We start from the raw sequence: 114,183 nt of genomic DNA, 5'->3' as shown, positions 1-114,183 counted from the left end.
GAAGTTAACATCATTAAGACACCAATACCTTTAAACCTGTACTATCTTTGATGTTATTAAGATATTAGAAGTAAATCACTAGAAAGGAAAAAAATATATTTATTGTCACAAAAAAAAAGTAAAGTCAGAAACAGCAAAGAAGGAAAGAAGAATGCCTAAGACTGTTGAAAAAATCACTTACATTACACATTTTCAAGTCATCAGGACTAATGCAGTTTAGGAATGTGATACTGAAAATAAACTTGCCATTGACTTCTTGGACTCAGGAATGTTGCATTTTTAGAAACCTCAAAATCTTTAGAAATCTTGAAAAATAGGGGAAATTCCAAGAGAGGGAATGACTGTTCTTGTCAATATTGAGTCATCAATACTTAAAAAGAAGAAGAGTGTCTCAAGAAAGCCGAGCGAACTGGCTTCATGATAATTTTGTTTTGAGGGAAGATGATCATGATCTGTATATTTTAGGGAGAAAATATATAAGAAACATATAAGAAAATATGTCTGAACAGTTAAAGTGTTACAGTCCGCATGAAAAATAGCCAAGGCATTTGATTCCAATGGAAAACTGATTGGAAATTTCTATGGAATTAACTAGATATACTTCCCATGTGTTTCAAAACTGTTTTCTGAAAGATCTCAAGCTGTTAGCAGAAGCAGAAAGAAAATAAAAGACAGGGAGCAAGGATGATTTGAATTAGGATTTTCTCAGACATGCTTTTCATCAGCCGTTTAGATTTTCTACTAAAGTCGGTGGGTCACAATGATTGCAGTAAGTAATGGCAGAAAATGTTTGTAATCTGAATTGAAAAGATAAAAGCTTTGTAATGCAGTCATAAATACATCTGAGGATCAGGACTACGAGAGGTGAAAATTCATCTTGGAAGCAGTAATTCCAAAAAGGATACAGTATAATCTAAAGTGAGTCTGACATCTTTTCAGTTTGATCTTTGCCAGATCCTCCTGACTCTTCAGGAATTTTTATCTTTTACTGTGACTAAATTGCAAGCCAGCTGCATTGTGCTTTTATTTCCTGTCTGGCAAGTGTTTTTCAGAGTCCCGTGCATCATGCCAGTGTTTTAAAACTGAGTTTGTTAACTACTTGTGCTCAATGAGAGAAGGGTGTATCATAACCTCCCATTATCTGATTGCTTACTGTCTGTTAGCTCTATCTTCTAGAACACAGTTCATCTTAACACATTGCAATGGACTAACTTTGTGAGAGCTAGAGAGTGTGAACTGCCCAAGTGTTCATGCCTAGGGCGTGCAGAGATGCTCCAATGCCTTTTCATATCCATGATGATTAAGACACACCTGAAGCAAAGTATCAGATTGCATGTCTGTCTTGCATTCAGAGCACATGAAAATAAAATTCTATGAAAAACTGATGAAATTGCCAACCCAGTCAATTCAAGTATTGAACTGTTACTTTTTAGGCAGGTTGAACAAGACCATAGTGGTGTATTCACACTGTTTTCTGAGTACAGAATATCCAGGAGCAGCTCCAAAAACACTGTATAACTTCTCCATTATTAAAGAAATTGGCTCAGTCTTCCAGGGTTAGAGCACAAACAGGTATGAAGGTGGAATGCTACTGAAATAATAACATCAAGCAGTGTGATTGACTCTTTGTAGAAATAAACACATTGATAAGAGAACACTCTGGAGGATTACTTGATGGGTTATTTAGGATGTTGTATCCACTACAGTATGAAGCATGTTAGGATACCATCACAAAACCAAAACCTGTGTATGTATAATTATTGAACAATATTTGCAAAAATACAAAACTACTGGCAAGCTTTTTTACTTATAAAAGGCTTGGGACACAACTGGATTCAGCAACTATTCCTCCATTCAGCAGATATATGGATCTTTGCTAACCAAAGGCTGAGAGAACTAGGGGTGTCACATATATTTAACATGCCAGCATGTTTACTGAGTAATGATATTTTGGAGCATGTGCTGTTATCACCACACAGGTTTCTAATGAGATTGAGATTTGCTTTGTAATCCTTTAATGAGCCACTTTTCATTAAATGCACATACTTGATTGTACTTGAGTTGCTAGCAGAGCAATGCTGTTAGCTCATGGGCAGGCTTTGCATGACAATTTTGTCTTTCAGTAAACTCCTGTAGCTTCTGTAAAAAGAGTGAAACTCAAGAGTTGTATTGGTCTGTTAAAGCAAAAATCTCATGGCTGAGCTTTGTAGAAATCCTCAGACTGAGTTGGGCCCGTCATAAATTTACATGGTGATAGTTTGTGGTGCTTTTTAGTCCATGAGGTTGGGTAGAATCCTAAGGTGCTGTGATAGCTGCATTTCTTAAATTTGTGGCTTTGAGTTTACTCTATGAAAACCTGCATATTGTCTATTTTGTTGTAAAGATGAGATGGATAAACAACAAAGCAAAAAGGGTAGATGAGCCTCTCTGACACTGGCATCTGGAATAGGCATTCTGCCGTTCTAGACAGTAACTTACTTACAGTGGTCAACAGAAGTTTCCAAAGGGCAAGAAGCAGGCAAGCTGACAAACTCCCCGAAAGGTAAGGGATAAACATTGTCCCAAGGACAAGTACCAACAGTCATTGATTAGAAGTTACAGAAAAAAAATAGATGGAGAGAAACCACATTATGTATTTTAACTCCAGGAATGCCTTATGATGTTGCTTAATTTTCCAGCAGGATTGTTAAAAGGGACACAGTAGGCAAATTTCTTTTGTGACTTCTATTGATTTGTTCCAGCAGAGCTGAATTTCCTCTATTTGGAGAGCAATCTTATGTGATTTAGTATCCTTATTTATGAAGAAACCTAGCAAAGAAAGGTATTGTTTCTATCCTTCTCCATCTTAGTGATATCTAAAACTTGTTCTCAAAGACCCTAAATGTAGTAGTAGGCCAAAGCTTTGCTAACCAGCCTCACCTGAGACACTTCTACTTTCGTGTTCTCTGTCCCTGGATCTAGGGACTCCATTTAAATTTAGGCCTGGTCCTTCTGTCCTTGTGTGATCTGTGGTATAGATGTACTTGCCTCAAATTCCATCACAGCTCTGCTCCACCATGATCTTTGTTATCCAGAGCCTGGCCTGCTTGTCTCACTTGGGCACTGTGGAACCAGTGGCTGGAGAATCTCTAGCTGTATTAGCCTTTGTTACTGTGGTTTGGCTTCTCTCCCAAAGGGAGCAGACAGGACTGAGTGTTCCTTGATGTTCTTCTGAATGGGGCCCTGAATAACTTGCTCTACCATTGAAGTTCTCCCTTAGTGTAAGAGACTGCACTAAATGACCTCCAAAGGTTCTTCACACACTACTTCTTTTCTGATTTTGTAAAAATGCAACCACTAGCCCACACCAACTAGGTACAACAGAATTTGATTTTTAACAAAGAAGAAAAATAGAAGAAAACTAGAAACCTGGTAAAATATCTGTTGCCTCCAGCCTCTACTTCTGCTCTCTCTTTTCTATTTTTGCCTCACTGTGTCAGTATTGTGTGGTATGGGAACAGCATGAAACCTAGCGCCTGCAGTTTGCTATGCAATACAGGAAACACTAATAGAATATTACTAAAAACAGGTTCTGTCTTTTCTGGCGATAAAACAGAATGAAAGTCATCCCTCACTATGAAAAAGGCTAAGCCTGTGTTATGGTGCCTATAACAGGACTGATGTCTTAGAACTCTGTGAGCTCTAATTTCTGTTCATTCTTGTTGCATTGTTCAACATCACTTGCAGAATTTACTTTTCCATCCTTTCCCTCTCTGTCCACTTGACATACCATTTTACTTACTCCTTGAGCTGAGAGGTTGTTGTGTGAAAAAGATGCCAAAACTGTGGAGATTCACTCTTAACAGTACGCATAGTCAATTTTTCTGAATTGCAGTCTGTGCCAGCTGGAGCAAATTTTATTAGTTACAGAAGTGATGAAATAAACCACTTTTACTAAATAAAAAAGACTGCAGTGCAAACCTCTCTACAGGCTGAAGTAGGAAAAAAAAATGTTTGCTTACACCAGCATGACTTTCACATACACTTGTTCCTCTTCATTGCTGCTGAACCAGGACTCTGAGGGAAAACATAATGAAGATATTTAAAACAATTTGATCTCTTGAAGTTGCTAATGGCATCTGCTAGCAGACACAATTGAGCTGACTTGCAACATAAGCACATTGCCAAGATCTAAATGAATTGTGAAACTAGTTTCATAACGCTGAATAAGTGAGAAGAACATAATAAAAAAATGTAAAGAGTTCCTTAAAGAACCATACTTTGTCAAATGAGAGGCAGGTAAAAACACTAAGATGATACTATAGAAGTTGGCGTGTTTTTTTTTTTGTTGTTGTTTGTTTTGTTTTTTACTTTAATATGACTTTGTTTTAACTGTGTTTTGTTATTCTGCTGTTATAGAGTACTTGGCAGAAAAAACCCTGCATAATCCAATTACAGTGCTTTTCTCCCAAAGGGAAATTATGCTCAACTCAATGCTAGGAGTCCCTCTGCCCTGTGAGCGACCTCATCATTGAGCAGCAATGCTGATATGCAGTCCTTGGGGGAAGAGTGAGTTCTCTGCTGGACAGTATTACGTTTTCAGTAAAGGGTGAGGAGTAGTTTCTTGCTTACTCATTATTATTTTGGTAAATAGCACAGTTGAATCCCTTTAGGCAATAAATACTTAGGATCTTCCTGGATGGTATTATGCTACACCTAGGCAGTTCACTTTCTGTTTTTAATTAACTGACTGGTGACTGTTAAACTGCATATTCTTTAATATGTCAGCTGAATGAGGACCTTCAGAGGACATGGGCAAAATTAGGACCTTCTTTACTTTGTCTGAAGTGAAGTAAGTCCATGCAAACAAGCTTATTCTGACCAATTATTTCTCAATAAAGAGAGCAAATATCTTTTATGTATCAGGGAAGCTAGCCAACATAATGATCTTGCAACCAATAGAAAACTGCTAATGTTTCTGTAAACTGTAACAGCTTCAAATTTGAATATTGACTAAAATTATGATTCACCTTGTCATACTGAAATACTAACTAGCATAATTTTATTATCTTTGTAGAATTATGTTCAACTAAATAAGTGTTTATTAGAAGTCATAATTTTCAGAATATTTGGGAATACATTATCTCTGATTTTTTTTTTTAATCATGCCTCAGTGTCTCCACATTTTTGTGTACTATCACCCAGTGGAACATAGTTGGACAGTACCTCTCAGAATAGCCTGAGGAAGTAAAGCATGCTTAAATAGCACCTTTCCAACTAGGAACCAAAAGAAACTTTTCACCCAGGTTTGAAACAGAGAAGCAGCTGGTGGGGAAATGGCATCTTTCAGTGAGCAAAGAACACAGGAACAAAAGCCAGGCTTTAGAAGACATACATTTTTAAAATTTAACTGTCGTTCAGTGACACACACTGCTGTGGTGGATTCCAGGGAAACAGGTTAAGTTGTGCCTGCTACATGGACTTTGATCACACCCTAGAGACTGTGGGCTGCAAGCTAACTGACTAAGAAATGCTAACTGATTTTAAAAAAACTGTCTACATCTCTACAACAACCTGTGCTCTCAGCTTTTCTTTAGAGATAAGCTCTCAACATTAGCAAGTTTTGCTTATAGGAGTAAAGGTTATACTGTAATGCAAAGTTTTAATCTGAGTTGTAGCATCCTTTAAAGCATTACACTTTGAGCTGTCTTCTAAATGAAAATTTGGGAAACTGTATGAAAAGGCTGTAGGATGAGAAAAGCCTTGTAGCTCTTAATGAAATTTGACCTGGTTTGGAGCCAAGAAAATGGCTCCAGTTAAAGAAATTATGCTTAACTTTGAACTAGGATGTGCTAAGTTTCAGCTCATCACTCTGCTACATATAAAACCATATATCCGGAGTCTTAAGTCAATCCCACTCTAGACATTTTGTTGCCTGTAAGAATACATTTTTCCTTTAGATATTAAGGGCTTAAATATATAAAACTACTGTTACTGTAGACTTCATTATCCGATACATATGTATATAATTTATAAAGTGTGTAAAGTGTGTATATAAATCCCCTGATATATGAATCTAGTTGTAATTCCTATAGAATTTAAATAAGGAGACTGGAATACCTCTTCAGCCAGAGTTGATTGTTCATCCTGTCAAACCAAGGGAAACAGGCAAGTCATATCAGGGAAAGGAGTCAGAAACTGCACAATTAGCTCAGAAACCACTGCAAGATCCCTCTTACACAAACTTTGTGAAGAAGACGTAGCCTCACAATGGGATAAAAGAGCATAGGGGAAAGAAACTGTTCACAAGAAAGATGACATAGATTTAGACTGGGAGGAACCAATTCTCATAATTATATAGCATGTATTTGGCCTTGAATGGACAGAAATGAGTGACTTTCTCTCTAGCTGAGAGACTAGGAAACCTGTAAAAGCCAGGGAATGGATGTAGCATTGATCCAAATGAGGGCAGGGAAGAAAGGGAGAAGAGTTGCACCTATGCCTTTTTTCTGGTCCTCCTGAAATGTGTAGATTCCAGCCTTTTTGTGTGTGTGACACTGTTGCAAGACCACTGTCTACAGATTTTACACTGTTAAATTAGTGTAATATCAGCAGTAATAATAGAAGTCTAGGAGGTAGTTCTCCTAACCTTAAAAACATATGGGAACAGTAGCAAGTTAGAACATGCAGAGGACTATGCCCCAGTCTTAGAAGGCCACCAAGAAACCCCCAAGCAAGCTCTGCCCCATGCAAAGAGGCTAGTCTTGTGAGTCCAATCAAGACACCCTGTGTACCCTGACCCAAGATGCTAGGATGACCATGGCAGTTCCTGGGGCAGCAAGATACAGACCACATTACACACTAAAATGGAAAATCAGAAGGAAAATTACTTATCTGGGAGAGTGTATAGGTAGGGACCGTGGGCATTTTGATGCTAGCTAAGAAGTTTGCAAGTTTCTTAGCAGACTAGAAGGTGGGGTAGAGAGAGGCAAAGGCAGGGTGGACAGCATCCTGCTGTGGTCCTACTGCTAACTCCATTGCAATAGTATAATTTGGAACATGTATCCCACCTCTCTGCATGCACTTTATATCATTACAAACATAGCACTTTCCTGCCTCTAGTTTCTTTTAACGTGGGTATGAAAGCACGTCTCATGTGCTGCTTTGGCTGGGATAGACTTTTTTCACAGTGTCTGGTATAGAACTAAGTTTTAGATTTGTGCTGAATACAATTAGGATAATAGAAGTTTTTGTTATTGCTTAGCAGTGCTTACACAGAGCCAAGAACTTTTCTGCTTTTTGTACTGCCATGCTGGCAAGGCAGTTGGAAGTGCATGGGAAACTGAGAGGAGACATAACCAGGACAGGTAACCCAAAATGACCAAAGGAATATTCCAGACCATATAACATCATGCTTATTAAATAACGTAGGGGGAGAAGGAAGAGAGGGGGATGTTTAGAGTGATGATGTTTGCCTTCCCAAGTAACTGTTACACATGGTGGGACCCTGGTCTCATGGAGATGGCTGAACACCTGCCTGCCTTTGGGAAGCAGTGAATTAATTACTTGTTTTGCTTGTATATGTGGCTTTTGCTTTCCCTATTAAACTGTCCTTATGTCAACCCATGAGTTTTCTAGCTTTTACCTGTCCAGTTCTCTCCCTGATCCCACTGATAGGGGAGGGAGTGAGAGGCTGTGTGGGGCTTGGTTGCTGGCTGGAGTTAAGCCACAGTAGTCCTTCTTGGGACCCATTGTGGGGTACAAAGTGTTTAAGATAATGGCAGATTTGATTGCGATGTGCTAGATTAAATTTATAGCTATTAGTGCTGTTTAGCTGGTTATCAGCAGGCTCCTGTGCTTGTCATGGGGCTCCCTTCCATGACAGTATGTTAGTCTAGTGGTTGCTCATTAGTGATTGTTTTTTGCTGCTTGCTGCTTGCTATATTGCTGTACTGCTTATCATCTCCCTATATTGTGACTGGGAACATTTTGATAATAGCCCTGGTGAGGTGCCTCAGCTGGCAGATGGCCTAGGTGTTGCTGCTGTTTCTGTGTTGCTGTACAGGACAGGTGGAATTCCAGTGTGAACTTGAGCTGAATGGGCTATGACATGAATAAGTCCATAATGGAGCAGAGACCACCTGCAGCCCATGGAAGACCCAGTGCCTGAATAGGTGAATGCCTGAAGAAGGCTGTACCCCATGAGATGCTGTGATTGGAGCAGGTTTGCTGACAAGGCTTTGTGACCTCATGGGGGACCCTGCTGGAGCAGTTTGTGAAGAACTGGGGCCTGTGCAAAGGCCCCAAACTGGAGAAGTTTCAGGACTGTCTCCCATGGCTGCAGCCCCACATTGGAGCGGGGGCAGCAGAGATTCCCTCACAGCCCATGATGAAGACCATGGTGAAGCAGCTATTTCCTGCAGCCCATGCAGGGCTGTGATGTGGACTACACTAACAGTGGACTCTAGTGGGAACCCTTGGTTGTTAGCTAGGCTGGGACAAGGGGAGGAGCTCATTGCAATGTTAAACACTATAACGTGACCCAAAAGGGCTAGGGATGGAGATTGTAATGGATATACCTTTAATTTGTTGTAACTATGATTTGAACTGTGTGGTACAGGAATTAGTACAGCAGAAACCACCTGAGGCAATGGAGGAGAAGCTTTACAGGAAGCAGTGACTTGACCTGACCTGGCTTTGGTGCCCAGTAACAAGCAGCAAGAAACAGAGCCAAAGTAATGACTAAATGAATTCAAAAGACACTTCAAACACATTTTATAGACATTTTGTAGGGATGGTCTATAGACTAAGGGGACAATATTATATTACAATATAATACAATATTGTACTGTATCAAATAATGGAAAGGGGAAGGTGGTTAATGAGGTTGTATGGAATAGTGTGGGACTTGAGTATGATGTAAATGGTACTAAATAAGGTTTGGAAGTCCCACTTTTCTGCATACCCTTTACATCATAAAAACATAGCACTTCCCTGCCTGTTGTTTCTTTTGACACAGGAATGAAGCACAGGTTTTGTTCAGGTTACAGTTCTATCCATAACATGTTTCACTTTTTTAGGCTTTTTATCTTTGATGTTTTCTATGCAAACTTTGCATTTCTCATGAAAAAATCATAGCCAAATTGACAGTTTTTTAAAAGCCAGGGCCTTGTGCTTCTGGATTCCCAGATATCAGTCTGCAGCTTGGGCAAGTTACTTTCATATTCACATTAGCTGCAGAGTCATGTGATAAGCACAGCTGGCAATATGTCTTTATAGACAGTTACCACCTGTAATACAAAAACAGCACAAAAATTTCCTGCCGTAAGTAACTTTCTGACGTCCCTAACCCTGTGATAATTTTGTGAAAGGAGGAAGGAGGTCTTGGGAGATCAATGGTGATTGTTTAAAAATATCCCAACACTTCTTCCCCCTATGACATAACATGCAGTGGATCTTCAGGCAAGGAGATCTCAATCAATATGACCTTCCTATGCCCAAACCACCCCAGTTTGTGAGGCAGTTCTTTTGCACAAATTAAGATATGTACACCAGATCACTCACTTCTGTAAGTCCTGTGAGACTCTCAGCAAAACAAAGATTGTTACCATTATTTTGCTCAGTTAAAAAGTACCTCTTTCTGTCTATGGTTAAAGTGGCAGATGCACTACAGTTCTGAATCCTATACTTCCAACTGCTTTTATAGTAATAGCCAAGAGGAAAACCAGATCAAAACTACAACTCATTTACTCTGTAGGAGAGGTACTGATGCGGTCTAAAATTCGCTCTGCTTTCGTATTGCTTAAATCAGTAGCGAAGAATACAGAGGATTGTACAGGTTAACAGCTTCAAGATGAAGCTGAACATAATCATCAGGTTTCAACATCTGGCATGAGTGCTTAGAACATTTCATATAATTCCAGTAATTTACAAAGCCTAAATTTACAAATCTATATTTTCTACATATTACCTAGCTCCAAACACTTGGATGTGCCATTATCATTGCTGCACACGCTAAATGGCTGCCTCCTGCTCTACCTCCTCTGCTACATTTGGGTGTAAAAGTAACACTGAGCTTTTAAACACCCCCTCAGAATTAGTGTGGGCTGCCAGTGGCCTCTCCTGGCAGACAGTCATTGTTAACTCGTTCACAATGGGTTTAGCCCCTGTTCTATAAGGTTCCTTCCAGGAACTCCTTTCCTAGAAGGACATGTCCAGTCCTCGGCAGACTCAGAAAAGCAGTTTACACTTGTGGGACTGACAGTTGCCATAAACACTCTCTTGCACGATGCAGATTTTTTTCAGCCTTAACTAATGAGCAGACTTTGTTGTAACAGTGTTATATGTTTTGCTGGGCCAAGATTATTTGCAACACCAGCATTTTTACGCCTTCCACCTTGCCTGCTGCTACTCCATGGCTCCAAAAACAGCCAGGGTTTTCAGCTCTGCAAAAACCCCATTATTTTTTTTTTGGCACACATGGGTTTTCAGCAGTAACTGTCATCTCAAGACCATGTGTCTGTAGACTGCAACCCTTGGTCTGGCTGCTTCCACAGTAATTATGCTGTGATAATTAGAAATTATGGTCTAAGTACAATCTTTATTTCATTCTTAGTCTTCTGTTTTTCATTTGAAACATCAAACAAAATCATAAACTTCCAGCACAACTATTATTAACCCTACAAGTTGTCATCTCCCCCACAGCTGTGTCTAAAGGGTGCTTCCCCACAACCAACATTCTCAGAATGAAACTTGAAATTCAATTCACGGCCCCAGTTCATGTGGTCTTTTTATGAAAAGCCCTTTGAGCTCACTGTTCACTCATGTCTCATAAGGACTCCTGTAAAACATACAGCCCTCCTTCTGTGAGAGTCTGGCTTTTCAGCCCCAAGATGGCCCAGACCATTGTTGTAGCATATACTACATAGTTACCAGGTTACTACCCATGGCAGCAAAACTAAAGAATTTCATAGGATTGCTAATTGGGTGCAAATGTCTAATCTCTCATTCCAGTAATAAGAGTGAGGAATTTGTCCTGGGGTTCTCCTCCCTGTATATTCAAACGATACTACTTGTCTTCTTGTCTGTTGCCCTGTAAATATCAGAAGTCCCGCCACAATTCTACTGTGCTGCACACCAAAAAGGAAGTCATTAGGACAATCCAAAACATGAGCAATGTTTTGAATTTGTTAATTCTAGCATTGGGCTCATCTGCATTGAAAACTACACAAGCTGTTAAGCAACCACTGAGCCTAGCCATAGAACTTAAATCTCAATAGATTAAAATCACATGGGGTTTATCAATAGTAATCAAAATATTAAGTTACCATCTTTTGTAAAAAATGTTCTATAACAGGAATGTATGAATGAAGATGTTTACTGAAAGGAACAGTATCTCACAGAGATAAAAGAGAAATCCTTCTGTCATCCCTTGCTGCTCTGCAAGAATAGCATGGAATTTATATTGACAGTGAGAGGACAAGTGATAATCAACCAGAATTCACTGGTGCCTCTAATACTCATTGGTCTTAAGGATAAACAAAGTTTTCCTTCTAAATGATGAAATTTTTTTTCTGTTTCTTGATAGATTGTAACTCCATGCTATTACCTGACACACTGTCCACTTTAAAACCAGGAAGTCTTCTGGTACTTAACCCAAGAAGCACTTTGTGTTTCCCATGGGCAATTCTGTCAGAACTCAGAGTCCACTGTGAAATGAACTTCTAAAATCCCCTAAATTTTTAGTGTATTGCATTCCCATTCTGTAATTCAGCTTACACTTTAGAGCAGGCCAGATCTGGTTAAGCATCCACATTTGGCAAGGGAGCGACGTTTCACTAATGTTGTCTCATCAAAGTGTAACAAATATCATGGAAAGAGTCTGGAGAAATAGATCATCCCAATCTCTCCCCTCTTCCATTGTCTACCATGCAGAACTTCTTTACCTTTGGTACAATCATGAACTTCAAGCATAACTCACCTATATTTCTCCATTGATCAGTCTTCTATCATCAGCTCATGCTTGCCTAAATCTCCCGTTCTTATTTCAAGCAATTTTGTCCCACAGTGTGCCACCAGAATGTCTGCCCACACTTCCCAAATGTGTGGGTGAACTCACCTTGTTTTTGAAATATATTGTTGGTTGCTGTCCTGGCTGCGATATGCTCAGGAATACTACTGACTATGCATCCCTTTCCTCATTTAGTCCTCTTTTCTCATCTCTGTGAAACAAAGAAAAGCCTGATTTTCTGCCCTTTTAGCAGAAAATGCCAGAGCAACATTTTCTGCATTCCATGTCACCACCTTCTCTGATACCTCAAGAACTGGGCTGCTGGAATGACAATGCCTTTGTTCCTGAGAACATATGCTACCCATCCTGATTTCTTACTCTCTTATCGCGGTCAACAGTATCGTGCTTATGACTCCATACCAGTTTCCGATGTCATTCATCTACAGTGGTAGAGATATATGCTGCCTTCCTTACTACCTTCTTATCTTCAAGCATAAAGAAATCAATCATCCCCATACCTTTCTCCATCTTTTTTGAAATCTGTATGACAAAAAGACTGCCAAGTATAATAAAACCTTCCAGGAACCCTGGAATTAAACCCACCAATCATGACTTGAGTCCATGTCTTTTTCTCTCTCTTGCCCAATCTGTTTTCCTAAAACTACTCCTGTCACAGATTCATATAGGGCCATACTCTCACTCTGCACCTGCAACGGCCAGACTTCCCACCTAGTAACATTCATGGAGTCTAATACCTATAGCAGGTAAAGAACATTACTGACATTACTGGTGGACTGAATTTGAACTGAACAACCAAAGAGGAATTGATTAGAGCCAGTGTGCAACGGAGTAATTCCAAAATTGCATTCTTCATCTGTGACATTAGTAGAAAAAAGGGAAAGTCTTAGTTCTAAATGTGCATAGTTTTAAAGTAGTTTTTTATTGATAGTAATTTCTCCCACATTATTATATTTTCAATGTATTGGAACCTGGATAATGTTTCGAAGAGTATTTTACAAAGGTAGCAGTTTTTAGTTTATATTCATGTGAAGAGGAAAACATTGATCACTACACTAATTGCAAATCCTTTTGCTTCTGGAAACAAACCTTTCTATAACTTCTTAATATAGACGGTAAGATGTCCATTCCACAGAATAAACTTAGAAGACCTTGCTTCAGTAAGTTATTGATGACAGAAACTGTTTGGCCATTAAAAGTATGTCCTTATAAAGGAATTAAATATCAGCTAACACTTTATTAATTTCGGAATACCAAGAGCTCTCTCTTCAAGCCAATGTGTTTCTAAATTAATTTGACTTTATACATCCTTTGATACAAAAGAAATGTTATGAAGCACTAATTTTTTTTTCATTCACTTAGAATGAATAAATGTTAAAATTTGCTGCTCTGTTATCCCAAAAATTAATATTTGAATTTAACTATAACAGTTGGAATCTGCAAACACTGGAGCAACTGAAAAATTACAGTGTAGCAATATGGAACAAAAGCGACATGGACCCCCTTATGCATCCGAAGATCACTTTATTGAAGACATCGTCTCTTTTTATACCTTTAATCTCCATCAGACATAACTGAGACCAAACCTAGGCCTAACAGAACACATCAGGAGAAAGGTACCCACTGGCTGGCTCAGCTGCAGTGCTGGTGTCCGCCCACATCCTATCACCCAATCAGCTTCTTGCCCATACATTGTCTGCACGTCCCTCCAGCCAATCACAGTCTCCCTTCCAATTGTCACTCACCTGACTCTATCCTCACTCCCAACTGCCTCTCACCCCTCACCCGACTTCCAATCATCCAGCCTGTGGCTGTGCCTTTCCCACAGGGCCTTCTCGTGAGCATGAGCCTTAAACATTTTAACAAATATAACCTGATATTCCACATTATAGCCTTATCATAAATGAGTTGCAACATTGCATATACAGATTATAAAGCCCTAGGAAAACATGAAAATTTGATTTCCTTTCATTCACTCCTTTCTGTTGTATGAGAAAATATTTTACCCATAAATGTGTAAAAACTACTAAATGGTAAACATTAGAGGAGTACAAAAGCTGTATCAGAATAAATAACAACAAAAGGTTAAAAGCTATCAAATTCAGAACAAAGCAACCATCAAGGAGCACTGAACACTTCAATGTGACTGCACAATTACCTCTTTTATCAATTAACCAATCACAATCTTTTTGAAAAAGAAGAAATGTAGCACAGATATTAGCATATTAATATAATTGCTAATAATTTCTGGAGACTGTATGCTGCATTCAAAAAGGTGAATAAAAATACTAAGATGATAAAAGAGAATCAACAGCCTTTTCAAAAGGGAACTCAGGGAGATCAAGACAACCCAGCAAAGACATGGAAAGAACTTTATTAATGCATCTCTACACACACCTTTGACAGCTAACGTATGTAGAAAAAGAACTGCTAAAGCTCAAGAACAAAACTGAGTCAATAGCTTCTTTAGGTTGGCCATGAATTTTAGGATCATAGTGGTTGGAAGAGACTTCAGGGAGGTGATGTAGTCAAATTTCCGGCTCCAAGCATGTCCATTTAAATAAAGTTGTTCAGGATCTCATATACTTGAGTTCTTACTGTCTTCACAGAAAACAATTCTGTAGTATGTCTGAGTAAACTCATCCTGTATTTTCCCACCTTCTTCGTGAAAGTGTGTATCAAGCCATAATGTCTCATATTTCAACTTCTATTTCCTCTCATCCTTTTACTTTGGCTCTGTCTTTTCTATACGTCCCATTAGGTATTTGTGGACAGAAGTAAGATTTCAGTATTCCCCTTTCTGAGGCTGAACAAATCCAGTGCCTTCTACCTCTCCATTATGTCACATCATGTACTCCTGCCTCCTGACCAACTCAGTGAGTTATTTCTTCTCTTTGAGTTATTTCAGTCAAGGTCTTTCCTATATTGGGGAGCCTGCAGCTGGACCCAGTATTACACAAGTCATCTCACAAGTACTGAACAGAGGACAGTAATGACTTCCTTCGACATGCTATGTCTGTGCTTACTAATCCAGGGCAGATTTCCGCTTGTGCTTACTAAACCAGTACATAGCTGGTTTTGCCACAAGGATGCACTGCTGACTCACAGTTAACCTGCTGTCCACCTGGATCCTGTTCTTTTTACATAAAGCTGCTATCAAGACAGTGAGCTCCAGCCTGTACAGTTGCATCAGGTTATTCCATTTTAGGTGAATGGCTTTGTACACATTTAGGCTGAAGATTAAAATAATTTTCTCATGGCCAGGACTGGAAAAAAACAGGAAAACCATGGACTAAAAATTTAACTTCGGGACTTTATCAGTTCTTAGTAAGTACATTACTCAGTATCAGCTGACAGCCAAGACAGATACTCCTTAAATGGCTAATAAAGTTATCAAAAATACACCTTATATAAAATTAATGATTTGATATTTCATTCCAACACCTGTTTAATCACTGCCTACTTCAATATAATATAATTAAAATTGCAGAAGACTTTATTGGAACTGCTGAACTGTCTTTCCTAAGCAATCACACTTAATTAGAAACTCTGGCACTTATGATGCCAAATTTTGCCTAATTTGATGCCAACATACTGAATTTAAACACCAATCTAAGTCAGTACTTACCACGAGTTACTGCACTGACCGAAGATTTTAATTAGTACTTCCTGAAACAGCATTTCTTTATAAGAGGTATCTAACTTACTGTGATAGCAGTAAATTCTGGAAATTCCTTGAATTGCTTGTTTAAAAAAAGGTAAGCTGTCTAGGTGTCATGAATGGATGGAATGCACTTTCTTGACTGTACTGTTTGATAGGTGACTATCCAACATCCAACAGTTTTCACCATAACTTTTATTTCCTAGAACTTAGTAACGCTTCCTCGTAAAACATTTTAATTTACCCTACATATAGATCTAGAAAGATAGCCTTTTGACTAGCATATAAAAAGTGTTCTATTGAGATAGTTTTTTCTTTATGCTTACGTTTTTAGTTTCTTACATCTCCTTAGAAATTACGCCCTCTAATTCTGTGACTAGAATACATTTCTACATTTCAAGAGAATAAATGTGAATGTGGTAAGATGATAAGGTGCTAGAGAAAGCACACATTAGTTCCATCAGAAAACAGAACTATTTACTAGGGGGCAGTTCCTGAACATTTTACAGAAAGTAGAGAAGGGCAAGCATAGCAGAACGTGTCACAACAGATGTATTTTGCCCCTATTCCTTTCACTGAAGAGAGCTCCAAAGAAGGCAATAGTAGCTCATAATAGCACCTAAACTGGTAAAAGGATTGCCTGAAATACCAGAAGGGTGATATGCCTTGATCTGTGTTCTTAAAAAGATTTTTTTAAGTGGTAAAATAACTTTGTTTTGAAAGAGATATGTATTTCTTATAGAAACTTTAAATTAGACACCCTGACTTACAAACATCATGAAAATACAGTGCTTAAAACAGCAGCTCAGTGGATAATACCAAAAGATTTCTAGGATCCTTCTGGGACATTGCTTCTCACAGGACAGTTATCAACATGTTCTATACATCTGCTCAAGACACTGCACTACTTCCTTCAAATATCTTGAGGTGACAAAGGCTAAGAAACTTGGTCTAAAGCTCAGGAATGTCCAAAATACAGCCTCTCTACATTAGCCTTTCTAATGGCTCCAGTATTCTAGTTTATGGTTAGGTAGTAAGTATATAGACATAACAATCTGCACATCAACCATCTTAGAAATTCAGCAATTTAGTGAAAGATGAAAACAGCATTTGTTAAATATGAAGGCTTCTGCTGGGAATTCAGTATCTACAAAAGCTAAAATACTTGAAAACAAACATTTCAACAATAATATCTAAGCCTATTTCCAAATATGGAGAAGTGAACAGAAAGCAGAAGTGATTTTCTCTTCTGCTGCCATTTGCACACACTGGCAAGGAAGACGTTCTTGGTCTCTCTCTAGTCCATGACAGATCTAACTGAAGTGCAAGTGTTTTTTTCAGGCAAAGATTTCCAGTTAACATGTTTTCCAATGCTTGCACACCTGCAACATGCCATCCTCATCCTCCAAAAATATCCTGAAATGAAAGTCCAAACTTAGGGCAGTTGAAGCAGCAAGATAAAAGGTTTTTATCTGTCTTTCTTCAATCTCAGATCACTTCCTGAGTTTCTATGAGCCATCCTGTGTTGGAGTATGAATCCCCTTGGGCCAAATCCATACAGGCCCAGGAGTGCCCAGAAATGTGAGGATTGAATTAGAACTTCAGAGAAACTCAGATACATAAATCAACACAGACATGAAGCAGAAATGCAAGTTTAGTTCTAAATAAACAGAGGAATTTTGGATGCCTTAGACAAATAAGAGCCTGTGTCAGTGGATAAGAAAAAGACCTAATACCTAGTTCATAGTTCAGTAATATTGCCTTTTGCAAATTTAGTTAAATTCTACTCATAACAAAAATAATGTAGCCTTGCTGAAAATTCCTAGATAGAGCAGCCAGAACTATACATGTAGAATTTGTGTAAGAATTTACGAAGATTAATGTACATCAATTTTTGGTTCAACGCTGTTGTAAGAAAATTCATGTTTAAGCCTGATTGGCTAAAACTAGAATAAAATGTGCTTAGAATGCTAGGATGCTCACGCTGAGGGGACATGGAATACAGGTGCTGTTGCTGCTGCCTTTGCTGCTGCTGGTAAGATGCTACCACTTCTGCTTGGGACATGGGGACTTTGCTGGCATGAACTGTAACAACCTCCACCTTCATGAGGCTGATTTAGCCATGCAATAAAGGATTTTACAACTACCCATTGTCTTTTGTCTTCAGTGAGGACATGAGGAAAATTTCACAATCTTGCACTTCACCTAAAGTATCAGGCCAGGCTTTTGCTGAAAATGCCTGACGTGATATTTTGCTGAAAAGTTTCGGCAGGAGCCAGTTCAAATTACTTCAAACTTCTGATTATCAGACTGTTTGCTTTTTGAATCTTCCCGTCACTTACTGAATGGTGATAGCAAAGTTTTTACATTATCCCTCCACCTCCATGTATCATCCTGAATTTGTTGTATCTAATACCTACAGGACTTTAAGGTTACATTAGTCCTCACTTCCTCTCCCCCCACCTGCCTTAGTTACCATTACAACCAAATGGTGTACAAACAAAAATGAAGAGACCATAAGTTAAAATAATATATTTTATTGCCAAGTAGCATTTAGGCAGACATAATAAAGGGTTTTTCATATAACCAAAATGTACATTTTTATTCACAATCATCTCTCTTGTAGTTCTGAATTCCCAGAAGGCAGTATATTCTCCATTTTCTGGGGAGTCCTCTAGTTCTTCATTCTCCACACGGCATTCATTTAAAAATCACTTCAAATCCAGGAATTCATATACTTTATTTTAAAATTTGAGGAAAAGGAACTTTCCAAATGTCCATTTAAATCTTTAATCATGTTTCTCTGTGATGTCTCAGTATTCCAACAGTTGAATACCAAGATGAAAACAATTCCCAAACACTGAACTTTAAATTTAGATTTCATCTGGGTTTATAAAGAAAGTAATTTTATATCAGTAACTTGACAAAATCAAGTTAAATATAAATCTTCCAACAAATAACAAGTGTCGTAGAAAAACTTTACTTTGCTCATTTCGAGGCAGATGCTGTAAAAACTGCCAGAGAAAGTGATCTTGATAATGTCTACTTATGTGTCTTAAACAATTTTAGGCTAAATCCAAATACTAAATATTCAGAGCACTTTAAATATGTTCAACTATACAGACAGGCAACAGCACAGCCCAAATGCCAAATTATCTGCCTATTTTAAACACAATTTTAAAAGCACTTCATGAAGTTGCATGAATTCCAATTGCTATCATGTAACTTATTTTAAAAGATGCTTACTGAAATATACTTTCTTCAAAGATATTTACAGGAAACAATATTATTCTTAGGGCTGTGGAAAATTGCGAGCATACTGAAGCTGAAGTCATAAGTTACAGTGATGTCACCATGATTTTTGCCACTGACTTCACTGATGCAAAGACTTCTTTTATCTACTTATTTTTCTATTAGATAAAAGGTGTAAACACCAGCTCAGATTTAAAAAATAGCTATCTGAAAAGTATTCCCACAAGGCACACGTGCAATATGAAGCTAAGTTATCACATACATTGCATCAAAAGCCAAACAAAACAGAGAGAACAGCACCATTAGCCTTTGCTGAATTCCTTCTTAAGGCTATGTAGCTGAGATATGGGGGAAAATCAATTTCATGGGTAAACATATGGTATCATATTTTTAAACAAGTTACTAAAATGCATTTAAAAAAAAGATTTGGTACTTGTGAATTGCTTCATTACTACAGGTATGGCTCCAATAGCCATGATTTAGAGATGTGTAACATACAGATCTATAAAAACGTTTTAACATTCACACAGTTAAGAGGCAAGTGATAAGAAGCATGACTTCTCAGTATGAACCGATTTGGTAATGATCATTAATCTTAGCTTGAGAAACTGAGATTACCTCCATTTTCTTATTACAAGCAGTGGCAACTTGACTGCTGAAGTGCATCTCGCCAAAGCTCTCATTTTTATGCTAATGCCACTGATAAAAATTCCACTAAACAGAGCTGAAAATAATGCTAGCAAAACCTTTCAAGTTTTAAATTTCAACTCAGAGGCGCAATTGTGATGGTTTTGGCAATAATAATGTGAAACTGTGAATAGTTAGTAGACTTCAGCTTTATTCTATTTATTAGCAACTAAGCCACTTTGGTTTTCTCTAATGTTAGGTCAACCAACTGTGTGTGCTCCAGAATACATGCATCTAACTCAGTTAACTGGACATGTGTGCCAGCTCCTGTCTAGAACCTACCTTTGAAGCATGAATATGTATATAGTATGTATATTCTTCCTAGAGGTCTTTCTCGCTTTAAGTCAGTGCTATATTAACACAGGTCTGAGTTTCAAAACCAGGAATACCCTTTGTTTGACCACACTGAGTCAGCAGTTGTCTGCAAGCACTGGTACAGATAAAGTCCTCACAAGGAAGGGATTGAAGAAATACATTCCTGGAAGTAACTTATTTCTTAAGCTGAATCTAGCAGTACTTCTTGTAGAATTCAAACCATAATTTGCTTACGAAATTAAGGGCAATGTAAGACATATTGATTTATTTTTCATTTCTGTTCACAAAGTATGACACAAAAAAAGTGAAACAAATGTAAATCACTACATACAAATTAAAAGCCTGAACACTCTTGAAGGTACCTGTTTTACCTGAAACACTTCAAATGTTTAGTAAGATTAAAGACTGCATTTTTTAAAATGTGAAATAATAAACTCCTACAAAAATATACAATAATCACATGTATTTTAGTTTTCAAAACATTTCAGGGGACAGATATGGTTTGTGAGTTTTCTACTTGTTCTTCCATGTTCCATGAGTTGTTCAATTGAAATGTAGCCATGAAATGCTTCATAGTTAAGGCTCAGGGTCATATGATATTTCTAAGTGAATCTAAGCCTTCCATTTTTTGGCAATAAATCTCACACTACAACATAGTGAGCCCCTTTTCAGCATGAGCCTCTGATGCTGTACAGGGCTCACCTCTAGTATTACACATGGCAGCCAAAAGGAACAAGAAACAGAGTGCATTAGTGTCAGTGTTCCTAAAGCTATTAATACAAAAAAACCTTCTCCTCAGGAGAACAGCTATTACTCAAATTCAGAGCTGTACCTTCTGTTCTGATCAGACCTACAATCTCCTCTCCCAGAGAGCTACTCACTTATCTTAAATCAAGATCTGGAAAAAATTCAGCATCATGAGACCACTCCAGTGTCTTTCAGTGTTTAAACTGTCATCCCATTTTGTTAACGGCATTTCCCATAAAACAAAGATCTTCTATTGCCAAATAGTTTAGGCAGATGGTCTTATAAATTTTACAAGTATTATTCCAAATTCATAACAAACTAAACTTCACATGTTCATAAGCTTGCACAGTACAGAAAAAAATATAAACTGCAGTAATACCACACACACAACACCAAAATAATATATAAAGTCTGATTTTTTAAAGGCCTTCAATAAAAATGTAGTATTAGTATCAGTAATCTCATGTTGTGGGGTTGGTTCTGTTTTTGTTTGGTTTGGGTTTTTTTCCCTTGTTTTTGCTTGTTTTTCTTGTTAAACACATCAAATTTGAGCTAAATTAGAGTAAGTTTTAATTTCCCACCTTCCCCAAATACTGGTTCTTCAAATTCCAAAGCAAGTCTGTGCTCTTAATATGCTTTTATGTATATATTTATACTTAAATTTTATATTTCTTTCCATGTAGAAGAGTGACTCAGATTCTCAAATTTACCACAATAACACAGAAATGAATTAATAAAACACGAAAATACTTTAAGAATATCCCAACCAGTGTCTTTATCACAGATTATTTCTAGTCCATTTTAAGTTGTGTGAGATAAGTCAAAATAAATATTTGAGATTTATTGTTTCTCTTAATATTCCAAAAATATATTTGCTTACCACCAGTTCTCTTGCTTCAAAGTCATGAATGAAATCTACATTATTCTGACAACACATTAGATACAAAATTGCACCAAACCCAGATTTAAAAAGCCATACTACTATTAGGTATTATGCAGTTACATAAACTGTTGAAACGCTTACCTTTTCAAACTAGCATATCAATCTAACTTTAGATGTTAAATTATGAATATGTTGAACAAATTATCATTTGACAGATAATCAAAAAGCACCTCACACAATAAGTTAATATTTTCACCTCTGAGCTTCTGTACCATAATCTATGTGATTCTGATTCATCTGAATGATTCTACATCAATCACTTCAGTCCTGGACATCAAAGTAGTCAATTACTGGCTCCTCCTTTAACGGTTTGGATAAAGCACTGTTTCCACTACTCCTGAAATTATAAGAATATTAGATATTACATGCATGAAAAACAAGATACAAAGTAAACTGAATCACAAACTCACATAATGTCTCAGTGTGCACATACACATTGGTCAATAGCATGCACTTCTAAATTAAGTTTGTTATTCAAAGTACCTTAAAGTTCCAGAAAACCTTTGTTAATTTTGACAAGAAACAAATGCTTGATTAAATTAATGTACATCAACATGTGTCTGAATTGATAAAATTCCTTTTGGAGTTTTACCAGAAAATGTAATTTACCGATATTATTTATTACAGAACATGATACTGTACTGAAGATTAAATGTTAAAATGTCTTTTTAAAAGAAACAGCAAAAGAAATACTGTTAAAGCGAGCTGATGATCAAATCCACTTGCTTTCAAAAGCAAGACTAGTAAAAAATATGTGGTCATAGCAAATGCAAACACTGTAAAGATTTTTTTCAATAAGACAGCATGAGATCTTCCAAAAGATTTTGTAGAATTAAGAACTTCTAAAGAAACTTTACTTCTAGTAATGAAAATCACTAGAAAATTAATTTTGCTACATAACTCCTTGGCATTAATTAGGGTCACTGAAGATAGTAATCCCACAGAAGTGGAAACGAAGAGTAAACACTTATTAAAAACAGACACTGAGTTACACCTTAAGCAATCCTTTTAGAAATGTGTTTTGCTCTAGATGCTTATCTCTGACACAATTTAAATTTTCACAATTTAAATTTTTGTATTCCAGCAGAATCTACCAACGGTAGTTCCTGCAACATTAAGCAGTTCCTTTCTGCAAAAGGTACTTGAACATGATTTCAGCTGCTCATCTGGGAAAAATCTGGGAGGAAAACACTTCTGAAAGGTAAACCCAAACAAAAAATAAGCCAACCATTTAAAAAAATTGTAACTATGAGATAACTACAAGTATCTGAAGCTGGCAGGTCATAAAACGTAGACTGTCCTTTTAAGACCATTCACCAAGATGCTTTATATACCCCATCTTCAGTAATTCTCACTATCTGACAAAACTGTAATTCACCTTTAACCAACTGTGTAGTCATACCTACACAAGAAAAATACATTTAATACCTGTCCAAATAAATAATTTTATGCCAGCAAAACATTACTCTTCGTTAAAGGTAAAAAAAAAAAAATAGAATCCCCAAACCTCTAAAACAGGACTCTCTTCCCAACTATCTAATATTTACTAAAAAATATTTACTAAAAAATAATTTTAAAACCCCATAATATTTGTTACACTACTAGCCCTATACCACACAGCCAATCCTACATTTTCTTATCACTTCATTTCAGGCTTACTTCCGTGGAAAGAACACCTTAGTGCATGCTGCAAGCTCCAAAGCTGTGTGTGGGTTGGGGAAAAACAAGAAACAGGGCATATGAGGTTGAAGCTCAGGAACATGTTCCTTGGGGAACTCAGCACAAAACTGAAGAATATGGTTTTAAATCCAAATTCCTTACTTATCTGTTTGTTTGTAATGATGAAGAGGAGGTGCAGGCCTGCTGTGCATTTCTTTATCTAGCACAGAAGTTAACGTATTGCTTGGACAAACAGATTTCCCTCTAAAGAAATAAAAGAAAGATTATTTAGTTCAACAGGAAATCACACTCACTAAGAAGTTGGGAATGAGTAATATTTGTAAGTAGCAGTTTTAGTATCAGAGTTCACACTTGTATTCTTACATCATCTATTCAAATATTTAATTTTCCAATCATGGAGACACAACATCAACATACAAAATGTACATTTTCGTTACCAAGAATCTATCCAGTATTCTACATGTCTCTTCACTGCTGTCCATAAAAGACACAGAAGCAGTATCCTAGATTTGAGCATTGATACCCACACTCCTTTTCTGCATGTGAGGTCCACAACTCCTTTTACTATGAAGTGTGCTAAATGATCAACTGTTAAAATAGCAAAACTGGAATACTTACTCTCTAGGGCAATGTATCTGTTCTTTAAAGAAAAATATATAAATCAGAAAGAACAACTTAATAGCTTAACTCAGCACCACAAGAACGTAGTTCACTGAATCTTTACAACATATTATCTAAAATTTTGGAAGCACCTTCTCAAATGCGGATAATAAATGCTGTTAAATTTGTTGATGACAGCACTATGCTAAGAGGCACTCTCAAACAACACTGCCTCCTCCTTGTAAGCAGTTCCAGGTGAATCAGATCAGAAAAAAAACCCATTACGTATTAGCGTGGGGAAATTAAAAAATCAGCTTCTTCTGCCCTCCACACTAATTACAATGTATTATGTGATTGCCACCACACAATGAAGCATCACACTTGTGCCTGTCCCACCTGAAGTGGAAGGGTCACCCCATGGCTATGGTTACACGGCAGTACATTCTCCAGGAGAGGAGGACAATGTACTTTAGTATGTATACTTATATATTTTAGGGTGTGAATCACACTCAACTTCAGTTGTCAATTTGTGCCCAAAGGCTGCAATAGCTGGAGAAAGAGGAAGTATAGATAGATAGATAGATAGATAGATAGATAGATAGATAGATAGATAGATACAAAATATATATATATATATATATGGAAACAAATAACCCCCAACATCCAGGAAAAAAAATCCTAGGAAGATCCAAAAAGGCATCTAACTAAAAAAAAAAAAAAAAAAAAAAAAAAAAAAAAAAAAAAAAAAAAAAGGCAAATAATTAGCAAACACACTGTATCTCTAATAGGTTGTGGAGATGTCTTAAAATTTCCTCTAAATTCATGAGCCACTTTCAAGAGTAAGTTTGTCTTATTTCTCTTGGATGATTTAACTGAAAGAGCTTCAACTGAAAGAGCTTCAACTGTTAGCATCTTTCCCATTCACAGTTTCTTCTTCATCTTATCTGGGAGCAGGTAAGCTGAATAAATTAAAATTCTTAAACCTTATCAAGGTCGACCTTTCACCCTTCTTGCACTTTCTTCTAAATCCATGCTACTGACATTTTCAGACCAAACTACTTCTTAATTATTAAATTAAACTGCATTCCTGAATGTTTTTAATTGGGTATTAGCAAAAGGTTCTTCACCCAGAGAGTTGCCAAGCATTGGAACAGGCTGCCCAGGGAAGTGGTTGAGTCACCATGCCTGGAAGTATTTAAAAGATGTGTAGATATGGTGGTATTTAGGGACTTGGTTTAATGATAGACTTGATAGTACCACTGGACTCAATGATATTAAGGGTCTTTTCCTACATGATTCTATGTCAAGTGCTAAATAAACATGTTTCCTCCTTATTTACTTTACTTACGTATTTTTAAATATATTCCTCCAGTTCGAGAGATTCTCCTTGTTTGCTAATTACATTAAATTCCTATTCAATGAATACCAACACATGCATCTTGTTTCTTTCAAAATTACATACTGAGTAGCAACAATGCTGCAAAGTAATGGGTTGCATATTGTTATAATTCCAGCAATATGCACATGTTGAGTTCCATGCTTTGGCACATACTTGATAATTCATACTTTTTCCTCCATTTTCCCAAGAGCTCTAAGCATTTTGAATCTCACATCAGTACACAGATGAACACCAGTTCTGTTTCAGAGCTTACAAAAATTATGTATTATTTCCATTACTTTTATCTTATCTATTTTATTTCATAATGTCTCATTTGTATTAGTCTGTATTTAAGCGCAAATTTTTGTGATATTGCAGTAACACAGATGAAAAATTCCACAACATTTTCAAGGTAAGTCGAAAATCCACTAAAAATTAAGTGGTGAGTCCTAAGCCCCTTTCAGAATTGTTTTAAACTGAGTACTGACAGTCTATTCCAATGAACTACAAAATCTTATAAACATAGGCCACCAATTAAAATGTGCTCTCATCTTCCCAACAGTGAAAAGTTTTCATTATTTGAAAAAAGGTACTTGTCACTGGCCATAACTTTTTCAAGGTTGTATTATGTTTACATGTGTACTCTTAACAACAAGTATATTACAGTCCTATCATTTGAGTACAGCTAATTTTCTTCTCTTGTCTAAAATGGTTAAAAACTCCTTCTCTCCTTTAGCTCTAAGCCTGCCATGTAAAGCCAAATGCTCACACTGTGATTTCAGTTACAACTCAGCTGTAGAGTTCTAACAGGAAAAAGACAACAGTGGTAGATGGGAGGGTATTCTGTTGTCTTCCTTCATGTTTGTCAAATGTGATAGGCAAAAACATGGAAAGTAAATTGCCTAGAGATAATAATAAAAAAAAAAAAAAAGAAAAAAAAAAAAAGAAAAGAAAGGCTAGAAAGGCCTTCAATAACTAAAGTAAGGTGTCTGTCCTTACTCTAGAATATCAAGACTAAATCTTGCTTGTATAGTAAAAAAGAAAATAAATGAGAGCTCTGAAATATCAGAAACAGAACACTTGGAAGAATACATGTGCAGTAATTTCTACTAATTAGTTAAAAAAAATTCTTACTGACAAAAGAGAATGTTCCTGCATTTCAAAGTAAATCAGCAGTTCTGCTCTAAAGTTAAATGTTCCCAGCATGTAGAAGGTTAATATAGCAAACCTTTAAAAATCAGGAGGGATCAAAGCCTTGTGAACAATCAAAGATGATCCTGGAGCCAAATTTGCTATAGTGACATCAAGGCCTAGACCCATTTTAGCTTTGACAAAATTTAGTTTATACATTGGTGTGACACATTGATTGGTAAAAAACAGACACTCACATTTAACCCATGTGGAAAAACCCCAAACAACTGAATTCAGCTAAACAGATGTACAATGGGAAAAAAACCTTTGATTTATTTATTACCAGAAATAAGAAAGAAAGCAGACCCTACCTAACCAGCCATGGTTATCTATCACCAGTTGTGCAAAAGCTGTTGATATGAAAACAAAAGGCTCTGCAAGTATTTTGGACATTTTGATATGAAAGTTGCTATTCTTCATTTCATTACATTATTCTCAAAGTAAGGAAAAGAAAAGCCAAGTGCCTGCCTCTATCAGTGAAGTTGAGATGACACATTTTCAACAGCAGTACAGGGAAAAGCATGAATATAAACTATCTTCTGATTTTAAGGCAGTGCCACTGCTAACAGAATGGCCTGTTGTATAAAACTGAAATGTGGAAATAATGACTCAATTTATCTTTTTCAAGACTTTGAGCTCAATTTTTGTAACTGCAGGATGTATCAGCATTGAACTGTTCTGGTATGAACCACTACAAAATTCTTTGTCCACCAATCTGTCCAGACTGATTCCACGTAGTTTTGCAATAATGTGCCACCATCTTTCAGACAGAGCAGAGTTTTGTGAAAAATATCTCGAAAAACTGATAACAGTTGAAGTGAACTGGCTCTTTAACAATCCCCTGATTGTTTGAACTTCATATATTCTATGTCATAAGCTTTCCAGAAGCAACACATACTATCCTCAGGGCAAACAATGTCAACATTTAAGGCAAAAACAGTAAGAAAAAGATGCAGCTTTCTTCTGAAGCAGGACTGCTGTTAAAACCACTTTGGCTGGTGACCTTATAGCAGTATTTGTACTTAAATTGCTTTAAAATTCTTAGAAGTTGCAGATGTTGAGAGGCATTGCCTTACAACAGGCTTCTGTGATTGCAAAAGAGGTGGGGAGAAAGTTAGCTTTTGCCTCTTGGCAAAAGATGAAAATGTTAAAGACAGTGAAGGGTAGAATAAAATTCCTTAAAGAAACAAGAGTACGTTCAGGTAGTCATCATAATTTATGTCAAATTGAATGTGGATTTATTTTAGATACCAGATAGGCTGCAGCAAGAGTTAAGTAAAATGAATTTATACCCAGAGTTCCAGTACTAAAACATGCCCAGAAAAACTTCAGAAAGTTTTATTTCCTCAGAACATATACTTCCCTTTCAACCCTGCCACTGGGATGTGCAGTATTTTCTTTCTGTTATGTACTGTTATGATTTAATAAGGATGTTCCATGTGGTTACAGGGTTTTAATTTCTTTAGGTTTTTGATCCTGGTGATCTTGTATAGTCTACATCTAGGTAACCATTTCCAAACCATTTTCAGACTGACCTCACTGAAAGGAAATAAAATCCTGGGTGAAAAAAAACCAAACTCCAAAACACATGACACATTAATGAAACTATGGCAGCATTTAGCTTTCTCAGTGAGAACCATGTGGAACTTTGGCACCTTCTTGAGAAGTCTCCTGGTTCATGAGGAAAACCTGCGCCTAATGTTCTTCCTGGAAATAACAGGAAAAGGATGGATCTTACAGGGATGACTGCTCTCAAAACCACTTCTAGGATGTCTCAAGTTCATACAAGCTGCTTAAACACTGGCCACTATATCAAAACAAGCAGATACCCCTTTACCAGGCTCTGTAATCCAGAGTTATTTAAAGAAGGAGGAAATTTTTACTCATCTGAGTAAAAAAACTTCAAAAAACTACTGACAGGTAGAGTGAAACACAAGTGTGTACCTCCAAAAGAATGCTTACCCTTCTCATCATAACAGTCTGGATATTACCTCTGAACCTAGTTCAGAAAGAATCTGGTATTGCAACTGTTCAAAAGATGGTGACTGCAAAGATGACCAAGAGGTAAGCACAGAGAAAGGCACTTGCAAGGATTCACTATGGGTCTTACACTTCAAATGACACCAGAACTGTAATTCAGATCAAGCTTAACAGTCAGTACTTGGAATGATCTTCTCTGTGGTTATATATGCTCTACAGGACAATGTACAGCATATATACAATACAATGTACAGGGCAATGCTGTACAGGAGTAATGCAGCTAATATGACCAACTTTTACTGATGATGATGCAGGCAGAGGCTGAGGGCAAAGTTTGTCCCTAGATCTCTGGAATCGGAAGAAGCCTGGCTGGAGGAAACTTTCTTAGCACTCTTCTTATGAAGGAGACTTCCTCACCCTTCTAATGGACTTGTATAGGGATGTTACCATTTGAATGACACAGTGGTGGAGTGTGAAGAGAAGAAATGGTCTTTTTGCCTGAATGGTTTTCATTTATTTATACACGAAAGAGCCCATGATAGAAATCCAAAGGCATTGCTAAGACAGAATGAAACAAAATAATTTTGACTTTCTGGTGATTACTAGCTCTGGGAGTTGAAGCAGCCATTGTGAAATACTCAAAAATATCATCCTATAACTTGAGCTATTACTCATATGAGGCTACCATGTTTTTTATATCTTAAAGAAATGACAAATAGAAAGAAAATTAAAAGAATTTTCAGAATAATTCATTAAATTAAGAAAGACTGCTATGCAGCTGAAGAATAGTTTCAGTAGACAACTCAAGGGTTTTTTAAGAGTGGCAGTAATGAAACAGAAGCGTGTGCATTCTCCACAGTAGTTATTCCATGAAAAATGCAAGAGAAGGAGCAAATGTGCAATCTGTCCTAAAACCACATAAAGGAAGGCCTCCTGTTTTCAAGTTGCAGAACATCCCTTTGTTTTTAAAGCATAATCATCTGCACTGCTCCTTTTATTATCTTCATTAATTTCTCATCTGCTCCCCTATTTCTTTTTTTTTTTTTTTAATAAGCTTTTTCAAATATGAACTCTTTGCTCATCTTCCTTTAACTGAAACAAAAAGTTCCTTATATTGTAGTATCAAAGTAGTGTTCCATCTCTTGGAAGAAATCAAGATTGTAGCTAAGCTACCAACTGATGTTCAGGAATAGCTCATGGCACTCTAACAGCATAGAATATGAGAGATTTCTTATGACTGCAGTCAGTATTTACAGTTAAAAACAACTGGTTGTCAAATAATCACAATTTGACAGCGCTAAACTAAATATGCTGCTGAGTAAAGAGCACAATCAATGAAGCCTTCCCATACTACGTCTCTGGTAGTCTCAGCTCAATTTTTCCCTAGCTATATTCCCTTCATTTTCCTCTCTACTATGAACATACTCCAAAACATTTCCTTTTGCTACGAAATCTCTTCCATTTGCAGTAATTCCAGCTCCCTCTTTGTCCATTAACTAAAGAGGGCTACTCTATGATAAGTTACTCTGTGATATACTCTGTCTGTGATAGGTTCATATACATGGAGAAATATGTTACAATAACCAGACTTTTTCAAAGATGGTGTAAATTCAAGTATGATTTCGCAACCCAGCAATTAATTTTCACAAAATTTTATTACATACATTATTTTTTATATTTCTATCAATTCTAGCTGATGATAAAAAGTCACTGCTAAGATGAATGGAAAACAGTCCTGCAAAGTATTTTCTTAGCTTTTTTATTTCTAATGGTGTTTTCTTCTCTTAAGATTTACTTGAGTAGATGTGCCTATGAAACTATCAATTCAAAAACTGCCTTAAAAACTTTTCTACTGGAAATTAGTACATTTTGCAAATTGCACTGAAAATAAACTCCTTCTGATAAGTGATTAAAACCCATCCAATTATTTAAACAAAAATGTAGATTTGAAAATAACAATGAATTACATACTTCACTGCAGTGATAACAACATTGCGCTTTGGTTCGTTGTCATAGCTCACACTTTCAATGCCATAAACTTGAGCTAATTCATGGATGATTCTGCGGTGATCTCTGTTCATTGGTGGATAACAATGACTCTTCTTTGTATGCTTGCCCTGAATTAAACAGAAGAGTTTAAGAAAAAAGGAAGAGGAAAAAAAAAAAAAAGGTTAAGTTTTCTTTCAGGAGAGCCAGAGAGAAGAAAACAATGAAAAAAAGTGTTTCTACCTCTAAAATTTTGCTGCTATGACAAAATCAATACCACAAATTGCCAAGACCTCAGTTTTTACAGAAAGTCCACCTGAAAATATTAATTTAATTCCACAAAATCAACTTATGTATTCTCTGTCGTTTCCATCACCTCAAAGTGTACATACACCCACATAGGGGTATCTTTTAAGTTTGAAATACAAATCCTGATTACAGATATTCTACTTAGAACCCAAAAAAACAATGCAAAATTATTTTTATAAGAATTTGAGGTTTTCAAAATTATCTGCCAAGTTCACAACAGATCCAATTTTATTTTGCAGATTGGCTTCACAATGCACATACTGCAGATAGCAACAAAGATGTCAAATTTATCAATCACTTCCCTCTACCAAAGTAGCTATTCATCTGCAAGTTCCTCATGTAATGGCATCACTAGAGTCTTTATTAAATAAAACCCCAAAGTTCTAGTTTTAACCAGTTAACAAAGACTGATAATGTTTGATTATTATATCAACAGTAAAAGAACAAAACAAAAAAGCAGGGTGCTATGAGCCCGTGTCCGTAATGAATTGGATCAATTTGTAACAACAAATACATATAAGGATGAGTCAGTCAGTGTTTCAGTCTGCTTTTACAAATACAGGACACTGCTTCAGCTTTTGCTTTCATTATCTTCATTTGACTTCGTTCAATGAGGTCTTCTAGGTCACTGGGTCAATAGAAAGGACTGAAGGGGAACACAAACTATATGTAGTAGAGTAAGTTTGAGTCAGAGCTTATAGAGAAATGCCAAGCTATGTCGGTTCCTAGGACTGCAGACAGTGCATTTAAGGTCACTGAGAGATCAGGATGATACCCTACTTCTCTATCATCTCTATAAGATTGTAAGAATGAGGTAGGAACCCAATGACTAGACAAAGGTAATTGTTGCAACTATATACAAACAAACATACATACATAAATAAATAACCTAAGAACTATAGGCTGATTAGCTAAAACTCAAATCTGTTTTTAGCTACATGGAGGAGAAAAGTCCCTGGAAATAATCAGTGTGGATTTACAAAAGGTCAGCCACCAAAAAATGTAAAAACCACCACATGTAATAGAACAAGTCACCAGAAATACAATGCAGCTATCTTGAAAACAGAGGGTTAATAGGGTTATGAAATTGCTAAGTTACAAATAGTAACTGGACCAGAAACTGTGGTCAACCGTAAGTCTTCAGGGTAATCACATGCTGATAGAATATTATCTTTACTTTGCAATTAACAGTCATGAACTACCCAGCTATTAAAACATTTCCAGCATAAATACAAGAGTTTGAAGAAGTCTAAAGATTCTGTACCTATTTATGACTAGTATGCTTGCTTTAAAAAGGTGGTGATGGTTCCATGTTCTGAAAAACATCACAATTCTTGTCCCTATGAAGACAGAGCTGGATATACATGTCCTCTGTCTTTTCTGCTTACCATATCAACCATGAAAACTCTGCTACGCTAGATAGAGTACATACTGGTGAGTCTAGGGCAAGAGATGTTTATGAGGCAAGCAAAGTCATATATGATAGACAGAGATGAATCGTATTAATGCTAATATGATTCAGCTCTGTCTATCATATACGACTTCTGAGTATCAAAATCCTTTTTATTATTCATTTATCCAGTTAAGCCAAAGTAGGTATCTACTAAGGTAAAATGCAAGAAAAAAAAAAAGCAGAAGCAAAATGTGTAAGCATAAGTAACAGTAATCAGCTTGAAAGAACTGTAGCAGAGCCACATGAACGTTCTACATCTAGAAACAAAGAAAACAAGCCACATACTTAGTCAAGAGAAATTTAGGAATTATAATAAACGAACAACCAAACACAGACCCAAGCATAAAGAGGGCTTGAGGATCATGGCAGAAGAACAACTAAAACAAATCTCCCCGCATAATGCTGTGCCACACATATTAATTCAATCTTTAGCTACATAAACCTGTGGGTTGCAAGATGAAACATGACTCTCACAAGAGCCTCTGAGTCTTTCACAGGAAAAAAAAAGTAAAGTTATGCAAGAAGAACTGAGTACAAGGGCAAGTTAACTTTACAGTGCATGGGAAATATTCCCTTTTACACCCCATATGCCACAATTTTGAAGGAAAATAGAGTTAGAGCATGGCCTGCAGACATGCTGTCACTTCAGCTTCAAGACAGACTAAGAGGACACATGGAGCTACAGGCTGGTCAGTCTCACCTCAATCCCTGGGAAATCTCCTCCCTTTCGAAATATAGCTTGATTTCTGGGAGCTTTCTAGGAACTTCTCATATTTTTATGGTATAGCAATTCCCTACAGCCTGATGGGTAGGATGGTACAGAACTGATCCTTGAGATAATCAACTGTTATGTGGCCCTAAATGGTTCATCCTGATCATGATAAAAGCTGGGTACACTGGGTCATTCTCCCCTTAGGTGAGACAGGGAAAAGGCTGAGATGTGGTTTGTTTTCATATTTTCCTTCTCTTCTATAATGTAGATGCTCCTTAACAGACGCTATTTGTCTGCTTTGTAGGATTGTTATTTAACAAACAGCTGGTTTGCACTGGAGATGCTCTTGACCTTTCTGGCACTCTTCTTCTGGCATATTTGATGTCACTAATTGCAAATTCAAGACCTCTAGCTACCCCTTTTTTAATATAATTACATATCTTGGTTTGATATTAGTATAAGTATATATTTGGTATATGCAATTATATAGAGAAAAATATACGTGTACATATTTGTGTACATATGTGTACACGATAAAGGTAATGTATAAAGAAATATGTAAAATAGGATAACCACAGGCAACACAACACTAGGCAAATTATTCTTAGGTAAAACAATATAGATAACGAACTATTCTACACATCTTCTTCCAAGTGTCTGAAGTTGGAGAGACCCGAGTATAATTAGCATAATCTGCACCCCAATAAACAAGAAATTAAGCACAGGAGGCAAGAGACAAATAAACTAGGAACTCTGGTTAATACTCAAGCAGCAAATACATAGGACACTCAAGCAGTGTCAGGCAACTTGGAATGAACGTAAGGAAGTTGGTAAGAGTACGCAGAAATGAGACAACACAGGCCAAAGCCCATCTGGAATTACATCTGGCCAATTATGACAAGGACAGGAAGAAGGGCTTCAAATCATAAACAATATCAAAAGGAAAACTAAGGAAAATGTGGACCTATTACCAAACAGAGGGAGGACCCTATAAGAGGACACAGAAAATGGGAGTATGTGAACACCTTCTTTGCATCAGTCTTCACTGACAAGCCCTCAAGTATCCCTGGCTCAGGAGACCAGGCTAAAGGAATGTTGGAAGAAAGAATTTCTGTTAGTCAAGGACAGGGGTTAGAGAACACCTAGGCAAATTTGATATCCACAAGTCCGTGGACCCTGACAGAATGTATCCATGAGTGCTGAGAGACCTGGTGGACATCACAGTGAGGCTGCTTACAATCACTGAAAGGTCACGGTGGTCAGGAGAGGTGTACAAAAACTGAAAGAAAGCCAGCATCACCTCAGTCTTTCTTAAAGGACAAGAAAGACTCTGAGGCACTACAGGCCTGTCAGTCTGTCATGGTTTGACACTGGCCAAATGCCAGGTACCCATGAAAAGCTATTCACTCACCCTCCCCTGCTACAGCTGAGCAAAGGAGAGAAAATTTAACAAAGGGTTCATGGGTTAAAGACCAGAAGAAAACACTCCAAGGCCAAAGCAGGCTCAGCTTAAGAAACAGAAAGTGATTTTATTACTAACAGAACAGGATAATAACAAGTAAAATAGGTGTTTTTAAGGGCTTTTTTCCCAACCATTCCCTCCTTCTTATTGACAGCCCAGGGAGACAGGGGTGAGGGTTTTAATTAATTTATTACCCAAGCTTTTATTCTGCTCAGGTAGAGAAGTCATTCCCCTGTGAGACCATGAAGTCCTTTTCCACAGGACACAGTTCTCCACTAAGTTCTCCAGCATGGTTTCAATCTCATGAGCAGTAGTCCTCACAGAACTGCTGCAATGCAAATTCCCCATGGGCAAACAGTCCTTCCAAAACTGAGGTCACTCTTCCACAAGTGCAGTCCTCCAAGGACAGGCTGCTCAAGCTAGGAAGCAGGGGCCCCTTCTCTCTACCAGGTCTCCCACTGGATCACAGCCTCCTCCAGCATCCACCTGCTCTGGCACGGGCACCTCCCATATGGGTTGCAGATCGATCTCTGCACCCCCGTGGGACTCCACAGGCTGCAGGGCTGCCTGTTTCACCATGGCCATCACCATGGCCTGCAGGGGAATCTCAGGTCTGGCACCTGAGGCACCTCCTGCCCCTCCTCTTCCACTAACCTTGGTATTTTCATGTTGTTTCTCACCTCCTCTTCTTTCTAGGTGGAATTAAACTGCATCACCACCTTTGTTTTGATTTCTTCTTAAATATGCCATAACAGAGGCGTTACCATAATTTCTAACTGGCCCAGCCTTGGCAAGTGGCATGTCCATCTTCAGAGACATCAGGGATTGGCTCTGCTGGACATGGTGCAAGTTTCTAGCAGCTTCTCACAGGAGCCACCTCTGTGGGCCCCACCCCACCACTACCAAAAACCAGGCCATGTAAAACCAACACATAGTCTCACATCAGTCTCTAGAGAGATGATGGGAATGGTTCATCCTCAAGGTCATCATGGGACGACAAGGTAATCAGGATTAGTGAGTATGGATTCATCAAAGGAAAATCATGCTTAACCAATCTGATTAGAAGATAAAACAACTATTTTATCCTGCATCCTGGATAGGTAAGGCAAGAGCACTGAGTATTATCTATGTGTATGGAATCCCTGCTGCCCCTCAACATAATACCCAGGGTCTGGCCTTGGCAGGACAGACCACAGTTACCTGCCCAGCCTGAGAGAGGAACTTCCCAATGGTGCTCTGCGTACATGGTTTGCCCCAGTTCCTCCTCCCCACAGTGCCCCTGGCCCTTTGGTTTCTCTTCTCCTGGGTGTGTCTCCATTGGCTGTGGGACCCAGTGACAGGCCCTGTTTTCCCTATGGAATACTGACCTTACCTGCCCTTTGTTCTGCCCCCACACCTCAAGGTCACTGGCTGCTGAACCCCAGACTTAAGCAGGCACAAGCAGATGCCTGGTCTCTTGGCTCTCAGTCTAGCTTCAGCTCCTGGAAATAAACCTGCTGGAATTGACCTGATGTCAAGGCCTGCTGCCTTTCCTAGCTGTGCTAGCCACATGGTGTGTGTGGATGTCTGAGCTGGACTGCTTCACCTGAGTTTCCCCAAGCGGCCTTTCCACCAGAGAGGCTTATTGGAATCTAGGCTCCAGCTCCACTTCTTAATTCCACAGCATCACATACATGGATTTCAGGAAGATTTTTGATGCTGTGTCCTGTGTCTTCCTCATAGATTAACTCAGGAAGTGCAATCTGGATGAGTGGACAGTGAGGTGTACTGAGAAATGGCTGAAGAATAGAACTCAAAGAGTTGTGATCAGTGGCAGAGAGTCTAGTTGGAGGCCTGTAACTAGCAGCTACAGTTCCACAGCGCTCAGTACTGGCTCTAATATTGTTTTAACTTATTAATTGATGACTTGGATGAAAGGGCAGATACTCCTCAGCAAGTTCACTGATGACCCAAAACTGGGAGGAGCGGCCAACACTCCAGAGGGTTGTGCAGCCCTTCAAAAGATCTTGACAGGCGGGAGGGATGGGCAGAGAAGAACCTTTGAAATTCTTTAAAGGCAAGTATGGAGACATGCACTCGGGGAAAAAGAACCTCATGCAGCAGTACAGGCTGACCTGCTGGAAAGCAGATCTTCAGACAAGGTTCTTGAGGTGCTGGTAGGCAACAAGCTGTCATGAGACAGCATTGTGCTCTTGTGGCACAAGGCCAATGACATGGTACACTAGGAAGAGTGTCACCAAGAGGTCATGAGAGGTGATCCTGCTCCTCTACTCAGCTCTTGCAAGGCTTCACCTGGAATTCTGTGTCCAGTACTGGGCTCCTCAGTATAAGAGAGGAATGGAGCTCCTTGAGCAAGTCCAGCAGAGGGCTACAAAGATGACAGGGGACTGGACGATCTCACGAGGGTAAGCTGAGAAAGTTGGCTTATTGTGCTTCAAGAGATGACAAATTGGATTTTATTTATTATTATTTCTTTTGTCAATAAGTATCTGAAGATAGTCTATCAGGACGATGGAGCCCAGCAATTTAATAGCTGGCCACTTAATACTGCCAACCAACAGCAAAAGAGGCATTAGGCAGCAACTGCACAGGAAGTTTCACATGAACATGAGAAAAAACTACTTTATTATGCAGGTGACTGAGAACTGAAACAGATTTCCCAGAGAGGTTGTGGAGTCTCTCTCACTGGAGATATTACAGAACTGCCCAGATGCAATCCCATGCAATGTGCTCTAGGATGACCCTGCTTGAGTTGGGAGCTTGGACTGGATGACCCAAGTGGGGCCTCTTTGATAACTAGACACAGACTGACTCATTCTAATCATGAATACAATGTACAAGAACATTAGACAGATGGACGAGCACCAAGAGTGTTTAAGTATACTGGAGTCTCTCAAATACTGTGGCTCAATCCAGGTTTTCTTATACAAGAAAGAGGACAACCTCATGTACTGGCAAATACAGGAGGGTATCAAAAAATGTGTGAGCAAGTTCCACTACAGGGATCAGAAGTACCTAGGCTTTCCTTCTCAAAGTCTGAATGTTTAAACATCATCTTTGACAGTATTTTATTAATGGAGATCCAAAAACTGATGATAATCCATTGATGATTAAAGCCTAACACTGCTTGAATGCTTAAGCAAAGTCTGGCACCAAAGTGATCCTGAACTACTAGGTCTCCTAAAAATTTTGGGTTTTTTACAATAAATTGCGCACTGTATTGGAGCCCAAACAGATCAAGTGTCAACTCACAACTACAAGTATTAAAAATGTTTAGTAATATCAAACTCCCGCCCCCCAAAAGAAACCAATTCTTAGAATCCATACAGAGTATATGAATACTGACCTTATTCACAGCTTCCACAAGCAGTCTCATTTCCTTCTCAATGTCACTGACAAATTTTATATCCCTCCTGCAAGAACAGTGTTCTAGGTTAACAAGGCAAGAGTGTGTACAAGGATAAAATATCTTCATATTTTGTAATATATTTCAACAAGAACAAAACTGAAGAACACAGCTGACTGAAGCAGAAGCTTCGTTCACATTAAAATATTGTTAGTGTTTCATCACTATTACAAAAATAATTATTTTCTCTTCAACAACTGGAACCGAGAATAAAATTCTGTGACATGGTTCTAATGTCTGACAATACAATTCTACATTTTCAAATGAATAATGTAGATTTTCAAGTTGCCATTTTGGTGTTTTTAAATTACTTGTCATTAATTTACTTAATTACAATATATGATGAGACACAAAAATGGAGATAGGGTAAACAAAGTGGAGTTCTTTTCTGAGACAAAGCTCACTGATTTTGGTCTTCAGCTCACCTAGCATAACAAATTATTAAGAATGCAAGAAGCAGCATAAAGCTACTTGCAAGCAAAGAAAACATTCTAGATGTGAAATACTAATGATTTATTTAAAGTATTTTTTTGTAACTAGCTTCATCACAGTACTTCAAGTCTGTCACTTAAGGGTGAACTTTGTGCTCTGTTCTTAAATAAGCAGGTAAAATAACTTTAAAAGTAATGTTGCTATTTGTTAGGCCACCAACCCCATGGGGAAAAAAGGCTACCCAAAGATTTATATCTCAAAGCTGGTTAGCAGTAAATAATTCTTCAAAAACCAGGCTCTATTCCGTACCACTTTGTGAATGTCAGAATTTAACCAGTCAAGAAGTCCCTACCAAAATAAGCACAGCTATCTTTGGCAGATAACCTACCAAAGTTCTGGATATTGAAGTGAATATATCATCAAAAGACCATACAAATGGTCTCAAACAAATGTGCAAAATGACAACATTGAATACCTTAGCTACCAACATCACTTTATCAGATACAATGGACTCAGTTCATTACTGGTAACCAAACCTTCAAGGTTTATCAAGAGTACACAGACACTGCATGAGAATTCCTTGGTCTTCAGTAGACAGAAGTATAACACTGAGAGAATTTGAAAAAGAACCTTAACTGGGTAGAGTTAAAAAGAAAGGGACCTCCAGACACCTACACTTGAAATACAGAGTCAGGTCATGTGGTATGAGGTTTTGGAAAAAATATTACAGCAGTAATTTCCAGTTCAAAAAAAGCCCCAACCCCCAAACAAAAAATCCAACCAACCCACTGATACCTTCAAGATTCAGAGGATTAGAAAGAACATACTACACCAAATGCCAACTGTGAACACCCAAATTTCAAGGTGAAGTGATCATGACAGGTAAAAAAAAAAAGTATCAACAACCCAATGAGAAGGTCCACAAGCATGTGATATATAGTATTTAAAAGCATAATAAGGAACCAGCTAACACACTGGAGGATTTAAAAAAAAAAAAAAAAAAAAAAAAAAGGCAAGCCCTTTAGGAGTCTATTAAACCAGAGATTTTCATAGTCCATATAGTGTTTTCATAGTCCATATAGTGGGGTTTTGCACAGCCAGTGACAAAACAAGAAAATTTTCTTCTGTGTAGCTCCAGGTGGCTAGATACTCCAGATGTTCCCTCTTTCTCCAGTAGTTTTAATTTGTCAAATTGTAACCTCAACATCATCAATGTCCAATTGGACATTGATACTAGTGCTGGTCTATCCTCCGACTTCATGTCAACAGATCAGCCTGAGCATTTGCTTACATTCCGTGTGTATTTCTGAAGCTTTTTAGAAAGATCAGTGTTGAGGTGTCCAGCCAGTGGACCTGTAGCCCCTAAACTGTGCTCAGTTGGTAGTCATCTTCATGCTACAAGATGTTTCCCCTTGGCACCAGACTACCTCCTCATGTAAAAATATATGGCGGAGAGACTTCTTTTGACTCCTTATCAGATCCTGACAAACATCAGCAAGATTAGTGTGCATCAGCATTACTATGCTCTTCCTGGTGCCCCCTTCTCCTGTCACTGTCCTACAAAGCAGACATATTATCCTCGCATGCTTACACTCACTTATTTTATTCCTATTGTCTGGAGTTGTACTGCATTTCGGAGCCTTAGGGTTCTGTAATTAAAGATTACAGAAGTAATCAAAAACACTACCTCCAAATCAGGAGTTCTTACAGCCTTCTTGAGTTTTCTTCATTTTTAGGTACACATTTCTTTCCGCTCTTGACAATGTATTGGCTACGTAGATCAATTAATTGCCTAAAGAAGATAATATGGCATTCTAGTAATGACTTTGGCAGCTGCTACTCTTGAGGCAGTGACTCTGAATGCACAGTGAGGCAGCTGTCGGTTTCTCAATCATTCTAAGATCCTGTATGTTACTTATGCTCTGCAGAAAGCCACAAGCCCTTAACTCCTCCATCACTGGAGTGATGCGCTCAAGCATGAATAAATAAATTTGTCAGAAAATATTCAGAATACTGAGCCACCTGAAAAACATACTGTAACAGATACAACTTCTGGATCCTGCCATCTTGATGGAAAGCCAAATTTTTTGCTAGATTACTGAGACGAAAGATCATCAGGAGCAGTCAAGTAAGCAAATTAATAAAGCCACAGATTCACAAATTGCAGACTGTTGCTCTTGTAAAGAGAGCTATGTTACTATAAAGAGAAACTCATTTATCTTTAAAATTAGATAAATGAAATCCAGTAATTAAATGTACAAAGCAATTGACTTGAAGACTAACAAAAAACTTTTGCTTTAGCTATAAATCAGTAAGAATAGCCTTGGTGTATTAGTTTATTGTAAAATACCAGTGTAAAGTGACTACAAAGGAAACACTAGTAAAATCACCGAAAGAATGACAAGAGAAGGAGTGTGGAAGCATTAGGGCTACTTTTTAAGGTGTCTGTTCAACCATCTGCAGTACAGTGCATGACCCTGGTCAGTTCTGTACATGAAAAATGAACATTGCACTATGGGTAGTGGCTGGCAGAAAGACAAGATAGGATTTTACTCCAAAAAACCACAGTAGACTACAGACACAATGCAAAATTTTCACTTTCTCACTGTACTGAAAGTGTGTGCTGTGTCTTCTAAGAAAGATGAAGCAAAACATATTCTACACACAACTAAGAGAATAGTCCTTATAAAATAGCACTTTTAAGTGCAAATACTAATAAAACAGTAGCTCCACAATGAAAACATTCAGCTCCTATTTTGCATGAGGCTCATCAGTTGGAAGTAAAGAAGACATAACTTACTCAAATTCTGAATGGATGCTTATGCAAAATTTTCACTTATCTCAACATATCAGCAGATCAAATAAAGGGCTTTCAAGTAGCAAAGATCCTTACAAAACTATGGAATTTATGCAGCATTAGAATACTGAGGCAAGAACAAAACATACTAAGCTCTTCTAAAAAACTTAGACCTGGTAAAAACTAATGTCATGTGTACAAACACATACAAGAGAAAAAACACTTAGATGACACATCATGTTAACATCTTTTGAAAAATGTCTCTGATCTCTCCCTGTCATTCCAGATTGCAAAGTATTTATTAGTGTGCTGGTTTTGATATTACCTTGATTTCACATTGCCTCATTTTAGGATTTTTCAGTCTAGCAATCCTCTATGCAGTCACATTGGGATAAGCTTTGCTCTACAATCAAAGTTTTATTAATTTCATTACTTTATTTTTAAAATAAAAGCAGTAAGGCAAAAAAAACCCACCCAAATTAGACTGGTAGAAAGAACAGCAGGCTATGAGAGCATATTTCATTATTTAGCCATCACTTTTGTCTTTGTTTTGAAACATCTATAAGGAGCACTGAGGTGGAAGTTGTTTCTGAGTAAAAGCAGTAGAGATGTGAGAAGTACAACTACTGATTCATAGTGAGAATGGTGTAAAATGATCTTGCCACTTTAAATCCGATCCAATTACAGAAAAAAGCAACCTGTCAGGCACATTTTACATTTCAGGTTCTCATTTAGGAGGACTTGAGAAGTGCACAACTCCTTTGCCTCAACTGCCATCTACTGCCAGGACTGCTATTTTTAGAAGAGTAAAAAACTGTTCTGCATTTCCCATCTTGCTCTCACCACTGTTGACTTATGACACCTGCCATCATTAAAACACATACCTTGCATCTTCTTTTAAAAGGTCACTGTACTTTGGTCCAGAAGAACGGATATTAAAAGGATCAGAATTATCATCTATTTCAAGAGCTTCAGCAAGGCGCCTAAATTTGAGGGTAGGAGGAAAAAAACCCAGAATATAACAAAAACATAAGCAAACATAACCCCCCCATATAAATCCCCCCAACCTTCCACACTTGTCATCAAAGAGTAAAGTTACATGTCACTAATACAAATTAATAGCTTGCAAAAGATATGGTCTGTACATCCAAAACTACTCATTTAGATCTATAATATTCTAGCAAGATTTCTGATCACTCAATATAGATCTTTGTAACAGGAACCATCCCCATATTTATCTTTTCTCTAAGTCATGAAGAAAAAGATTTCTCCTCCACATAGCATTAACTTTCCAAACCTAGACTACTTCTGTTAAAAAAAAAAAGTAAGCAAGTTAATTTCCCACCTGTTCCTCTGAAGAGCTAAGCATTCTTCATCACATTGCAACCTGAATTATGAAAAAAAAATACAATTATGAAAAAAAAATACAATTAAAATCACTGCTGCTACTCATACTTTTCAAACTGTAGCTTGTTGGTGTCACATTATAACAGTCTGAAAAAGTAACAAGAATGTGTGAGAATATGTTATTTTATTAGAACAGACAGAGCTAAAAATAAACAAGCAACAATCAAAGATCTTTGAGCACCAATCCCTTCTCTAGGTCTTGAACAGGAGCAGCAATTACCAAAGTCACATAGGAACTGAGGAAAAAAGCTTCTGAACTAGATTTTATACTGATAAATTTTATGATTTGAGAGAATAATGAAGCTGACAGGAGCACTGAGGAGATGCTAAGAAGGACTGGAAATCAGCAATGGAAGATGTCACCTCCTATGGATTAGAAAAAAATTATCAGCCAGGAAAAAGACATGTGTATGAAGGATTACGATGAACCATAAACATGAGTATTTCAACTGAACCCTTGATTTCTAGTGTCAGCAGAGTTATGAATTTCAATTTTCTGTCATAATTTTATTTTGAGGGATTAAAACGTTGGAGCAGAATCAGGATTCCCCAGAATTTCAGTGGCAGTTCTTCCAAACTTCTTTTCCCAGCCTGCATAAGTTAATTAATTTTCTTGATTAAAAAAACCAAAACAAGACCACAATAAAAACAGGAAACAAAAAACAAAACCAAAACAACAACAACAACAAAAAAACCAAACCAAAACTACAGGGGAAACTGGTACAAACTGGTTTATTCAGTGGCATATATCATCTTTGGAGACAAATAGTTCCAGGATCCAGAACTTCTGAGGCTTTCTTGAAGGAGACAAAAGAAAGCTAACATAATTGCCCTCTTAAGATCAACCTGGTACTGTTTAAAGTAATTTGCTTGAAGAACTATTTTCTCCTAAAAGAGGAATGTAGCCAATTTAGAGAAGCTGCTTTAGGTCTGACCAAATTTTTCAAGAAAAATCCCAAGCTCTAAAGAAATCTAAGCTGAAGTATAAAATGTCTACCAACAGGACAGGAGAGTGAAACAAAGAAAGAAAATCCCTGCAGCTTGCAGAAAACATTCTGCTATTGTAACTGAATGAAACAGATTCGTATATTACCTTGAAAATACTGGTGTGTGACAATAAACTAGAAATTTCAGAGTACTTTATGTACCACCATCTCTTTTCCCCCTGCCCTAGTATTCAGTAGACAAAAAGAGAGAACAGAGAATACTTCCTCTGATAGTCCTTGAATAAAGGCTACCTACCCCAGTTTAGATATCATATCATATTAGGAAAGACTTGTACAAAGAAAAGTCATCTCTGGTAATTTCAACTGTTCAAGGAAAGGGCAGTGTCTGTTCACACAGAAAGATAGGTGTTAGTGACTACAACACAATAACAAAAGTTCTTAAGTATGCTGGCACTAGCTTTTGATACAGGAAGTCATGAAACAATTATATGGGAAATGTCATTTTGACTCTACACAATACAAAGGAATATTAGATTTTAACACACATAATAGACTGACTCTGAAATACTCAAATTCAATATAAAAAAAGAAGACATAGAAATAAACTAAAATCAGAGATTAGGGACTTCAAAGGCAAAGACTTCAGTCAGTCAAGTTTCTGACAGAAGGATGTTAGGGAAAGTTGACAACTTCATAAAGAAATGATACCAAAAGTAAAAGGACAAGCTATTTCAATCCTAAGGAACATCAGGAAAACTTATGTCACAAAATTAAAATCAGGTTTGCGGTGCCAGCCAGGATGACAACACCAAAGCACTGATCAAACTGAAATACACACATGAAAATTTCAAAAAAGGGTAATAGAAAATATTGTAAATAGTAAGGTGATGACTAGGAGAAAATATGGCCTTATCAATAATCCAGAAAGTAACACTAGATTGCTGAAACAGAAGATAAAGTCTATTGTCCTGTCTAGAAATCTGAAAAAAAATCCAGAGGAACTCCAATGAGTTGGCTGAGTAGGAAAAAAACTCTGAAACCACAGTTGTATTGTTCCACACTTAATTATAACAACCAACCAATGACAGAGAACTCATTCTACATGAAAGCAAAACCATGAACCACCACAGAGCTGCAAAATACTCTTTTGGCAGTATTGCTGAAGTAGTGTCAGGCTGCATAGGAAGACTGTAAGTATTTACTTACCACCATATTTATGCATTTTGCATGTCACCTGTGCTGCAGGTACACACAAAGGTTTCAAATACATTACTATATGTATCTCCTTACCTGGCCTGCTTCATTTCTTTTTTTGTAATAAGCCTGCTGATTTCCACTGAATCCCCAAGCTGTAGATCTGTCAGCTTAGTTGCTATAGATATAGCAGCTATTCTGAAAAAAAGAGTGGTAGATTTCATTTGAGGAAACACAAACTTCTGAAAAGTTTATGTATACAAGGGTACAGATTTAACCTCTAGGTGGAAGAAGTAAGACAGACTGATCATTTTCCCATTAGATTACAGAATGGAATTCTAATTGTACATCACCAAGTTTCAGGAGTCTAATCTAGTTATGTAAATCAAGAGTTAACTCTCATCTCCTTAAACTAGGAGAAACAAACGAACATGCTTCTTATGCAAGTTGAAATTATGCAAGGCGAATACTCTATCTCCTCACTTGCTAATTATACAAACTGCAGCTGACCATATAGCTTTAATTATCATTTTATCTGATTCTTTGTTAATTGTGTGCAACTAAAATATGTAATGTGAATTTATAAAGTACTCAGAAATTTGCTTGGAAAATATGGTTAACACAATCCACAAGGAAAGGATCAAATGTCTACTGAGATATTTACTATCTTCCTTATGAAAATTCTTCCTAATTCCCTTTAACAAGTCTTCCCAGTCTCCTTTGCTTGGTAAAATTCGTATAACTAAAATATATAGGATTTTTTAATGGGAATATCCCATATAATTTTCAAACAAACTTCAAAAAAATGAAACATTGTGTCCTCTTGAACTATATTTTGTGTTACATTCAGATAAAAGAATACATTTGTTTCTATATGTTTATTTCTTTATGTTTTTCATCACATTCAAAGAACCAGCCACCTATCAGGAAGGAGACTAACCATACTTCATAAAAAAAAATCACTTGAGAGGCACTTCATATTGATCAGTTAATGCCAAAGGCTAAGTAATAGGACATTAGATGATATGATAGCATCATTTGTGCCATATGTACAGATATAGCAGCACAGATATTTCCTGTTCCCTTGGGCATTCTTTCACAAACATTCACTGACAAAGCCCAAAGTGGTTTCATCATTTCTCTAAAATTTCTGAGAAAACTTGGATACTCCCCTAATTTGCTGACTTTTACTTTGCTGTGGCTGTTTTGTTTATGGGGTTTTTTGTTGTTGTTGGTTTGGTTTGGTGATAGTTAGTAAAAAAAGGCAAACTTATCTCCGCAAAATCAGAATAATCTTTCAGGCACCTGAACAGCTGGAATTATCAAATTTGGCTGGTACATTACTATCACAAGTCGAGAAATTTCTAAGCACATATGAACACGTTCTAACTGATATAAACACTTGCTTTAAACAGAACAATTTCTTTCTCTCGATTTGGGCTCTGATCAGAGAAATAAGTATATTTGTATTCACCTTATGCATGCAAGAACTCTCATTGGCTTCAAAGAATCATTTTCCTTGCATGAATGTTTTTGCACTGCCTGAGCTATACAACAGCAGAGAAACAACAGCCTTCAAAAGTCAGGACTTGGACATTATCTTCTGACCTTATCATTAGTGACAAGTATTTGTCAATTTAAACTGGTATTTCAAAGTTGAGCCAGTCTTCTGATTTGTATTCATAGTGATGAAAATACCAAAAATACCAAACTTCTGTACATGTATCTTGCATTTAACTTAGTATTGATTACAACTGTTCTTGATTGTTTCTAATTAGTACATTTTTCTCCTTATATTCATTAGGTAATATTAAGTACCTAAGCTAAGCTATCTTCTGGCAGAACTTGAATATGGACACTGTTCAGCAGAAACCAAGCAGCATACCCTAAGCTGGGCTAGAATGGAAAAAGGGCCCTCAGATACCAGTTCCAAATAAAACCATCATTAAGAAGCTTTCTTTGAAAGACAGGAAGAATCTCAGACTTTGGTCGCCCAACAACGAGGATACAGAGCAGAACTCCAATCACATACCAACTCTCTAGATTAACTTTTTTTTATTCCCTTTCAATCACAGCATCAGAATAAGATTTTTTAAGTAGTAATGTTACGCTATATTAGTTTCAAAAGTTCCAAAGCCCCACTTTCCTTCTTTTCATATGTCCATTCCTTGCTCTCTCTGAGAGAAAAAAATAAGTTTAGACATAGGATTTAGAGACTGTTGGAATAAATACAGTTGGGTAGGGCTCAGTTTCCATATTAAAACCCAAGATTTAGCTGCCAAAGCTCTCCTACCTAAATTTAGCTATTTCAGAATTACTTCAAATTGCTCTTTAGTGTCCATCATCTCTACTGACTAGGTTACATCACACGATTGAAAACGGGGACAGCAAGTCACACATGGACTACAATTACCTAAATTCAGGAGCCTGAATTTGTCTGTACCTAATTGCTCTGTGTGGGTAAAATAAAGTTCCACATATGGAGAGTCAAGCTTTGACACACCACCATAGTTAGATTAACAAGAGTAAAAAAAAAAGTGTTCTACTACAGCACAGCTGGTATGAAAGCACAGCGAAATACCAACCCCCCCCCCAAACCACCATATGTCAAAGAATAAAAAAACATGAAAAACCTTGTGAACTAAATATATTTAGTCAAATCTGAAATTTAATCAAACTGCAAAGCAGTATGTCCAGTAAGGAATTGAAAGAATTACTACCATGCTAACCTTTGATATGTACTGGATGCTTCTGAGCAAATCATACTCTCCTTTCTTCTTCCACATTCACACTGAAGATCAACCTGCCATAACACACAAGTGAACAGCTTTTTAAAATTTTGTCTTTTTATGGCCATGAAGGGGTGTGAAGGATATAAATTTATTCATTTTACAATGAATAAATTTTTCCTTTTTAGTGGAATAATGGCAAACTAGAAGTCATGAATAGTTTTATTTTTAAAAAATCAGTATTTTAGGTTTAAAGAAATAATGGCATGCTATCAATATACAAACATCACAACTGTTACTGGCTGATAATTAAACCATACAATTCACCTGTGACTTTGCAGTGAATTTTCTTTGGGTATCTAACCTTTGCACAGCAGGATGTTGTTGGACAGGGTGAAGAAGGATGACATGGAGCCATACATGGATGATTACAATACAGCCTTGGAATAATACATGGCTGTTTACACTCTTCATCTATAAGACATTCTCCTTTATGACAAATTCTTTTACATTTGTGCATTCCACATTTTAACATTTGATTGCAGCGAAGTCCACAGGAAATGTCAGTGAGATGACAAGGAATATTGCTTCGCAGCTGAAAGAGGAAAGGAAGAAGATGACAACTAACAGTAAAAATTATCAAGGGAAATCTTGAAGTGCTTTTACTGTTCCCACTTTCATTTGGCTCTGTCCACATAAGAATCTTAATACTAAAAGATCTTAGGTCAAAGAATGAGTTTTGTTTTATAATATAGTCCAATACAGCAGTTGGTTTGAATGCATATGGAATAAATTATATACTTCTCCAATTTAACCACATTAAACTCCAACTCCAATAACATATTCCCTTTCAAAGACACAAAAATCTAAGCATACAGTCCTAAAAAACTGTAGTATTCAAAAACATTAATTGTCCAGACTTACTTCATGCTTGCCCATACACCATTTTTGAGTGAGATAGGTACAGGGGGGACATTTCTCCTCACTGTGACATGAATGGTACACTGCAGTCAGAGACAAATAAAAGTTGTAACAGTTTTATTAGCATACTTCAGTTGAATGCATTAAAGCAGACAGTAAAGACGATTAAACATGAGTGTGCATTTCAAAACTATGCAATTTATGGGAAGGATGATGCGTCATAAAAGAATATTGTGTACTTTAAAAATTATGATGCCAAGTGTTTATGTTAATGTTCCCTATATGGTCTAAGTAAATAGCAGGTAATATTCTAACTTGTGAGCAGAGTTATGCTCCCAGGCAGAATTTATCAGAAACTGTTTGACCCATGCTATTTATTTTGTGATCAGCCAGTGTAATTCCAAGGAACATAGAAAATAACTGTTCACTAGATTATCCTACTGTTTTGATAGAGCACTTGATCTTTGGAATGCAGCAGTGAGAAGTACCACTACTAGTATTCATTGAAAGTTTTTAGCTGGGTGGCTTTCAAGTATAGACCTTGAATATATATTTTCAAATAGAGCTATGTACACTTTTCTACATTTTTATTAAAAGAACCCCAAATTAAAAAAACAAAAAAAACCCCAAAAAAACCCCACCCAACCACACAACAAAACCAACCAATAAGAAATCCCAAACAAATAACAAAACCCCAAAAAAATCCAATCAAAACTGAATGGCTTGACTTACCTGGATGATCACAGTCATGTGGCCTCGTGCATGTTTTTTTACACTCTGGTGGATGAGTGCCACAGGGTACAGGGGGGTAAATCACAGATTCACCACAATAACAAGTTAACTCGTCAAAACCTGAAAAAACAGTTAAATATATCATTAATGGCTACATCTATTTGTATGTTTCCTCTATGAGAAATCTTTATATGACATACAAATGTTTTACTCCAGTTTCGCTTTTCTAATATTAAACACTAATATTTGAAATTAGTGAATTTATTAGCTTTCATGGCTCCTACAAGAAAACTAGACTATGATGACTTGGTTAGGAATTATGCTTTGCTTACAGAGTGGTTCTTTAACCTAAGTATTTTGAACCAGAGCAAGCTGAAAGCTTTACTGTTCTAGCTTTGACTTTAAAAACCGGAGGTATCACTTGAATTCTCTTCCAGAAGGCCCATCACTGAAATTTTGTGTTCCAAATTTTCTGACATCACTTTTTCAGACCAGTGTTTAGATTTTGGCATTTTGCCAAGCCCTGAAAATAGTACTACAAAGACTCCAAAGAAAATTACCAAAAGACAGCATAACTTCTTTATGGTATTTGTTATTATATGGATCCTCAAAGGCATCTTATGAACTTGTCCAAATACTTCAAACCAACTCTGTATGTTTTGGAAGTTCTGTCTCAGGCAGTATCCATTTTATTCTGAGAACATTTTTTTATCTTCCATGTTTGGGAAACAAGTTTTAAACTTTTTAAAAGATTCAAATCTCAGTGATAAACAAAGTAATAGAACTACTTACATATACCACCCCAATGAAAATACTGCACAAAAATTAATACAATTCACTGGTTTTTTCAGACTATAAGGAGCCTGGCAGACTGACTGGAATGCAAACTACAGTTCGAACAGTTAAATGCTTAGAAAAAACAGAATCATATGAAACATTTGACATCATACAGAAGGAGATCTGAGAACAAAAAGAGAATATGACTGGTCTATAAAGAATAAAGAGGCAGTGGATTAGGAAAAACAACTGAAAATGGTAGAGGAGGTAAGAGAATAAAGGGGCAACAAAAATACAAAACAACAATTCTAACCAAAGAGGAGATGAGTGTGTTAAGGAAGCTTCTGAATTCAGCATGTTCTCTGGAACATGCTGACTAACTCTGGAATCACAGGATTCTTCCTTCCTAGTCTACCAAAGCAAAACCTGTTGAACCCTAAACATCTAAATGTTCCTTCTGTCCCACTTCTGTAGATACTGATGGCTACTGATCAATTTGCAGGTCCAGCCTAGGGCAGGACTGAACACACATTCCAGAGAGACAAGATACACAATACATACACAGCAATAACAAGACCAGATCAACAGATTAACACAAAGCCACCTGAATAACAATTCAAGTAAAGAAGAATACTAATAGCTAAGTCCTCTTCCTTCTCTTCAGCTCATCAGGACTAAAGCTTATTAGTGAAGACACACACACACACAATTCACATGCACACCACATTCATGAATCTGAAATACTAGCACTCTGTCTAACACCCATGCCTGGACAGACTCCTTTCCCAGGCACTGGCCAAAACCTTGGGTATTTCCAGAGGCAGATCTCCTCCTATTAGCTATTCAATCCAGCTTTAAACCCAACTTGTTGGAAAATCGCACACAAATCCTGAACCTTCCATGTGCTGGCACCCAGATCAAGGGGTCCTTATAACTTAAGATCACATTCTCCAGCTGCTCGCACACAGGATACATCAATCTGGTCTCTCAGTTGCTAGCATAAAGACTATGTGCTTTCAAGATGTGCAGCCAAGCCTTCAGCTGCTGGCACTCAAGAACTCTGACATACTGAACAGGGAATGAGACTACACTGAAAGATGTTAAATCTTAACTATGACAGGACAGACAGTGGACATGAAGTGCACAGATCTCTATCAGATAAGTAAGTTGACAAGCAGCTTCATTTGTGCAAATGGTGTCTTTTTATTTTGCCTTCATTCCATTTGTCCATGCATCCACTTTGATTCCTCCCAAAAAATCTAATAAAGTAATTTTTTATCCATTAAAGTGACTTGAACCTGGCTGGATGCCCTGCACTCACCAAAGCTGCTTGATCATTCTCTTCCACAGACAGGGGAAAGAAAATATAAAACTTGAGACAAAGACCAGAACAGGTCACTCATCTAATACCATCATGGGTAAAACACAGACACAGATTGGGGATACTAACTGAGCTTATTTCTAAACTCAGGATACTGAGAAGTAAAATAAATCTTAAAAACACTTCTCCCCACCCTACCTCTCTCTCTCATGCTCTATGTCCTGCCTCCCAGTGGTGCAGGGGTCAGGGAATGGGGCAGTTGATCACACATTGTTCCTGTTGCTCCTCAGAGAAAAGAGTCCTTCCCTGCTCCAGAGCTGGGTCCCTCCCACAGGGAGCTCTCCATTAACTTCTGCAAAGTAAGTCCATCCCGCATGCAACAATTCTCCACTAACTGCTCCAGTGTAGGTCACTGTTCGAAAGGGTGCACAGGCAAAGCCTGCTCTGACATGGGTTTCCCCAGAGAGCCACAGGTCGTACCAGGAAACCTGTTTTAGTGCAAGCTCCTCTCTCCACAGTTCTGCAGGTCGCTGCCAGGAGCTTGTTCCAGCACAGGACTCCACCAGTCCACAGTCTCTTTCAGGCATCCACCCACTCCAGTGTGGGGTTTCCCTGTGGGCTGCAAGTGGATCTCTGTATTGCTGTTGACCTCCATGGGCTGCAGGGGCACAGCTGCTTCACTATGGCCTTTCTTCTCCAACAGCTGCTCTGCTCCAGCACCTGAGCACCTCCTCCCCCTCCTTTTTCACTGATCTTAAGTGTCTGCATAGCTGCCTCCTCTCCTCTCTGGCTGCAATAACATTTGTTCAATAACATTTTTTACTTCTTAAATACGTTATCACAGAGATGTTACTGCTACTTCTGATGGGCTTAACCTTGGCCAGTGGTGGAGCCATCTTAGAATCAGCTGGCATTGACTCCGCTGGACATTGGGAAAGCTTCTAGCAGCTTCACACAGAAGCCAGTTCTGTAGCCCCTTGCTTCCAAAACCTAGATGCAAACCCAGCCAGTGGCCCCGGGCCCCATTCCGCTACATCTGTACCCAAATCTGCTATTTCTGCTGTTATTAGTGTGGTTATACCAGCATCACCCATCTGTGCATTCTGACTCGACTAGACCAGAAGTTACTAACAGGACCTCTGAGACATTAAGATTACTATTTTGCTTTGTCAAGAAAAATGTTTAGACACAGAAATATTTATTTTTCTGATGAGAAACTGCAAGTCAACATGCACATCACATTTACAGGCTATTAAGACAGACTGCAATGCTATTTCAAGCACAGTGAGCTTCAGAGGCTCTAGCACCTTTTCCATGATGTTTCCATGAAAAGTTGGTCTCCATAAAATGGAGGTCTTTGACTATGTCCATGTGTATATAATACAGGAGAGACACATGTATTACTGCAGCTAAGGCATTTTGAGCTGTTAACAGTATCTTTACAATCTACATCACCTGTCTTTCTCCTTTTCACCAGTGTGACATAGATCACATTAACTGGTCAGACAGAGATATTGTATTCCTAGAATAAATAACAAATACGTATTTTTGCACATAACTCACTTGTTTGCCAGCATGTTTGACAACTACCCCGGTGGCAGGGCTCTTCACATCTATGAAGCCCACAGTTGAGTTTACGACCACAAACCAAAGAGCACTTATGTTCTGTGTCCTAAGAGATGGCAAAAAAGAAAAAGCAGAACTGAACTATAAACCTTACTGGTTATTTTTTTTTTTCTTGGAGGTTTCAATCCGCTTCTAAAAATATATTGACAAAATAGTGCAAAAAATAGCTTAGGCAAAATTAATACAGTTTTTCAATCACTGCATGGATACACAAATATTAAGCAGATTCTGTTTAAGACTTCTGTTACAGACCACAGCTACAAGCTTTATGCTTCTCCTATTAAGTAACATGCTTTCCCTCTCTATTCTCTCTGCATTGACAAAAAAAAAAGCACCTTTACATTGATTACCTGCATTTAGCCTTAAATGTGGTTTTACATTTAAATGATACCTATAAAACAAAACTTGCAAATAAATGCACACACACAAAACTTTTTGAGCATGACCCACACAGCAAATAGAGAATGAAGATGCATAAAAATGGGAAGATACAAAAGAAAAAAAGACTGTTAACATCCCAAACAAAATCAAATACACCACATCAAAAAATTTTATAAAACCACAGGTACACTTACCACACAGCAAACTTCATTACACTTGTGTCGTCCACATGACTCTCTTCTGTTGCATCGCTTGTCACACATGAATGTAATAGCAGCTATTAAAAAAAAAAAAAGAAAAGCCCTCCAAAGTCCTAACTTTTCTTTGCGTATGCTGAGAATAAACCTGCAATCATAGTATTATGCTAAGGCTGTTGCAGGGCATGGTCTAGGAGAAACTAACACAGGGTAAGTCAACAAGCAACTTAAATTACTTGTTTTCCCTCACAATTATCCCCATGTGGGCATTTGCCTTCTTTAAAGAACTCTTATTCAAAGGATTTTAGAAAGCAGAATACATGAAGCTAATTTATTTTCTCTTAACCTTCACACCATAAACTCCATACAATACAACAAAGAAAACAGGATACTCTGATACACTGAAGTACCACAAACATCCAATTTAAGACTGCTTAAATTGGTGGGGCAATAAAAGTTCAGTTAAAAACAACTACTACTATATGGTCACTAAACTTCTCCTAGCAAAGAATATCCTTATTACTATACACAGCTAACAAAAGGGAATCACTTCTGGATACCACAAGAGCAAAGTCTTCATAGACAAAAGCTCATATTAGAAAATATGCATATTACTTCCTTATATATCTTGTAAATAAATACCTCAGTAGACAGAGGTAAATCAAACTAAAGATTTCATTGAGGGCAATTTCGAGATGTTACATCCAAAATACCAAGAAACATCAAATGGGAACTCTCTGCCATGGTCAGATGCAAAGACCAGCTGCAAGATCAGCATCATACAATGTGAAGCAGAATCAAAGCTTGTATTTCCCAGAAACATAGGCAAGATTAGAGCAAAACTATTACACTGAATCTGAAATACAAGTTGACCAAAAGTTATACAGGATGATGGGGGAGCAGCAGGGGGATGGCAACCTATTGAATATGGCAGGTGGCGTAAGAAACTGTCCAAATTAAAACAGACATTGTCTGAAATCTTTGAGATCAAATGTGAAGAATCTTTCCTTATGTAAAGATGAATGAAACTGAAGAGTTTATTTCAAACCTTTTCCCCAAACATAGCAGCATGACCAGTACCATGAACAAGCAGCTGAAATAACCAACTTGGCATAGAAGTCTGGATAAAGATGCAGAACGGATCATCTGTTTGCCAACTTTGTCAGTCAAACCCCAAATTATTATGAGCTGTGATAATTTTTAAACAATTTTTACAATTATGTATGTATCATAATCTTGTACCTTTATTTCTGAGAAGAGCACATGGGATTTCCTAGGAAACAAACAGGGAGCCATTAGATTAAAACAGATGAACCAACTGAAATATATTTATCTAGAAAACACTTGGTTACATGAAAGAAGAAGCACACTCAGTTTCCTTGTCTATAACACATCTGTATACAAACAGGAAATAAAAACTGGAAACAATATCCTCAAATCTTTTAATACTATATTGTTCCTTAAAGATTCAATACCAATTTTTAAAAATGCAGTTTTGTATTCTCTACTTAATTCAGCAGAATTAAGTGCCACTGAGAGAGTCAGGCTTGTCCCAAGAAACCAGAAATCTGCGTAATGGAAAACAACAGAGCCTCTTCCAGAAAATACTGACAAAAGTGCATAAATTTGTGCTTTGACCAATTGGCCCAAAAACTCAAGTTTGATGGAAGAAAGGAAGAAGCCAAATGTTATGATCTACAAGTTATACCTGAATACCTCAACATGAAAATAAAATGTGATGGATGAAAATAATGTTGTTGACAGTTGAACCATTCACCACAACTTTATATTCCAAACTGTCATTTCTGAGTATCACATTTTTCACAATTGATTTAAATTATCACTGTAGTTCCCTCTTTTTAAAGCAGCATCTTTCTGGTGTGTGAGAAACTTCATAAACTAAACCCAAAACCTCAGTACTTTATTTCAGGATTCAAAATGCAATCCTAAAGCATTCCACCCCCCCCGTAACTACCTCAGCAAACCCTGTAGGAGAAAACTGTTCCCAACCCCTAGCAAACTCTCAGTCATTTCTGCCCATCTACAGACCTATATATTCAGAAGCCATCTCTACGTGCAGATGATATATGAGGTCAGAAAAGTCAAAGTTGTGAGAGTAGCCAAAAATTTCAAATCTATGATTACAGAAAGTAACACAGTTTAAAAATATATAATTACTAAATAACAATAGCTGAGGATCACTAGATAAATGTAAAAGGAACAGGAATCAGTAACAACATAGTCTCTACAAAAACTTCTACAAGGAGACCACAAGCAAATACTATAAAGTTTTAATAGGCTGCCTTTCTTCTCTCAGTTTACTCTTGGCAACACTACCAATTCCTCATGCTACAAAAATACTCCAGAATAATAAAGGATTTTGCAGGACTGTTTACACCAATAGAACTCTGTTCAAACTCTGCCAAAATACTTTAAAAATTGCCTGTCATAATAAAAGCATGTTGCCACTTCACAGTATAAACGAGATACCATCTATCAGTTAGAGGAGCACTAAGGAGCAGAACACTTCTTTATGCTTCTTCAGCTCCTTTTTCTCCACAGCTTTAAAAAGCAGCAAAGATTACTGTTTCCATGGTTACACACTCACCTTTTTTTTGAAGCCACACCGACAATAAATATTTGATGTGTGAGAACATGGTCTACAGTCTCCTTCATGGCAAAGGCTTTCACATGTATGAATGAACTCTAGCAAAATGAAAATACAAATATTAAGAATAAAAAATTTCTATGACCTGGAACTTCATATTTATAGGAGCATCACTGGTCAACAATACTAAGCTTATGCACAGCTGGGTTTTATTTCCTTGTTTAAAGCATTATTATGAACACACAGCCAGACTGCAACCTCTGCAGTGGCTTTTACACTCATTTTGGTTAAAACTCAAAATCGCTAATAAAATATTTATTTCTTGAAATTAACATTAAGACACTTTTTGGTTGTTTTCAAATTCTTGATAGGAAAAGGTTAATCTAAGAATAAAGACTTGTCTGAGTACTTTTAACAAAGAACGAGGTGTGCACTGCTCCAGAGCAAGGCCAGAGGGAAGATAAAGGGACTGAGGCACAGAGTACATCTGGCTTAGGAATGCAAACACAGCCAAAATAAGACCATAACAAGACTGAGCCGGAGGAGAGTTTTACGGTAATGAGCAATTATAATATGTATCAGATTTCTGCAAATTGTGAAGCGTATGTATGTAATTAAGGTATATAAGCAATGTGTTTGCACAGAATCGGAATGCACATTACATGAAGTTATCCTCCTTCAGCTGGCACCACAATAAAAATACCTGCTTCTTAATGCTGTTTTGGTGTTAAGCGGTTCTATTTACCTGACTTTTCGGTGACACTATGATATACTTCAATACTTTCATACAGAAATTTTTAATACCATAGCTACCACAAGAAAGAGGTTTGCCACATGTTTTTCCACACGATGGGATAGGATCTGTGCAAATTTATACGTTCAACACATCCTAGTTCCAGTAACTTGCTGAGAGGAGTCTGACCACAGGGACAACGATATACAACTTGTGGAAGTCGTGGACAGAGCTGGCAAGGCTGAGGATGGCATATTTGCTTACAGTTGTGCCTCCCACAATTTAATTTTCTGGGGAAAAAAACCCAAAGAAATAAAATAAAAAGCAAGAAAAAAAATTAAAATGGGAAATATCTGAGAGTATCACAATGAGTCATTGTGAATAGAATGACCTTTTTCTTTTTAAAAACCTACATTATAGTGATCTTACTTGCCACATATATTCTGACATGAGAAACTCCCAAAACCATCAGAGAATTCTTCCTTTGATCCACACAATACTTCTTTTAAGCTGCTTCCACAGTAACACACTGAAAGAAAGCAATATGCCACAGAAAACAACACAAAAGAATATCAGTGACAAAACATCTCCAGCAAATATAAGAAGGTAAAAAGTGAAAAATTGTTACAGCCAATTTTAGAAAGATAAAGAAGTTGCTCCTCTTTAGACTTATTTCATCAATGAAAGTTTTTTTGTCCTACAGAAGTTGGAATTCCAGCTTGTTTGTTTTGATAAAGTGGTACTATGTGCACAAGAAGTTTATGTAGTAAAGTGGTATATATAACAAGGTAATTATGACCTTGAAAGTTGAGGAAAATTGACTTGCAATTCTCTGTACAAACTGTTCTATGAAGTTATTTATATACTGGCATACATCTCAGTCAATTTAATTTCCATTCAAGACTAAGTTTAGGGAATTTTTACAGAAATCATGAGAAGCTTGTTGAAATGTCCTTTCCTATACCTTTTTCTATTTTTCTTCCATGTATTATCTAATTAATTCTTATAAATTATAGTAAATGATTCAGCAGGATCAGAGGACAATTCAGATAAGAAAAGGATTAGTTAGTCCAAACCCTTACCTAAAGCACAGTCAGCAATGATATCAGACCACATTACTCAAGTGTTTTATTCAGCTGATCTTGAAAATCCCAAGAAATGATGTTTCTCTTACAGCTAGTTACAAGGAATTTAAGCTCATTGTCTCTCATCCTTCATGCCCATCTCTGTCTTAAATTATTTATTAGCTATTGAAAGGCCACTACTCAGCCCTCTCAAGCTAATGTAGTCCACTATCACCAGCCTGTCCTAAAAGGCATCTAATCATCATGGCAGGATTCCAACAATAGATTTTGGTTGTGTTAAGTTAAAAACTAGTGCTTGCCTCTTCATACTGATCTTTCCACCACCTTGTTTTCCTTTTACAGGGTGGATATCCCATACAGCATTTCAGTACTTACCTTGCTGTACTGTTAACTGGCAAGGTGAACACTTTCCTGCATGGCACACTTGAGTACAGCTGTGCTTTCCACAGTTTAAAGTATTTCCACATACATTGGAACAATGAATTTTTGTTGATTGGCCACAGCGAACTGAATGACTGTAGAGAAATAGACTGTCAGCTACTTTGATATCTATATAGTATTTAATAAAAAGAGAAATACACTTCCAGTAAAATGCCAAAATCTTCAAAAGGCAGCATAATTTATTAGTAGAAGTTTTTAGGGAAATAACATCCCTAGTTTTTCCTTCGCTTCCCCCCTTCCACCTCACTAAAGTAAAACACTATCACAGTAGTTAGTCTACTAGAATTTTTTTGTGAAGAACAGGGGAAAACAATGCAACGTGACACTAAAACTTGAACCTAATGTATGAACTCATATATGTGTTGTCAGAAAAGCAGATATTTCCAATACAGACATCCTTCTGAAGTCTTAAACAATCCTAAATCCATGAAACACAATGAAGATAGGAATAGGGCCTTAACAGTGAGTCAGGTGTCTATGAAAATAACAGAGTTTTTAATAAAATTGTCAAAAAATGGGACAATAATCAATTCTCCTATTTTTTTAAACTCATACAATGGCTGTAAAATGTGTACTTGAAATAGTAATTTTAAAACATCCTAACACTGGTGATACCATGCCATACACCCTGGATGCTTATACAGTACATATTAAATGCTATTTTGAAGCAGGTTTTAAGCATCAAATGTACTATTACAAAAATCAGCAGTCTGGTGATAGTAGCTGACATCTGGGGAAAAAAATAAAGTTGTTGCTCCATTAAACTTTTAAATGGACAGAAGGAAGTCAGAAAAAACAACAACAACACAGAATCCAAATAAAAAAATCAATCCCCCCCCAAACATAAAAAGGATGTAATATTACTATGGAAGAAATAATTCAGTAATCTATGAGCAATCAATTTTTCTGCTGAAGACTAAGTGCTTTTATCTACAAATACTGCCACCGAAATTGTAGTACCTTCTTCTGATGAAATTACAATTGATATAGTATTAGATTCAAACTCTGAGAAATAATTGTAAAAATCTGAAAAATCTTTCTTCAGTGCAAGAATGAAATCTTGCTCTGAAAAACTGAAATTAGTTTATGTTGTTTTGTTCGGTAAACAAGCTTAGGCAACCAGTTTATTACAAAGAATCAGTTCTAGGTAACTAGAAAAGAGATTCTAAGGACTCAGGGCCAACTGGTTATGAGAGATCACACAGTATAGGTAGTACTGTATTGCTATTAGCAATGACACTATATGCATCAAAACACGCAAGGAATATACAGCTTTTAAGTCTGGAATACACGATTGACTTCTCTGTACAGTTTCTAAGAAAAGCACATTATTTTGGAAAAATTATGAATTCTGAAATTAAGCAATTAATGACCTCATTTCATTCAGACAGAAAAGATGTGAAACTTTCTACTGAATTTATTTTAGCAAATAAAATGAATAAATACTAGTATGGGATTCAAAATCGAATCAACTCACAGACTGCTCAGACAATTCAGCTACATGTATCATAAATTGACAAGTCTATTTTGGTTTTTTTTACTTTCTTTCTTTAAAAGTTAAAGTAACTGCATGTTTTCAAAATACAAAATTCTCCAATTATTTAAACCCACAATTAAAAAGTTACAGTACAGACTAAACTTTGTTCAGTATATTTTAATAAACTATAAGAAGAAAAAAATTGTACCATAAAATTTTAAACTGTTCTATTGCTTGCCTTATAGTAACTAAACTTTTGTTTGCATGTAGAAGCATTCTTACCTTGTTTGTCCACATTCACATGTTTTGTCACAAGGCTGGGCATGAAGGGCAAGGTCCTGGTGGCATAGACTTAGAAAAAAAGCAAAGTTAACTTTAGCTTTATTACACTCCCAGAGACACAATCCACCATGACCCACCTCAGCACATTATCAGAACATTATACAGGACTCCTACACTCACACCTGCAGACGTGTGAAAGCAGGTCCATAACACAAGAAAAAAGTATTTGATTATTACAAGTGCATCAGTCTCAAAGGCCAGTAATGTTGAAGGAAAAACTGTATTCCTGCTGCTGTCAAATCAACATACTACTAAAACCAAGTCTGCGACTGACACGTTTGATATTTTGCATTTCACCAGCAAACATACATCAACTCACTGTGTTAATCACTGATAAAAGCCAAACAATCATCTTATGTTCAAACTATTAATATACTTATTTCTTGGTGATCTTAAGCACCACAGAGATAAAAACTTCTCTATGAATTTCTTGTTTTGAGCTGGTGGTTTTATCTTTGAACTCAGCACTTTTAGTGCCACCAGTAAGAGGTGCTGCTCCTCTTCCTGTAAGGTAATACATGAGAGACACAGCAAGTCTGCCTCAGTTTTTCTATTACTATCAAAGGCAATTTCCTGTGAATGTCATCAATTCCAGTCCTTCATATAGCAGATCTTACCTACTACTTCAAGAAACACTACATGATCCCTACCTGCATGCATGACCTTAGTTGGGTACAGACAAGTCCAGGTTTGGGAAATTATACTTAACTATCTTGTCTGCACTATTCCTTAGCCAGCTCCCAGTTCCCTCCATTTGCAAAAACAGCAGCTCTCATTTGGAGCAATTATTATTGGCCAGGACTGACCAGCACAGACATCCTAGCCAAAAGAAAAAGAAAAAACCCAGAAACATCAGAAAACCCCATAAACACAGACTATCCAGGTACATGGTAACTACTAAATTCCTGAACGACCTTAACTACAAAAGTACTAGTTAGTACATCACTTACTACAGTCAGACGCAATATAGTTTAGTCACACCTCCAGCTTATCAACAGTGATCTAATTTCCTTTCTTCCTCTACCACTCCACCCAGCTGGCAACAAAGGCCTATTCTATCACTCAGCCTAGGCCAGCTCTAACAGTAAAGCCGAGCAATTACACAACGATCCAATTCAAAACAATGAAAAATCACCCATCACATCAAGTAAATCAAAAAAACAACCAAAACCACCATAGCCCTCCATGTTTTTATAGGTCAGTTTTATGACACAGTGAAGAGCTGAAAAAGCACCAGAGCAGCCAGAAAGGGGAAAAAAAAAAGAAAAACTGGATGGATACACAGTAAAGCAGGAAGAAAGCTTACCACTAAATTAACTAAAACTTGGAACTTGAGATAATGAGAATTAATAAGCATTCTGCAACATACAAGAAAACCCTTCATAAAAGGCTTGCACCATATATTTCACTGTCTTGACTTCAATTCTCAGAGATGCATGTAGAATTCTAAAGGCTGGATGCCAACTTAGGAACTTAGGAGGCAGATTAAAGCAGATATAAATTCAGAATACTATTATCTACGTCATAACTTGGAAAAGTGAGAAGGCACATCATCTTCAGAAGTCTTATCATGTTAAGTTTTTTACCTGGTGTATTATTTCTCTCAACACTCTCATATACAAGCAATGTTAAGATTTCTTCCATAACCCCACTCCTGGCACTTTCTGATGATACTGTATCACACAACAGGAATTTACATTGATCACAAATATTTTAAAGTCATAAACACTGGTAAAAGTAGACTGTATCTTATAGTAAGATTTGTTTTGTTAGAACAGTATCACACAATTAATTTTCAGACATCTCGAAGTTTTGACAATGTGTGTTTCTGAGACAGTTTTCTGACCTATTTTTAATACAAACAGAAAAATTCTAGTAATGCAAAAACCAATGCTTTGAAATCAAACTTCTGACTTCTGAAATATGTATTCTTTATGCATCCCTACAGATACACATGCAACAGTCTCTAGTACAATTTAGTTTAGGCAGAAGCTACAGTATGGCTACACTTCTATGACATACTTGATCCATACAACAACGAAGACTGAAATTCAAATTTCATTCAGCATAGAGACATGCACAGGAAGTGCAGAAAATGTCCTTAGATGAAAAAGATGGGTGATACCTTTAGAGTTTTAGTCCTGGTTTAGGGGATTAACCAAAAAGCTAAGTTAAATGACTTGACAGTGTTGCAAACTAAACTCAGAAAGACAGGCTGAAGACTTCAGTATTAACTGTTGGTGAATGCAGAGGGTTTTTTAACTGAAACTTCATAATCTATCATTAGCATGGAGGATTATATTGCAATTTACTGCTGCTGCTCTAGAGAACTGGTGTACCAGTGATACAGTTTAACACGCGTCCAGAGTGTTATGAATACCTGATAAATGATACCTGTAAATGAGGATCCAGCCCTTACAGATTGGCTTAAAATAATTTTGGCAAGACTACCCTGCAGAGGTGTTTTATAAAGTAAAGGTTTAATAAATGAAAAATAACAAACATTACAGAAAACAAAAGAAAAGCCGCACACAGGCATCCGAGAAAACTTCTGATACCCTGCTAGAAACACTCCAAAAAAGCTCTCTAGTTCCTTTGTGCTTCTTCCTGAATACTTAATGTTTTAGGAGTGACAATTTGGCTTGCTGCCAATAGGGAGAGGTACAGGATTTGAAGCAGGGTAACAAGGTCCAACAGTGCTTCTCTCTTGGCACTGAGCAAATTACAATGAGAAGGGCACAGAACCTTTCTAGTTAAACTTTCTAAAATGTCTAAAGGTAAACTGAAACTTTTTCCTTATACAGAGATGCCCCACTCGGGAGTTGGGATGCTTTACTACACACAAGAAAGTTCTGAAGATAGAGATATCTAAACAGAGGAAAAATTAAACTTCCATTTGCCTGACAGAGCAAAAAAAGAGACTTCTACTGCTGTAGAAAAGATTACAGCAGCACCCAAGATCTATGAAGAAAGTTCAGATACTAAAATTTACATTAATAGAGAGAAAATTCATCTACTGCCTTCATAAGACCTTTTTCAAATGCTCTCAAGGCCTTGCATAGTTCCAGTTGGCAGGGAGAACTTCAGAGTCTTAAAAGAGGTTTTTGTCATGAAGTTATTATCAGGAACATTTTATTGAAGGTGTTTCTTTGATGTAGAACCTAACACTGCAAAAGCAATTTCAGTGTTTTTAAACTAAAAATGTGAACTCAGCCTGAGAAGCGTTATGCATGTCACAGCGTAACACTAGAAAAAGGTATGCAAAGCATTCCCTTTTCAAACAGCTGTTTGCCTGTTCCTCAGCTCTGACAAAACAGCTGTTTATATAAATTGTTACCATTTCAATAAATTCGAGTAAATATTAGATTTACTACTAAACCAGTTGATGTGCTCAGGCCTGCGCAGTAAGCCTAAGCCAGAGCTGACTTACCAGATAGATCCCAAGCACTGTGTGACTAACACCACCAGTATTATTTAGCTAAAATAGATGACCGAAAACTTAGGCTTGCTGTTTAATACCAAATTGCCTGCTGTAGACACTTTCACATAACCTTGTGCAATTGAAATCTGCAAGACATGTATAATTTTAAGAAATTTTCCTAACTGACCGAATAGAGGCTTGGTGGTAGGACATTTTTAGAAGAAAGCCTCCCAGCCAAGGCTGGGCTCTGGCCAAGTCCTGGCCTGGCAGGTCAGGAAGACACACCATCAGATTCAGGTATATCTGTGCTAAAATATAATCAGTCCCTTCAACTTGCTGATTTGGGCCTATAAAAGCCGGACCCACTTTCAGGGCAAATTGGAAGATCTCACCTACAGGTGTAGACTCAACATTTAGGATTTTCCAAATTGCTGGGAAGGGTTCTCTAGGGTCCTCACTGCAAAACGGAGTTTCCCAGTGCATGTGGACTCTGGATGATGCTGAAGTATCTAGGCAATTGGTGATGCATCTGTCTTTCTCAATTACTAATCCTTTCTCTCGTACAGTAAATGACTAGGTGCAATCGCCTTGCTTATTTTTACTTGTTGCCAAAGCCAAGCATGTAGTTTTATTGAACGTGTATTTTACTTTGGTGTTATCTTAATATTCACTGAAAAAAAAGACCATTCCTTCCATTGGTGTCTATGTCCTTTAAATCACCCCTGTCAATTGGCAGTACACCAATATAATTTACCTTTACTTATTTTCACCAAAATGGGTTGTGGTGTTGAAAAGGAAAAACAGAACAGCTTTTAGGATATCTGCAAACAGAATGACAGTCTTGGTATAAATCTTATCACCTTACGGGAACATGTGGGAGGAGGGGAAAATGGCACACAGCAAATCCACAATCCAAAAAAATAAAGGCTTATAAGAAAAGGTTCTGAGATCATCCAAACTTAAGCAAGAACCATGAAATAGATCCCTGGCCCCAGATGGCAACATCTACCTTGAGCACTTCTCCTGAGAAAATCTCAGGCCCAGACATAGATCACGATCCAGACTTATTGTCGGCATTCAACAATAAAGCTCTGCATCTCCAGTCCCACCACTGATACAGCAAGAGGGAACCAAGTTTCTGCTTGCTTCTGATACAATAGATGATAGCTGCCTGTGTTCTCACAGACACCAAAGATTCCCATACGGGAGAAAGAAGTGTCCAATACAGAGGAATGTCCAAAACTGGCAACACTGATGCATTCCTCTCTAGTTCACTATCATAAGTTATCATAGTATCATAGTTACCCATTATCTTGATCTGCATGCCTACTGTTGCCTTACCTCCAGGACTGGATGACTTCATCATGGTTTTACTCATGTGAAACATAAGGCTGAAAGATTTTTAAATATGCTACAACTGGTCACAAGTTGGGACTCAATTTTCATGGCTTTTACGCAGATCGGACTTTAAGAGACTAAGAATTTGTAGTGCCCCCAATGTCACAATATTGTTACTATTCTTCACAAGACTCCCAAAGAGAATGCCAAGACTGAGCATCTGCTGTAGACTAGGACAGGAAAGAAGAGAAGAACATCTGCTTCCAACCTCTATAGGAAAAGTTTACAAGGCAACAAATTGCAGTCAGAGAGTTCTCAAGTGATTAAGAAGTCTGCTTATTTTCTGATTAGGCAAAGACAGGTCCAGAAAACATATGCCTCTCCGGAGATGCAGAAGTCTCCAAGAGAATCAGTGTTCTGGTTGAGCTACATCAAATGTAGTCTGAAAGTTAATCTAATCTAGCATGATTCTATAAATTAAGAAAGCTGTTATGATACTTAATTAAACAAAATGCAAATCTGTGTGCATAAATACATGATGCATAAATATAAATTCAATCTAATATCAAAAAGAAATCTAATAGAACATTTTTGTATGTGGGAAAGATGTACTAAAGAATTATTCTGACATTCAATAAAATGTTGAAATGTATTTGAAACAGAATACATTAAACATGAAGTTTAGAGTAAAGTTCTAGTAAATTTCCAAGCTTCAGCAAATCCTGGAATAAGTGTCAGACAACAATCTATTTGTTGGAATGACTCAAGTTTTTTACCATGTACCAAGAGCAGAAACAACTGCTTATATCAAAAATTTCCAAGACCAGAAACATGAACAGATGTTAAGGATGAACTTCTACAGAAACTGAAGCTAGATACAATAGGAGCAACATACCATTCATGTTTCTGACTAGCAAGCATATTCATACATTGAAAAAGATCATGTAATGGTGTTAATCTTAGCAATGCTACTACACTACTAAAAAAAAAACAACTAATGTAAAGCATTCAAAATTGAAAACAGAGGTGCCCTCCTTTGCCTCTCTTCACTGAATTATACTAGTAAAGTATTAGCAAAACCAATCTAAGTTACACATACTGATTAAAATCTCCATGAGGGATTCTGGTTAAACTATCTGATGGTCTTAACAATAAAAGAAATACAAATGTCCTTTAATCCTCAATAGTTTACAAGCTTAAAAAAAAAAAAAAAAAAAAAAGGCAAAAAAGCAGAGGAAAGAAGTGGTGACGTGATCTTTCAGTTTAAACAAGTAGCACTGATCTCGGATTAAGATACTCAAACACTTCTACATGAATAACAGCACCTAAAAAATCTGGTGGACCACTGGACATGTTCAGAGTTGCTTTCAAGACACTATTATTTCTCTACTTCAATGGAAATTCTTGAAACCAAGTCAGAGAGCTGGGTCAGTTTCTAAAACATGACAGAAATGTTGCTACAATTATTGTAGACCTTGTGTTCATACTCTCATATGAACTCACTTTAGACATACCAACACAAAGAGCTTTTAGACTTTTCATTTCTTTCAGGCTTCAGCTGAACTATAAACCTCTATAGATTCTATATCTCTAAGCATATCCTGGAGTCAAAAAATAAGCAGATACAGTCTTCAGAAATTTTCCCTAAATCATTTCAATGTCCGTACGATAAATCATTACTTACATGTTACAAAGATGTGGACAGTCCAAACACTGCCTCCTCTTTCCACAAAGTTCCCCGCAGCTATGTGGGATTTCATTTCTGTTCCATTCCGGATTGTGTACCTTGCCTAAATCATGTCAAGGACAAAAATATACTTACTGCTTTGAATACCAGACTGAATTTGTGAAAAACATACAAAAGAGAAAAAGCAGTATCTTTAATACTGGCAGGTAGTCATCTTTGACAAAAAAACTACACAAACGTTTATGTTTTCCTGTACTGATACATACTCAACTTCTTTTTAAAGAAAGTACTGTTGCAATAGCAAGCCCAGAATATTCTTCCTTATGTATTCTCAATCAGCAGACATGGAGGTAGCTGATAAATTAAATTAAACCGATAAAATACATGAAAACTAAAAGCCCCCTGTAGCTGATCAGGCTGCACAGTAGCTAAGAAAACTGAAGAGTGAAACTCCCTTGTCGTCTCAATGCAGCAGGGAAAAAAACAATAAAAAAAGAAACCAAGTAAAAAGATACCAATCCCAGAAAGTAAAATCTACCAAGTATGGTGATGGGGAATACAGAATCAAATGAGAGGGCAAATTATGAAAGTCACTTCTATAAAAAGAAGCAAATTCTACATTAATCTAGATACTAAAAGTTAATGAATTTTGATGAATGAAGCAGAAGTCTTAAACAAGATGTATGTTAGCTTCAAGTATTCTGTATTTCAGATAAGCACTAAACTGCATTTTTATTAATCGGAGATATTATCATCAAATTTCACAGCTCTAAGTGCATGAGACAGTCATCAGGGTTAAGGTTAATTGCCACCATTAACATTCTCTTGGCTTTCTGCAAGAGAGGAATTAAATTAACAGTGAAGCAACTGAGCCAATGTTACAAATTTAGGTTGTGACAATCAAAAGCAATGAGAAAATGTACTTCTGGTGACATAGTTACAAAATTTTATTTCTTTAATATACTTTTGTATATTGTACCAATTTTAAGTTAGGAAAATATGAATAAACACTACAGATAGCATTTATTCACCTGAAATTTCAATTAAACTAATTAAATGCCCAGGAAAGTCACAAAAATCTGAAGCTTTAGAAGAAAAAGAAGCTAGGAATTTCCTCATGGGTGAAAGGGTGAAAAAAAAATTCCACACTTAACTACACAGCACATAGTTAGTACTTTACATCAAACAGAAAATAGTTTTTGCAGAGGTGACTGATGATGTCCAAATTATATATAATTAATGTAAAAATTACCTACAGAAGATTAAACTCTTTGTTCTACATGGTGCTCTGCAAGTAATAATTCCACAGACAATTTAAGGTTGTTACTGTAGATTTTCTAAACCATGAAACAGTCTTTAGGCTCAGGAAAATTGTTCCCTATTTAAGAGACAGAAGTTTAATTTCATTTGGTCTAATTTCATTCATGATCAATTCATCCTAACTGACCGAATTATTACCCTTAATAACTGAATTACTACCCCTATATCCATAAGATTTCACCCACTGTCATAACTGCATTGCACTGTTTCTAACTGATTGACTGACACATCAAGATAAAAAGATAAAACTCTCCTATTTTAGCAAATCTAGCTTCTTTAGGGCAAGTTTACTGACACAGTTTCTATGGGATACAGGTTTATAATTGGTAAATTCATTAATGGTTATGTTTACCAGAAAGCCCTGGAGGATCCCTTAAATGCAGGCTAAGCAGTTAAAGGTCAGTGGGGGTGAAAATCAGTTGTGGGGAGAGACCCATGGATTGAATGTGAGTGGGAAGCTGATTTGGTGGTGAGATGCGTGGATAGCAGCACTGCAGCTGAGCAAACAGTGGGTGCTCTTCTTCTCTTAAGTTTTGGTTATGTCTGGTGGAAACTAAAGGTATTTAAGAAAGGTGTTTTCTACAATAAGGAGATTCTCTTTGCATGCAAGGGTGTCTGTGCCTTTGCTCTCCATTGCTACAAGTTTCTGCCTCAACTTCAGAACATTCTGTTTTCTAGAAAGTGAGCTGAAAGTTTCCACTGACTCTGATTTAAGGAAGAGAAAGCTATGTGAAAACAATATAGATCACAGAAATATAGATTCCAAACAAAACTTCTCACATTTATGCAATTAAGTAATGTAATTCATTTCTCCTTTTTGTTTTATCTTTATGGCTTGGTGAGTGCTGTACGCATGCCATTTACCTTTTTAATTAAACATATATCTACACAGAGGTGTGAAAACCCTGAATATCTTTTCCTATTTAACCTCCATGTGTCCCTGAACAACATAAATCACAAAATTGCTGAATCAATTTAAAGGTTTAGGTAGTTGTATCCTTAAGTCGTGTATTACTTTACTGTATCTTGCCACAAAGAAAGACATAAACACATGCAGATCACTCCATTCCTTCTATAAAAGGAAAGCTCACAAGACATCAGCCAAAATCTACCATTTTTCATTCCATAAAAATCGCTATTTCTACATAATGATAAGAAAATATTTACCACTTGGGACTTAGTATTTACTTTCTATTTTTCAAGCAGCATACATATGATTCTCTGTGCAGCCACCTTCCAATGTCAGTAATTTTTTTTTTTAAATTAAGTTTCAGGCATGTAAGCAAACGAGCACCAATACTGAAATTTATATTACCAAAAAAGAATCAAAATGACAAAACGATTTTTCTTTGCAAAAGTAAGTGAGAAACTCACCACAGAAACAAGTGTAAGTTTTAGGAACCTGCACAGAAGCATTCTGACAAGCGGGACATCTCCAACCGCTATTGCCATCTGTAGATAAAAAAAAAAAAAAAAAAGACTTGGAGTAAAGAAAAGACCTAATCTGCAAGCCTAGAATAAGTTCGTATACTTTATTTCTTACCACACTTCCAAATTGTTGGGGGTTAGGTTTTGTTCCTTTTTACTCTAAAGAATTTTTCCCCATAAGTTACCAAAGAGACTAAATGACGTACTTAAGACTATTTAACAAAACAAAGGAATGGTCAAAGCTCGGTGGGGGGTGCGGTTTTGGGGCAGGAAAAAAAGGACAGAGCTTCAGGTAGCCAGGGAGTCTGGTTTTCGGCGTTCCGGGAGAAAGCACCCGGCTGGGTTGGTGCTCCTGCTGGAGGATTTCGCTGCAGTCCTGTCTTGGGAAAATCTACCATCATCTGCTCACCCTGGAATTCTGAGCTTCTCTGTTGCCCTGTGAGAGCTGGGCCAGCCCTGCCCTGCCGTGGTAGTTCCATCAGCGCTTCTCGTCTGCTACAGAGTGACCCTGCATTCCCCTGCCTTGCCGAGACCCTGCCTCTGCTCTGCCAGGACATTTCTGCCACTCTACAGTTACCAGCCCGAGACTTTTTTTCCCACTATTCCCAGCTTGGTACTCCGAGGATCCTACAAAGGCACCAAGACCAAACTGCCCTGGGTTTTTGTGAAGCAAAGTCCTAGATGTTCTTGGTACTTTTTTTGTTATCAGTGCTGTAGTTGTGTTTGTTTGTTTTGTTATATATTAGTAAGAACTGCTATTTCTATTTCCAAAATCTTTGCCTAAAAGCTTTTAACTGAAAAAATTATAATTGGGAAAAAGGGTGGTGGTGGGGGTAGTTTACATTCTCCATTCCAAGGGAAGCTCCGGCTTTCCCTGGCAGATACCTGTCTTCCCAAACCAAGACACAAATAAATTAATTTTTCCACTTACTCAGAAGTGGTGAGAATTGCATCAATAAAAACACATTTTATAAATTATTGGCATCAACACAGCTGTGGTATTTCATTTTAACAGGCTACAACTTTTTATTAAAGCAAAGCCAAATTTTAAAATTTTTCTATTATCATGTTATGAGGGAGGCTGAGAATTAATTCATGCTTGTAATAATATTTATATAAGTGCTGAAAGTTAAATATAGTAGATATATGAAGCACTCCTTTTGTAAAATTCAGACTGAAAAACCTAAAACTCAGGGAGAGGCTTCATTTGCATTTGAAGGGACAGAGCAAAGTTCAGATCCAAGGGGGGAGACGTCATTTGCACTTGAAGGCACAGGGCGAAATAACATTTTTTCTTGGAACGAGACAAGAAGCGATCATCGCTGTCTGACCAAACACCCACGCCACCTGGACATCATCGCCCGCCCGGAGGGAAAGACAAAAGGACTTCAGTAAATAACTATGCAATGCAAAAGATAACACTATATCGACGGGCTGAAAAGATTTACATCCTGGGTCTAGCCTGAGGGCACAAAACCTGTATAAAAATCTAAGCTCCAGCAGCAATTTCTTGTGAAGAAGGGGAGGACTGTCCGCTGGTCCGACATCCTGGGTCTAGCCTGAGGGCACAAAAACTGTATAAAAATCTAAGCTCCAGCAGCAATTTCTTGTGAACAAGGGGAGGACTGTCCGCTGGTCCGACCTCGTTCACCAGGTGCCAACTCCCGGGCTTGGTGTCTTCAATTTTTTTGATTTAGTTTGGTGGTGGACTTTTTATTTCTTTGTAACCGAATTGACTTTAATAAATTTCTTCATATAAAACAATTTGGCTATTTTGCCTATAACACTATCCTCTCATGAATTTATGTGTTTTGTAGAACACCAATTTAGTGTTGTCTCACACACAGAATAAACCACTGTTATAAAAACCAGAATAATCTTATTTATTCATTTACAGTTAATAATACCTAGATATTGAGTAGAACATTCAGTAGAACATTATTCTTCAAGTTGTTACTTTATTAAATAGTAGTTTTCTTGTCTCTGTGTTTCAGGAGGGTGCTGGTTAGCAGTAAAGGAAGAACAGTAAAGTGGAAGAAAAGCAAACATTAATGAAGACTTGCCCAATTCAGTACATACCTTGCTATTAAAAATATGAGTCTGAGAGCACTACTGACCACAAAAGAAGTCATAGACAAAGAGAGATACATTTTTATATCTATATATAGATATTAAAAAGAAAAAAACTGTTTAACACTCTCTTAAATCAGTTCAGTGCTGGTAAAATATATAAAATTGTGATTTTATAACTATTTTTCACTATTAAGAAATCTGACCAAGATTCATGATAATTTCATGTTATAAAAGCAGAAGGGATTGCAAACAGGAAACTCTACCTAGAACAAGACAACTGCAGTGCAACGAGAGGCACACCTCAGTTCACCTTTATTTGGATTGAACAACTTATGTCACTCATCATAATATACAATGGAAATTACTTTCACAAATTGAAATTATTCAAATTAGAAACTGCCTTGAATGTCTACAAATGCAAACCTAAAGCATGTCTATTCTTTCCAATACTCCATGCCTATTCATATCTTTCTTTATCCCAGCTCTTATTACTGTGCCACCAGGATTGCTGCAGAGATCTGTACAATTATGGGCTGAGCAGCTCTAGGCACATGGAATATACTCTCATAATTATGGTCAAGACCAATCTGCATTTCACGACCAAGACTTTTTTCTTTTGACTGCTAGAAACTGAAGGACCTCGGAAAAAGCAACTCAGAGAACTGCTGAAAGTTACAAGCAAAAACTGGCAATAGACAACTAAAAGGCGTATTTGCTGACAAAACTGTAAGCACTTTATGTGGCTCCTCCTAAAGCCAGTGTAATAAATACTATGGGATTCCTTATGAGATTACAGTATAGCACAGTACATTATACTTTATTACTGCATTAAAAATTTCTTTCATTCTTATTCCATGTTAAGTTTTCAAAAGCTGTGAAGGTAAGTCTACCCTGAAAGCTCCAAGAGGCCAGACGAAGACCTCTCCTATCAACAACTCCCCTGGAGGTGGATGCCTAGTCCTCCACAAGCAACATGTTCTCTAGAGTATAGCAAAGGTTCCAAAAAAATAGGAACCTATTAAAACAGCCTTGCAAGATATATTTTCTTCTCCATTGTCACTGATTATCTTTGCTCAAAGCACATTAATGTATGTTCACCACAAGGGAGATGCATGGTTGCCTTCCTCCAAAATTAAAAGTAATAAAAGTTTTGTTCCAGGATTCATGTGCTATTACAGTAGGAATGATGGTAGGATGACTCCTGACATACACATTTGTAAGAAGTGATGCTGTAAGCAGTCCTTACTGATTACTAAATCCGTAATTTACTAAATTACTAAATCCTGATTACTAAAGAAAGAGGTTACATGAGAATGAGGATGATTCTCCAGAAAGAACATTCCACTTTCATGAATCTTTTCATGAACAGGAGTGAAGTAGGCAGAACTCCAACCAAAGACACCAAAACGACAGTCATATAATCAGAATCAAGACACCTCATTCCCTTTTACTAGATATTGTTTTAGTAATCAGTGTTAGAGGCCAGTACTGGACTGGTATAGATCTGGTACACTTGAAAGTAGAGCCCAAGGGCAGAATAGAAAAAGACAGTTGTAACACCTCAAATATCTCAAATTCTTCCAGTCAAAATGAAAATACCAACAAACTATCTTTTCTACAAAGAAGGGACAATATTATTTAAATATTTGTTCTATCAATTTAAGGGCATAAGTTGAACACCACTTAAACATCAGTTTTAAAAAGAAGTAGAAGAAGGAAGGGGGCAAGCAGCAACATTTTCCTCTTTATAAACAAAAATCTTGTGTGCAGAGCAGGTGTTTTTGTCAGATTGACTTTAGCTATGTGCTACCTTAAGGTCACATTCCTTCAAGGCATAATTAAAAATGTTAGTAAAATGTCTGCTTCCTTACAGGAAAGAATATTTCCACATGATGGCGAAGTGATGCCCAGTAGAGCTCCATTCTCTAGTTCTGACAGTCTGCATTGTAGAAATAAGGATGGGGAAAATGTGTGTTAATGTCTTCACAAATTACTCCATCTGGAAGAACTGGTGGGGAGTCATTACAAACCTAATGATACAAGAAATAGGTATTAATGTCTTCACAAATGACTCCATCTGAAAGGACCAATCAGGTTCTGGAAGAATAGATGTGGGGGTCATTCCAAACATCAAGCTGCCCAAGTTTGTTGCAGAGTCAAGCACAGCTTGAACTTCTGAACTTTGGGGGAAAATGCACAGGCCTAATACACTTACGAATATTAGCTTCTCCACCTAGGATGGGGTTACAGCTACTTTCAATGGTCAGGCAATATGTGAAGGGGGTGGGGGGGACTATACATGTTCAAGGGGGAATATTTAGTAGGCAGTTTGGGATGTCTGTACCTTCCTAGTACCCCAACCCAATGGGGAAAGGAGGAGGACAACATGCAGCTGGGAGTTTAGGATAAAAGGAGGCTACATTCTCCAAAAACTCAAGAGACCCCACAAGGTGTATGGCCTAGTAGACAGTCTCTCATTTCATTTGAATAAAGCTGCATGACTCCTCTGTCTCCTTTATGGACACTGGCTTTTCACAGCATGATTTTCAGCATAGCAGGGAGTCAAGCGAAACACCCACTGGCTCACTGCAGCTGTCCACTGTGAAGGAGCTTTGGTCTCAACATGGTGTTGAAAGTTTAACTGCTAGAGGGTCTTGTGAATGAGAAGACTGGGAAGGTTCTGTTATAAATGACTATTATAAAGTTGGCTTTTCGCAAGATGTGTGCTATATGATTAATAACTTTGTGGTAAGGATGTAAGTTTTTATTTCTGCTGTTAGTAAAGAAAATTAGGCATAGTGGTAGTAGTGATATAGTATGCTTAAACTGTCTGTTTGGCCGGGATAACATCCAGTGAACATGTAAAGAAGACTCTTCTATTGATACACCAGCTATCAGCATCTACCATCTGAAGAAAGCATGGACCAAGACCCAATCTGGAGGTGATAATGAAGACACAGCCAAGAAACACACATGCTCTAAAAAGGCGGACCCAAGGAGGGGCCATGCAAAACAGTCCCTGGAATACGGAAACTAGTTTATGGAAAAATATGAATATTTAACAGACTGATACAATAGAAAGGGTATTTAAAGAAAGCCTGTGAAATAGCAATTTGTGGACTTGGCTAAATGCCAAGTCACCTGGCCGGCCGTACTTTGCTTTTTCCTTCTCTCCTAACTGTCTTATCTTTTATTAAAACCTATTTCTTAAAATCTACCAAAAAAAGTGAATCTCGTTTTTCACAGTTCCTTAACGCACCAGAGCAAGCAGACCAAGAAGAGAGCAATGCCATATGACTCCCCACAGATAACCAGGAGACGCTTTCATTTGCCTTGGCCAAACCAGCTGTCATTTTTCAGGTGACTGTACAGACAGAAGGCAAAGAAGTCTTCTGAGGGAAGACATCTTCAATATAGCCGAGAAGAGAAATACTGTAGAGTATGAGAAGACTTTGTTACAGTAACCTACTTCTAGAACTAGTTCATGGAACCCAGAAATCTAGACCAAACACAGTTCATTGCTTCTTCCCATCCAAGAAAGTAGAGCCCCAAGCTCATTTTAGCACATTAACATAGTAATCCAGAACACTTCACTTTCCTTTTCAACTGCACTCACCTTTGCATCGATGCCAATGTGATGGCCTGCTGTGGATCTCAAAATTCAGACAATAATACCTGCATTAAGTGAGTTTCGTATGAGCAAAACATACACACAATGCGTTAATAAGCACAAATTAAAAAGGAGAGCTGTACACTCTTTCTGTTTTTCATTTCCAATAAGTGTTCTGTTGCACACTGTCCCAACAGTTAATTAGTGTTGGTGTCCCAGCGCTTCCATCCTGGCAATGCCTTGCTTTCATTAATGCCAAAGCTTCCCCTTGCTGAGCATTGTGCCATGTCTCCAAAGGATCCATACCTACTTTTCTCTCATAACAGACACAAGTCACTATTGATCTGGAATATGGAACTATATGAGATCCCCATGAGGGATGTTATCTACCTCATCCAAGTATTCAGGATTTCTCTGATCACAAAAAATTGTGAGAAATTATGCACGCTTTCAGCCTTCCACTATGAATCACAGAGCTTAAGACCTGCTACAAGGCCCTATAATGGAGGGCCATTCTCACTGAAATACTGTTGGAGGTTATGATTTTTTTTTCCTCTTCCTTCTCTCATGGATTTTTGTCCCATTTGCTGCTAAGAGAAAATAATGACTGGTACTTAAGAGAGACGAAAGAAATGGCCAGGTGGGGGAAGGGTGTGGCTGCCTACTCTCTTACCTGAGGAGCTTTCTCTTGGCAAGGGCAGAGATACTGCAAGATTTTCGCTGGGGGCTGAGGAGCTTGATTTAGCCCCTAGCTCTCTCTCACTCTTGGCATCCAATGAGAACAGCTGAGCTGCTGCTGACCATGGGGAGAATTCACTGCCACTGCAGTGCCCAGCCCTGCACTGCTTCTTCCTTACTGTGGGTGAGCCTTTGCTCAGCCATTGAACTGGGAACTTATTAACATCCGATCTGATTGGAAAGAACCCCCACCATCTATTCGGGTGCCTCAGAGGAAAATCCGGGACCCTGACGCCCTCCCCATTCCCTGAAGGTTCGTCTCCCTGGCTGCACGTTGTAGCTGCTAAGAAGTCCAATTGCCTCTGCCCAGCCCCACTGCTTTCTGCCGCTGCCTCGCTGCCTCGGGCTTTTTGGCTACACTCTAACCCAGCACCCTATGCCCACGCAATTCCTGTGGCCCTTACCAGTGCAGTGAAGTTTTCTGTTACATTTTGTTTGCCACCCCAGGGGGTGTGCTTGCTTCTGCTATCCCAGCTGCCGCTCGGAGATTCCCGCTACAGCCCCCAGCCTGCCCGCCCTTACCAGGTGGAGGAAACGTGGCTGAACTTGCGCCACAGCGCCCCCTGCAGCCGCGGGGAAATCATCGCACCTGCCCCGTCTGGTTAGAGCCACCAGCGCCCCTACCGGCTGTGACCGTAACTACACCAAAGGGGAAAGGTGCCTGCAGCTGTCACTGGGTTTCAGGTTCTGTTTGTTGTTGCTGCTGCCATTGTGGTTGTTTGTTTGCCTTTAGTACAGTAAAAATAACAGTGTAAATAACTGTTATTCCTTTCTCTGTACCTTTGCCTGAAAGCCCCTTAGTTTCAAAGTTATAAATTATATGGAGGGAAGAGGGTCTTATTTTTCATTCCAAGGGAGGTTCCCACTCTCCTTGGCAGACATCTGTCTTTCAAATCAAGACACACTCAGTTGCTGTAAAAACATAAAATGAACATTTAAAACTTATCTTATTAGCAAAATAGGCTGGAAGTGAAACATACCATGAAGAGTTTGGCTGCTGAACTAGACAAGATTTTTTGGAATTCATTGTAACATTTGCAGAGTCAAAGGATATAGTGTCCAAAAATACAAAAAACCAACTTTTTTCCCCTTCCAAAGCCTAGCAAATTATGGAGTTAGGTGGATTACAGTGCCCTTTTTCTCCTACACCAAACAATAATAACTGCCACAATTCCAGTGAATTCCTCATTATCCAAAGCCTGAAATGTAGAACATAAACTGAAACAACCCATGGTAAAACAAATACACTCTGAAGTACAAAATCTATACAAGATGGGGTAGCAGAGCCTTACAGGTCAACAAATATATACTGGTGTCTTTATCGGAAGAATGTTATCAGTTCTACTGAGACCACAACCTTTAACTCCAGTTAATGGTTAGTGCTAGTTCTCTCATATGCAGAATACAGTAACATATTTAGTCCACAAATTCTTACACAAAAAGAAAATGGCCCAAAATTTTGCTATTTTAAATGCTTTCAGGATTCAAGCATCTAAGCTTAGTATCTTGAAAGATAAAAGCCCCCTTAAGCAAGCAGCTACTCCTTCCTCAAGGAGTAAGCTGTTCCAGGGAGTTAAATCAGCTCCAAGAAAGATGAGTCACCAAATAGTTACTCTCAGTTTGGCTTATAAAGTTTGCCAACGAAGTTTGGTTTTTAACCTCCAGAAAACATTGCATTTCCCCTTGTGTCCATCTCAGGGTAAAGTAGTACCTCAAGCCCCTTTGAAATAAACTTGCCAAGTGAGAACTGTGGCTCACCACCAGCCCTACCCAGAAGTCTGCATCTTCTGGAAAAAGAATTTTGCAACCAATCTCTCTCTTGCAGGAGATTTACAGTCTGTAAGAACTTCTGTCAAACATTTGGAACTAGGCGACACTGTATTTCCTCAGTCTGCCAAGAGAGATACAGAAAGACACAAAGAACGGCAAACACTGAACAAGCAGAGTACAGGGAAAAATAAAGTCTACTTCAAGATTATCATCTTCAGATACACCAGTCAACTGAACCGAGTCGCAGCTGCAATTCAGCCTTAACTTAGATCAAAGGATTCAAAGCTCATAATGTACTGGTTTAAGAGTTTCAAAATGCAGTATAATACAAGGAATCTGAAACAGTTAAGGCTGATGACAAAGGCTGAAGCTTTCTGTTTTCTCTGAATTGCCCGTCATTGCATGGCATGAGGGATGGATTTAAGGAGTATTTTATCTGAGAAACAAACTAAAAAGTGGTGGACTAAAAGCACACAACTAATGCATGAAGTGCATCTTCTGCTTGACTGCTCAGCAAAGCACAGACGAAAGATGAGACATGTCTTGGTGTGTAAAAACACAGCCACAGAGTTTTGCATCCTGATGCACTAATTTCATTGAATGATCTTCCGTATCCAAATCTGGAAATCAGGTTTAGCTAGAACCTAATTCTGGAAAGAACTGAGTTATGAGGATTATATAAGGCATACACAGAACCATGAGAAAAAGATTGATTTAAAACTTGTTTACAGCTTACTGCTTGTAGTGAGTGAACTATTTGCACCTTATGGCTAAATTTTGCCTTAAACAAGCTGTTTTAGCTTGTTTAACAAAAGGAGAAACTTTGAACTAAGGAGAAACTGCTGTTAAGCAATGAATACTACAGAGGAAGGGTAGAGGGGTTTTTTTATGGCAATTTCTCTCCTGCACTGTAAGCCACCACCATGCAGCTGCAAACCTCTGAACTTGGAACCTTTGTTCAGAAAACCTTTCCAAGCACACGCAGACACATACACTCAAGCCCCCTGTTTGACACTGCCAGACTTCCAGAATCTTCCAGAAAGAAGACAGTGCCTACCAGGAATTCTTCCTGGAGGAGGTACTGGAGTGTTTGCTAGAAGAATCAGGTTATAAACCCCCCAGTTTTTGATCCACATGCATGCTCCCATCTCCGATGGACTCAGACTGCATATTGCGACTATAGATCATGCGCCCCCACCACTGGAGCCATGGGTGGTGACAGATTTATCTTTTCCTCTGTTTTTTTCTCTCTAATTTTCCTCTCTTAGGGTGATTATACACTTCAGAATGCCTACAATACACCTTCTCCAATCTATAAAGTTTTTTTCCACTTAAGGTTTCAAAGCAGCTCTAACAAAATTTTTGTTGTATCAGTTATTTAGTGTTTTGCTTTAATACACCCCCAGGGATCCCTTGAACAATGAACTTGGTTGCCTGCCTCAGAGGTGGGTCACACTGTTATCTTAAACAATATTTCTAAATAGTTTTTACTACATAAGCAGCACATGAATTTGAGTATTTTATATATTTGAGAATATATAATATGCATTACATATACAATATGTATACATAATATAGAATATATATAAAATACATATTTGAGAAAATACCAACCTTCAGCTTGAGAAGCTGGTGATCTTGCCCACTTCTTGATGCAATTCAGGTGGAATACATGGTAACAATTCTGACAGCTCCACACTGGGGCCACTATTCGGACCACCTCACAGCATACCATGCACTCATACTTCTCTGTGGTCAGCTGTTCAATCAATGACCCTGCAAATAAAATATATTATTTATGCATAAAAGAACAGCTAGCTGATAAACAAAACTCAAATTCCAATATTTCATTTAAATTATAGCAAAACCTATTTTACCTCTGTGGCTATAAATAAGGAGGCATTAGTTTACTCCTGGACGATTTTAGTTTGATACTTGCTAGGCATCTTTTTAGCTTTAGAGCAGGACGAAGGAGTAGAATATTCCTACTAAAGTGACAATGTAAATTCCGCTTTGACAAACAGCAAATACTCTGATCTTATGAATTAATTAATAATTTTAAGAAGGCAGGAGTTCAAGATTTTACTCATCACTTTATATGGGAAATTCATCTTTGCATACACTTTAAACCAAAAAGATGAAAGCTCTTAAATAAAGAAAACTCTGCCAAAATTACATTTAATTTCTATCCTTAAATATTCCCAGGAGATGACACTACAAATATTAACAGTGAAAGACCTGGATTATGGGAACAAGCCCTTTATAAAATGAGTGGTTTAGGAGTGGAATAACTGGGAACAACAGTCAAAGTACAGGGTCTTTTGAGACATATGAATATGTCTCAAATGCAAAAAAGTTCTTTGAAAATAAAGCAAGAACCCCGCACTAAAGTCAAAACAGCCTGATGTGCAGCTATAAGAAAGGCACCACATAAAGCTTCATTTCTGTCAGATTAATTCTCACCCATCAAGGTAAGACTATCAAATACACCTTAGAAATGTCCACAGGATTTTAAACTATATTAACTACAAGTGTACAGGGTAATGTAAAAATGTGTAATTTTAAGATCATGCCAATACAAGTGTCAGAGACTGAAATGTTATGGTTTATGGCTTAAACATATTTATGAAGGACTTTTGCCTATTATAGCAAATAGTATAACAAAAACTGCATGAAAGACCACTGCACCCTGCAGGGAGTCCCTGGGCTGAGGCCCTCAATTGTGAGTTAAACTGCCTAAGGGATAGAGATAAGGAAAGTAATGCTGCTGTTCAATGCATCTGGGAAATGATGGATAAGACTGAAAGAGCACATGCCTAGGGCAGGTATGTCCAGAAGCTTTGGGGTGGAGGCTATAACCCCAGGTTTATCTGCTGCCAGACTTGCATAGACCCTGACACTAAATGGGGGAGCAGGAGAGGTTTTGGATGTGTGGCATAGCCTCTAGTCAGAGGCAGCGAACATCCATCCACTGCTGTGCAGACCTGCCCAACTGCAGAGCCCCCCACTCCAGGAAAGCCTCATCTACCAGACATTTACGTGAGGGACAGTGTAGGGGATGTCATGGCCCATCAAAGGCCCACTCCAAGGGGCCTCCAAACTCCACATCAGAGGGCACTGCACATGATGCAACAAGATGCAACAAGATGCAACAAGATGCAACAAGATGTATAGTCTTGCATGTGACAACTTCAAACCAGCCCCCCTCAGGGGAGGCATCTGGACATTACCACCTGGTCCATGATCAATCCATTGGACTCTATACTTTTCAGCAGGGGACCCTCACCACCAAGACGACCAGAGGGAGGGGAACAAGACATCGTTGGAACCCATGGAGGGGTGGTATGTTTCTACCTAATCTGCCTCTGTCAGTCTCCCAGCCTACTCCTACTCCTACTCCTCCCAGCCCTCTATTTCTTTCTTTTTTTTCTCTTTCTTTCTCTTTGCCTCTTTTACTATTAAGTAAAACAGATCATCTTTTTGGTATCAACATCTAACCTTGTTTGTGTTTTAATTTTGTTTCTGGGAACATTTGAACCCAAGTACATTGAGCTTTATTTACAGAGTTATCCTCACTTCTCTGTGATTAGAGCAGATCACAACAAGAAGGAAAGTTAAAATTCATAATGAAGGAAATACAAAAGGAAAATAATAGAAAAAATTACTGTTGATTCAAAATCAGCTCATATAACACGTGACTGCAAGAAAGGCCAGGGCTCCCAAGTGTTAACATTGTTTGCCCTGCTCAATATGATTTTCAAGTTTGTTTTCTAGCCCACCTGCATCAAGCCCCACAGTATTTATGATTAACAGTCATTTCTTCTTGTTATCCCATAATTACTATCTGCCATAAAGGAAGATTCTCATGTAAAAGATACTTCTTTTCTCCAAAAGACTACAGTTATACCATACTCAGAAACTGTAGCTGTCCCAGAAATACTTAAAAACCCACAACCCTAGTTCCCTGAAAACACTGGCAGACAGTGTTTCCAAAAAAGCTCCCAAATAAAGCATAAAATAAACTACTACTTTAGAGGAGAAAGTTCCTTAAGTTCCCTGAGAAAGACTACTACTTATTTTCCTGCTTATTGCATGTGATGTTTTTCATTTAATAACAATGCTAGGGAAAAGACCGAGGTATCTTCAATTTTATTATTCAAATAGAACTCAGGATCATAACTATTAATTTATTTAGATCTTGATCCTCCCACGAGAAGAAAGTTTCCAACCAGACGTAGCTTCCTGATTATGCTCTTACTTTCTCAGCTGTGAAATAGGAGATGCTGAGAAGCAAATTTGATATCACAGCTAAGATAATTGGAACTAATCTACCCATCTCTACCATTCTGTGCTGCAGAGGAAAAGGTTGAGATGCTTTGTAAAAAAACAAATAAATAAAATTCTTGGTGTTTCTCCTTATTACTTCTGAACACTTAAGCCTCTTAATACTTAGTGCTTATGCAAAACAGTAAGAATAAGCTACCTAAATTGTAGTTGAAACACCAACCAGTATCATAGCACTGAAGGGATTCAGATGATTTACATTTAATCTTTTCAGTCACTAATGGTATGAGTCAGCATTAAATTCACTCAGCCAAAAACTGTGGGTCTGGTTTACACTGTCAAGAGCATGTTTCTATTCTCAAACTTCCAAAAATAGTATCCAGATATTGCCTCTATTTATAATTACCTTTTGAGGTGATGCCTAATGCCTTTTGTCTTTCTTTTATATACTCCCTGTATTCTTCACACACATATTTGGAGCTTTGTAACCTATTATTGCATTCATAGCTAGTTTTTCCAGTACTTTTCCCTGCCCTAATAGGCAGAAAGACAAAATACATTTCAAGACCCCTATGCTATCTTGTCTTGGTTCTCCTCAGAAACCAAGCCTGAAAAACAGCTCTTTGAGACACATTTTCATCAACAAGATTCAGTCCCATCTGAAGGGGAAGGATTTAGAAATGGCCTGAACTGCAGGGGAATTGCATCACCACTTGTGCTCCTAATTGGCAATTTTTGTCAATCATGCTAATTTACTAAATTTATAAAACTGTATGCACCCCTGGCTGGTGGGGTCGGGTGTGGTTTGTAGACATTTCCCTATGTGCCCCAGAGGCCTCTAATAAAGACCAGCTTTTATATTACCTCCTATATTAATACTATCTCAGGAGTATGTACTGTTTCATTTATAGGTTAGGGCAGCAAAGGCGCAGGAAAAAAGCACATAAAATTCAGTTATGAGTAGATAACTGTTCCCCTATCTGGCTTTTTCCTACTTCTCCATAAAACATGAGAAGACCTACTGTGTAAAAGTCAGTTTCAGCATTGTCCTTCTCAAGTCTCATTGTCCAGAATGCTCAGAATTTTACTCCCACAACATACGCGTTTTAATATGATACCTGACTAGGTCATCGTTTGCAGTTTGGTAGCAAAAGAGAAAAAATTTAAACAAAATCTGTGCTTCTCTAGTAAACTTACAGAATATGTTCCCACAGAGAAACCAAACATTTAATTCCACCCTCTGAAACCAATACCAATTTAATGTGAAATAATAATCTTCAGCTATTCAAGCAAGGAACTGAAGCAAAGACTGAATTATTCAAGATCATATCTTTCAAATAGGAGTCCAGGACAGTCTCAAAAACTTACCTGTATGAGTTTCTTTGTTTTTTGGTACATCACTTTGCTTTTTCCAGTACTGGGTCCAGCTGAAATGAAGTGAAGGTACTTGATCCCCCCTTAGCAGAAACTTTCTTCCATTGAACCTGACAGACTCGGACAACTGATGTCTGATTTCACTGGTCAAGTTTTCATCATTTTTGTGTGCAATGAGTTCTTTCTTCCTTTCATTTTTATCTTTTGGAGTATATGCAACAGAAGACTTCTTACTTACTTTTGTATTTTTACTATGGTGAGAATCATGTTTTTTCTGACATTCCTTTTCTGCTGGAGGTTTATTCCACACAGGCTTCCGTGGATATCTCTTGTTTACATTACTGTATCCTTTTTGCTCATCTCCACTTCCAAAAGATGCATCACAGAATGCCTTTCCAACAGATGATTCTGAAGAGTCAGACTGTGTCAAATCCAAAGATGGAAATTTTTCAAACAGCTCTACTTTCTGTTTAGAGCTCACTCGCTTTTCACGGTCATTTACTTGCTTTCCCTTTTCCCTGAAACCTCTCCCAGATGTATGCATCAGATGTGTTTTCTTTGGTTTTGCCCCTCTGCTATCAGCATTCGGTACCTCCCTGTCACTCTCAGAGGAGAGAAGATCGTTGTATCCTCTAGGAGGTGCTCTTCTACCAGGTACTAGTGCAGCATCTGAAATTCCTGGACCTGCAGCAGCATCAGTAGTACTTTGCCTTATCTTATTTCTAGCACATGTGCTATCATTCCTTAATCTGTGCAATCTTTGGCTTTGCAAACTGCGATTCTTCAAACTTTTACTGGTACCAAAATATTGGTGGAACTCTTCAGAATTCCCATACTGACTTTCTGGATTACAAAAGCTATGATGCTTTGTGGAAGAGCTTTGATAATCAGTACTTATTTCAGAAGACTGACTAGGAATTGATATATTACTTCTATTCTGATTACTGTTAGAGTCTTTTCTATCTTTATTTACCCAATTTATATCTGTAGGTTGTCTTTCTCCCGGAATGGAATCAGCAGCATCAGGATTGAAATTCAATGTACCTAAAAAATAAAAAAATAAATACAAAATCATAAAACTTAAACCATAAATACTTATTTTCAACCAAATTACCATGCATGAAATGGCCCAGAAGTTCAATGAATCCTGTACTTGACAGAACAACAGCAAACAAGTGTCCAAAAACTAGAACTGAATCAATACAGTGCTTTGTAGAACCCTTCTTGTCTTGTCATCTTTACAAAAGGACTGTGATGACCTAGAGTTAAAAATACCAAAATAAAAGGTGAAGGAAAACTTTTGAAGCAGTATAAGATAGGCAAGTGTGATAATCAGTGTTTAATATCTAAAGTTTTTCCTAGCATGTTTACATACATACAAGAACCTCGAAAAAAGGGGCCCTTTAAATACAATGTCTACATCTGAGATTTGAACATTATACAAAACTTTAAATATAAATTAAAAGTAGCACAAACAAATATTTGCATAAACTCTGATTACACTGTTCTACAAACAGACATATTAAACAGCAGGGCAGCTGTGTAAAATTATTTTTCTGAGGCCATCAACATGAACCATGCTTCTACTTCTGATATCTTCTGTAATTTGGATGTCTCTAGACAAAAGATAAATCCTATGTTGCTCAATTTCATGTAACATTGTGCCAGTAAGGGCCTGCCTGCAAGAGAAATTAGGTGAATATCAGGGATAGTTTAATTGGCTGTGGGAAATAAGTTAAATCTTAAATAGTAATGTAAAAAAAAAGTAATTCATAAAATCTCATGGAAGTAGTGCCCATTTTACTGGTTGGGTAGGTTACTTCACATGGATGGGGAGAGTGCAGTTTATTCCAATTCAAAGAAATAATCAAGCACTTTATGCCATGACTTAGGCCAAGAGACTCTCCAAAAGACAAATGCAATCTAGGTTCCTGAACTACCTACTGTATTTTCAATAAATTTTGTGGAAATTAACATTTTGAAGGGAAGAATAAACCAGAACATTTCAAGGCACTAACATACTTCATTAATTTGCTTTCAAATAAAAGCAGCTTTTTCTAAACCTCTAGGAATGGTCATAGATGCAGTGTGAAAGTTGGCAGCCAAAGGAAAAAATAAAACATACGATTTTGTAGAAGTGAAGCTTTAACCTTAAAAAAAAACAACTTATAATTTAAAATTACATTTTAGAATGTTTTAACAACATAACCTAGTTCATACTTTAGTTTTTAAAAGAGCAGTTGAAATTATTTTGGGTTTTTTGCCTTTGCGAAAACTTTATTATATATTATTTCTATAATATATAATATAATATCACCTGTATTTACTATATCCATATATAATAACATTACAATGTTACATTGCAGACAATGACAGCATGTATTACTAATACAGTATATTACAATGCTTTATTATATGCTATTCTATACAGTATTATGTGTTATAAATAAACTAGATACAAATGGCAAATACAAATAGTTTGGGTTTTTTTAAGGCAAAATACTAATGTGATTTTGAGAGAACAAAATGAGGAGACCAGACAGAAGTCTGGCCTTCAAAACAGCTCAAGACTGATTAAGAATCAATCTTAACTCAGGCAAAAAAGCAGCAGAGATGCCTGTGCTGATCTCTTCTTCCCAGTGCCAACACATGTGGAAATGGTTCAAAGCTGTGACCCTTGGCAGGAGGTGGGGGGGAGGGGCAGAGAGCTGTTCAGATCGACATGAGGGACACTGTGCTAAAAGTGTGGTCAAAATCTTTAACAGTCCTTCCAGAAAGGTGGTCAATACCCCATGTCTGCCAGTGTCCAAGAGGCAACTGGACAACATTCTTAATATGCTTCAACTTTTGGTCAGCCCTGAAGTGGCCAGGTCTGGATTCAATGACTACTGTAGGTCCCTCCCAGTTGGACTATTCTATTATTAGGACTATAGACTGTATCTAGTGGGTACCAACATCAGGCTTATAAATATGAAAGAATATAGACTGAAAGCATCTTCCCTAGAAAGATTATATTTTTCCTAGCATATGTATCCTGTGCAGAGAAAGGCAAATATTGTTGTTTTAAAGTTATCCATTTTATTTTCTACAGCTACACTTACTTTTAGTTTTCTCAGTGTTTTGCCAGTTTTTTTTCCTATCACTGTCTTGGGTTTTGTAATCAAAAAGAAAAAAAAAAAAAGTTTATTCTATTCCATCTGTTGAAACCCAACTGGGGAGATGTTTTTTCTTTTATCTGTTGTAACTCCAGGAGGGAGGGTGCAACTGCCCTTCTGATAACAAGCCAGCTGTTAAAAACGGGTGGAATATTGTTTCTTATCTCTGCTCAGTCTTCTGCTACCTCCATAGGGGTACCTTTTGTTAATGGGCCATTTAAGCTCACCAATGACATGACACATTACATCATCCCATTGTGAGATGCTCTACCCAGGGAGGAGGAGGGAAACCATTTCCATCTAGATAAAAAGGAGCCACAAGTGTAACCAAACATCCAGTGTTTCCATGGGACTCCCGAAGGAAGACCAGACTCATCTCTTTTTTCTGCATAAGGACCATCTCTACTTCCAACAGGACCACTCAAGAAGGGCTTACTTTTGGACTGTTCCCAACACCTGACCAACAGGGTGCCAGGTTGTATTTCTGACTCTGTTAGGGTTTTTATAGGATTTCTTGTTTGTTTGTTTATTTGCTAATTCTTTTGTACTACAATATTTGTATTTATTAATATCCCTACTAAAGAACTGCTATACCTAGTCCCTAAATCTTTGCCTGACAGCCTTTTAACTGTAAATTCAAAATAATTTGGAAAAAGGAGGCAGAAGGCTTACATTCTGCATTCCAAGGGAGATTCCAATCTTCCCTGGCAGATACCTGTCTTTCTAAACAAATAAAGAGCAGTACAATCATAAACTATGTTTACAGCAGTCATTCAGTATAAACTACTTAAGTTTCACACATTTTGATTTGAAAACAGAATGCAATTCTATAACTACAGAATGCACTCCTATAATTACAGGCAAACCTTATTTGAAACAGCCCATTTATTAGCTCTTTTAAGTTTCTTTTCTATACTCTAAAATTTAAAGCCAGATGGATAGCTAAAGTTTAATAAAAACAGGTTTTGCAAAACCCACACAGCTTGCCTCTAAAAAGCATATTCTATTTTTGAAGACTTATTTCTTTGGTTATGAGATGTGGTATGTAAAACGAATGAAGGAATTAGTCAGATTGACCTTCGGGCATGGCTTCCAAGAAGTCTAACGTGGATTTGAAATGTAACTGTAGAAGTGATGTTTTGAAAGCACTTTTCAAATAATCTATTAAGTCTGCAGAAAAAAATGAGAAACTGGGATTCAGATATTAAAAAGCACCTCCAAAAAATTAATAATTCATTAGCACTGTTTACATCATTAAGATTCCTACTCTTACTGTCAGTTGCTACATAATGAGGAAAATTCCAGAGTGGTAAATTCTACTAAAACTGTTTTCTGTCTGCCAAGACAAGAAACTGCAAAATAAATGTACAAGTGTAATAATTAGTAGCTAACACTGGCTGAAATAGTCTCTGACATGCTTACATATACATACACAAAAATTCAAAATAAAAGGAATTCCCCAAAGCTGAAGTCCATCCTATATCTCTATAAAATAAACATGGAATATAATAGAATCTTTAGAAAAATTGCCCCACCTCTCCGCCTGAGAATGTCATGGAACAGATCCTCCTAGAAGTTATGCTAAGGCACACGGAAGACAGGAGGTGATTTGGGACAGCCAGCACATCTTCATCAAGGACAAGTCCCACCCAACCATCCCGGTGGCTCTCTATGATGGAGTGACTATATAAGTGGGCAAAAGAAGGGCTATAGATATTATTTATCTGAACTTCTTTAAAGACTTTTTTATGGTCTCCCACAGCATCAGCTCTCTCAATCAGAGAGATGAGTGGACTATTAGGCAGCAAAGAAATTGGCTGAAAAGTCACATCCAGAGTAGTAGTCTATGGCTCAGAGTCCTGATGGACATTAGCGACAAGTGGTGTCTGTCTTGAATTCCAATATGTAACCAAAAATGTTTATTCTATTTTCCATCTGTTGAAACCAGTTGGGGAGATGTTTTCTTTATTTCTTGTATAATCCATTTCTCATAACTCCAGGCAGGAGGGGGCAGGTGCCTTCTGCTAATGGGTCAACTGTTAAAACCAGGTGGAGCAACCCTCCTTCTGGGGATATCTTCTTTTAATGGGCCATTAAGGCTCACCATACGACTGATAACATTACATTATCCCACTAGGAGATGCTCCACACAGTGGGGGGAGCCAACTGTTCCTACCTAAATAAAAACTGAGACTCAGAAACCAAGCAGCCTGTTTTCCACTAGATTCCAGAGGAAGACCAGACCCCCCTCACCACCACTGGACCTTTCTACAGAAACATCTCCACTCCAACAGAACCACATCTGTTACTCCAAGAGGATTTATTTGGACTGCTTCCAACACCATGACCAACAGGGCGTCAGGTCGTATTTCTGACTCTGTCAGGGTTTCTAGGATTTTTGTTTGCTTGCTTGTTTGTTTTGTTTTAGGATTTTTTGTACTACTACATTTGTATTTTTAATATTCCTAGTAAAGAACTGTTATTCCTATTCCAATATCTTTGCCTGAAACCCCCTAATTGCAAAATTATAATAATTTGAAGGGAGGCGGTTTACATTCTCATTTCAAAGGGCCCTCCAGCTTTTCCTAATAGATACCTGTCTCTCCAAACCTAGACAGTGTGCCTCAGGGGTCTCTATTGCAACCACCATTGTTTAATATCTTCATTAATTATATAGTCATAGAGATGCATTGTACCCTCAGCAAATTTGCAGATGCCACTAAGCTGAGTGGTGCAATTGACACACCTGAAGGACGGGATGCCATTCCAAGGGACCTGGACAAGCTCAAGAAGTGGGCCCACAGGAATCTCATGAGGTTCAATAAGACCAAGGGCAAAGTGCTGCACCTGGGTCAGGGCAACACCCAATATCCATAAAGGCTGGAGGATGAACTGATCAAGAATACCCCTGCTGAGAAGGACTTGGTGAATGAGAGGCAGACATGACCTGACAACCATGTGTTCACAGCCCAGAAGACCAACTGCATCCCAGGCTGCATCAAAAAGAACGTGGCCAGCCAGTCAAAGGAGTTGATTCATACCCTCTACTCTGCTCTCAGTACTCTGCACCTGGAGTGCTGCATACAGTTATGGAGTCTCCAGCACAGGAAGGACATCAACTTGTTGAATTGAAGCAAGTGTGGAGAAGGCCACCAAAATGGCTGGAAGGATGGAGCATATCTCCTGTGAGGAAAGGCTAAGAGGAATTGAATTTGTTCAACCTGGAGTACAGGCTCCAAGGTGACCTAACTGCAACTTTCAAGTACCTGAAAGGGAACCCACAAGAAAAATGGACAGAAACTTTTAAAAAGGCATGTAGTAACAGGACAAGCAGGTCTGGCTACAAACTTGGAGAGGAGAGATTTAGGTTAGATATAAAGAAAAAAATCTTTACTGTGACAGTGGTAAGGCACTGGAACAGGTTATCCAAAGCAGGGGTTCCCACTCCTGGAAGTTTTCAAGGCCACACTGGATAACATGCTGAACAAGCAGGTCTAGTGGAAGATGTCCCTGCCCATCACAGAGGGGTTGAAACTAGAGGACTTTTAAGGTCCCTTGAGCCTAAGCCAACCAACAACTCTATGATTTTAACATCCCTAGGAACTTTTGTTTGAATTACAATGAAGCATATGAAAGCCATATGGTTTCATGCCTCTTCTGTCATAATAGAACCCCTTCACCATTAACTGTTGACAGAGCCAGAATTCCCCGGCAAAGAGATATTCCTTGTAAACCATCTTTAAGAAAAATAATTTGATAAGGACACATTTAAAAATATGAAGCAAATTAACAAGTACTCATCTCATTTTAATAAGTACAAGCTCAACTTCAAAAACAGAGTTTATACTTGGGAATAGTACAGCCAATAGCTTAGGTACTTTTTTTAGGAATACATTAAGGATGACATTTGAAGTTGACACTTAAAGACATTATGCCTAAGTGACATATTTTAGAAGAGTTTCACAGTTTCAGGAAGCTATATTCAATTATATTTTTAAGAACCATTAAATAATGTACTTTAATTAGTACGAAGTTGATAATTAGAAACAAACATAAGAGAGAAAAATGTATTGACAAAGTTAATGAAAAAAAAAACCACACTTCACAGAACAGGGACTTAGGCATCAGAGTTAGTACCCTTAGGCATCAGAGTTAATATTTCTTTATTCTTAAATAATTCAGCTTTATCTCTGTCTTGGTTTGGGAAGACAGGTATCTGCCAGGGAAAGCTGGAGCTTCCTTTGGAATGGAGAATGCAAACCACTACCACCACCCTTTTTCCAATTATAATTTTTTCAGTTAAAAGCTTTTAGGCAAAAGATTTTGGAAATAGAAATAGCAGTTCTTTACTGGTAGGTATAAAACAAACAAACAAACAAACAACAACAACAAAAAAAACAACTACAGCGTTCATAACAAAAACAGTACCAAGAATTTCGAGGACTTTACTTCACAAAAACCCAGGGCAGTTTGGTCTGGGTGTCTCTGTAGGATCCTCAGAGCACCAAGCTGGGAACAGTGGAAAAGTCTCACACTAGTAGCTGGGATGGCAGGATATCCTGGCAAGGCAGGGGCAGGGTCCCGGCAGGGCAGGGGATGCAGGGTCACACTGTAGCAAGAGGAGCAGTGCTGATGGAACTACAATGGCAGGGCAGGGCTGGCCCAGCTCTCACAGGGCAGCAGAGAAGCTCAGAATTCCAGGGTGAGCAGATGATGGCAGATTTCCCACTACTGGACTGCAGTGAAATTCTCCAGCAGGAGCACCAACCCAGCCGTGTGCTTTCTCCCTGAATGCTGAAAACCAGACAGACTGGCTACCTGAAGCTCTGCCTGTTACCTGCCTCAAACCTCCATGCCCCTCCAGGCTTTGACCATCCCTTTGCTCTGTTAAATAGTCTTAAGTATGACACTTAGTCTCCTTGGTAACTTATGGGGAAAACATTCATTAGAGTAAAAAGGAACAAAACCTAACCCCCAACAATGTCCCAGACAGGAAGAACTGATTTCCTTCTAGTTTCCTATCAATACAAAACTGGAATGAAACAAACAATACTGATTATTACCATTCTTTCCAAATAGACTTCAGACATCTTTTAACTGACTGCTTTTAATGAGATACTCATAAATTCAGCCAAAAATAGTGCCTTGCACTGCATGCAAAAATAGTTTCTTCAGTACTGTGTGTTTGGCTTCACAATGCAAAAAGTATACAAAAATATTAGGTGTCCAGAGGAGGACAACAGAGATGGTAAAAGACTACATGACATGGGGAGCAGCTGAAATATTTGCTTTGTTGAGCTTGGTGAAGACTGAGGGGTGACCTTATTGCTGCCTACATTTCCTCATGGGAGGAAGCAGAGAAGCAGTTGCTGATTTCTTCTTGCAGGTCAGTGTCCAGTGATAGGACACAAAAGAAAGCTTAAAGCTTGGTCACAGAGTTCAGACCGGATAGTACCAGGAAAAACTTCAATTAAAGGGTGGTCAAGTACCGGGAAAAACGCTTTATAGGAAAGTGGTCATGACCCCAAGCTTTTCAGTATTCAAGAACTGTTTCAATAATGCACTTAAGATACCTGATTTAAATTTTAGATTGCCCCGTGTGATGTCAAGCATTTGACTCAGTGAATCTTGTGAGTCTCTTTCCACTCAGAATACTCTATGAATAGATGTTCTATTTATACCCTATCTCTCATCTGTAAGACAAAGCTAATTTCAGGATGGATTTCTTTAGTTTTAAGCAATTCAAATAACCTATTCTTTCACCTAAAGATAGATGACAGTAGAATGTGCACACAACAATCTATTTGTGTCAGCATTACATATATCCAGACAACAGATGATTCAGTCAGCTGCACAAGATGTGCAAGTTAAATGGAAGACACTCTCTGCAGCTCTTAAAATTCCTGTATTAAACAGCAGAACAACAACCCAAAAAAAACAAAAGAAAAACCCACGAGCAAACACAAAAAAAAAACCCAGACAAAAAAGGAATGGTGCATTATGGAAATCTGAGGCTTTCCCCATAGCACTGAAAGCTTTAAACCAGACTACCAAGTTTATATTTTCTGTCTTCTCTGATCACTTAACACATTCACCTACAGCATTTTACAATTTTCAAGATGACACAGGTTTACAAAATGTTGACTTTCTTCTAAACAGGAGTTACCATTGTTTTAGGCCTAATGACCCAAGTAATGCAACACATTTCCAGGCAAAACAATCTGCATGCCCAAAACTCATAGTTTATTTCAACTGCATTAGCTCATGCCATAAACGACAAGCTCCCTTCCCACAACTCTTGCTGGAAATTATTAGAGAATAACATGCGAGATCAATCTAACCACAGAACTAGAGAATGGATCATTTTGAGACTTCTATAGATCATCAAGCCCAAAAATCCTGCCCAAAAAGGGTCAGTTGGCCATAACTGTGACCAGCTGGATTTTGAGTATCTCCAGGACAGAGACCTTTCTGAGATGAATGACCTTTCTGAGCAACCTGTTCCAGTGTTATTATTGTTCCCACAGTAAAAAGACTTTTCCTTGTGTTCAGTTGGAATTTTGTATGTTTTGCACCTGTGGCCTCTTTCCTTTAATTTAATACCACTAAGAAGAATCTGGTTCCATATTGTTTATTTCCACCCTTTCAGTATTGTACATAGCACTAAGATCACTCACAACCTAAACAGTTCCAGCTCTCTCTACCTCTCCTTACGTGAGGGATGCTCCAATTCCTTAATGTCTTCATGGCCCTTTGCTGGACTCAGTCCAGTGTGAACTGGACTGTACATGTCTTCCTTGCCCAGAACTGGACACAGTGCTCCAGGGTTGGCCTCATCTCACCTTTTCTGCAAAGCTATTTTCCAGTTAGTTAGTCCCCTGTGTATATGGGTGCACAGTGTGGTGTTTTTATCTTTTTACAATAATGTCCAGTTTCATGTCCAGTTCACTGCGTCCATACTTCAAAAGGAACTTAAAAGTTTTAGCCAGCCCATTTCAAGATGACATGGGAGAGAATTAGATAGTAGGATTTCATCATAAGTAGTTTCACCATTCTAACAAAAAAACTTACTACAGAATAGATTTTGCATATGGAAAACAAATATATTTTAAGTTTTCACTTTCCTCTTCCCTCTTAAGTGGGCTACTCCAATGTTTTATAGCAATTCCCTGATTATCTTCATCTAAATGATACACTCTACCATGCATAACACCCAGCTATGGTTGTGATTGCAAAAAACCCAAAACTACATTCAACAGCAATTACAGCAACTGATGGGAAAAAAATCCATTGACAGCTACTAAATACAATCCACTTGCCCTTTCTAGGTGCACAGGGACCAAAACCAGAAAGATGCACCCATGTGAATAATAATTATACAATTGCCTTTCTGCTTATATTTTTCCTCTTTGTCTTTTATCATCATTTCCTTGGTCTCAACTTTTCCAAAACATCCTAGATGGGCAGCACATCTGCAGTGACCCAAACTGTCACTCTTTGACCCCCTGTTCTACTCTGACTGCAGTTTTAAAGCTTTCAAAATGATACACTTGCTCTGTCCATGAAGTTGCAATGCAAAACCCAGTTTCCATTCTAATCCGGCACTTGCACAACTCAAAACTTTCCTACGAGATTTTTCTTGAGAGCACAGTATTACCACAAAAAATGAACCAACTCCAGAATTTAATCCCAAGTAACAATATTATGTTACTTTAAATAATATAAGGCAAGTGAGAAATGGTGTCCTGTACATACCTGATCTACTGCTTTACAGTAAAGTAATTTTTAGCCCAGTATACCTAGGACTCTTTATTCCAATACCTATATGCTACACAAAAAATTTCACAATCGGAGTTGACCTGCAGCCTGACAGCATGAAAATTAAACAGAAGAAGAAATTTGACCGCACCAGCTTTACCGAAGCTATGTTTCTCCTCTCTGTACCATGGCCCCTCTCTGTACCCTAGGCCGTTTCACTTCTGTCAAGGCAGTTTGTGGACCCATTCTCATACCACCAAAAAATGAACTCAAATAACTTCTCCATCATAACAGCCAGGCTGCCAAAACCAGGGGATGCTATTAAGGACATTGGCTGCTGATAATCTTAATCTGAATTAACATCGGGATGCTGCAAACGTAGAGAATGATACTTCTCCACCCAAAACACAGAAGTCCAGGATTCTCCCTGACAGAAATCCAACAACTCTATGAACAATAAATTAGGTCAGCTCATCAACTGGCCTCAATGTGACATTGATTACTGAAGAAGGTCTACCTGGATTACAATAAATTAAGTGATGACAAAAAACTAAGTACCATTAATTACCTCAGCAATAGTGTTATTTCTAGATACATACTCGGGACAAAATTACATAAGGGCTGTTCTATTGTTAAGTACCCAGAATATAGAACGAACAACTAAATGCAAGTCTGAAATATCAACCTTGAAAGGTTCCTCCCCACTCCTCAGCAACCATAACCAATAAAACTAAAATTAATCTGAACCTGCATCATAAGTAAGCAGGACAAAACAAAAGGAAAAGCGTCTTCTTGCATGTTACCCTCAATCCCTGTCCAGGCCATGTCCCTAAGATGCTCTCCATCCGTGAGCCCCTGCCTAGATCCTCTGAGCAGGGAGCACCTGCTCTAAGCAGTAACCTCCTGCATATCCAAGAGTTCTACTCAGAGATCCCTCTGCGACGCCTCAGTAAGTCGCAATTTTACAGCAGATCGTGGGCCTGAGACGTTGTCATTGTTACTGCTCTGTGCGGAAGCCTGAAACCTGGGTTTCAAGGACAGGGGTGAGCAGAGAGCAGACAGGTTTTCCAGTAACCAAGCTCTTCTTTAGGTATTTTTTCTGGCGGTTACCAGAGACGTTACATTCGTTTGTCACTTACCAGGAGCGAGCACGCTCCTCCTCGGGCAACAATTCTTCTACCGGGCCCTGCGGCACAGGCGAGCCCGGCCATTTTGGGCAACACAGGCGCCGCCAAATTGCGCCGGGTAGGGGCCGAGCGGCCGCAACAGGTGGTGCCACAGCCCGCCCCCTTCGACTAGTCAGCGTTCGGCGGCGAACCGCCTCAGCGCGACTTTTTGCCCGCTAGTATTGCTGGGGAGTCAGGGCTACTCCTCCCCTTCACCGCGCCCACCCAATGCTGCAGCCCCCTCCACAGTACCCCCTCTCCCAGCGCGCCGGCCACGCTCACCTGAGCCGGGCCCGCGCCTCCGCCATGCCAGCCCGGACACGTCCGCGGTCCGGCGTCCCCGTCGCCGCGTACGCCTACCGCTCGCGCACGCGCCACCACCGGAGCCGCGTCCTTCCGCGCGCAGGCGCACCGCAGCGGCGGGCGGAAGCGCAGAGGCAGAGCACGGGGCGGGCGGCGCGGGGCCAGGGGCGGTGCGAGGGCCGGAGCGCAGCCTGGGTGGCGGGGTGCGGTAGGGCTGCGTCTATGGTAGCGCTGCTTGTCCAATGGCCGGAAAGAGCTGGAAACCGGAAACCTCGTTTGATACTGCAAAGAAGGAAGAAAAGAAGACTAACGGCGAGAAAGAAATGCTAGCTTTGGCAATATACTGTTCTTTTGTTTGGACAGTCGGCTTGCCTCCAGCATTTCAGAGCCCGGCCGAGCGGGCCAAGAGCGGGAGAGTGGGGTACAGGACAGCTCGGCCCTCTGTCTCCATGTGTAAAAGAGGTGCTTTCTCTAGGCACAGGATAGAAAGCAGGGATGTGTTATCAGGCTATCTTGAGCGAAGGTAGCAAGACATAAAAAATAAGTCCACACAAGAATTCCCATCTGCAGCTGGTGCTGCAGACAAATCATCTTGTGCTCCAGCTACAAATACTCCAAGAACTGCATGATTCATCATACTGTGGTTTCACACCAGTGTTTAACCAGTTTTATGATTCACACTTGCCTGCAGAGGTTTGCAGCTGGCCATGGTTACAGTACATCTGCTGAACAGCTCAGAGGAATACAGAGCTTCTGATTTTTACAGAGACTGCAGAGAAATTGTGCATAGTTCCATAACATCAGCAACTCTGAAGAACGATACCGTCAGGAGCACTAACTGCACACAGCCTGTCTGCAATGTTGACCTCCACACCCCATCCTCCTAGTGAATCCTCGTTCAAAGTTCCACTTGCTGCCATAGTGCTACTGTTCATAGTGGGCAAAGTTCATGGCTTTAAAGTCCTTAAAGACTTGTGGGTTATTGCAGAAACACTAACTACTGAAATGCCCCCAAGACTCCTGCCATTGCTACAAAGGAAGCTTGCCAAACCAGTATGCCAACGGCCTTAGGAACGATGCTACATGTTTTGCCATGCATTTTGAGAGTATTTGAAGTGCTTTTGCTGTATGTAAAATATGGTGATCGTCTAAGGTTGCAAAGAAAGAGTGTCAGTGAAATGAACAAAATGTAAAGATTCCCATTTTCTTACACAGTCTGTCATTTGTTTAAAAAGTTGTACTGTTTCAATGTTATGCCAGTTTTGTAACCTGTCTGTTAGAAAATATGCTGTTTGTACCAAAGTTTGTACCCTCAAAAATCTTATTCCAAGTTGTATACCCCCCTCTAAAACCCCGGGTCCCCCCCCGTTCCGTCGGGCTAGGCTGTCGCCATTCCCGCCGGCTCCTCGAACTGCTGTGCCCCGCCTACTAGAGAAAATCCAAGGACTTCCATGATGCCCGCTCCAAAACCGAAGGTGCAGTTGCCGGCAAACGACCCAAAAGCCATGACCCAAGCAGAAAAACCAGATAAAAGGGAGCAACTACAACACCGAGAACACCCTCAGCTACCTAAGGACTGAATTCTGCTTCTGCCGCCTCGCCATGGACCACTAAGAGACTGGGAAGAAGTGAGGCCCCTAGACCACACTAGCCCAGTTGAGTTCCTGGGGATTCCCGCGAGGCAGGAACTCCCGACTCTGCAGCGAGAGCAGCAGATTCGTCTGACACCTCCTCGGCGGTGGCCGGAACAAAAACGGCGACAGGAGCGGGAACAACGACAGGAGCGGCGACGGCGCAGGCGACCCCTCGAGTTCCCCCTTGAAAGAGCTGACTAATAAAGGCTTTTCAAAGGAGCAGATCTCCTGGCTCATTTATAACATCAGTAGCATCCTTTCAGAGATTGGTGTATGGTTTTCCTGCTATTGTCAAGAAATTTCCATTAGATTTCCACTGTAAAGGTGTGGCCATAATATTCACATAGAACTACTACAAAATTTCAACACTGCTTTTCATGAATACCACAGCACTACCACTTCGGTATGCACACTCTGTTTTTGTTATTATGAGGAAACCAGTCACTGCCTGGAAAGCACTAAGGAGATTTTTCTGTATGTTCTGCTGCAAAATTGCTAATGGTTAGGTCTGTATAGGTATTCCTTTGTTCCCGCTTTTCCCTTTTTATCTAAACAGTTCTGGGTTTTGTTTGGGTTTTTTTTCGTGGTTTGTTTTGTTTTGTTTTTGTTTGTTTGTTTGGGTTTTTTGGGGTTTCTTTTTACCTTTCCTGTCTTAAATTTGCATTTTGGGTCAATTCCAACCATTCCTGATAACCTAACTTAACTGGCCCAAATTTCTCTAAAGTCATCTGCTTTTATTTTCTTTAGTTTGACCAAAATGGCCTTTTAATCTTTTCCTCATAATTTATTCTTTTCGCATCAGGGATTGTGGAAAGGATCTCCCCACTGTATCATACACCTTCTCGTAAAACATATCTTTTGTTTATACTTTGTCATGCTTGGATATTATCTTCATCCTTTTGCCACTTGTCACTCATTTCTTTGCTCAATGGCTGTTTTCATCTGAACAGTATGACTGTCAGAAATGTGGCAGGGACAGACTGCTCCAGTCTGGATGTAGAAGATAAGAGCTGGGAGTGAAGAGCTAGCAAATTCAATACCTGAGCAAGAAGAGCAAAGCAAGTTCACCAACAGTCCAGGTAGCAGGCCAGATTGCCATGCAAGCCTGTAGTGTCAGGGCAGCTCAAGATAGAAGTCAAGACGTGAGCAAAGTCAGAGAGGTTAGGCACAAGCATAATCTGCAAATAGTTCAGCGGGGCAGAAAGTAAAGAGAGCAGGTATTTCAAAGCAATGAGGGGGAAGAACAAGGGGCAGGCCCCTTTGAAATTGGTGTTGGAGCTCATCCAGACAAACACCCAGGATGTCTGGAGAAGGGACATGGGAAAGATGTACTCGGGGCTCTTACAGTCATCTCTCCTATATGCAGCAAGGATGGCAGTAAACAGCCTTGCTTTTCAAGGGAGAGATAGGCAGGGAAGCAGAAGGAACGGTCTGTGTCAACATGCATGCCCAAGAGGACAAATCTCTAATAGAAACACATTCACTCCTGAATTGGCATCATGGTATAGTCAGTTCTAAAAACCAGTCAGCCCATGGTGGGGTCCTGCTCAGACATGCCTTCACATGAAGACAGCAAGGTTGTCATGATGTGGAGATTCTGGGTAGAGGAAGATGAAATGGACACAGCCAATAAACTAAAGTCTAGATGTTCATCATGAGTCTCCTGCACACACATAATACCCTTTTGTGCAAAGTATTTCCAGAAATTCATGATTTTTTGAAGAGGCTGTTCCTAGTATTTCCTTCCAATGCCATTCAGATTACAATCCCTACAGCCAGAGCAGTAGTGTGTACACCTCCTGAAGGCCAGAGACAAGTTATAACGCTCTGCAGGCACAGTCAATTGCAGCACACAGTGATGCTCTCTCTCTCTTTAGTTCCTTCCTTACATAAAGCCCTTATGGACAAAAAAAAAAAAAAAAAAAAAAAAAAGCAGTCATCCACCAATATGTGCTTTCATTTTAAAAAAATGCCTGTTGCTGGGGACAGCTTTTTAGAAGCATCCTTCCAAAAGCTAAATTTGGGCATAAAATTGAAATAGAATCCAAACTTGTGACAGATAAAAAGTAAACCACACCATAAGACAGTCTAAAAGAATTTGAGGAACTTTGAGGAACAACTTGCATAAGGAATAAAAATCTAATAATAACCCCCCTTTCAAACACTTCAGGCACTGACTGTGTGCCTGACACACTGCAGTACCAGTAAAATTGAAAGAAATTTATAAGAGCATACAAGAAAATAACACGAAATCTAAATTAATTCTTTACATTTAGCATTCACTACAGCAGAGATGGATGAAAGACCTCCCAAGCCAGCTCTTCTTTTTTATGGGGGGACTCACTAAGGGCTATGTCTTGAAAGATTCCATATGTAACATACAGCTTATGGAACATATAGGCAAATTAATAATAATAAATCACAAGGACCAGGCAGTATATAACCAGCAATTCTAAAAGAATTCAAGAGTGAACTACAAACTGTCCTGAAAAACCTCTAGTACAACCATTGATTTAGTAGAAGAAGGCAGCTCTCAGCTGTCTCTTAAAGGTGATTTTAAAAGAATGACCGTAGAAATCTAGAAAAGTACAGTCCTGATGTCCATAGGCAGGCAATTTAATGGAAACTGTAAAATAGATTTGGTGAGCATATGCATAAAGATGTTGTAATAACGATGAGTCATAAGGGCTTTTCTAAAGGGAAGAAACTGCCTTACAATCTCACAATCCTACCGAAATACTTATTAGTCCCTCATGGCTAAGGATGATAGATCCTGGAATACTAACCGTGGATATCTGGAGGGATTGGAGAGGCAGTCATCAAAAGCCCTTAAAAGTTACACTGCCAAGAAAAAATTAATTGGCAGGGTAAATAACTGATAAAAGATAGGAAATAAGATTGTTAATAGTCCTTTTTCAGAGGAAAAGGAGGTTAATCTGTAGAGTCCCACAAGGAAGTGTTTGGAGCCTGATCTGTGCAACATATTTCCCAAGGATGTGGAAATGGCACTGTCAGAGTTTGCTGACAGTGCAGTTTTATTTAGGGAATATTGGCAATGGCAGACTGAGAAGAACTGCAAGTAGAAGAATCTTTGAGTACTGAGTATATGGGCAAAAAGATAGAATTTAGGGAAGCTGATTGTAAAGCAGGGCATGTGGGAAGAAACTATCCCACCTTCACATATAAAGGAAGTGCCCTGAGTTTGTTACAAGATGGGTAGTTGTATGAAATATCTTATCTATGCTCAGTAGTGTGAAAAAAAAACCAAATGAAATTATTAAACTTCCTAAGAAAGGAGGTAAAGAATAAATAGAGATAACACCATGACCGTGTATAAATTGGTAACTATTATGTACAAACCTGGGTCCTCCTTCTCAGAGGACAAAGGAATGGGAATGGGGGAAAGGACTTTGAGAAGTGACAGAATTGAAGATCATTAGAGTCCTGGCCAGGAAGCAGTGACAGAGAGTAAAAAAAAAAAAAAAAAAAAAAAAAAAAGAAAATTAAACTGCATTAAAATGACCAAAGAAGTTGAAGCTGAAAAACCATAATGGTATACTACTAATAACATGGTACTTACAGTAACAGAATGGCCAGTTGATTTGAGAAATCTCAGTGTCAGTAAAAGGACAGTGGCCTAGATGGGAGTCTCAGACATGACCTTTCAGATGTTGAAATTCTGTACCCACCTGTGATTTCTGAGGTGCATAGCACAAACTGATCCTGCCTTTGCTCCTGGTGTCCTAGGTGCTGTGTTTTTCCTGCTTATGGAAGACAAGTTCTGAAGTCCCCACATAGCCCTTTTACCCAGACAAAAATACGTGGTCTACAGCAACTGTTCCTTTCTACAGATTGCTGAGATACCAGACCAGTCCCACATGTCTCCAAAGAGCTTGCAGCTTGGTTTGAAGGCTTCAGCAAGCAGCAGTTCAGCCATCCAAGGAGGAAGTAAGCAGGTTCTCCCATAGGCCTAAGTAGGTGATGAAAGCTGTCTGATTTGTGTTAAGAAAACTCCTCAGTCTTCCCAATTATGAGACTCTCTAGTAGTCACACTCCCAATGGCAGAGACCATAACTCTTAGGACTGAAGCCCCTTTACAGCGAGTGGCTCTAGTGAGCGGAAGGTAGCCCCACTTGACAGACCCCACTCACATGCAGACCAGGTTTCCTTCCTAGTTTGACCCCAGGTTTTCCATAACAGTATCAGATGATGAATTCTAAAACGCATTTTATTCATGGCACAGTAATACAGAAATGTGTTATCCAAAAAGCCAGCATTTTACAGCCTCTCGTCTCAGGCTCTTACCCAGACCTCAATCTGCATCTCAATTTGCAGCTAGCAAAATGGGCTACATGGACCAGATGTATTCCTCAACATTTTGGAAAGCAAAATGAGGTAGAAATGTACATCACCCAGAGACAGCATGTTGTGTTACCAGGAACTAAGCATAGATCACCATAGATCATAGATCATAGTCTGCAGGTATAGAGTAAGTATTATTTTAGTGTGGCATCCATAGGAAGGTAAGGAAAGGGAGATGTGCATGGCATACTAGCAAGACATGCTGGTACATAGGACCAAAGGCTTCCTGGCAGCTGACTTCTGTTACAGTCCAGTTATTAAAATTATTAGAGTGCGAGGAGTTCAGGACCTCTGGACTACCAACCAATATGATTGAGCAGAAGCCATTTATTGTTTACATTAAGCTATTTTTATAAATTTTAAGTCAGTTATTCATGCAGTCATGCATTATTTGATTTGAGGCACTACATTGTCCATGCATCTTTCAGGACACATGATTGGTCAGTTTCTCAGTGGGCCTCCTAATTCTTGCATTCCTGGTATTCTGCTTCTCAGGCTCCTCTTTCTTAATTTAGCCTGTTTCTGTCTCAGGAACCTTGACAAATTCCTGAGAGTTCTGATAAGAATGACTAAAGAAGGTTTGGCTGGCACACATTATGGCCTAAGCTGTTCAAATACATTGCTACAATTCCCCCTTCTTCTTCTTGCACCAGCCAAACCTTCTTCATTGCATTTTCCACCAAGCAAGTCACCAATCTTATAATGCATGGAATAACACAGAGCAATAAAATAATGAATAATAATAACAAAGCTCCCTTTGTGATATCTTTCAACCATCCAGTTATTCCCCATCCCTCAAACCATTAATCCAAGCCCCAGGCATTCACAGTTAACTTCTTCATGGTTATCTTGTTCCCTGTTGTTGTGGTTTTGGCTTGTTATCCAAGTTACAGCACCATTTATGTGGAGGTTTTATGTTCACTGAATTTTGTTTGCTAACTGGGAGATAGGATTTTGGGAGAAAAAGGCAAAACAGGCCCCAACTTAAGATAAGCAGATAGATTTTATTAATACACACTAAGAGAAACAAAGGAAAAGGGAAAAAAGCCTACAAATGAACTTCTAAACTAACCTTTTTTTCCACTACAAACTTCAAACAATGCAAAGAGGCAAAACTCAGAACTTCAGGTTAGTACTACTTATAAAACAGTCTTTGAGGTAGAGAAGTGTCTCTTACTGTTTGGTAACTTTTTACAAGAGAAACAGTTTGTTTGTGGCTTCCAACTCACACAAATGCAGCTCACCCAGGAAACTTCTGCAGTTGTGGAACTTCTCATACTATGTAGCCTTTTCCATGACTACATATGGATTGTAGACTTACATATATATTGGAGTGGTACTTTTAAAGATAAACAACTTCAAGGCAAAGAATTCTTCAACTCAGGGAACAGAGATGTCTTCTTTTTCTGCTGGCACAGGGGCTTCTTCTCATCTCTCTCTGTTCCAACCTCTCATGGGACCACCAAGTCCTAACTTCTAATTTAATATTCATTCAGTAAATCACTGATACCTTTGCTCAAAGAATCTACAACTCATCTCTCCAATTCATATTGTTCACGATTTAAAGGATTATTCTGGCATATTCATATCATAGTCTGTCACCAAAAACTCCCAGGAGATTTCAGCTGAGGACCCAAGCAACTTGTCATCTCCCCTCACTTAAGAAGTGACTCTTCGTTTACTGACTTAGATATCTTCATATCGTCCCTTCACATATCTCTAATTCGGCTCACTCAGAAAAAGGTTAGGGCTTTGGAAATTTCATCTGTGCCAAGAAAGAGTTAAATTTTCCTAGGTGTTCTTTTCCCCGGGCAGTGTCTGACTTCAAGGCCATGCCAGCTGGGCGAATGGGAGGTGGGGGGAAAGAATCTCACACCGATGGGAGCAGCTTGGAGCGGTTCGGGCAGTCAGGGATCTCAGCTGCAGCCTCCACCCCCAGCAGCCAATGGGGGCCTGGAGACATGGCCAGACCCAGGGATGGCTTCCCCCACAGTGGGGAGCAGCGGGCCTGTCCAGCCTGGGCGGCTCCTCAGAGCTCTGTTACCTTCTATGGCCAGAAATGAAAAAAAAAAGGGCCAAGTCACTTGAGACTTCTGATTTAAGCCGGGGCTGTCCAGAGCCATGGACAATTCTTCTACTGGTCAGCTAAGCTGCCAATCCATGCTAAACTACTACACCTGTGTTCCCTGTGAATGGATGCAGAATGGTCAGAGAGGTTCATACAGCACAGTCCTTCAAAATCCTCACACCTGTGTTCAAGTGCTAACAGCAAAAAAATCTATGGCAGTTCTATTTTGCAGTATGCTGTGTCTAGTACTATCTACATCATTGAGTATCTGATTTAAAACAGCTGAAGTTATATTTAATTGCTTAGCTGTCCAGCATTCCAATTTATTAAACATAGCCAAAGCTTGAGCAGCAGCAACCCTTGGAGTAAAGAATGATGCTATTATTCTTGCTGGAGTGCCCCAAAACTCCCCATGATTGTCACAATCAGATCCTAAGCTTCAGACTGCCCTTTTAGTTCTCTTGCTATGTTCCACTCTCCAAATTGTCTGATTCAGCACACTAGGGGCAAACATAGTTTCTCTAAATAACAAGGCTCATTAAACAAATTAATTGGAACTGCGGGCTATGCCTCATCTCCACAGGTTAAAAAAAAAAAAAAACACCTGGTGGGAGCATTCTTACATTTTCATCAGCACTTCCAGGATGAGTCCAACTGTGGCAATATTTAGTCATGTTCTGATACCACGGAGAACTGGGGTTAAGGATGACACCATTATTTTTGAGACATGGTACTAGGACATTGCTTGTATGTTTTGATGCTAAAACAATTTGCATCTTATTAAGGCTATTACTGCTTATTTCTTTAATATGGGACAAGATATAAAAAACCCCAATTACAATCAACAAAACTTATTAAATCAAATTATGTCACTGACACAGGGTCAACAGCATGAGAAAAATAAAAATAATATCTCCAGGGGAAATTGAGATAAATTATGGTTGTTTTAAAGTCCAAACAGTTGAAACTCAGGAGAAACTCCATTAGCTGGAAATGCTGATCTTTGACATCACTGCATGTCTTTTTGGAAACCTAGAACAGAGAATAGCTGAAGAAGGTTAGTAGGCACATTATACCATGGTGATGACAAAAGCCTTTTGTTGACAGGTTTTCTCTGTGAGTCTACAGACACAACCATGCTCTGGGAATCCTTATTTTGCTCCTGTTCTGATTATGAAGTCTGTACCATAATTTCTCTTTTCAGTGGGCCTCATTCTTTGGAGGCAATCAGTATCTGATCAAATTTGAACAGGTGACTACTTTGAACCTGCTGATGATGAAATCCAGGCCTATCTACTCCTTAAGCTAATGAATTAATTAGGCTTTGTCATTGTCCTTCAATTGATTTTTTTTTTTAATGAGATGTATGTCTTTTAGGACAAAACATTTAGGCAAAATAATACATGTAATGAACAAAAAACTTATGGTAATCAAAAAATCAGTGAGATAATAAACACAAATAATAAGACATATGAAATTAAATAATTATTAAATACTAAACGCTGTACCATCACTCCAGAGTCTGCAACAGCTTATAAACCTCAGATCAATGGAGATTTGGACAATCATTCTGCAGATAACGATTCTCCAAGCTCACTCTAAAAATACGTCCAGGTGTCATATTCATAGGGTCAAATTACCAAGTTAAAGTGACTTGAGTATTGTTTTGGTGCAGAAAACATCTGGGTTTGTTGGCAAATTTCTCATCCAGGGAGAACCAAGGCCTGGCCATTGCCTAAGGTCTACCTGGGAGAGTGTCTTGGTTTTGGGAAGACAGGTATCTGCCAGGGAAAGCTGGAGCTTCCCTTGGAATGGAAAATGCAAACCACTACCACCACCCTTTTTCCAATTATAATTTTTTCAGTTAAAAGCTTTTAGGCAAAAGATTTTGGAAATAGAAATAGCAGTTCTTTACTGGTAGGTATAAAACAAACAAACAAACAAACAACAACAACAAAAAAACAACTACAGCGTTCATAACAAAAACAGTACCAAGAATTTCGAAGACTTTGCTTCACAAAAACCCAGGGCAGTTTGGTCTCGGTGTCTTTGTAGGATCCTCAGAGCACCAAGCTGGGAACAGTGGAAAAGTCTCACACTAGTAGCTGGGATGACAGGATGTCCTGGCAAGGCAGGGGCAGGGTCCCGGCAGGGCAGGGGATGCAGGGTCACACTGTAGCAAGAGGAGCAGTGCTGATGGAACTACAACGGCAGGGCAGGGCTGGCCCAGCTCTCACAGGGCAGCAGAGAAGCTCAGAATTCCAGGGTGAGCAGATGATGGCAGATTTCCCACTACTGGACTGCAGTGAAATTCTCCAGCAGGAGCACCAACCCGGCCGTGTGCCTTCTCCTCCAAGGTCAAAAACCAGACAGACTGGCTACCTGAAGCTCTGCCTGTTACCTGCCTCAAACCCCTGCCCCCTCCGAGCTTCAACCATCCCTTTGTTCTGTTAAATAGTCTTAAGTATGACATTTAGTCTCCTTGGTAACTTATGGGGAAAAAATTCTTTAGAGTAAAAAGGAACAAAACCTAACCTCCAACAGAGAGAATTCCCTCCACATATTTTAAAACAAGGCTCTTAAAAATCTTGGGGTGAAAGACTAATTAACCCATCTAATAGCTGGTCTCCTCTGGAATTCCCTCAGGATAGTGATGCTTCAAATACAGCAAACTGTTGGAGTGCTTCTGTAACAAGAACTGGGACTACATCTGATTACTAGCAATAAAGATCACAATCCCATCAGTTCAGAGGAGGCTTTTGGTGAAGTTCAGCTATCGTTTCTTGGAACTCTGAAAAATACTTAAGAATCATGAGACAGCACTGGGTCAAACCACCAAGCTAGTGCAGAGACTAGCTAGAGAGATAGCCTGGTCTAAGTGATGCATAAGCAGCTTGAGAACAAACAGGATCCTGGAGTGACATGTGTCTTGTAGATAATTACACACAAAGAGATGGTAAAGTGTGACGGACGTGCGGCTGCTGTTAGGAGCACGTAAGGACAAAGCAGGCCAGCAGGAGGTCAAGCAGTAAAGCTTCTTTATTTTTCTGACTCCATATATATACAAATTTACAGACAGGCCAAGATTGGCTACACAGATAGCCACCTCTTTGACCTCGTTGGTGAACATCACCATCAATCATCTTTCTCCTCCCAGAGGAGAAGAATGTAAACATGAGATTATTTTCTAAAAACATACATAGTTTACTTGAAGCTGCGTGAGAACAAAATGCAAACAGTGAAAAGCAGGCAAACTTGAGGCAACAGTAAAGCATATGAAAAGCCAGCTATAGGACAATAATACCAACTTATGAATAATGCCTATTATCATGTCTGTAAATTCACGCTATGTAATTAATATCATTACAACAGACCTCACATTTGAGATAGAAATGGGTCAAACCACAGACTTTTGTATAATAACTTGAAAACTCTTGGTTTATTCTCCTTATAATTCAGCCATCCTGACCTTAACTATTCACTGGCTTTTGACTGCAGCAACCTCCCACCACAGTGTTCCTTTTGCAGACTCTGACTGCTGGTTATTTCGTACTAGAATATGACTGCAAGTATTTCCTTGCTGCCTCTGACCATAGGCTTCCACCTAGCTCAACTATGACTGCAACTCTCACTACAGGGTCAAGTTGCAGACCCAGACTGACCTCACAGAAGATTCCTCACAGTTATAACTGTATATCCTATTTGGTCAGTCTTCTAGTCTTACTAAACCATTCCTTCAACACTTTCGGTTCCTTTTTCCTCAGGAACTTCCCCTGATTAGTTAACTTGTTCTTCAATCATGTTCATAACATAGCTGTAACTTATCAGGGGTGAGATCTGTAATTTTTTCTCCTAAAAGTATATCAGCTATAATTATCTGAAAAAGTTGAGATAACATACTCCAAACATTCCAAAAACAAGATGGAAGCAAAAAAAGACTGCCCAACAAACCCAATCTAAAGCTTAGAAGAAACCACAGCATCCCACAACAAGGATGGACAACAGCACTCCATGAAGAAAAAAGGGCAGAGAGTTTATCTTACATTTAGAAGAAGGTCCTCAAGAGCTGTCACCTTCCACTTAAATTCAAAACAACAGGCCCAGAGAACTCTTAGAAAACGCAGAAAGCCCAAACAGCTCTGCCTGTTGCACAGCCTGTATGGCCACAACCCATGGGTATCAGAATGCATGAAAAAGAAAACACTGAACACTCACCAGGAAAAGCTGTAATAACTCAGACTAAATAACACTCAAACCTGGTATAAACTAATTTTGACAGCGATAAAGTTTAACAAATGAACTCAATAGAACTCTGCCCTAGAAGAACTTCAGATAATGAAATGTAGCTAAATTATTACCTCAGTGAAACAGAAGGTACACTTAAGAAACTCAAAGTTAATAATTAGTACTGAATACAACTGTGATCTATATAAAAACTGGAATAAAACATTGTCTAAACTGAAATATAGCAGACATGGTATTTACAAAACTAAACTTAATAAAACCTAGCCTTGCCTCAACTTAACAGAAGGCAACAGAGCATATATCACTGAACCCTAACCAAACATAACTGCAATTAGTATCTTTAAAAGTTATAGATACGATCAGATGTAGCTTACTCTGTTGTTATTAACACTAAAAAAAAAGTGAATAATCTGTAATAAAAGTCACAACAAGCATATTAAACTTATAAGTAATTCAGTATGAGAAAAGCCCACAGGCAACTGCAAATTTCATGGAAACAGAAATTTAGTAAGACTTTTTAAAATGCACAGTTACTGAGGAAAAAGAAATATAAGAACTTATAATTGGCAAACGCTGAACCGCTGAGTAGCTCTCGTGACTGTATTTTCTGTAATTTCATCTGGCAAATCTGTTAACATTCTTGTTAAAGAAATCAGGACTATGTTGGTAATTAAGTAATCAGCCCAATTTCATCAATATTCCATTTTATTAAGAAATATTTGCAAAATAGAAATTTATAAAAGCCACAAGCAATGGACAGCATCAAGCCCGGGATCAATGCTGGGTGAACTCAGAACCGGCAGCGTGCTGTATCTTCCCCTGATCACAAAGTCCGCTTTGCAGGGCCAACTATATACAGTTTTTCCGGCCAGGCAGAAGGTTGCCTCATCCCATTGTCCACTCAGTCGTTGCTTCATATTCATAGTTCTTTCTCTCCATCTGCCAGTCCGATTAATGGTTTTCCAGACAGGGCTGGGCATCTGATGCATTTACAGGAACCCAGTATTGGCATGCACACCTAGGCCATGTAGATAAGATTTTCCTCAGGTGTTGATCACCGGGTAGTTGACAATCTCATCTTCGGAGAGGACCCATCTCCTGTTGCATCCCCAACCTGATGTCCTTTCACATGTACAACAGAAATGGTCTTGGTTCCTCTAATTGCCTCCATTATTTGTTTTATTAATTCCTCATTAACTAATCCCTTCCCTCGAGTACTGTTCAATCCTCTCTCTTCCCAAATCTTTCCAAAAGTATGAACCACTCCAAACGCATATCTGGAATCTGTGAAAATGGTCCCTTCCTACCTTTAACCTTCTTAATGCCTGCAACACTGCATACAACTCACATGCTTGTGCCAACCAGCCAGGACTCAAAGGACCTGATTCTATTATTTCACCAGTTTTTCCATACACAATAGCATATCCTGACTTTCTTTACCCATCTATGACCCTAGCTGACCCATCCACAAACCATTTTTCCCCTTCTTCTCGTTCCTCTTCTTCCAAATCTGGCCTGATTTTTGTTTGAAGTTCTATGATTTCTGCACAGTCCATGGGTGGACCTTTCTATGGCTTCTCCAAACAGAAACTGAGCAGGATTTCGGGCTACAGTAGTCCTTAGTTTCTAATTCCAGTGAGTGGATCAGAACGGCCTCATATTTCAGAAGTCTAGCATCTGTTAGCCACTTATGTGCCTTTTGCTGCAATATACCCCTTACACTATGTGGGGCATACACCATTAAAGGTGCATCAAAAGTTATTTTCTTAGCCTCCTCCACTAGCAAAGCCACAGCCACAATTGCCTGTAGGCACGTTGGCCATCCTCTACTTACTGGGTCCAGTAATTTAGATACATAGCCAACAGGTTTCCTAGCCCCTGCCCAATCCTAGGTTAATACCCCATGGGCGGTGTGTTACTGACATCTATAAACAGTTGAAACTGCCTCTGTACATCTGGGAGACCTAGAACAGGAGCTGCTACCAAAATTTCTTTTAGGTCTCTGAATTCTTTTTCATCTTGTTCAGTCCATTTCAATCCATCTGTAGTCAGTTTTTCATAAAGAAATTTCCCTTTCTCACTGTACCCTTCAATCCATTGCCTGCGATAACCTAGGAGTCCTAACAACTGCCTAACTTGTCTCTTTGTCTGAGGAGAGGGTAGCTCAATGATCCCAGCTATTCTTTCTGGATCCAGCTTTTTCTTTCCTTTAGTAATTTAATGGCCTAAGTACTTTACCTCAGGTTAGTAAACTGCAGTTTAGACTCAGATACTTTAAATCCCTTTTGTCCTAAGAAATTTAGCAAAGCTATGGTACATGCCCACACCTCCTCCTCCTTTTGTTCAGCTATTAGGAGATCATCCACATACTGTAAGATTTTAGTTCCTTCTCTTGGTTTGAACTGACTCAACAACTGTTCTAGAGCCTGTCCAAACAATTTAGGAGAATCAACAAAACACTGGGGAAGGGAAGTCCATCTGAATTATTTTTTTTTATTTATTGGATCCTCCCATTGAAAGGCAAAGTAATCTTGGCTTTCTTCAGCCAGAGGGCAAGCCGAAAATGCATCCTTCAAATCAATCACACTATACCAAATATCCTCTGGGGAGGCTCTGTTCAGGAGGGTATACAGATTTGCTACCACAGGAAAATGGGTCTTAGTGTTTTCATTAACTGCTCTCAAATCCTGGACCAGCCTATTACTCTCACCTGTTTTCCTTACAGCCAATATAGCTGTGTTATGCCTAGACAAGCAAGGCTCCAGACTCCCCTTCTTAACCAAGTTATCTATTACAGGCTTCAACCCCTTCCTCCCTTTCAGTGAAATAGGGTATTGTTTTACCCGAATAGGGTCTTCAGGTGTTTCTATTTCTATGTATTGGTTCCCTATCTAATCTCCCTGCTTCTTCTTGAGTATGCCAGACATTCGAATTCTTCTGCTTCTCCATCTTCCGCTGTTAGCGTATACAACTTACCACCAGTTGTGAATCTTTCACTATCAAATTAACTCCTAGAGCCACCATTAGATCCCAGCCCAACAAATTATAATCTGCTTCCTCTACCAACAACATATCTCCTACATAAAATTTTATTTCTAATGCAATTTCTAGCTATTTATTATGGGGACTTAAATGGTTCCCCTTCGCTCCGATCACTATCATAATTACTTGCTCTTTTTACAACCCCTAGGTAATTTTTGACAAGTACTCTTTCAGCACCGGAGTCCACGAATAATTCTATTTCCTCCCGATGAGGAAAATTTTTTAATGTTATCGAGGGCCGCTGTAGTGTTCTTGACCCCAAATGAAAAGCCTAGACACTCCTAGTCCTCCTGAAAAATCTTTTCATGCTTCAGCCTTTGCTGGCAGTCCTTCCTAAAATGTCCCTTCTTTTACAATAGTTAGCATTCTGGGAAGTCTTTCTGATTACTTAAGACCTTCCAAGGAGGAGGCGACTGCCTCCTTCTGGTATCATCCTTCCCCCCTTTCTTAGGATTCTGAGCACGATCTTGTTTCTGTACTTCCCTGACTGCGGCAACCAACACTTTAGCATGTATTTTCTCCTTCTCCTCATCCCTTCTCATGTACACCTTCTGAGCCTCTCTCAACAACAACTGCAACCCTTTTTCTTGCCAATTGTCCATCTTTTCTAATTTTCTCCAAATATCCTCCCATGATTTCGCTACAAATTGTGTTTTCAACAATACCTCTCCTATAGGGGAATTAGGAATTAGTCCCAGAATACATCTGCATGCTTTTCTTCAATCGCTCCAACCACTCAGAGGGAGTCTCCTCTTTCCCTTGGCATTCCCCAAACACTTTGCTAATATTTTGTCCCCTAGGCACAGCTTCTCTTATTCCCTGAGTGATTATATTCCTCATATCTATCATATTCTGCTGACCTTCTTCTGACTGAGCATTCCAGCCCGGTTCCTGACTTGGCCATTTCTGATCTCTCGGGGTACCCTGAGAATTTCATCACTCTCATTCCTGTATGCCTGCTTGCCGTATCATTTCCCTTTCTTTATTATTAAATAGTGATCTGAATATTGCTATTAAATTACCATAAGAATATATACTACTCCCTAAGAATTCATACAGCCTGAGACCCCCAACGGATTGTCCAACAATCTTCCCATCTCTTAAAGGCTCTAACATCTCCGGTATTAATCAGAACATTTACAAATATGATGACTCCCAGGGCTGTCAGCACTTCCCATAAAGGGAACAAATTGTGCCTTTTATCCTCATCCTCCTCATTTATTTTCTTTATTTGCTCGGTGTTCTCCAAGGAGGTGGGGTGGAATTTGCCCATGGTGGCTCTTGAGAGGTCCAGGGGCCAGGGCCAGGAAGGGGCACCGTGCCTGATTCAGGCAGCAGAGGATTTGAGAGGCGGGGCAGGCAGTGGCAGCAAGGGTGAAATACCTACCAAGGAGGGTTAAGGGACATAAGCCAGGTCCCATGGGAGTGGGAGTCCCCAAGATTGTGGAGTGTGTGTGGACAAGGGCTGAGGTCCTGCTTCCTGGAGCGGAGGACCTACTGGTGGTGCTAAGGCCATAGGTGGAGGCGCTGAAACCCTGTGCAGAGGTTGGGGTGAGGGTTCTGAGGGAGCCCGAGGTAAAGCCTGTGTTTGTCCAGGTTGAGGAAGGGGCATGAGGTATGGCAGAGGAAGGTTGTCTAAAGATTCCCAAGTGTCCCCAAGGGCTCCCACTTGATTCTTAGTTCTTACTGTAAAAAGTCTAATATCCACCCTCTCCCAGACCTTAGCATATTCGTACTCTTCCTGATTCCATGGTCCTTTACCACTTATATAGCTTACTAGAGCATAACAAATCCATTTGTCAAATGAACCAAAAAATGAGCCAAATTGCATTACTCCTTATTTCTTTTCCTCCCCAAACCTCCACAAAATAGTGAATCATTTTTTCTTTTGATATAGTTCTCTTTATTGGATAGTCATTCCACCATTCTAACATCCATCCCAGCAGGCTTTCCTGTGGAATTTCAGGCATTTCACTTTCTGGTTTCTTTTCAGACTTTTCAGAGGTCTTACCCTGCATTTTACTCTTTTTCTGTCCCATTTCCTTAGTTTTTATCGGGCCTGTCTTTTCCTAAATACAAGTTACACTACTAAGTTTCACCAGTACCATGGTGTCTCTATTTTCTCCTCTTCCAGATTTGCAAGGTTACTATTCCCATAAGGAACCAACCTATGAAAGTTTTACCTTGCAAAAAGGCTCTCTGCTCTTTTCCCCCGGACCCTCCTGGTCCTTAGACTGAGAGGTTTACCAGTTCTCGTCCCTGAGAACGTCCCTTCCCTCTCAGCCTTCCCGTGACCAATATCCAAGCCCCCCTTAGGACTTGGACTTAACATGAGTCCAAGTTGGAGTTGGAGACACCCTTCTTTCTGTTGCAAATGCATTGCTTCCCCTGTTCCAGGCAGAAGCTTACAATTTCACAATTACTTTTTATTTGGTGGAATTAAAATGATTCAATACCATGTATTTCTATAAAATACAAATTAATTCTCCAATACTTATAACAATGTTGAAATCTTTGATAGGTAATAAGGCACTGCATTTTGGAAAGAAAAAAAACTCAAATGCCTGTGCGTCGTACTCCCATTCGTAGAGATTAGACTCTTACACTGGAATGACCGGGCATTGGTGGTGGTGGAAGCCATGCAGACCCGTCACAGCTGGCTTGGCTTGGCCTGCCACAGCCCTCCCGCGGCTGCTGCATTCTCGTCTCCAAAGCAACACAAAAACCTCTAAAAAGGGAAAAACACGGAAAACAAATACAGAAAAAAATTGAAAAGACACAAAGTGTTTGTGGTTCCCACCTCCCGCCCCAAAGCCCACAGAGCTCTGCAGAACTCCATGGAGCGGGGCCCCTGATGCAGGGGCCTGCCCCAGGAGAGCCATTGGGTCTGCTGAAAAGCCCGCACAGTGAGACCAGGAGGAAATGTCATTGGAACTTTCAGTTCTGGAAAGGAGTTGTGTTGCAGGAAATGTCCGCCTTCTGCCATCTCCAGAGCTTGCGCGTTCCATATGGAGCTGTGAACCTGCTAGTGCCTGGGGCTTGGGGGTTTCTGGAGGATAAAACTCACCCGCGTGGAACTGCCTTTTCCCTAAAAAAAACCCCTGTACTATACTTTGAAATTTAGACAAGCATCTCCAACAGAACTTAGAATAATTTAAAATTAAACAACACTTAAACTCCATAGAAATTAATCTGAAAACAACTTAATCCAGATACCAAAGCAATATCATTGAATTTAACAGTACTCTGATCTAAACATAGTGGAGCTTAATCATGCTTAACTCTATCAAACCTTAACTAATATTAAATATAAATATAATCTTGAGTATAATTCATAGTAACCGCAGCTTTACTAAAGAAAAACAGCGTAAAGTTGTAATCTGCTATTCAACTTTGTAGCATTTTGACGATGTCTGTAGAATATATTCAAGCTTCTGTTTCCTTCTGTATTTCTTGGCAAGTTTCTGGGTTGTTGGATTGCTGTTACTTTC

General features: G+C 38.5%; 1 protein-coding gene across 1 annotated transcript; it reads right to left on the bottom strand.

Annotated features, from left to right (window-relative positions):
* Positions 1-18,189: 18,189 nt before the first annotated feature.
* On the bottom strand, positions 18,190-96,276 carry NFX1 (nuclear transcription factor, X-box binding 1). The gene is given in 27 exon segments (XM_066339576.1): positions 18,190-21,949; positions 23,434-23,535; positions 30,413-30,558; positions 37,710-37,776; positions 41,883-41,981; positions 42,344-42,385; positions 44,643-44,744; positions 47,276-47,349; positions 47,640-47,870; positions 48,200-48,279; positions 48,929-49,048; positions 52,590-52,698; positions 53,228-53,310; positions 54,473-54,503; positions 55,839-55,936; positions 56,643-56,709; positions 56,711-56,861; positions 57,001-57,100; positions 58,032-58,171; positions 59,857-59,886; positions 59,888-59,947; positions 66,360-66,465; positions 69,057-69,134; positions 78,916-79,077; positions 82,954-84,003; positions 95,321-95,561; positions 96,181-96,276. Coding segments are annotated over 27 exon segments (3,741 nt in total). The 3' UTR covers positions 18,190-21,873.
* Positions 96,277-114,183: the final 17,907 nt, after the last annotated feature.

The sequence above is a fragment of the Sylvia atricapilla genome, chromosome 1, assembly GCF_009819655.1.
Source record: "Sylvia atricapilla isolate bSylAtr1 chromosome 1, bSylAtr1.pri, whole genome shotgun sequence".
In the NCBI taxonomy this organism is placed as follows: Eukaryota; Metazoa; Chordata; class Aves; order Passeriformes; family Sylviidae; genus Sylvia; species Sylvia atricapilla.
Note: the sequence above shows the minus strand (reverse complement) of the source record. Positions and strands in the feature narration are given on the sequence as shown.